The sequence below is a fragment of the Chiloscyllium punctatum genome, chromosome 9 (genome assembly GCF_047496795.1).
Source record: "Chiloscyllium punctatum isolate Juve2018m chromosome 9, sChiPun1.3, whole genome shotgun sequence".
Classification (NCBI taxonomy): Eukaryota; Metazoa; Chordata; class Chondrichthyes; order Orectolobiformes; family Hemiscylliidae; genus Chiloscyllium; species Chiloscyllium punctatum.
Window position 1 is genome coordinate 54,207,866 of NC_092747.1, and position 144,179 is coordinate 54,352,044.

The following is a 144,179-nucleotide window of genomic DNA, read 5'->3' on the forward strand; positions in this document are numbered from 1 at the left end:
TAAATTGATTGGCAGCTTCAGAAAAGTTGATGCAGTATTGAATAATGCAGATTAAAAGTGCCTAAAGTTTAGTAACCTTGCACGAAAAATTAAATGTCCACTCCACTCATCACAAATTAGTCATTCACAGTTAAATATTGCAACCATATAAATACATTAATTTACATGTTCTGAAATAAACATAAGGCAAATAAAACTATATTTTCATGTAAACTTCAATTACAGGAGTAGGAAAAAATTCAAAAGTACATACAGTATTTGGATGGAAAGATAAAGTTGCCTTTGTCCCACTGTCTTGAGAGAAAGTTTATCCTGACAGTCAACACACCTCAGGCAAGGGGTGAGGTTGACAACATGGGACCCTCATGGTAACTTCAAAATTGTACTTTTAATCATTATCAGAGAATTTAAAAATCCAATGGATGCTTAATTCAATATATTACATTGGACGGGCTGCAATACAGAGTGAGACCAACAAGTGTGGGTTCAAACTCCTGCACAGGCTGAGGTTTCCTTGGAGGACTCTCCTTCCCAACCTCTCTCCTCTCCTGAGGTATAGTGACCATCAGGTAAAACCACCACCAGTTGCCTCTAATGAGAGAGCAGCCCTATGTATTATGTGACTTTGCCTTATCTTGGATAATAACCAGTTTTCAGTTCTGAAGAGGAATGAATAACAGTTACATAGAAAAGGTTTGGCATAAGGAAAATTAGAAAGTTGGAACATAGCATCTGAATTCAGGAAAATCCATTTTCTGACAAGCAGCATTATATCAGTATTTGGCCTACAGTTTTTCTAATCTGATCAGGTCATTTAGAGTCAATAGATTCATGCAGCATGGTCCAATCACTCAATGCCGACCATAATCGCAAACTAAATTAGTCCCATCTGCCTGTGCTTGGACCATATACAGCCAAACTTTTCTTATTCATGCATTTATCCAAATGTCTTTTAAACATTGTAACTGGACCACATTCACCACTTCCTCTGGAACTTCATTCCACACATGAAGCACTCTCTGTAAAAAAAAAAGGTTGTCCCTCATGTCCTTTTTAAATATTTCTCTTTTCACCTTAAAAATGCCCCTTGTCTTTAAATCCCCCACAATAGGGAAAATACACCAGCTGATCACCTTCAACATCCTGCTTTCTTGTGAAAAAAGTCTCAACCTATCCAGCTTCTCCCGATAAATCAAATCTTCCATTCCCAGCAACATCCTGGTAAATCTTTTCTGAAACCTGTCCAGCTGGACAATATCCTTCTTAAAAAGGCAACAGAACTGGACAAACTACTCCAGAAGAGGCTTCACCAAAGTCCTGTGCAACTTCAACATGACGTCCCAGCTCTTAGACTCAAAGGAGCAATGAAGCCAAGCATGCCAAATGTCTTCTTAACCACCTCGTCTACATGTGATGCAAACTTCAAAGAATTATGTATATTAACCCTTAGGTTGGGTATCAGTTTGGCTCAGATGGCTGGATTGTTGGTTTTCAGAGCAGTGTGATGCCAACAGCATGAGTACAATACAGCGCGAATACAAGGACTCTCCTTCTGAACCTCTTCCCTTGCCCAAGATCTGATGGCCCTCAGATTAAATCACCATCAGCTGCTTCTCTTTCATGAGAGAGCAGTGCCTATGGTCTGGTCAGACTATGGTGATGATAACAACTCTATTCTACACTACCCAAGACATTACTTTTAATTGTATACGTCCTGCCTTTGTTTGTTTTACCAAAATGTTTTACCTCACATTCATCCAAAATAACCTCCATCTGCTGCTCCGCAGCCCATTGACCCAATTGATCAAGATCTCTTTGTAATCTTAGAATCAACTGGCTAAATTCCATTTCAAAACTGCTTCTTCAACCAATCAGAAGCTTGACTTTAAATAACATGGCCTTGCCAGTCATACGTCTGGATGAGTTTCACTGATTAAAGTTGGAATTATGCCAACAAGTATGGCATAAACGTAGTTAAATACTGGTGAATAGTTAGCAGTGTCAGAGTGAAATGTAACATTTCACTAGGTTTGTTTAACTTACTTGTAAACAGGTTAGGAAATTGTTGTTGTGAGACTGAGTCATTTGTCTGTAATGTCTTGTTAAATCTTTGGACTGCAGTGACTCACATATGGTAACTATAATTGTAGTTAATTATTTAAGATATTCCAGAAAGCCTTTATACTAATCATAGACTTACACAAAACAGAATTGGTTTCATCTGCTATGGTCAGTACAGGCAGATATCTCTTGACATTCACAATTTAGGTTCTCCAATAAAAAATAGCCAGTTGCACGAGTTATTATATGCTATTAGCACCAATGGAACCATATGCATTGTTATGTTCAGAAGAAACTGAATATAGGAAAATAGAAAAGATTCTATGACCATGTTTTTTTTTAAATTGAATAATGACAATAACGAAGAATAGTTCATTGAGTCTGTTATGTGAAGTCCTCCATTTAATAAGATTGTGGCTGATCTGATTGTTACACTCAGATCAGATTTTTTAAAGACGATTGTTTGTATTACTAGCAATGCATTTAAATCTCAATTTTAGTTCATGATAAATTTCACTCTAAATAGTAATTCTGGGGATTAATTTATGAAATGACAATGCAATTGTGAAATGCTTAGAAAACAATCAAAGGTGGATGCAAGAAGTAGGCAATCATAGATATGATAGTAATTTTACAAAGCCACACCGTCTTGCCCATCAGCACAAATTAGAACTGGCACACAATAGGCAGAATTTGTACAGTATTCTTTGGGAAAGTGGTACAGAACTTCAATGTTGCTGGAGAAAGAGACATGCTGTTGAAGTTTGTCATTGTGCACTCATCAGCGTCAAATTTTAAAGGCATAAACAATTTATACTACAGCACATGAGTCAATGGAGCTGATTCATTGACAAGTCAACTTCAAAGAATTGTATACATTAACCTTTAGGTTGAGAATTAGTTTAGCTCAGTTGGCTGGATTGTTGGTTTACAGAGCAGTGTGATGCCAACAGCAGTTACATGTAACCAGTGGTTACATTGAACTGGAGTCTCCAATCTTTTTGGTTAATTCAATAAAAGTGCAACACTTTTTCTCCCCCTTTTTGTGTATCACACACTAAAACCACCACTTTCAGACCTGAAAAGTGCCCTGTCCATTTCAAGTTTCCCTGGAATCCTAAGATACCTCAAAAATCTGAGCAACAGCTAAAGCTTGCCATTTCATGCTATTGTTATGCAGTGACAATATGAGTAATATTTCCACTTACAGAATACTCCCATCAAACCAAAGCAATGTTCTTCCTATCATATAAATGAGTATTGTAGTACTGTATACAAATTTCAGTGCCAGTGTGATGCCAAGAATGCAGGCGACATGTTCCAATGACGAGGGTTGTGTGTGAAAACAAAAAGATCTTAAAATTTTGTGATACAGAATCATGTATTATTAGCACCTTTCATGACCTGGAATGACTGCAAATGCTTCTAAGGTATTTCAAATGGATGTAATTATTAGACTGCAGGGGACAGAAACTTTATTTTTCTTGATTTAAGTTTTATTACCATTAAGACTGTGGAGCAATGTGTTTGTATTAAATCACCAAAGTCAGTTTAGCATTATAACATTCAATGCAGTTAGTGCATTTAAAACAGGTAGGGTATCTCCACTGTTGAAATTTACATTGGACTTATAAAACAATTAATGTCTGATTTATGCACATATTAGCTGAGTAGAAAGGAGCATTTCATTGTCCAAATATACCTGTCAATTTTAATGTGAACACTTTGGCAGCAAAAACATGATAATATCATTGGGCATACAAAAAAAAAAGTGAGTGAGGATCCACCATAACAGAAAATCCAGTCATAGTATAAACCTTTATCTCATTTATAACAAGCTTTGCATGCAACATTAGTATGCATATTTTCTGCTATCTCTGGGATCCTGTATCATTAGTAATCACTATTTCCCCCTCACATGCTGGTCTTGGCCCTACTCTCTCAATGCATAGCCTTATTACAGTGTAGAGGAAATCAGTCCTCCCATCATGTTTGCAACAGCTCTGTCAATGATTAATTCCCTTCTTCCCATTCTCCTGCCTCCCCGCGACCCTGCATGTTCCTCCTCCTCCTCAGGTAGTCTAATTCCATTTAGAATGCTTCAATCAAGCCTAACTAAACCATACTCTCAGACAGTACATTACAGACTTTAACCACTCACTGTGTGAGAAAGGCTTTATTTTGGATGTAGGTTTGCTCACTGAGCTGCAAGGTTCGTGTTCAGACATTTTGTCACCATACCAGATATCATCAGTGAGCCTCCAGATGAAGCACTGGTTGTATGGCCCACTTTTTATTTCTGAGATTAGATTTCCTTAGGTTGGTGACATCATTTCCTGTTCTTTTTCTCAGGTGGCGGTAAATGGGATCCAAGTCAATGCGTTTGTTGACAAAGTTCTGGTTGGAATGCCATGCTATTAGGAATTCTCATGCGTGTCTCTGTTTAGTTTGTCCTAGGATGGATGTGTTGTCCTAGTCGAAGTGATATCCTTCCTCATCTATATGTAAAGGCACTAGTGAGAGTGGGTCACATCTCTTCATGGCTAGCTAATGTTTATATATCCTGGTGGCTAGTTTTCTGCCTGTTTGTCCAATGTAGTGCTTCTTACAAACATCTGAAAATGAACTTTCCAGCTCAGGGAGCAAACCTCCCTCCAACCTGAGCTCCAAATCTTCTCAAAACTTCTTTCTTCATATCACCATTCCATCATTTGCTAATTAATTTAAACCTGTGTATTCTCATTCTTGCTCCTTTCGTGAGTTGAAACAGTTTCTCCATGCTTATTTTGTCCAGATTCCTCATAACTGCCTCCACCTACTGTTATAGAGTCATAGAGATGTACAGCATGGAAACAGACCCTTCAGTCCAACCCGTCCATGCCGACCAGATATCCCAACCCGATCTAGTCCCACCTGCCAGCACCTGGCCCATATCCCTCCAAACCTTTCCTATTCATATACCCATCCAAATGCCTCTTAAATGTTGCAATTGTATCAGCCTCCACCACATCCTCTGGCAGCTCATTCTATACATGTGCCACCCTCTGCGTGAAAAAGTTGCCCCTTAGGTCTCTTTTATATCTTTCCCCTCTCACCCTAAACCTATGCCCTCTAGTTCGGGACTCCCCGACCCCAGGGAAAAGACTTTGCCTATTTATCCTATCCATGCCCCTCATAATTTTGTAAACCTCTACAAGGTCACCCCCTCAGCCTCTGACGCTCCAGGGAAAACAGCCCCAGCCTGTTCGGCCTCTCCCAGCTCCTTCAACCCTGGCAACAGGGCAGTTAAGAGTCAACCACATTGTTCTGGGTCTACAGTCACGTGTAGGCCAGACGAGGTAAGGATGGCAGTTTTCCAATAATCGGCAATGATTTCATGGTCATGAGTAGGTTCTTAATTCCAGGTTTGCTTTTTAACTGAATTCAAATTTTACCATCCACCCCTCTGCACATTCTGCCTTGCAGCTTAAAAATGTTCCCCTTATTACTCACCCTTTAATTAAGAACACCTGCTTTCTATCCAACCTGTCTATCAGGCTCCCCCCTCGACCATCTCTGTTCCAAAAAAGACCTGAGCATTTCCACCCTCTCGATACCTCAAGCAGTTCGTCTGAGGGAACACCTTAGTAAATATCAGTTGCAGTCCTTCAGTGCAATCAAATCTTTCATTATAACATGGTGACTCGAACTGCAAACATTATCTATGGCCTTAAGAAAGTTCTGTATAGGTCCAACATAACCACTATATTTATAAAATGTCTCAACTAATAAAAGACAAATATCCCACGTTAACTATTGTATTAACCTACCCTGCCACCTTCAGAAATTTGCGTATAAATACCTCAAAATCCTTGAGTGTCCTACCATACATTGAGAACTCCCTTTTCTTGTTACTTCTTCCAATGTGTAGCACCTCACATTTTGCAGGATTAAATTCCATCTGTCACACATCTGCCCATTTGACCAACCTGTTTATACGTTCCTGTAAGCAGATTTTCTTCCGCATTATCAACTACGCAGCCAAAATTTGTGTCATTAACAAACTCAATCATCTTATCACCCACCCCCCACCCCCCCAAAAAAAACTCATCTATATCATTAATATGTTTCACGAACAACAAGGGTCTGTCATATGCCACTGGACCCTGACCTCCAGTCACACAAATGGCCTTTTCATTACAATCTTGTCCCCTGCCACAAAGCCAATCTTGGATCCAACTTGCCAAGTTACCCTGGATCCAATGTGCCTTACCTATTTTATCAGTCTCCCATGTGGCACCTTGTCAAAAGTTTTGCTGAAATCCATAAATTACATTACCTGAACAACACTGCTCTGCACAGTTATTTCAAAAAATTCAATTCAATTTGTTAAGCACAACCTCCCTCTGATAAAGCCATACCCATCACTGATCAAATCTTGCTTCTCTAAATGGACATTAAGTCACTCCTTCACAACTTCCTCCAAAAGTTTCCCTACCACTGATGAGACATTCACTGCTATGTAAGTTCCTCATTTATTTCTCACCGTTCTTGAAAAGTGGATCCATACTAGCCATTTCCTGTGGCAAGACACAAATTAAAAATTGGGTCAGGTTAGGGCCTAGCGATTTCCTGACTCATCACCCTCTGCAGGATGGAATATAACTCCACCAGACTTCAGGATTTGTCTACTTTTAAGCCCTCTAAAATCTCCTCACTCTTACAATCAATCTGCTCGAAACCTTTCAGTTCATCTTCTGAAATTCTGTACCTACATCTCCCAAGATAGATATGAAATATGTGAACATTCGACTAATATTCTCCAGTTTCATACACACATTTCCCCCTTTGTTTCTAATAGTCCCTACTCTTTCTCTGGTTATTCTCTTCACCTTCATATATTTTGGGATTTTCTCTAATCTTGCTCCCTCTTTGCTCTTGAAATTGTTTTCTTAAGATCCTTTCACACGAGGGCTCCTAGTTGATTTGCTCCCTCTGTCCCTGTTAGTGCCTCTCTTTCCTTTTCATCCAGTTTGAATATTTCTAAACATCCAGAGTTCTCTGAGCTTGATCCTGCTGAGTACGGTAATCTCCCAATTCCTTTTGAACACCTCCCACTTCTCTGTTAGATTTACTCTCAAATAGCTGCTCCCATTCTACTTTGGCCAGATCCTCAAATCCTGCCTTGTTTTAATAAACTCTGTCTTCCCTCAAAACAAAATCCTTTTTGCAGACCATCTTTCTCTTTTGACTTGTTAGCCAATCAACAAATCAATCACTTAATTAAAAACACAATTTTACTTTTAAAAAATGGAATTTAGACTTGAATATTCAGCTTGTTATAATATTTTCAAATTACAGACAACATGAATTGTATGGAGTGTAGTGTCTGAAAGGGTTAGTACTAAAAAGTGATATATAAACAGCACCCACTGATTAATATATCACACCAATTTGGTGGGAAACCAGTTTAAGATCTTGAAACAATAAGACCAATTACCTACATCTTCCTCATAGACATTGGTCTGGATTTTCCAAAGGTCAGATAATTTCTAAAATATAGTTGGGCATTGCACATAGGGATCCTGCAAAATTCTCATTGGAGCAGAAATGCCCAGGAACTTGAAGATTCTCCTGAGCAAGTCCCCTTTGCTTGAAACCCTCTGACAGTATCCTTTTAAAATTGGAGAATTCAGAGGGATATGCTACAGTTAAGCAAATAAGTCACAAGGTTTGTAGCTCAGGTTGAGGTTTAGGGTGAAGGTTTGTTCGCTGAGCTGTAGGTTTGATATCCAGACATTTCATTAACTGGCTAGGTAACATCATCAGTGGCGACCTCCAAGTGAAGCGAAGCTGTTGTCTCCTGCTTTCTATTTATATCTTTCTCATGGATGGGGTTCCTGGGGTTTGTGGTGATGTCATTTCCTGTTCATTTTCTGAGGGGTTGATAGACGGCATCTAGATCTATGTGCTTGTTTATGGTGTTGTGGTTGGAGTGCCAGGCCTCTAGGAATTCTCTGGCATGTCTTTCCTTAGCCTGTCCCAGGATAGATGGGTTGTCCCAGTCGAAATGGTGGTTTATTTTCATCCGTGTGTAGGGCTATGAGGGAGAGGGGGTCATGTCTTTTTGTGGCTAGCTGGTGTTCATGAATCCTGGTGGCGAACTTTCTTCCTGTTTGTCCTACGTAGTGTTTTTGGCAGTCCTTGCATGGAATTTTATAGATGACGTTGGTTTTGTCCATGGATTGTACTGGGTCTTTTAAGTTTGTTAGTTTTTGTTTGAGAGTGTTGGTGGGTTTGTGTGCTACTAGGATTCCGAGGGGTCTCAGTAGTCTGGCTGTCATTTCTGAAACTTCTTTGATATATGGTAATGTGGTTAGGGTTTCTAGCTGTGTTTTGTCTGCTTGTCGTGGTTTGTTCTAGAGGAATCTGCGCAGTGTTTTTTGAGTATCCGTTCTTCTTGAATACGTCGTATATGTGGTTCTCCTCTGTTTTTCGAAGTTCGTCTGTGCTGCAGTGTGTGGTGGCTCGTTGGAATAGTGTTCTGATACAGCTTCGTTTGTGTGTGTTGGGATGGTTGCTGGTGTAATTGAGTATTTGGTCAGTGTTTGTCAGTTTTCTGTATACACAGGTTTGTAATTCTCCCTTGTCCTTTCTTTCTACTGTGACATCCACAACTAGGAAACAAAATTACATATCTCCTAAGAAAATTACACAATTCCAGACAATTAAACAAGACAGAATTCCAGAAAATGAAACCCAACGGGACCAACACCCCACGATTCTACGGACTACCAAAAATCCATAAACCAGGTAGTCTCACTACCTGGAACACCAACTTACAGACTGGCCAAAGAACTACACGTAAGACTGAAGTACCTAGTAGAAGAGTCACAGCACTCCATCCATGCCAACCAGGAATTCCTAAAAATCATCAAAAACACCAAAATAGAGGAAGACGAAGCAATGATCTCATTCGACGTAACAGCACTGTTCACCTCCATCAACATCGACCTGGCAAAGGAAACACTCGCCACACTTTTAGAACAGACCATCAATCACATTACCAAGGAAAACATCATGAAGCTAGTAGACCTGTGCCTCACCACCCACTTCACTTTCAACAACATAGTCTACAAACAAACCAACGGCATACCCATGGGATCTCCGCTATCAGGATTCATAGCAGAAGCAGTAATGCAAAGGCTAGAACAAACAGCCCTACCGATTATCAAACCAAAAATCTGGGTTCGCTACATAGATGACACCTTTGTCATCACAAAACGAAACAAGATAGAAGAGACATTTAACATCATCAACAACACCCTCACAGGCATAAAGTGCACCAAGGAGGAAGAAACAGACAACAAACTCGCATTTCTGGACATCACAGTAGAAAGAAAGGACAAGGGAGAATTACAAACCTGCATATACAGAAAACCGACAAACACTGACCAAATACTCAACTACACCAGCAACCATCCCAACACACACAAACGAAGCTGTATCAGAACACTATTCCAACGAGCCACCACACACTGCAGCACAGACGAAGTTTGAAAAACAGAGGAGAACCACCTATACAATGTATTCAAGAACTGATACTCAAAAAACACAGTGCGCAGATTCCTCAAGAACAATCCATGACAAGCAGACAAAACACAGCCAGAAACCCTAAACACCTTACCATATATCAAAGAAGTTTTAGAAATGACAACCAGACTATTGAGACCCCTCGGAATCCCAGTAGCACACAAACCCAACACTCTCAAACAAAAACTAACAAACTTAAAAGACCCAGTACAACCCATGGACAAAACCAACGTCATCTATAAAATTCCATGTAAGGACTGCCACAAACACTACGTAGGACAAACAGGAAGAAAGTTAGCCACCAGGATACATGAACACCAGCTAGCCACAAAAAGACACAACCCCCCTCTCCCTCGTAGCCCTACACACGGATGAAAAAAACCCACCATTTCGACTGGGACAGGCTAAGGAAAGACATGCCAGAGAATTCCTAGAGGCCTAGCACTCCAACCACAACGCCATAAACAAATACATAGATCTAGATGCCATCTATCAACCCCTCAGAAAATGAACAGGAAATGACATCATCACAAACCCCAGGAACCCCATCCAGGAGAAAGATATAAATAGAAAGCAGGAGACAACAGCTTCGCTTCACTCGGAGTTCGCCACTGATGATGTTACCTAGCCAGGTAACGAAACGTCGGGATATCAAACCTACAGCTCAGCGAGCAAACCGACACCCTAAGCAAATAAATAGTCAGAGAAAGTTAAACTACACATTTGAAAGACTAACTCCTGAGTAACTATTTCCCCTTCACCACCAGACAAGACCGCCCCCATTGTGCAAAAGACTCACCTTGCCCCCTTGTCCCTATTCCAAATCTGGCCCTAATCTTTATCTGCTGCAGACCTGACATCCCCCAACACGGAAACGTCAAAGCACAGAAAATAGGAGTAGGCCATTCAGCCCTTCAAGCGTGCTTTGTCATTCAATAGGATTGTGGCTTATCATCCAACTCCGTACCCTCAGTTCCCACTTTCTTTCAATATCCTTAGATATAGTTCTTCGGGTTAAAGGAATCAAACTCCTTCATGAAAACATTGAATATTTTGGCCTGAATTGCTGTTTGTAGCAAAGAATTCCAAAGACTCATCACTCTTTGGATGAGGAAATTTGTCATTTCAGTACTAAATGGCCTATTCTGTATCCTTAAACTGTGACCACTGGTTTTGCTGAAGTTTACTAATTGAGAGACATAAATCTTGAAAGGGAAATACAGCAGAAAGCATTGTTAAAATGTAAATAAAAACTACCCTCATGAAAAAGGAGTGTAGTGAACACCAAAATCTTCTCAGGCTATTATCTCAGTTTGCATAAACTGCAGTATTACATGCGGAATCATTTATTGCACCATTCTTAGTAGAAAGCATGCAGCAAATTGTAAACACACGTTGCCACTTAAATTTATCAATGAAGGTTTAATTTAAATTTACATTGTCAAAGCAGACTTCAATATTTCCACTCCCAAGTACTCTTCTATTAAACTCGTCCTTTATATACAGAATTTATCTTAAGCACATACATAGATAATGTCTTTATTGTAAAGCAAACAGATTTCAGCCCTAGGAATTTCTCGTTATATGTAACACTGTGAAAATTCACAATGGTTGGTTTTCAAGGACCATGTTGTTGCGAGAATGGAGCAGGTTTTCAATAATCACAGATCATAAGTTCAGATTGCTTCATGAAGAAAATGGGTAGATATTCAACACTTGTTAAAATTAACTAGGAGAAAGTGAGGACTGCAGATGCTGGGGATCAGAGCATAAAAATGTGTTGTTGGAAAAGCGCAGCAGGTCAGGCAGCATCAAAGGAGAATCGACGTTTCGGGCCCTTCTTCAGGAATGAGGAGGGTGTGCCAAGCAGGCTATGATAAAAGGTAGGGAGGAGGGACTTGGGGGTGGGGCGTTGGAAATGCGATAGGTGGAAGGAGGTTAAGGTGAGGGTGATAGGCCGGAGAAGGGGTTGGGTCGGAGAGGTCGGGAAGAAGATTGCAGGTCAAGAAGGTGGTGCTGAGTCTGAGGGTTGGGACTGAGAAAAGGTAGGGGGAGGGGAAAATGAGGAAGCTGGAGAAATCTGTATTCATCCCTTGTGGTTGGAGGGTTCCTAGGTGGAAGATAAGTCGCTCTTCCTCCAGGCGTCGTGTTGCCATGGTCTGGCGATGGAGGAGGCCAAGGACCTGCATGTCCTTGGCGGAGTGGGAGGGGGAATTAAAGTGTTCAGCCACAGGGCGGTTGGGTTGGTTGGTGCGGGTGTCCCAGCGGTGTTCTCTGAAACATTCCGCAAGTAGGCGGCCTGTCTCCCCAATGTATAGGAGGCCGCAGCGGATGCAGTAAATGATATGTGCGGAGGTGCAGGTGAATTTCTGATGGATATTGAAGGATCCCTTGGGGCCTTGGAGGGAAGTTAGGGGGGAGGTGTGGGTGCAAGTTTTGCATTTTTTGCGGTTGCAGGGGAAGATGCCAGGAGTGGAGTATGGGTTGGTGGGGGGTGTGGATCTGACAAGGGAGTTGCCTTTCCGGAACGCTGATAGGGGTGGGGAGGGAAATATATCCTTGGTGGTGGGGTCCATTTGGAGGTGGCGAAAATGATGTATCTGGAGGTTGGTGGGGTGGTAGGTGAGGACTAATGGGGTTCTGTCCTGGTGGCGATTGGAGGGGCGTGGTTCAAGGGCGGAGGAGCGGGAAGTGGAGGAGATGCAGTGGAGAGCATCGTCAACCACATCTAAGGGGAAATTGCGGCACCTTCCCCTGCAACCGCAAAAAATGCAAAACTTGCACCCACACCTCCCCCCTCACTTCCCTCCAAGGCCCCAAGGGATCCTTCAATATGCATCAGAAATTCACCTGCACCTCCGCACACATCAGTTAATGCATCCGCTGCGGCCTCCTATACATTGGGGAGACAGGCCGCCTACTTGCGGAACGTTTCAGAGAACACCTCTGGGACACCCGCACCAACCAACCCAACCGCCCCGTGGCTGAACACTTTAATTCCCCCTCCCACTCCGCCAAGGACATGCAGGTCCTTGGCCTCCTCCATCGCCAGACCATGGCAACACGACACCTGGAGGAAGAGCGACGTATCTTCCGTCTAGGAACCCTCCAACCACAAGGGATGAATACAGATTTCTCCAGCTTTCTCATTTCCCCTCCCCCAACCTTATCTCAGTCCCAACCTTCTTGACCTGCAATTTTCTTCCCGACCTCTCTGCCCCACCCCCTCTCCGGTCTATCACCCTCACCTTAACTTCCTTCCACTTATCGCATTCTCAATGCCCCTCCCCCAAGTCCCTCCTCCCTACCTTTTATCTTAGCCTGCTTGGCACACCCTCCTCATTCCTGAAGAAGGGCTTATGCCCGAAACATCGATTCTCCTTCTCCTTTAATGCTGCCTGACCTGCTGCGCTTTTCCATTCAACACTTGTTACCAAGCTAAAACGTGATTCAGTTCTAACATTTCACAAAATATCTCTGTAACAAAAATATTGATATATTAGAACAGAAATATAGTTTTATTAGAGAAGCAATAGTTGATAATGAATTGGATTCAGAGATTGCTTATTGGTAATAAGTCTAAAATATGGATGCTGATTACAGGTGGAAGATCTACTTACAGCCTGCATAAGCAACAGATTAACGTTCATGCGTTTTATTTTATATGAATAAATTTTTCCTTTTTCCTATTCCAGTGGAAGATAATCAGGGGCTCATCACAAAGTATAAGGCTATTGGTAATAAACTGCAAGTAAATAATGTCACAATAAAAGTAGAACATCAGAAGTGAAAAATTATTTAACTAGGGAATATTCTCAGGAAGGAAAGGGAAATCAAGGCATCCATCATCTCACCACTCTCACACAATTCCAAGTTCTGTAATGCTGAAGATGGCAGACAGCAAACTAAACAAATAGCCTTTTGGTCACTATTAGTGAATGGCTAATGGAAATCTGGAGAAGGGAAGGAGGAAACAAAGGTCCTTTGTATCCAGAGATTTAAAAAAATAAAAATTTACAAAAGAATCATCATATCTCAATACGTAGGTATATATTTCCAGAAAACAAAGAAATAAAGTGCATGTACATGGTACATGTAAAATAATTATTTAGATCCCTTGATTGAAAAACTCAGTACACTGTAATGCATAAACAATGCTGAAAGAAATCATGTAGTTTGTTAAAAAAAATTATTCATTATTCAAGGTTCCATAAACCAACTTCACCTTTACTAAGAATGTCCAAATCCATAAGTCTTTCATTGTGAATCACTTTGATTTTTCTACGTTTTTCAACATGGTTTATTTTTGCTGTTGATTTATTCTGCAAAGATTACTATTTGCTCATCGAAGTTAAATAAATTAAATATACAGCTAATCCCAATAAACACATGACTGATTTGCTAAGGAGCTTTATATGACAACTAGAATTCCATTGTTACTGGATTAATATGCTTCCATGCATCTGTATAATGCTTAAACTTAAATTTGCAAATTTCAAGTATGTACAAAATCAATAAACTCTGAATTTTGAATATAAATATATTCTACATTCCATCCACCTTTTAAATATTTTAAAATATTTTGTTAGAGATTATGACTTAAGTTGACTAGTTCTTGCTACATCTAAATTATCGCATCCATAAGTAGATTCTACGTTAGAAAACACCAAACATCTGTAGACCCTTTACAATAATATACAAAATAAATGGTTTTTGTCATGTTTAGTGTCATCAGCTGAATGCTAGCATTGCTTTCACATTATTGGAATAAAGCTAATTACAAATTTACTTTAAATTTAAAGATCAATAAACGTCTGTGCAGGTTTTGCTTTCCAGTTGCAGTTCTTCCCAATTATGCTGTACAATTTAGAGGAATGAAAAAAAATCAATGCACAAAACAACAAATATACAATGAACTTACAAACCAAATAAGAAACACTAAACAAATGGCTTGAGAACAAGTTTGTCAGAAGGCAGTTTTCCTCTCAATAAATTCAACAACCATCTTCTCTTTTTAAAAAGGCTGAAATGCAAACGTATCTTGCCCCAATCGATCTTTATCACAGTCCAGACCAGTTTTGAAAATACGAGGCCCAACCTGATGACCGTGAAGTGCTTTCATCTTCTCCTAAAATAAAACAAAATTAAATAAATGAATTTTATTATAATACCTTGAAATTTGGTTGCACAACTTTCACATAGTACTGTTTTGTTCAACAAGAAAAACTGCACATCTCCCCATATCATGCAAAATGACTGGTCAAGAGAGCAACACATTTGTAAACCGCCGATACTGTTTTAATACTGGCTAATTGAAACTGCACAATTAGAGGTAGAAATAGGACTCAATGACTTTTAACCTGGCCCTTCCCAAACACTTTTGGGCAAACCCCTGGCATATGTTTGGTGCTTCGCTGTCACTGATGGATGTCAAAAAGACAATGAGCAAGCAACAAAATTGGAAAATATTTACTGATGTACAGGTTTGAAATAAAAATTTTAATTTTAGCTGTTCCCTGTCAAATCTGCTGCACTAATGACCAAAATCTCTCATGAACTACTTCACCTCGCAGCCAATGGGTGAGGAAAGTACAAGCCTACTTCCTTCTTGTGACTTTTCATTTGGAGAAAAATCTCTCCTGTAACAGACTGAGAATTCACTTTCTGGGAAATCAGTCCAAGCACAGAATGTTGCTTAGTTGTAAGGCAGCCTCCGTTAAGGCATTAGATATTAAAGAGAAATGTTATGGAGTTTGCAAAGGGAGCCTGGATGATGAAAATTCTGCATTTTTGCCTTATTTGGATGTTACTTTATACTAGATAAAAGCAATGACTGCAGATGCTGGAAACCAGAGTCTAGATTAGAGTGGTGCTGGAAAAGCACAGCAGTTCGGGCAGCATCCGAGGAGCAGGAAAATCGACGTTTTGGGCAAAAGCTATACAAATAATAAAAACAGATTTTCTGAATAACATTTGTAATAGCTGACATTATTTGACTGGACAATGATGTGCTAATGGACATGATTAGAGTTTAAAAGTGTGGCCCAGGAAAAAAAACAGGCCAGGCAGCATCTAAGGAGCAGTAGAGTCAACATTTCAGGTATAAGCCCTCCATATAGGAATGCAGAGGGGGAAAGGTGCTGAGAAATAAATGGGGCTGCGGCTGAAAGGGGGAAGAGAGGGCTGATGGTATGGTTATAAGTGGAAGTAGGAGGCAGATGATAGTGATAAGTCAGTGGAGAGGGTGAAACAGATGGGTGGGAAGGAAGATGGACAGGTAGGTCAGGTTAAGAGGGTGTTGCTGAGTTGGCGGATTAGATCTGGGGTGAGGTGCAGAGTGGGGAGATATGGAAAGTGGTGAAGTCAATGTTGATGCCTTGCGGTTGTCAGGTCTCGAGGCGGAAGGTGAGGCATTCTTCCTCCAGTTGGCAGATGGCTTTGATTTGGCAGTGGGGGGGGTGGGGGAAGCCAGGATTTACATGTCTTTGGGGGAGTAAGAAAGGGAGATGAAGTGGTTGGTCACAGGGCAGTGGTCTTTTTGGTGTGCGCGGACTAGTAAGGGCGTTAGCATTCAGACAAAAAAAGTAAATCAATTAACATGTGACAACCATACTCGTGCTATCAAACATGTGAATCAAAGTTACTGTCTGTATTGCCCTGCTCCTCCTGTAGCTTCAATAAACTATCCTGTGAAAGACTTGATATTGAAATATAAGGAAGCCTATGTAGTTGTGGTGCCTAGTCACTGAATAGAGAGAAAGTGCGGGCTGCAGATGCTGGAGATCAGAGTTGAAAAGGGTGATGCTGGAAAGCACAGCAGGTCAGGTAGCATCCAAGGAGCAGAAGAGTCGACGTTTCAGACATAGGCTCTTCATCAGGAATGTAATCTTACTGTGATGCCCCTTCCAAGGATGCCCACCTTGACGAAGTTCTCCTCTTCCCTCCGCAAGGACCACAGCGAGTCTCTCTCTCTCACTGCACCCCCCCATGTTGTCTCCTCTGCCCTGAAGCTCTTTAGCCACGTTCTGAAGCAGACCCGTTACTACAGCCACATTTCCTTCCTCAGTATCTGCCTATGCAACAGACTTATCCCATATGGATTCAAGACTACATTCAGACCATCATTATTTGGACCTGACCAAGACAATCACTACCGACGGCAAATACAAAGCCTCCAAAAATGATTCTCCACCTACTCTTCCTGCAGTCAGCCCTATCCCAGCTGAGGGCCACACTTTCTAATACCCCTTTTGAAAGGCATTTGTATGTTAGATTCATCATGCTTATACTTTCCATTTCTGATTTTGCAGCAAAATGCACTCAGTAATAAGAGTTCAATTTGATTGCTGAAGGAGATAGACAGTCGCTTGTGATGTTCACACAGGTCCATGATCTCCAGTAGAGGGCTCTGCATCCAAACAGCTTTCTCATTACTGCAAGTTCAAGTATAAGGTCCCTTGGAAAATCTGTGGGCAACTGTAAGTGCAATGTGGCACTCTTGACTAAAGAGAGCGGATTTCAAACTCCAACCCAATAACAAGCTGTGGGAGGATAAATTGTTTCCTCTAACAAGTGAATCAGTAACCAGAGATCACTGTTTAAATAACTGATCAAATAGTAAAGGGCAAGTGAAACATATTTCTATATGGAGGGCTGTAACATGAGGTGAAATGGTGAAAACAGATTCTACAGGAGTTTTCAAATGGCAATTGGGCATACGGTGGAAGTTCACTAATTTGTAGGATTATGAGGATAACGTTATGGGGTGGCTAAAGTAACATAGCTTTGTTTGTTCTGGTCTCACAGCATTGTTGACCAGGCCAGCCTTCTGAAGACACTTCAAGAAGGTAGCCCAGACCCTAACCTCTCTAGTTGTTTTAAGCAGGTATAAAGTGAATATTCCAGCAGTGATGCAGTTGGCCCAATCACTCAGTTTTAAACAAAACAGAATTTATTTATAGACTACTGAATGAAAATGAACAAAGGAGAACCGAATTTAGAATAACAACCTATCTGAAGACCCAATTGACTCTTATCGCAACTTAGCGCTGTTCCAAATACTTACAAAATCCCCTCAGCAAAAAAAAAAGGTAAAATCAAACACAGGTTCTTACAGGAGAGACGTCAGAGAAAGAATCAGCATGGAACGTCTCTTCAGGTCCCCAGCTGAAACTAAACCAAACTAGAAAAATAACCTGAGCTGGGAGAACTGGCCTTTCATTGTAGAAGTGTTCTTTTTTAATTTAAAAGCCTTTTCAAGTGGATATTTCCAGATATATTGGAAACTCTGCCTTAATGACCTGTCTTGAAAAAGGACAACATAACCTTGTTAAGGAGCACCATTGCCACAACAGAACAGCATCCATTGTAGAGACCTATTTTACAGACTTTAAGTTCTATTACAAAAACCTATAGAGAGCCTGAGTGCATATGTGTGTATGAACAGAAGGAGATGTGTATGAACAGTGACTTCAGTCACTGAAGTCCAGGCCAAAATATGGGTTTTTTTTAGTCAACCCGTTCAGACATGTTATGACACACCTAGGCAGGTGGGACATGAACCCAGATCTTCTGGCTCAGAGGTAAGGACACTACCACTAGACAAGACCCACTAAGCTAATATTTGTAATGGCACTATAAATAACAACAGTTTGGAACCCACTAACTTAATATTCAAGAATTGCTCACAAGCTGACTGGATTCCTGAATAAGAGAACAAAAGTCCATGCTTCAAGTTTTAAGTTTCAAATTTTACCTTGAGCGATTGCAGATAGCTTGCTTCGCTCCTCTGGGCTCAGTTGTAACATTGTGTCAATTACTGGAAGGAGGCTTTGCTTCTCACTACCTGCATTTAGGAACATGAACTTCAATATAACATTCTTCAAATACTCCAGGTTTGCGATAGATTTTTCACGTTCCTGGTTTCTCTCTAGTCTTCTCACTTCATTCTTCAGCAGCTATGTGGAGAAAAGAACACTTTGTGACTTGTATATCGAGTTAGGACATAAGATCAGAAAGAAGTGTATACTGAACTTAAGCATTCTATGGGTTATAACATTTCCTGCCATCTTACACAGCCCCAGCACAGGTTTCACAGCTGACTTTTTTTTTCCACATTGGCAGAAATTCAATTATAATGAAAGCAATAGGGTTATTCGCTGATTATTTTAAAGGGGTAATTCAACTTTTATTCAGGACAAAGTTCAAACTAAAACAAAAAAACTTTTTACATTGTGACTAATTAAACAATCGAGTCAGCTCATTTGCACCAGGGCAATGATTGGAACATGTAAATGAAAGGTGGTGACATAGTAGTCATATCACAAAACTAGTACAGAGGAACGTTGATTATCCGAAGGACATGGGTGGGGAGTATTTTGATCGGTTAATTGAATGCCAGATAATCAAATGCCAGATAACATAATGTAGCCAAGCATCAGGACCTTGTGATCTTGTTCGGATAATCCAAAATTTGGATAATCGAGGTACCTCTGTAATCCAGATGCACAAGCTACTGCTCCGATGTTTAAAACTCACTGATGCAGCTGGTGGAAATTAAGTTCAATTAACAAAGCCAATACACCAGCATTCAGGAAACCATTATCAATTGTCATAAAGAGCCATCTTGTTCACTAATGTTGTTTACAGAAGGAAATCTGTTTTCCTCACAATGTTACCTACATGCAGTGATAGCATCTTAACCATGTGTTTGGATTTTAACTGCCTAAAAATTGCTTAAAAGCCTAAATGAATCAAGGTATACAGCCTATCATTGACCAAGGCACTGGAAAGTGTGGGAGATGCATGGGAATACCATCACCTGCAAGCTCCCCTCCAAGCAACATACCACCCTGACTTGGAAATGTATTGCAGTGCCTCCACTGTCACTAGGCAAAATCCTGCAACTCCCTACCCAACAGCACTATGAATGTACCTACTGACTATGAACTACAGGTGATTAAAATAGTGGCTCACCACCACCTACTGAAGGGCAAACCAGCAAAGCCCACATCCCAGAAGGAATTGAACAGGATTTCCAACCCGAATGCTACAACGGCTACTGCTGAAAAGTATTTTTTGTGAATGGATATGAAGTAATGAAACATACAATTTACTTTGTAGGAGCAATTTACTGCAGATGCTGGAATCTGAACTGAAAACAAAAAATACTGAGATCACAGCGGGTCAGGCATCATCCATGGACAGAGAGCAAGCTAATGTTGAGTTTAGATGACTTTTTAATTTATTAAGTTTTCCTGTGATTAGAAGAATACTAATAAATTGTATTGAATAATTGATAAAAGAATCATTCAAATCATGTATTCACTGTGGTTTTCCTAAATGCCTGAAGACACCAATGGGAAATTGAGAAAGTACAACAACTAGAAAAGGCAGACAGAGTCTAATGTTGGTAACAAGGAGGTGCAACATCCGGAAAGAAAAGACCAGGCCGGAGAAGGACTGAATGGGTGTTGTCATTAAAACGGAATGGAGGAAGGAAAATATGGCACAGAATTTCAGTTAACAGAAAGAGATGTCTATAATACCTTGTAAGGAATGGCTTAAAATGTATAGATGGCCTCCCTCCCTCTTTCCTGTTCTTGTAACACACTATAGTACCTAACAATATAGGATTACACATTTCATAACATAATCCTAAAGTCAAATGAGTTGCACATGATTCTTACTCCTGGTATCAAGGAAGATAACATCTAACAAGAATCAGATTTATTGAAGAACTACGAACTACACTTTATCTTATATTCTATGAAGAAATAAATAGATCTGGTACTACTTAATTAAGTGTTCCATCCCACTGAACGTATACCTACCGTGATTTGTTCCATAAGGATGGCATTAGTAGCTTCAGTCTCACGCAAGAGGCCATTCAAATGGTCAATACTCTTCGTAGCTGTATTTAATTTCTGTGTTATTTCTTCCTTGGTTGGCTCTGGTTGCCATTGTGCAATATCTGCAAATCATCAATGGAATAGGGAGAACAGTTCTCTGGTTAACCTCGGTGTAGAAGAATTTTAGTTGCTTTTCTTAAGCTTTTTTCTTCTCTAGAAGTAGTAGTCAAAAGTAGCTTCCCTAGTTCTTTTTTTAAACTCCTGGACTAGCAGACATTTTAAATCTGCATTCTTAACTGTTTCCCAAATTCTTTCCCTTCATAAATAAACCACCAACATTGAGGGGAAATGCAGCTGATGTATTTCTAGATATGTAACAAAACTGTTCTCAACCAAAAACTTACAAAATATAGAAATGGTGTCCTAAAATGGTCCATGCTCAGGTCTGCCTTTCCTTGTTGGGAAAATGTTAATGTGCAAGATTTTCCTTGTCAGTTTCAATATACAAAGAATACCATTTAGAGTCAAGAGTCATAGAGATGTACAGCACGGAAACAGATCCTTTGGTCCAACTTGTCCATGCTGACCAGATATCCCAACCCAATCTAGTCTGACTTGTCAGCACCCGGCCCATATCCCTCTAAACCATGTACTCATCCAGATGCCTTTTAAATGTTGCAATTTTACTAGCCTCCATCACTTCCTCTGGCAGCTCATTCCATACACGTACCACCTTCTGCGTGAAAAAGTTTCCCCTTAGGTTTCTTATATCTTTCTCCTCTCACCCTAAATCTCTAGCCTCTAGTTCTGGACTCCTCCGCTCCAGGGAAGAGACTTTATCTATTTATCCTATCCATGTCCCTCATGATTTTGTACACCTCTATAAGGTCACCCCTCAGTCTCTGAAGCTCCAGGGAAAACAGCCCCAGCTTATTCAACCTCTCCCTATAACTCAAATCCTCCAACCCTGGCAACATCTTTGTAAATCTTTTCTGAACCCTTTCAAGTTTCACAACATCCTCCCAATAGGAAGATTACAAAAATATGTTTCATAACAATTTTTGCAAACACATAATAACGACTTTTAAGATTTAAAAAAGACTTAGTATGTTTTGAGAATAATTTCCCTTAATTGCCCATAAAATAAAATATTTTTCTTAAAATAATCACCAAGAAAGAAAAGTTTATTGCTTTATAAATATTTTCATTATCTTTCCATATCAGACAAATTAGCTAAACATTCCAAGGCTGTTGTAAATTTAAAACTGTCAACCAACCTAATGCTGTCTCAGGGGAAGTGAGTAATTGCTCAAGAGAGGCAACTTGGGTATTGGAAGAAGATACAGATTCTGTTTCAGTCATCTCCATTCCTTCTCCTTCTCCACGGTCAATTGAATTGATATCTATCACAGATGTTTCCACATTTCTTCTGTCACGTAGGATCTTCCCAGGTGGCTCAAGTGGTGCAGGGTCTTACACAATTAAAAAAGCAAACAAAAATAAGACTTCCTCGTGGTGATGAAACTGGTGCTTTAACACTAAATGGATACTATGGAAATTCATGCAAGATGTTGTAGAGGCTTTGATCAGAACTATTCATATAGTCTTGGAAAGAGACATATTAATAAAATACATTAGCTTTATAAAATCATAAACTACATCAACAATGGGGTAAATATGAACTTAAAATTTATATGAACTTAAATATTAAATACCTATCACTACACATTCTTTTCCTGATGGTATTTGTAAAATTTTTCTGCAGGGTCTGGACATTGAATAGTGTCTCTTTAATATTCATCCATGGGATTATGAGCATTACTAACACAGCCAGCACTTATTGCCCATCCCTGATTGTTCACAAGAAGCTCATGTTGAGCTGCCTTTCGAAACCACTGCAGTGCTTACAAAGCCTAATTACAAAATTCAAGAGGGCATTTTTTGTTCATTCATGGGATGGGGGTGTTGAAGTGAGACCATTACTTATTGCCCATCCCTAATTGAACTGGAAAGGTGAAGGTGAGCTGTATTCTTCAACTGCTGCAGTCCTTCGATTGTGTACTCATGCACACTGCTGTTAGGAAGGCTTGTCCATGATTTTGATCCAGTCACAATAAAACAACAGTGGTAGAGTTCTGAGTCAGGATGGTGTGGGGCTTGGGGAGCAACTTGCAGGTAGTGGAGTTCCCATGTACCTGCTGCACTTTTCCCTCTTGGTGGTTGAGGATGCAGCTTTGGAAGCTGCTGTCAAAGGAGCCTGGGTTAGTATCAGTGCTGAATGGAATGTATGTTGAAGGACGAGAGTGGCATACCAATCAATCCTTTGTCCTGTCAAGTCTTAATCTTCAAGTATTGTTGGAGTAATATCTATATAGCAAGTGGACAGTATTCCATCACAATCCTGAAGTATGCCTTGCAGATGGTGGAAAGGCTTACAGGAGACAGGTGGTGAGTAACTCATCACAGAATTCCTAGTCTCTAATATGCTTTTGCAATGACTCTATTCTTTTGCTGCTCTAGTTAAGTTTCAATCAAAGATAAAGCCCAGCAGATTGACAGTAGGAACTCAGCGATGGCAATTCCATTGAACATCAAGGACAATGATTCAATTATCTCATGTCTTGCCAGGCATCTCTGGCACAAATGTTAATTTTGTCCAGATCTTGCTACATTTGAACATAGATTGGTTCAGTACCTGAGGAGTTACGAATGATTCTGAATATTGGATAGTCATCAGTGAATATCCCTACTTCAGAGGATTCATTTGTGAACACGCTCATTTTTGACCTTATGATGGACAATTGATGATATATCTAAAGCTAACTGGGCTCAGGACACTGCCATGAGGAACTTCTGCAAAATGTCCACAAGCTGAGATGATTGGTCTCCAACCACTATCACCTTTTTTCCTGCGACAATACTCCATTCAGCAAGGAGTTTTCCCCAATATCTATTGACATCAGTTTTCCTTTTCCCCTTGATCTCACACTTAGTTAAATGCTACGCTGATGTGCCACTTATTCTCACCTCAACTTTTACTACTATAATATATTATTTCATTTAGTCAAAGACTACTATGGATGCCTTTCAGGGGAAACCACAACTGTCTAAAGGAGAATAGATTTGGCTACGTGAAGAAATTGGGAGCAGACTTCTATGGAGCAAGAATACTGCAATGGGCTAACTGGACTGAATATCATATGCAGTACAATCTTCTCAACACTTCTTCTAACTTTAACACCATTACCACTGTCTGATCACCTTCGGACTCAAATAATAAACGTCTTCCCCACAAACCTTCCTTTCCCCCACTAGATAACTCACTTCCAGAAGAATTACCAGGTTTTCCAACTGATCAGTTGTGATGCACTCTGAAATGTTGTGATATTATCACTTTTAAATGAAGGCTTGTGACATACTATTTGAAAAATTGGGTTCTAAAATGGACAGAGAAAGCTTTAGCTTTAAGTTTGAATTGTATTTCTATATTACACTTGTTGAGAAAGATGCTTTAATATCACTTTGAACTCAGTTGTGTTGGGCTATCTGAACTTTATTTGCATACATTTTAATGAGATTTTCAAAACACTCGAGGCAAATAGCTTACTGCTTAGAAGGACAAAAAGTATAATTGGCTTATTGACAAGATATCCAATAGCATAGGGACACAAACAAACAGTTTTCTTTTAGAGAGAACCATCAAGACATTGAAGTGACTGTGAAAGGTTTCCAAGAGACAGGCAGAGAGAGAGAGAGAGAGGGAGAGAGAGAGAGACAGAAAAAGGGGGGGTAGCAGTACAGTTTAGCAATCTCCAGAACAGCCAGGGCAGGAGACAAAAGTCCTGAGAATCTCCAGAAACAGAAGACCATGGAAAATAAGTTTAAGGAATATAGGTTAAGTAGTAAATGAGTTGTGTTAGCACTTTAAGAACTTCATGAAGATATGTTTATTGAAGCTAGCAAGCAACACATGAATTAAGTTTGTCAGAAAGAAACCACATAAAGCTGTATCAATTGAAGAAGGAACTTTAGCGTGGAAACACTGTATTCCTTCACCATGGTTTGGGTATCTGCAAGGTAGTTGTTGAAGAGAAAAAGAATGGTTACATCTTTATTGCTGCTATTTGTACTAAAACAGTTGCAAATAATTCTTATATGGTGCAAAAATAAGTTGTTTCTTTTTGTTTTGTGCGAATTTCCCTTTTTGTGTATAAACTTTAATGTTCTGTTAAAAGTACATTGGTAGCCTCTTGTGAATTTGCTCAGTGATTGACCACCAAGATAACTAAAAGTAAAGCCTATGGTCTGTCAAGCCAGGTTTTGCTCTGTGATCTGACTTGTCCAGTGTTAACATTAGCTGGGATCATTACATATGGCAGATAAGATCAAGAACAGAATCTCCCAAACACCATTATTGAAATAGATGGAATGATGCTGTTATTCAATTACACTGTAATAAAAAGGATTCTTTAAGAAATACTTACATGCAATAAAAAATATTTTACTCTTAATGGGAAAATATCAGACACAGAAGTGTCAATTTGAAATGCATGTAACAATGACAAATTACCACTGGGTCAAAATCCTGGAATTCCCCAATGTGGATTCCTACAATAAATGGACTGCAACAATTCAAGGTGGGTGAAAGATCACCAGCATTTCAAGAGCAACTAAATGATGGGCAACAAATGCTGGCTCAGCCAGCGACGCCCTCATCCTAAGAATAATCAGAAGATTAATGAAGCATTATTTCAGCTGCAACCACAGGTAAACTGAAAGGGACACATAATATATTTCTGTTAACTTAAAAAAACTCACACAACTGTCTAATTTGTAACTCAAAATAAAGCAAAATATTGCAGATGCTGGAAATCTGAAACAAAGTGCTGCAGAAACTCAGCAGGTTTGGCAGCATTTGTAAACAGAGAAAACAAATTAATATTGAGTCTGATATGACTCTCTGTCAGAACTACAGAACTGTTCTGAAATCATATTGGACTTGAAACATTAACTCTGTTCCTCTCTAGACAGATACTGCCAGACCTGTTGAGTTTCTCCAGTACTTTCAGTTTGTATCTAATTTGCAACATTTAACAACATTTTAACAACTTGTATTAAAAACTGTAGTGTGCTTTATAAATTAGAGATAATAAGAATACAAATCGTGGTATAGTATCTAAATATATCTAAAATTATAGTCATTTTAATCAACTTGTTTGCATATGTGATGTCACACCTCTGGGGCAGGTGAGACGAAACTTGGATATTCTAGCCCAAAGAGAGACAGACCCTACCATTATGCCACAACAGCCCTCATCTAAAATTATACCCTGTATAAAGACTTAGGCTCTCACTGACAGATGGCTATTCTACAGGTTCTACATTGAGACTTACTTGCTAAACTGCTTTCAGTTTGAAGCTGGAAGATCTGTGCCTCCATTTTAGTTAATTGTTTCTGTAACATTTCAACTGTCTTCTTGTGATCTTCCTGCAGGTTCTGAATTTGCTCACAGAAGCTTTTCTGTGCTGCTTCATTCTGGGCAGTCATCTGGCTCACAGTCTGAGCATGCTCTGATTTCAGCAAGACATTTTCAGACTGCACACAGCAAAGTCTGCAATATTTAAAAATATAACTTCATTTTAGCACAATCATGAAACAATATGTAAATCTTCCTTATAAGATTTCATGCTGGACTCCACCCCCCACCCATGCATTAAGTGAACAGATAAGAGATTACTATGCTAGTTTATCTTCATGCTCTTGCACAGTTGGTTTTAGTAGATTTACATCAACGGCAACATCTCAGTTTTCTCTTTTTATTAAATAGTTCAGTTTTGAAATACTCAATTGAATTGAGGATTTCAACAAATCTGGATTTTCTAATATCACATGATTATAGCAGCGTTTCATACCCTCACAGCACATCATACCTGCACCAACTCGATAAAAGTGAGAATGTTTTGCTCAGTTACACAAAATATTGGTGAAGTGTTTTAGTCCCCTTATGTGAATGGAAACAGAGGCAGTTCAGAAGAAGTTTACTAAATTACTTAGAATGAATGGGCACTGTCATGAGGACAGGGGTGGGAGAGACTGAGTTTGATTCCAGGGGCATTTGAAAGAGAGGGGTGACTTGATTGAAGTACATAAACTTTGACGGGTCTTGAAAATGATGTTGCCTCTTGTGGGTGAGTCCAGAATTTGGGTCACCAATTTAAAATTAGGGTTGCCTTTTAAAATGGAGACGAGAAAAATTCTTTTTTGTCAGGGTTTGAAACTTCTGCCTCAGGTAGGGACAGGGTCATAAAATTATTTTTAAAACAGATGTAGATATTTTTGTTATGAAGGGAATCAAGATTTGTTAGGAGTAGATGGAAATGAGGAATTTAATACAAACACTTCAGTCATAGGGACCTTACTGAATGGCAGAGCAGGCTTGAGTGACCGAATATCTACTTCTGTTCCTATTCTATATGTAGCATATTTGTAAGTCTGGAGTTTAGTAAAGTTATCTGTTGTATGGGTGGGTACTTCATTAGTCAAACAGCATAAAATCCATAAAGGGTAAAAATCTTAACCAAGCATCTCAATTTGATTTATGATCTGAATTACAGTGAACTAACTGCCCTCAAACAGAAATTATTCTTTACACGTGCAAGCTTACATGTAAACAATAATACATATTCCTGAATGAGATCACATTTACAAATTATATTTCTGTAACACAATTACTTTGTGGTGTTCTGATTTGTATAACAGAAGTTGCTGATGTTTTGAGATAAATAAATCATTAAATGGTCCATTGTACTTCAACTAAAAGCAGACTATTCATATGCAAAGATTATTAGACTTTTAATTATAGTGGAATAAAATGGGCGACGTCAAAATGTATTGAAAATTAGTTTCATGAAGCAGATCTGAACATTTAATAAAAACCTGAAAAAAACTGCAGATACTCAAAATCTGAAACAAAAAACAGAGCTTGCTGGAAAATCTCAGCAGGTCTAGCAGCATCTGTGGACAGAAATCAGAGTTAACATTTTGGGTCCGGTGACCCTTTAAGGGTTAACATTTCAGGTCACACTGTGATTTCTCTCCACAGATGCTACCAGACCTGTCGTCATTTTCCAGCAATTTCTGATCTTGTTTCTGAAAACATGTAATATTTGCTTTGTGAACAGCAAAATTCAGAGAGCACCTCTAATTTATTTACATCAAGTATGTGAAAATAGCCAGTATTCTTTACGAAGAAATTTCAATCAACATCTTAAAAGTCTTGAATGACAGGACCACAATGCTTAAAACCATCTCTTGGTGTGCCAATTTGCAGAACTATAACTTTGATGCAACTCCAGATTTATCAGGTATGTACCTACTTAACATTCATCTCATATCAAATATGCAAAAACATCAATTTGTTTTCCAGGTTAAAAAATGGATGTTGTCAAAATTTCTGTTCTGAATGATACTAATGGAAAAATGTCTGGCTTATAGGGTGTAGAAAAAATGCAATATCATAATAATACATTAGATATTTGTTATATCACGTGGCAACAGTACAAATAAAATTTTAACAGTATAAACTTCAAGTTAGTCAAACTAATTCACCAAGAGATTGCTTTTAAGAAAATGAATTATAGCACTTATAACCAATTAAGGCTATCTTCTGCTGTTGGTTTTAGAAGCTCGAAAAAGCAAAAAGAAAACATACTTTTCTCGAATCTCAGCCTCCTTGGACACAGTTTCTTGGAGAATCTTGTTATGCCGTTCCAGCAGCAGGTCATGCTCCAATTGTACAGCCTGTAACTCACCCGCATTGGCTTGTAGACTGCAATGAGTCTCCTGTAACTTTGCCTTCAGCTGATCAACCACCTTTTGAAGCTGTTCCCTAAAATGACAAAATGTATACATTCATTCAGCACAACTGTGCTTTTAGCACGTCAGTGGATGTTAATGACCAAACAACCCCATAGTGCATGCAATGTAATTTCACAAAGGAGGAATGAGTTAGATTTTTATTTTTTGTTTGGTTAGCGATTGCAGTGGGGGCTGCTTCAAAATGGCAACACGTTAATCGAATAGAGAAAAACTGACACCAGAGTTTTATTCCCCAACAAGTACAAACTAGTTAAGGGCAAGAACTGGCTATTCAGCCCATTACAACTTAGCCTTTGAACATCTTAAACTTCTTTAAAATACACGTTCAATTGAACAAATTGTTGTTCCATATTGGCTTGAATGAGTCATTTTAGAGGAAAATAATAAAAATAAACATGTTATTCCAAATGATTTCACTCTTTGAAAATTTTAAAAACTTTTAAAATTACTTTAAGTACATTTATCTTCTCTGATCTTACTGGTCAAATTCGCCTTTATGTAATATTCTATGTCCAACTTCTATGCTTACCTTGATACCCTTCCTACATACATGATAACCTTCGGCACTATACTATTTAACAAACATTTATTTCAATATTTCTCTTGAAAAGTAGTTATTCTTTGTTGCCCTTTCAGCGGACCCAACCCAATGCAATTTTGTTGATGTAGCAAATTCAACATTTTAAAAAATCATAAATACACTCTGACATTACGTTACTTTAAAACAATCTTTGACTTAACATAATTCAACTATATACCCCAACATGCCACTTACTTTACATTTGTCAATTTTTAAAAATTAATCTGCAGAATGTGGGTGTTGCAGAGCTTATTGTCTATTCCTTATTATCCTGCAGAAAGTAGTGACGTAAGTACAGTCTTGAACTGCTGAGGTGCACATATTGTAGGTACACTCAAGTCAGTTAGGAAAGGAGCTCCTAATTTTGACATAACTATTCTAACAGAACAATAATATAGTTCGAAGTCAGGATGGTGTGGGAATTCAAGCAGAACTTCCAGATAGTAGTGCTCCTATCTATTTGCTGCCCTTACCCTTTGAGGTGATAGAAGTTGCAGATTTGAAAGGTAATGTTTAAAGAGCACTGGAGAGTTAGTGCACACTGCTGCTAACCATAACCATGCATTGGTGTTGCAGGAAGTAAATATTAATGGTTCCGAATGGGTTAGCAGTCAAACAGAATACTTTTTTTGGATTGTGTCAAACTTCTTGAGTATTGTTGGAGCTGCACTCATCCAAAAAAAGTGGAGAGTAGTCCATCACACTCTTTCCTGGTGCCTTCTATGTTATGCGCAAGCTTTATGGAATTAGGTGGTAAGCTAATTGCCACAAAATTCAGTATCTAACCTGTTCTTATTTCCACAGTATTGATACAGCTAGTAGAATTCAACTGATGGCTTCAATGTCTGAGGGTTCGCAAATGGTGTTAAACATATGGCCAACAGCAGTGAAGTGGCAAAAAGGCTTCGCCTAAGGCACTACCCTGAAGAACTTCTGCAATCATGTCTTGTGGCTGAGATCGCTGATCTCCAACAACCACAACATCTTCCTTTATATGAGGTTTGAACCCAAACAGCCATGGGTACTGATGATATCACAATTTCTGATGAAGTCCCTTCTCCCTTTGTAGAATCTTCTATACCCTCTCCATGACGTCCTGTGTTCTGACATCAGAGGGGCAAAACAATTTTCGGATTCATGATAATTGCTGCACAAATACCTGTATGTTCATGAAATATGAATTTTCTACTCTTTCCTGTTGCCTCCTGTGCATTCCTTTACCAGTGCTATTAGTGTCAGGACTACATTTCTTCACGGTGTCAGCTCCGAAGCTAAGAACTGGTTTGACAGCAGCACATGTATAAATATATCTGCACCTCCTGCCTCTTCTTACTTTTCAGGTAGCCACCCATCTACTGCCCTTAATATAGATACTTATGGGGTGACCTACTCTTGGAATATAAGATCCAGGAAATTCACATCCTTTCTGATGTTCACAGTGACTTGCGGTCAAATGGTGCAGACACTTCAGACGGACTTGACCCCTTGCCCTCAGCCCCAAGATCTATTAGGCATTCAGAAATTCTCACATTGTGTAGGAGTTACAAATCACACAACACCAGGTTATAGTCCAACAGGTTTAATTGGAAACACTAACTTTCGGAATGTCGCTCCTTCATCAGGTGGTTGGCACCTGAGGAAGGAGCGGCACTCCAAAAGCTAGTGCTTCCAATTGAGCCTTTTGGACTATAACCTGATGTTGTGAGACTTGTAACTTTGTACACCCCAGCCCAACACCGACATCTCCAAATCATGTGTGGGTGTTGTAAGAAACAGGGCTCATAAAAAAAATATATATTTCCTGTTTAAGGATCCAGTTAATACTTTGTATTTACTGTTACTATTTACCCTGATTGAAAGAGTATTCATTTAACTAGTTAAGCCATAAACTGAATATAGTATTTAACAGTTTTCTGATCCTCCTTAAACCACTAATTTTAAATAAGTGTGAAATCATGACTAAACTTAGAGTAAATTTTACAAGTCAAAAAAAAAATCGCACTAAGAGATGCTGTATTGAGGGACATTATCTCAGGCTCTGTAACTCACTTTTCTTCCTGGGTCAAGTCATGTTCATTCTGAGCAACCGATCGGCTCTTCTGCTGTTTTAGGACATTATGTACACGAACTTTGTAACTTTCAAAATCCATTACAGTTGCAGCCTGTTCAGACTGTAAAAGAACAAGAAATCACTTTGGTGCAAGTATGCAATTTCAAAAGAATGAATTTTCTAGCATTTATAAGTAATTTTCAGAAATAATTCTCACTGTTTTTCTTTTTATTCTAATGAAGATTAATTAAATTTTGGTGACTCAAATGGCCTTTCATTCTCCATACAGCATTTCCATCCACCACCCTAACCCTTATACTAACCTTTACCCCATACTTATCACCCTTTTTTGTTACCAATTCATACCCCTCAACCTACCACCTTTTGCCCTACTCCCCATGTCAACTAACTAAATACTCAACATGGCATAGCATCAGGAGCCATACTGACATTAAATAAAATTGTATATCTATTGATGATATAATTACATAATTACAACATAAATTTTAAAAAAACATTGAATACATTGAAAGTCCTTCAACTAAAACCAATCTCTTATCAATAGAAACATTTGCATTCTAAGTTGTTTGATCACGTTGGCAGCTTGATAGTTGTTTTAATAGTTTTGACAGGCCCAGTGGGTTTGTGCACATTTTAAGCACATTGCTGCCTCACTTTTCACAATCCCATAGAATGCCAAAGGCAAATCCCACCCCATTCACCTGGCATACTTACTTCTAGTCTGGCCCCACCAACATATGATCTGCTTTGCTCCAGGGCTCTAGACATTGGGTGTACATGATCCCATTTAAATAGGGACAGTTGGTCATTTACATAGCCAGTTGGCTCAGGAACCACATGGGAGAAGCCCAGGACGTGAAAACTTGGCCCCGTGAACATCGAAAATGAACTATGTAGCATGAAACTTTGATTTGTGGGCATTTTTGGTATTTTTGTGTGTGATGGAAAAACCTTCTGTCATTACAAAAACCCGAGCCAGTGTCTTTAACAGGAATTGTTCATTTTTCATTGATTAATTTTCCTAAATACAATTTAAATCTTCTCATAAGGTGTCTCTTTTCCTATTCTCAGTAACCAACTTGAAAATCACAGCACATTAACTTCAAAACGTTGGATAACTAGGGTGCTAAACTTGAATGAAAATCCATCGACCTTTACAATTTAAGTTTTGCATCAAATAATCCTCTATAGTAACTACAGGCAAATCAGAAGCTGAGAATCGACCAATAGTTATGGATATGGGCACTTGATTATATGCCAGAGGCAGAAAAAAGGCTGTATTTATTTTTCAAATTGAAACTGTAGTCACCTGATTTCTGAAAAGAAACATTTAAATTTATTCTACATTTCAACAAAGATTGTATTTTGAATTTGTTTCGTGTACTCCAGACTATACCTTAGCAACATTACACTCTTCCTGAAGAGCAGCTATCTTCTGTGTAAATGCATTCACTCTCCGATGATTCTGCTCATTTGTTTGCCGCAATTGTTCCTGAAGCTTGTGGTTTTCAGCGATTAACTCTGCCACTTGAATCTGTAACATTTAACAATAATTTCTCAATTATGAATTCTCCAAAAAAAATCTTAATATTTTATAACTACTGCCTTGGTATTTTGAATTACAAGCACACAGAGGAACTTAAAAAAAAAATCACATTTTAATCAAGAGTCACGACATTAATTACACTGATTAAATTTAAAAAATGTAAATTTTTGTTTGAGAAAGAATTGTTATCCTAAAGATTAGAGTTTTATTGTTGGATTGATTTTCCAGAGTCAAAGCCTGAAAGGTGCAGAATTTGCTGGCATCTTCTGGAGTATAGGAGAAGAGTCAAATGATGAAGAATTTTCATTTCTATTTAGTGATGCTTACTAAGACTGCATAAATATGGATATTGGATAACAGTATACAGAGGATCCTTGATTATCCGAATATCAATTATCCAAATATCAGATTATCCGAAGAGATCTCTAGGTCCCAATAGAAACATTACATCAAAGACGTGTTTCCAACAGTGATCGTGTCTTTTGTTTACAATAATTAAACAGGCACCGAGTCCAAATGACTGACCTCCAGCCCTCTCTCTCTCTCTCTCTCACATTTTCCCTGGAGTTCCACAGAGGGTGTCCCCTAAACTCCCCCTTCCCCAGATAATCTCTCCCAAATTGTCCTGTGCAGGTAAAGGTGAAGCCTGTCAAAAAATTGCACTAAAAGGTTGTGTGTGGCTACGTGTGTGCACGTGCACTATTTGGAGACTTACCCCAAAAAGGCAACAGCAGCAGTCTTGTTGTCGGTGTCCAATCCGGCTGCAACGGAGAGGGTGGGTGAGGGTCGGAGGTGATGTTGGACGGGGTTGGGGGACGGGGTTGGAGGCCAGGTGGGGGTGGGGGGGGCAGCGTTGAACAGGGTTAGGGGGAGGTGTTGGACAGGGTTTGGGGGGCAGTATTGGATGGGGTTGCGGGCAGGCAGGGGGCGGTGTTGAATAGCTTTGGGGGTGTGGGCGGGGGGCGGTTTTGGATGGGGTTGGAGGGCAGGCAGTGTTGGACGGGGGGGGCTTGTGTGCAATGTGCTGTTGCCTCGTCTCCTGAATGGGGAGCAGACGTAAACTCCAAGCCCCAGAGGAAAGGCATTTAATCGATTATCCGAATGAAATAGTGCCCGCCCATCTCGTTCAGATAATCGAGGGTCCTCTGTACTTGATTTTATTGAAATGCCACTTCCAGAGTAATTCTTTTGTTATGGGACATTGCTGGTGAGGCAGTATTTATTTTCCATCCATGGTTTCCTCACCTAGTTTCACTCTTGATTAGCTACAATACATTGGCTTGCATTGTTCCTGTAAAGAACAGTTAAAAGTTGGTTCAATGTTATGTAACAAATTCATATGCAGGCAAAACTGGGCTGCTATGACAGGTTTTCTGACAGAAAAAACTTTGACCCTACCACCTTTGCAAATTAGCAGCCCATTTCTAAAGTCTTACTGCTCTCCAAAATATTCCAACACATTGTCGCCTTCTAAATCCATTCCCATCTTTCCAGGAACTTCATGTATGAATTTATACAATCAGGTTAGCGTCCTTGCCACAATACTAAAACAACTCTCATTAAAGTCACAATAAAATCCTATACAAAGGTAAACTATGTTCTTTACTTGTCCACAGTTTTTGATACAGTTAACCACACCATCCCCCCTGCAAAGCTTCTTCACGATCATCAGCTGAGTGGACCTGCTCTCACCTGGCTCCATTCTTATTAAACAAAACATAGCCAGGGAATTAGTTACAATTTTCTCTCCTTACTCCTGCACTGTTCTCTCTGACACCACTCCACCAAAGATGATCTTTTCTTGGCCCCTTTCTATTTATTAACTACATGCTGCCTTTTGATGATAATATCTGAAGGATTTTTGTCTGTGCAGAAGTCCAACACAATCTCATCACCAACTTTCTCACTCCTCCACTATTGCTAAAATTATTAGATTGCTTATCCAATATCCAACACTGGATGAGCAAGGATTTCTGCCAATTAAATATCAGACAGATTAAAATCATTGTTGTCATTCCTGCTCCAAACTCTGTTCCCCAACTATTGACACCATCCTGCTCTCTGGACAGCAATCTGCAGTTAAGCCAGTCTGTTAATATCATTGGTCATCACATTTGATCCACAAGTCCCTGTCCAGAATTTCAATGACAACATTACCTCTGCTGACAATCAAAGCTGTGACCATATTTTATGACTCCTTGCAATGACAGCTTCAGCCCCATTAAGATAGGATGTGTCAGATGGCTGTTGGTTCTTCCTATTACTGTCTTAAGAGCAATGGCCACTGCTAGAACAGCAAGAGGCCCCAGAGCAACAACCAACCAGGAAGCCCAAAGTGGGATCGGAATAACCAAGGTCTTTCATGCAGGTCCTTATAAGAACATGGTGCTCAGCATTTCAGTCCACAAAGAGATCTTAACCCCAGAATCCACAGACATGACACCAGGGTATCAGGGATATAGCGAGGTACCCATCAGCTACCCATAAATTCTCAAAGCACCCCTCACCAGACTACCCAGTTTTAAGTAACCGCTACTTTGTTGTACTGCAAACAGCATGCTGACACAGTTGGCCAATGGAATAATGGCAAATAACAAAATCTGTATAACCAGAAAATAATTCAGTAATGATTGGTTGCGATAAGAAACTTTAGAACAATGGATCTCTACTCCTGTATGAGTTTTGGACTTTAGATCAATTCACATCAAACAATGACAAACACCATGTTCTACATGTTTTATCATTAGCAGCTTGATTTTAACCCAGTAATTCCTCAAAGAAAACAAAGTTCTATTTCTTCCATGTAATATTTGGACCACATGAGCCAGGCAAGAATTATCTCCAACAAGGGAGAAACTAATCATCATCCTGTGATATTAAATGGTATTATCTTTGCTGAATTCCCATTATTAGCATTCAGGGGATTGTCACTGATTGGAAACTGGACTGGGCTAGCCATATAAATACTGTGGCTAAGAACATATCAGATGCTTGGAAGCTGGCAGTAACTAACTCACCTCCTGAAACTTCAAAGCCTGTCCACCATCTGCAAGGCACAAATCAAGAGTATGACACTATCTAGGACAAAGCAGCTCACTTGATTGGCAGCACATTCACAAAGGGAGTCAGTGAGGTCTGCAGATGCCAGAGATCAGAGTTGAGAGTGTGTCCTGATGAAGGGCTCCAGCCTGAAACGTCGATTTTCCTGCTCCTTGGATACTGTTTGACCTGTTGTGCTTTTCCAGCAACATATTCTCAGCACATTCACAAAAGTTCACCGCTTCCAGCACTGTTGCGCAGTAGCAGCAGAGTGTACCACCTTCAAGATGAAACTTATCAAGGCTTCTTAGATAGCATCTTCCAACCTGCAACCACTTCCATCTATAAAAGGGCAGCAGATACATGGGAACACCACCACCTGCAGGCTCCCCTCCAAGTCTTTCATCATCCTGACTTGGAAATACACATCCCTATTCCTTCAGCATCGCGAGGACAAGATCCTGAAACTCCTTCTATCCCCTTCCACCCTTCCCCAACCTCCTTATAGCACTGTGGGTAAACCTTTTAAAAATGGACCGTAGCTCACCACCATCTTGAAGGCATCTAGAAATGGGCAATAAATGCTGGACCAGCCAGTGACACCTACATCCCATGAATGAACAAAAAAAAGTAGGTCTCTGCACAATCACCTTTTGTTTTATTTAGTATTTTAATCCAATGCATAAATTATATGCAACTTCTATGTTTCCTGCCTTGTATAATAATAGCATGTACTGCAATGTAGTAAAGCATTTGTTGAAGTTTAAAGATACAGTATCCAAAAGACTGTCAGCCAAGCTTCATTATGAACACCAAATTAACTGCTGGGCAAGGCTTCCTGCCGTGAATCCATGCCAACTGCCTTTGTCACACATCTCATTAGGTGTTTTATTTTGTTCTTTTTCCAAGGCCTTTAGCCATAACAGATCTGCAATTCTCTGGATTATTTGTTTTCCGTTGTATTAAAAAAATTAAAAACAAGGAACAGCCTTAATATCAAACAATAACAAAAAGAACTGTACAAATATCAGCACACAGAAGTTCAAAGTTATTCACACTTCCCGAGTCCTTGGTGAATCCTGAAACAGATCAACCAAAAAGGCCAAACTCGTTAATATTCAACATTTTCAAAGGCACCAGCGTGGGTATATGAACAGGAAGGGTTGAGACGGATATGGGCCAAGTGCTGACAAATGGGACTTGATTAGGTTAGGATATCTGGTTGGCATGGACGAGTTGGACCAAAAGGTCTGTTTCCGTGCTGTATGTATCTATTACAAACTTTTTTCAAATAATGTATTTCAAACAATTGAGTTAAAAATCACAGATTAGAGGTACCTTGTAATTTTCCACTTGCTGCTGGTGTGCTTCAAGTTCTCCCTTGATAGCAGCTTGGACAGCTAATTGCTCTCCTTCCTGAAAACATAAAATCATGTCAATTCTAAAGCTGTCTGCCAGACACTGGTCAAATTTAGGAGATAAATTATATTTCGATCAGTAAGCATCTAGTAAAGTCTGCATAATATTCTGCATTATTGCAATTGATATTCTGCATTATTTCATTGATCACAAAATCTGGTGGAAACCTCTTTCTATCAATTCCTCCCCACAACCTGCTCAAGTTTTTTCAATTTTTTTTTAACACAAAGGGAAACTGCTGATGCAGAATAAGTGGACAACTTGAATATGTTCAAGTATTTTGGAATTATGATTTAATTGAAAAGCAAAATGTTTGTTGCCATTTTTTTCCCTTTGGTTCTTTTTAGTGTTTTGTTATCCTTTGCTGATCTCTCACCTTCCCCTCACTCTTCTGCAAGACTAGTCTTGATTTCTTTCAAACACCCCTTTTAAATAAAAATAAAATCAATATTTAAGAAAGAATCCCCTTAGAACTGTAGATATTTTAAATCTCACAAACATTTGTCACAACTAGGTCTCACTACAGAGAAGTGAGTGTCATTTCCTGAACTATGACTGACAGGAAATGAATATGCCATTTATACATTGTACTCAATTATGAATACATTTTCATAACATTAATATCTATATTCAAAATATATTTGCAGTGATTAAGATAATTTTGGACTTATTCATGTTACTCACAGCTCTCTTTGAATCCGTAAGCTCCTTCTTAGTTTTCACTAGGATTTGTTTCATCTTGGTATTTTTCTCTTTGTACTCCTCCAAAGCTAAATGAAGAGATTCTGTAACATAACCATATAAACAGGTTATTTTTCTTACAGGGTAGTGTTACAAAATCTGTTGAAAAGATTGATACAGAATTTAAATTAAACAACAATTTATTTACTATATATTTATGTAATATAATTTCAAGTTAAGAGAAGCTTTGGATTAAACTATACATCTACTGTCAAATTACATATACAATACATCTTAGCATCTTTCTTAAATAAAACAATATTCTAGACTTTGCTAAAGTCTATCATGTCTAACTCCTTAAATGTTTTGTAGGTTTCAATGAGATCAGCTCCAACTTTTCAAATCACCAAAGAACAGAGTTCTGGTCTGCCCAATCTCTCTTCATCCTGCAATCCCTAAAACCAATTTGGTTAACTCCACCTAAGCCAGTAATATCTTTTTTAAGAACAGGAGATCAAAACTGCACATACTACTGAAAATGTAATCCAAACAAGCTCCCATACAATTGAAGCTACTCTTATAATCTCATCCTTTTGCAATAAAGGGTAACATTCAATTTGTCTTCCTAATATCTTGCTGCACCCGTGTCAGCACGAGCTTACAAAAAACATTTGAAAAGGCGTCCAAGTTATAGCTAATGGATAAAAGTGACATTGGAAACAGGGATACAAAGTAGGCTGCATAACAAGAAACAGGAAGTAATGGAAAATGGCTGTTTCTTGTACTGAAGTAACGTATAAAGCTAGGTTCCCTCAAGATCCACTGCTTTTCTTGATCAATATTAATGACATTGAACTAGTGTCCTGCACATCATTTCAAACTTGGGGGTTTCGTGAATTCCGTGGTGATCATGTTAGATTTCAAAGGTCAGCGATAGGCAAGTGAATGGATAGACATATAGAAGAAAACATCTAACACTGAGAAACGTAAAATGATATATTTTAGCAAGACAAATGAGGAAAGGCAATTTAAACTAAATTATACATTTCTAAAGGAGGTGCAGGAACAAAAGTTCCTGGAGTTACCCTTCTAGAAATCAGAGCAGGTAGCAGGGCAGGTTGAGAAAGCAAGAATTCAGTGGTTTCTGGGCTTTATAAATAAAGGCTGTGGTTAAAGGATCAGCCTCAATCTTAGTATTGTGTCTAATTCTGAACACTTTATTTGTGCAGGAATTGGACACAGTACAGAAATGATTCATAGAATGGTTCCAGGGATGACAGATGTCAGTTATGTGGACAGATTGAAGAAGTTGGGGATGTTCTCCTTAGAACAGGTTAAAAGGTGCTTTGAAAGATACATTCAAAATCATGAAAGGTCTGGATAGAGATTGCGAACAGTTTTATACGGTTGAACATGAGTACAATGATTTAAGATAACTGGCAAAAGAATCAAAGGCAGCACAATGAAAACCTTCTTAAAAAGTCGGAAGTAGTTAAGATCTGGAACACACTGCTTTTTTTAAAATTGCAGATGATTCAAATATGGTTTTCAAGTAGGAATTGCTTAATTGTATGAAGTGAAAAGACTTTTAGGGGTAAAAGCAAGGAAGTGGGAATAGTTGAGCTGATATTTCAGAGGTTGTCAGCATGGACATGACGGGTAAATTATGTTACAACCATTCTATAATTCTGAGGATATCATCGTGAAAAACAGCTGATTTTAATCACTTTACTAAGGACCACAATCTAGGAATGGCTAGTAAATGGCCGAGAACTGGGAAAGTATTCTACTATGTTTTACAAATGGAAACCAAAAGAAAATATAGGAATGTAGCAGTCATTCAAGATTTCTTGCTGCTTCCTGGTTTGATTAGCAAAAAAGTGTCCCAAGTACTCAAATTGCTGAACTTACTGATTTCACAATCCATCGTTTCTAGTTTCTGCTTGCATGATGTCATTTCATCTACCACTTCTACAATCCGGTTGTCCCGATCGGTAATTTTCTGGTTCAGTTCTTTCACAAGACGTTCATAGTCTGCAATCTCCATGTCCATCAGCGTGCTTTTTTGAGCATCCTAGTACCACATTTAGGACAGTAACTATTTAATTTGACTATGTGATTTCCACATTGCCTTTTAAGATTTCAAATGAAGCAAATGCACCAATGGTGATGTGAAACTGGATTTTTTTTCACAAGTAGATTTCAGCACATTATCTCGATGAACATTTTAGTGCAGCCTATGGGACTGCCATATTGCCACAGGTGTCATTTTGTGAATGAGGTATTAAATAGATGCACTACTTATCTGTTTACGCAGCTTAAAAGATCCAATTACAGTACTTGAAGAACAATAGTCACCCATTGCCTTAGCATTACACATTAGTTAATCAAAAGCACAAAAAGGACAAATTAAATAGACATCAAGTCTCTGTTTGTAGCACTCTTGCTTCCATATCAGAAGGCAGCAGACTCCAGTTTCATTTTATTACATGAGTGAATAAAACACTAGGGCTGACATTCCAGTGCTGTTCAGATGAAGCAGTATTGGAGGGGCTGACTTTCACTTGAGACATTTAATCAGGGCCCCATCTGCCCTCTTGCATAGGTATAAAAGATCCCACAAGGTATTTCAAAGGGGTGACATGGTGACCAGGTGGTTATCACTGCTGCCTCACAGCATCAGGGACCTGGATTCGATTCTAGCCTCAGGTTACTATCTGTGTGAAGTTTGCACATCCTCCCTATGTGGGTTTTCTTCAAGGGCTCTGGTTTCCTCCCACAGTCCAAAAATGTGTAGATTAGGTGGACTGACCATGCTAAATTGCTCAGAGTGTCAAGGGATGTGCAGGCTAGGTGGATTAGCAATGGGAAGTGCAGGATTACAGGATGGGGCAGGGAGGATCTTTGCAGGATGCCCTTTTGAGGGGTGGTGTGGGCTCCACGGTTTGAATGGCTTGCTTCCATACTGTAGGAATTCTATGAGGAGCAGGGCAAATTATGGCTGGAAGCCTGTCCAATATCTTGATCAACATCACAAATAGATGTCCTGGTTATGGTGGAAGCTTGGTCAATGAAAATGGACAACCATTTTTCCTGCAAAAGTACTTGATTGACGAAAACTGTGTATACCCCTAGATTATGGAAAGGATTGTCTAATTTCAAGTCTTCCTTTTCAGCTTAATTCATCTAATTTAACTGTCTACTTTAAAAAAAAGAGTTTCATCAACTGTGAGAACTCTTTTGGACATGAACTCTTTTGCCCGTTCCAGGAGTCAAGGGTTATGGGGTGCAGATAGAAAAATGGAGAGGAGGCCACAATCAAATCAGCCCATGATCTTGTGATTGGTGGGGCAGGCTTGAAGGAGTAGAAGTAGGCAGTTTGGTCCAAAGTACAATCCTCTTACATAAGTTCACATTCTTTTTGAAAAACATTCTCAGTTTAGTACACAAATTTAATTTGTACTTTTCCCCTGACATTTGACTTTCAACACAATGGTCAGAATATACATAATAATATTGGTAATGTTGAGTTAAGAGTTTTTAAAACAATGAAAATCACTTAGCTATTTATTTTATTCATATCAATTACACTCTATGCCACACATTTTGGACATTAACTAATTGTAATTTGTGACCGAGCAGGTGTATAGCTTTTAAATTGCACCAGATGCATCCCTTGGTTATAGCTAGCAACTGGATTACTTTCAAACATCTCTCAAGATCATCCTTTATGAGAAGGTGCAAACTAGACACTGTTCCAAGTCTAATAGGTTGAATGTTGAACATCGACCAAGCTTTTACTTCCTGTAGTTTCGGCCAAATTGCTTTTATAATCACATCAGTCCCAAACCTGTTTCGCCACTTAGTTTCATATTAAATGGTAACTAGCATGGTAGAGATTTGGGAAGCATGCACTTTTATTCTAAATCTATTTATCACTTTTGGGCATAATGACAGGGAACATCAGAGAACTGTATGCTGTAAAATGAAATCTAATTACCGGAGGCACTCAGGTAGCAAGTGTGGAGAAAGGAAATATGTTAATATGACTCAATTTACACACAAGCACAAACACATGATAACCATTGTTAACATTTACAATTATAAGTTTTGCGTGGCAACTCTACCTATGCACTTGCCCAGACATGTATAAAGCTGTCTCTGAAGTATGGCAGTTCAACTGCAGTCAAGCAAAGGCCAAATAATTAATATTTTGTCTATCTACTAAGAGCAATATATTTGTACCAATTGAAATTTCTTACCTTTCTTACAAGTTCCAGTTCCTGTGCTGTCTGCTGCAGCAGTTGTTTCTCATTTTGAAGTTGTTTTTTAAGTTCTTCAACATCTTTCAACAGTGCATGATTCTCCTGAAGAATACAGTTCTTTTTTTACTTACTCATTCACAGAATGTAGGTGTTACTGGCTAGCCAGCATTTAATCCCTATTCCTAACTGCCCTTGAAAAGGTGTTGGTGAACTAGCTACATATATGGTGTAGATAATCATAGAGCACAGAAACAGAATTTTCAGTCTAACTTGTCCATGCTGACCAAGTTTACCAAACTAAATTCATCCCACTTGTCTGTGTCTGGCCCATATACTTCTAAACCTTTACTTTCATGTACCTGTCCAAATGTCTTTTACGTGTTATAATTGTGTCAGCATCTATCAATTTCTCTGGCAATTCATTCCACATACAAACCACCTTCTGTGTGGAAAAAGTTGTCCCTCAGGTCCCCTTTAAGTCTTTTTCCTCTCACCTTAAAAATATGATATGAAGATGCAGGTGTTAGATTGGGGTGGACAAAGTCAGAAGTCATACGACACAAGGTTATAGCTTAACAGGTTTATTTGAAATCACAAGCTTTCGGAGCACTGTTCCTTCATCAAGTGAAGTGGAGGGAAGCACACAGGCACACAATTTATAACCTGTGAATTCGTGCTCTTCCATCCATGTCACCTGATGAAAGAGCAGTGCTCAGAAAGCTTGTGATTTTCAAACAAACTTGTTGGACAATAACATGGTGTCATGAGACTTATGACTTAAAAATATGCCCTCTAGTTTTGAATTCCCTACCCTAGGGAAAAGATCTTTGGTATTCACCTTATCTTTGCCCCTTATGATTTTATAAACATCTATAAGGTCACCCCTCAACCTCCTACACTTCAATGAAAGAAGTCTTAGCCCATTCAATCTCTCCTGACAACTCAAACCCTCCAGTCCTGGCAATATCCTTGTAATGATTATCTGAACCGTCCCCAATTTAATATCATCCTTCCTATAGCAGGACAATTAGAACTGTACACAGTACTCCAAAAAAGTGTCCTCATCAACATCTTGTACAACTGCAACATGACGTCCCAACTCCTATGTTCAAATGGTCTGAGCAATGAAGGCATATGCGCTAATGCCTTCTTAACCATCCTGTCTATCGGAGATATATTTTACTTACATAAATAAGTTGAAAAAGTAAATGAAAAACGAGAAAACATGAGAAATTCCAGAAAATTCATTTAAAAACAGAGCACGCATCTCTATGATGAATCCATTACCTTGGAAACCTGCTCCTTGAGAAGTTTTAAGGCCTCAAGCTCCTTTTCAACAGCATTCTTTGCTTTCTCAGATTCTAAAACTTTTGCTTCCAGCTGTTTTACATTTGACTGCAGCGTTCCCAAATGAGCAAACATATCTTCCTTATCTGAAGCCAATTGTTTATGCTGAAAGGAAAATATTAGAAATATAACTATAGATTAATCCAGAGAAGTTATAAGAACAAAGAACAATACAACACAGGAGCAGGTCCTTCCGCCCGCCAAGGCTATGCCACCACATTTTGCTTTTCCATACTAAAAGTATCTTCATTTACAGGATCCATAACTCTCTATTCCCATCCTATTCATATATTCATCCAGTTGCTTTTTGAATGCTGCAATTGTATCTGCTTTCACGACCTCCTCTGGCAACACGTTCCAGGCACTCACCACGCTTTGTATGAAAACTTGCCTCGCATATCTCTTTTAAACTTCCCTCTTGCACCTCGAACCTGTGTCCCCTAGCAATTGACCCCTCCACCCTGGGAAAAAGCCTCATTCTTTCCACTTTATCCATGCCATTCACCACAATCTTATAAACTTCTATTAGGTCGCCCTTCAACCTTCCAGTGAAATCAAACCCAGTCTATCCAACCTTTCTTCGTAGCTAAAATTCCCCATACCAGGCAACATCCTGGTAAACATTTTCCATACCCTCTCCAAAGCATCCACACCCTTCTGATAGTGTGGTGACTACAACTGTATGCAATATTCCAAGTATGGCCTAACTAAACTTTTAGATCCCTCCACATATCAATTCTCTTCAGAATTCTGCCGTTCCTGTATAATTTCCAACTGTACTTGACCTTCCAAAATGCATCATATTTGTCTGGATTAAATTCCATCTGCCATTTTTCTGCCCATGTCTCCAAATAATCTTTATCTTGCTATATCCTCTCATAATCCTCCTCACTATCCTTAATCCACCAATCTTTGAACCGTCTGCAAACTTACTAAGCAGACCAGGTTTTCCTCCATAACATTTATGTAGACCACAAAAAGCAGAAGTCTCAGGACAGATCCCTGTGAAAGACCACAAGTCACAACCCTCCATTCCGAAAAGCATCCTTCCACCTTGACCTTGTCTCCAATGACAGGGCCAGCTTTGCATCCATCTTGCCAGCTCACCCTGATACCATGTGACTTCACCTTTTGTATCAGTCTGCCATGAGGAACCTTATCAAAGGCTTTACTGAAGTCCATAGAGACAACATCACCTGCTTTTCCTTCAATCATCATCGCCACCTCCTTAAAATACACAATCAAGGTAGTGAGGCACGGCCTCCTTCACACAAAACTATGCCAACAACCGCTAATAAGTCAATTTGCATCTAAATACGTATACATCTTGTTCCTGAGAATCTTTTCCAATAATTTCCATACCACTGATGAGAGACTCACGGGTCTGTAATTTCCTGGATTATCCCTGCTACTCTTCTTAAACAATGAGATAACATTGGCTATTGTCCAATCCTCTGGGACCTCACCTGTGGCCAAAAAGGATACAAAGATCTCTGTCAATGCTCCAGCAATTGTTCTCTTGTCTCCCTCAACATTCTAGGATAGATACCATCAGGACCTGGGGACTTAACAACCTTAATACTTTTTAAGATGGACAACACCTCTTCCTTTTTAATAGCAACTTTGCTTAAAAATGTGTCCCTCCAATAAATCTTTCTCTTTTCTGAATACCTACACAAAACATTCATTTAGGACCTCATCTACGTCTTCTGGTTCCACACATAGATTCTCTCCTTTGTCCTAGAATGGGCCAACCCTTTTTCTGGCTACCCTCTTGCTTTTTATATATGGACAAAAAGCCTTGGGATTGTCCTTAATCCTGTTTGCTAATGACTTTTCATTACTCCTTTTAGCCCTTCTAATTCCTTGTTTAAGTACTTTCCTATTTTCCTTATATATTTCAAGGGTTTCATCAGTTCCCATCCTCCTGGACCTTATGTATGCTTCCCCTTTCTTTCTGACCAAGTTCATAACGTCCCTGGTCATCCAAGGTTCACGTAATTTGCCATGCCTATCCTTCACTCTCACAGGACCGTGTTGCTCTTGAACTTGCCATTTGTAATACTCCCACTTATTTTTCCACTTTGCAGCCAAAATATCTAATTCAAGTAGCAATTTATGCACTGAATTAAATAAGGAAGTCTTAAATCAAATCAACGTCATCTTTCAATGCTGTCTAATATAACTGTTATTTCAAAGAAACTCGATTTGTCCAGTTTTTTTGTATTAAGTATTAAGTGAACAGAAGTGTAAAAATAAATCTATAGATGAGGGTCATTTGGAAGGATTAAAATGCACTGGTGATCTTTCTGATCTGGAGTCATCTTGAGTTGCATATCATAGCTTCAAACTTCAGTCAAGAAGGGTTGTATGATATTTTGTTTCTCTTACCCACAAAGTAGTACTAGAGCATCCACATAATTTACTGAGTTTACCTAATTTACTGATATTCCTTGCAGTAACAGAAGATACTATTTAGACAAGGATGAAAATCAATTTGTTGCACGGCAGGATTCTTTTTGTTTGGCAAAGTGGCCTTGAAAATCCTAATAATGGACAATATTTTCATATCATATGCCATAATACCAGAAAAAAAATGTCTCCCTCATCATTTCAAACATTTATAAATTACTGTGACTTAAATTAAAAATTGGAAGAAATTAATTATTGTGACCAATGGTGAATTTGCTATTTTCCAAACAATACTAAATCTGTTGAAATTGCAGTTACGTGGCATACACTCCCAATCAAAGCATGGATTTTAAAGAAGAAATGAGGGATCCTTTTCATAACACAAGCCTTATGTCATAGGTTTAGGGAGGCTGCTCTGCACAACCTGCTACCTATGTGTAAGAGAAACAAAACAATGAACTGCCCACCTCCCTAAAGTTTAGAGGTCATATAATCCAGCTCTTGAAAAGATCATTCCAGAAACATCACTTTGTCTACCTTAATTCAGTTTCACATCCTTTTCAGAAAGGTTATCTTAACTGCATGTCTATTTACTCAAAAATAAAAACAAAATGTATCTACAAACAAGAATGAGACTGAGTTTCAACCTTCATTTCACTCTATAAGCTTAAGCAACAGTAAGATACTCACCCTCTAAAACAAAAAAACCAAAGAACTGGGAACTGGCAAAAGCTGCATAGTTTATTCCTGATATCGAGATGGAATTATATAATAAATTTTGACATCCTACTATTCACCCGTTAACTAGAATTCCTATAGTGTGGAAACAGGTCAGTTAGCCCAACAAATCCACACAGGCACTCTGAAGAGTAACCCACCCAGACCCATTCCCCTTCCCTATTACTCTATAGTAGATATATATTATACTATAATACTCTATATTGCCCCTGACTAATGCACCTAACCAACACATCCCTGGATTCTACAGGCAATTTAGCATGGCCAATTCACCTAACCAGCACATCTTTGGACTGTGGAAGGAAACCGGAGCACCTGGAGGAAACTCATGCAGACACAGGGAGAATGTGCAAACTCCACACAGACAGTCGCCAGAGGCTGGAATTGAACCAGGGTCCTTGGCCCTGTGAGGCAGCAGTGCTAACCACTGAAGCACCAAACCACTCACTCGTGGTTACACAATTTCAGGAGACATTTGCTGCTGTTACAGCATTTATATACATTTTGAAAGAGACAACTCAAGTCACCTGTTAAAAAAACATGAAAATGGCATGTTCACTTAAAATGTGAATCATTTTGAGGTTACACAAAACATTTTTCTTTCTGAGTTGTACAAACAAATAATGTTAAAAGTCACTGCACTGTCTTATGGACAGAAGTAATTTCTTTGTGTGTTGTGTTATTTGGAGATGGTAGGGTATAATCAGAGCAATTCTGAATGAATCAAAACAAACTTAAAGCAACCAGCTATTTTTGTAAATAAAGGGCAACTTTCATTTTTTCCACAAGGAATTTGAATGCGCCCAAATATGTTGCTATTTATACACACTGTATATACAGCTGTTACCTGTTTTTAAAATGCTGAACAACATTAATTCCTCATAGATTACTTTCAAGTAAAACCATGAGTCAATTATATAAAGTAGAAAATGTATAAAAATGAACTAAACTTTCCATTTGTAAAGATTTGTTTAAATAGTCCACAGCATTAAATCACTGAATGTATCACTACCACTGTACTTATGTTCATAGCTGCAATGATTCCTGGTTATCATCCCTCAAGCCTGACTTTTACTATATCTACAGCAATGAGAGCATCATGCACAAAGTTAACAGTGAGATCTTTTGTGATTCCAATCATGACACCATAACCCTACATTTCCTCTCTCCAAAAATAGGCATGGGTGACCTGTCACCAAGACATTTGCACAAACATATGAACAAGGAACAAGAGTAGGCCATCCAGTCTTTCGAGACTGCTCCACCATTCAGTAAAATCATGATTGATCTGATTTTAAACTCAACATCTACATTCCAGATAATCTTTCATCCCCCTAGTAATCAAGAATCCACCTGTCTTCTATATAATTGAAGCATAACTTCTCTACTCTAGCATTCAATTCCCCTTGAATTGCACTTTATTAGCCTTCCTGATTACTTGCTGTACCTGCATTCTAATCTTCATGCACTAGGACACCCAGATATCTCAACATTCAATCACCACCTAGACAATTTGCAACTTTCTTACTCCTTTTGCCAAAGTGGTCAATTTCACATTTTTGACATTATATTCCATTGTCCAGATCTTTGCTCAATCTCTTACCCAATCTATATCTCTTTGTAGGCTTCTAATGTCCACTTCACAATTCACTTTCCTACTTAGCTCTGCATCATCAACAAATTTTGTTACCACACTTCCAACTCCTTCATCTAAACTGGAAATAGTTGAGGCCCCAAAACCAACCTTTGTGGTACACGACTTACAGCATCTTGCCAGTTTGTAAACTCCATTTACTCCTACCGTGCTTCCTGTTAATCAACCAATCTTCTATCCATGCCAATGTGTTAGCCGCAACACCATGAGTTTTTATTTTCCATAATAATGTGACATCTTATCAAATGCCCTCTCAAAATCTAAGTACAATACATCTAATGGCTCCCTTTATCTCAGCACAAGTTACTTCTTCAAAGAACTCCAATAAATTAGTTAAACATCATTTACCTTTGACCTTGCTGGTTCTGACTGTTCCTTGAACAAAAGTTTTTGAACCATTCCAAGGCCCCTGTTATAATAGCTTTAAAAATTGCTTCTAACATTTTCTCTTTGACAGATGTTTAACTAACTGGTCTGTAGCTTTCAGATTCTTCCTCTTTCACTTATAGAATAAAGGGGTTACATTAGCTATTTTTCAGTCTAAAGGAACCTCCCCTGAATACAATGAATTTTACAACATTAAACCAACACACTTAGCTGACTAGCTACTTCTTTCAAGATCCTAGGATGAAATCCACCAGGACCTGGTATTTGTCAACTCGCAGTTCCAAAATTTACTTGGTATTACTTCCCTGGCAATTGTGATTTTGAGTTTCTCCCTCCATTTCAATTCCTGATTTACAGCTGCTCCCAGGATGTTACTTGTATCTTCTCTCAGGAAGACCAAGGCAAGCTATCTGTTCAGTTTGTGCATCTCTTTAGTCTCCATTATTAATTCCACTATTTTCTATAGGATCTTTTGACCTGCCACCAACTTTATGCAATCATATATCTTTGCTTGATTTTGATCGTACCTTTTCCTTGTTTAATTAAGCATGGATAGCATGTTCACCATTTCTAACTTTTCTTAATTGTTGGAATGTATCTATTATACACTTTCAGGATATCCCTCTAAATATTTGGCACTGCATCCCTATTGACCTATCCCTTTACTTAAGTTGCCAGCTCATTTTAACTTGATCTGCTTTCATTCCCTCACAATTGTGCTGGTTTAAAATCAAGTAGTCGCCTTAGACCCACACTTCTCTAAACTGTACAGTTCAATCACGTTTGGGTTGCTGCTACCCAGGGTCCTTTCACAGAGGTCAGTAATTAATCTCATTGGTCAAAACAAGGTCTAGTACATCCTGCTCTCTGGTCGATGCGATAATATGCTGGTTTAATAAACTGTCCTGTAAACATCCACAAATTCCTTATCTCGTTAACTTTCTCCCCTACCTGATTTTTCCAGTCTATATTTATGTTAAAATCCCATATGATAACTGCAGTACTGACTCCCATCATTCGTTCTTTGATACTTGTCCTCCCATGTGGTTACTGACAGGGAGTCTCTAACAACTTCTACAATCCCCCCCCACCCCGTGCTAATAATTCCTCATCGCTAACTCGATGACTTTTACATCCTGGTTTTCCGAACTTAGGTAATCTCTCTCTTTCTCTATTCTGCTAAAATTATCTTTATTTGAACAGAGCCACTCCTCCAACCTTTGCTAGCTTCCTATCCATCCTGTCACATACTCTTTAGTTCCAATCCAGATGATCCCACAGCCACATCTCAGAAATGACACTAGATTGTGCTTATTTGTGTCAATTTGTACTACTGATCCATCAGTTTTGTCTTGTATGTTATGTGCATTCAAATATAACACATTAAGTTTTGTCATTTTTAAAAAATATTTTTATAATCTCTAGTCTTATCTGCTCTTAGATCTGTATTTTCTGTCCCTTCTGCAATTGTATGTCATTCCTCCTATAACTGCAGCAATGCCATTCAGGCTTTGTTCCCTCATCTTGCGACTTTAGTCAACATATCTACACATGGCCTCAAATAATTTGAGTATCCCAAGGCTCCATCCTCTCACCCCTCTTTCACCACAACTGTCCCTGAGCAAATATATCTAATGGGATTTTCTTGATATCTATGTATCTGCTATTAATACCAAACCTGAATTCCCCATACAACTCTTGACTGTTTTGTGTTGTCAGGTTACTTATCTAAATTAATTCATGAACAATTATAATTCTTCCCCAATTAATTTTGAGAAAACCAAAGCCATTTTGTTGATTTCCTTTAAAAGACTTGGAGCTCTCCAGTACTGAAAATGGACCATTGCTTTTGACTGGTGCGGGCTCAATCACCTAAGAATCCTAATCCTATTTTCCAGCATTTGGCCTATCTTCTTGTATACCTTGGCATCACAGTGTACATTTAAATACTTCGTAAATATTGAAAGTTTCTGCTTGTTTCACCCTAACTGATAGAGTTCCAGATTCCAACCTCCCTCAAATGAAAAACCATTTCCTCACACCCCTTCTAAATATTCTGCCTCTTCCCTCAAATTATATTCTCCCCGCCGATTGATTCCTCTGCCAAGGGGAACATGTTTCTTCCTGTCTAGCCTGTCTATGCCCTTCATAGTCCAGACTCCCCTTCTGGCTCTCCCATTCCAGGAAAACAACCCTAGCATATCCAATTCCTCTCATAGCTAAAACATTGGCAGAGCTAACATCCCAGTAAATCTCCTTTGCACCATCTCCAGTGCAATCACATCTGTCTATTGTGCAGAACTGCACACAATACTCCAGCTGTAGCCTAAGAAAACCTTTTACACAGTTCCAGCATAACCTCCCTGCTCTTAAACCCTACACCTCAGCTAATAAGCGAAAGTATCCCATATGATTTCTTAATTACTTTATCTATTTTACCTGCTACCTCAAGAGAACAGTGGATACTTGGTGCTTCCCAAGGTCCTATGTTCATCTTGTATTTCCTTGACAGTGGAGGTGCTCCTGAAAGAGTTTACTTAGTTTGTGTTTGGCTTTTCCATTGTTTTGGAGATCATATTGTGAGTAGGGAATGTAGTAGACTAGAATGAAAAGCTGCTACACCTGAAAGAACAGGAGGGGCTTTGGACAGTAAAGGGGGAGTGGTGAGTGGGCAAGTGTTACACCTTCTGTGATTGCATGGGAACTGCCACGGGGAACAATGAAATGTTAGGAGTGATGGAGGAGTGGATGAGGATGTTTCAGAAGGAATAGTCCCAGGAAAACCTTGACGGTATAGAGGAGGGAAATGTGTGTTTGGGATTGGCATCATATTGGAGGTGGCAGAGACTGGGTGGCCACTTTGTGAAACACCTCCACTCCATCCATAGGAATGACCCCAACCTTCCAATTACTTCAAATAGCTTTGACTACCATTCACAAAGGCCATTTATTTTCATTCATGCAAGATGTACTGCAACTGTTCTTACCTCAATAGATCACCACTAAAACCCAAATACAAGGTTTACATTATATACAGAATTAATTTCTCAAAATCTCCTCACTACATTGGCCTGCCAAGACGCAATCTCCAGAATACATCCAAAACTCGCTTCATCATTGTGAACGCAACTACAAACACTAAACAAAATCTCAAATATCCAATAAGCTTTTGGATACCTTCCTTAATCTATATTGCTATGCTCCCTCTGGTTTAATTTTCATTATTGTCTTTATTAAAGAGTTATTGAATTGCATACTATTAGCATTGGCACCACAATCTCAACATGGTCTTATTACAAGATTTTCACAGTAGCTCCTTAAACTTAGTAATTATGCAGTTTAAATAAATGAAGATGAATTGTGAATAAATAGAACAATATTGCTCAGTTGGCAGCAGCACAGGAAGACAGCTTGGTACCTGTTGAAGACAAGCATGCAAGTGTTGCGTAAGCTCTTCCACCTGACGTTCAGAGTTACTTGCTCGTGATTTTTCCATATCCAGTTCTTCTCCTTGTTTCTCATATTCTAGCAAAAGATTCTAAACCAAAGAAACATGATCTTAAATAAACTATAATATTGGAAGAAATTAAACATTACTCTGCCCCATAAACGCTTTTTCCCCCAATTTGTCTGCCATTTTATACAACTTATTGCTTAATAAGCTTTATTAACAAGTAGCTGAGTCATATAGATGAGGCAGAGTGAAGCTGGTTTCCTGTTGGGACAGTGGTAAAATGTCTCAGGACCCTGGAGTGGGAAAACAAATTCAAACAGGGAAAAAAAACAGGCATACATTCCAACTTTATTTCTTATTTCATTGGACATGCACTTGGACAAGGACAGAATCTGTTTGGCAATTACTGCCTTCACATAAGCTGCCACTCAAGGTTTAGACACAATTAGTAATTATACAGGTGGGGTACCAGCGACTAACTGCAACAGTTGGATTGTGGCCCAGTAAGGAGCCAATACTATCAAGGAAATTGGGGGAACAAGTGAAAACAGGGAAACGAAAATTGTAAATGCAATTTCCATTAAATGGAGAAGAGCAAAACAAAGCAGAACAAATGATCATTTGTGTTACCATTTGCAAACGCAATCATCAGGCTTCAATCCAATTCAGGGTAAAATTGAAATCAAGTTTTTTTTTGGAAACAACGTAAATATACTCAATTGATTGAACTAAATGAAACATCTCGAACGGGTGATGACTTTGTGCCCAGTGAGTCTTCCACATTGCTCAAATGAACATGATATTTACTCAATTATTAAATCTATCCACAAATGAGAAAAAAATTAAACTAGCCATTATTATAAGATTCCATATAGTGAATAATGTCTACCTGGCAATGATTACAAGTATAAATTTCATAGAGTGAGGAGGGGATCAAATCACCATCATCTGAGAGGTACTAACTGATGTGGATTCCAAATATGATTTGAATCTTGAAGAAGAATCTACCTGTATTAATTATCACAATGGAATTAGCAGGAACTTCTCCTATTTCAAATACAGGAGGGGGCATGGGATATTTAAAAAGGGAAAATGAAGTCAATTTTCAACATTACATAATTTATCTACATTAAAAAGCAATAGGAGCATCCCTCTCAGATATTCCTCATCCCAACTACTACCTGAGCTTTCTCTTTTTCAGTAAATTTCATAACCACCTCCAGAGTATTACTTATAGATTTCCTTCAGCTGTCATAAAGGCATCACATATGGAACTTTACAGACAGCTTTCTGATAAGTTAAATATATTGTATGGCTTTCTTTTACCTACTCTGAATAATATTTTCATAAAAAGGGAACACACAATTATAGAGAGGTCATACTTTCGCTGACCTTTTGTCATCTTTCACCGCCCAAATTTTATTTAATTATGTACCTTGTAGCTTTCTGCACCTTGCATAATATCTTTCATAGAAGACGACAATCTGTCTCGCTCAGACTTTATAATCTCCATCTCTTCTGTTAACTGTAGCACCTAAATGAAAATAAATATCCTTTATATAATGAGAACAATGTGCTGGCACTATTTTTAAATGGAAAGAGAAAACTCTCACTGGATACCTTACCTGTTTCTTGCTGGCATCGAGCTCCTTTTTAGCTTTCACCGCTACAGCTTTAATCTTGTTTATTCTGTTTTCCTTATCATTGTTTACTTTTTCTAGAGCAACTGTTTAAAATAAAAACATTACAAATAAGCCAACCACCAATTTTTCTTCCTATTCTATGTTTAAAAATTTTTATTTGAATATTACTTCCATGGCATTGCTCAGATTAAACACTGGTGGTGCCCAAGAACATCCACTTTGGTTCATACAGAGTGGTTATATAGAGGCAATGTAAAAAGAATGCAAAGTTAGATGCTTGGTAGAGGTTAGAATTCATTGCAATAGGTGAAGATATTACAATGTAAATATTTGAGATAAAAAGTAAACTTGAGGAAGTGAATAAATTAGTTTTTGGCCAGAGTTTTATCAGTTCTTTTTATTTATTCGTGGGATGAGGGCATCTCTGGCCGGGCCAGCATTTATTACCTATCCCTGATTGCCTAAAGGACAGTTTTTAAGAGTCAACCACATTGCTGTGGGTCTGGAGTCACATGTAGGCCAGACCAGGTAAGGATAGCAGTTTCCTTCCCCAAAGAACATTAGTGAATCAGATGGGGTTTTCCAACAGTCAACAACAACTTCATAGCCATCATTAGACTCTGAGTTCCAGATTTTTCTTTTTGTTATTTAATTCAAATTCCACCATCTACCATGGGCAGGATTCAAACCTGGGATCCCTGGGCCCAATATTTCAACTCCCCCTCCCAATCTGCCGAGGACATGGAGGTCCTGGGCCTCCTTTACTGCCGCTCCCTCACCACCAGACGCCTGGAGGAAGAACGCCTCATCTTCTGCCTCGGAACACTTCAACCCCAGGGCATCAATGTGGACTTCAACAGTTTCCTCATTTCCCCTTCCCCCACCTCACCCTAGTTCTAAACTTCCAGCTCAGCACTGTCCCCATGACTTGTCCGGACTTGTCCTACCTGCCTATCTCCTTTTCCACCTATCCACTCCACCCTCTCCTCCCTGACCTATCACCTTCATCCCCTCCCCCCTCACCCATTGTACTTTATGCTACTTTCTCCCCACCCCCACCCTCCTCTAGCTTATCTCTCCATGCTTCAGGTTCACTGCCTTTATTCCTGAAGGGCTTTTGCCTGAAACATCGATTTTGAAGCTCTTTGGATGCTGCCTGAACTGCTGTGCTCTTCCAGCACCACTAATCCAGAATACATATCTAGACTGTCGCACGAGGGAGTTTGTGAACAGTGAAACTGCTTGAATAAATATACGTGTAGTGAGGTCTCCATCTCAAATCTCTGGCCCAGAAAATTTGAGTTAAAATGCATACTCACTGATTAGGGACTTGTTTTATGAAGAGAGCAGTTTAGGCCCATACTCTCTAGAGTTTAGAAGAATGAGCAAAGATCTAATTCATGTATATAAGATGCTCAAGGGGATTGACAAAGTAGATGTAGGGAGGATGTTTCCTCTTGTGGGACAAATCTAGAATGAGATGTCATTGCTTTAGGATAAGGGTTAACAGATTTTAAAAACAGAGATAAAGAGAAATCACTTATTTCAAAGGGTTGTGAATCTGTGAAATTCATGACCCAAGAGTTAGTGGATGTTGAGACAGCAAGTAAATTTGAGGAAATAGGTAGATTTTTGAAGGGCTATGGGGAGTGGAATGGACAGTGGAGTTCAGGCCAGGACAAGATCAGCTATGAGTGTTTTGATTGATGGAGAAGGCTTGAGAGACTGAATTGCCATTATGTGCTTTATGTTGGGAAAAGGCTGACACAAAGGGTGGGAACAAACATTCAGACAGCTGCTCACAGTTGTAGCGAGATACAGGATCAGAATGGGGTTGGTTATGATCTATACGATACACTGTAGAGGTGAGTTAGAGAAATGGACTGGCAAAAATTGATCTGATTGAAAAAAACTGATCTACCTGTGAGGATAAGGGTGAAGACTGTTGAAGCCACAACTGAAATAGGTGGAATAGGTCAACCAGGACATTGAAATGGTTATTAACTGTAAGTATCTAAACGTCAAAGTAGATGATAAATTATATTGGAGGGAAGAGTATATAGATGCACTGACCAAAGGGCATACACATAATAATACTTCAGAATATTAAAAGGCTTTCCAACAGATCCAATAGTCAGAAAGCTCTTGTACTTGGTTGTCCTTTTGGGGATTTGTCAAGTACTGCTGTCTTAGGAATCAGATTCTTAACATCCTGAGGTTATTGAACCAAGTTGGAACAGTACATGATGAGCAGATCTTTCTTGAAGAAACCTGAACTTGAAGAAGTTTAATGAAAGCAAGAAAGCATAAGTGTCACAGGAGATGTGAATCACTCCTCATTTCATTATTATGTGAGATACATTAAGAGTGAAGGCTACTGTCCCTCAGATGCAGGATGAATTAGTTCCTGAACTTATTTGTCATTCTTTATAAGAATTTGTAATAGCATTTTGATGTACAGATGAAAATAGACATTCAGGTTGGTACTCACTGCTGATTATGTAAATGGCTTAGAATAGTTTTTGTTAAGTTTATATTGAAGTTAGACATCAGCTTGACAAACTGCAGCCAAAATACACCAAACAGTAAGCAAATTTCAGTGGAAATTCCTGCTCAATTTAAACTTAATAAAACCATAATAGTACAATTGTATCAACAAAATGATCAGAAACATCACATGCAAGCCTCATGAACAACACTGCAACTTTTTTTAAAACTTAGGATACAATTCCGGGACTAGTTGTTGGTTATCAAATTTCCTTTGTATTTTTAGAATATCACAAATTTGTAAAAGGAGAGAGGGTATTCAGTACAGCACGTATACTGCCACACTTATTATCATAAAGCAATTCTTCCTTGAGGCTTTTCCCTGCCAAGTTGATGCTTTTCAACTACTAAATACAATACAAAGTTCATTAAGAATTTCTATTCCTCCAAGGATGATTAATCTACACATCAACAAGCTCAGAAAACTCATCTTTTGATAGTGGTAAACTGCACCATATTGCTGATGAAATTCAGAACATTAAGAAACACTTTCTCTCTGCCCACTGTCCCATGCCACCAAATTGGTTAATTTGCCCTCTCTTCAAAGGGTTAAACAATTCTTTAAAAAGAGCCAGAACCAGGATTTTCCTTGGGCTACAGTGTGACAAAATTTGTCCATCAGTTTAAAAGAGAAGGATGAAAAACATTAACTACTTCCTTCATGAGAATGGGTGAGGGTGGGGTGGGACTATTCAGCCAAAGTTAGAGGATTGCTGACATTATGGAGGGTTAGAATAAATGACAGAGATGAGGCAAGACAGGAAATGGAGGAATGTGACATCAAAGATGTGAGTTTTTAAAAGTGATATTATTTAACTGACAGTCTGTGTTGGTCAGCAATCACAGGGGTAAATGGCTATACAATATTTGGCACAACACAGGACAAAGGCAATTCAAGACTGATGTGAATAAAATTAAAAAACCAAAGTAACATCAGATGCAGGGAGTAAGTACGTAACAAAATACGTCTTTTTCAATATGGCATGTGATGTTAGCCAAGTATCTGGCAGAACACTATCATTAATGGATCAAATGGTAATACAGCAGAGTTTTACAGCAGATCTGAGGCTGTTAGATTAGCTTTTGGCTTCAGTGCCAAAGGTTGACAACTTCCTACTAGAACGAGGATGAAGATTTTCAGTTCATTTCAGTCATCCTAGCAAAAACGTTTTTAGTTCACGGAGATTCCAAGCTGAGAGAGTTCTTCAAAATGTTAAAACCAAAAAGGCTTAGGCATTGAGAATCATGAAAAGTTCATACTAGCAGACTTGGAAAGTAACCATAAAACCATCTCAGCAGTTCAAGGGAGGAAAAAAAAGGGAACAATCAGTTAAGTAAAAAATAAAGGACTTGAGGTAAGAGTGATATTTCTCTAGATTTGAGTATCTGTGAAAAGACAGCATTGAGAAACAGGTTGTTTATTTTGCAGCTGTGTTAAGGTTTTTCTGTTTTATATTTAGCTTGTTTTTTTCCCTCAAAAAATCTATGTTGTTAAAGATCAGCTGCAACCTCATGTCAATAAGCTTCAGTAATTAATCACCATGGTAACTAATTGCAAAAATTGAAGATAGGATTTTAATACCTATTTTCACTGTTTTCAGGATCAGTTTTTCCAAGAAAAAACTACAATCAAAAGCCTCAATGAAACTCAAGCATACCTACTGTAATCAAACTAGAGTACATTTTACCAAGAAAAAGGGAGAACAAATCCAACATTGCACTCTCAATCATCAACAAAGTAGTTTGAGGTACTGTTGAAGTACTGTATTATCCAGAGCATTTACTAATAACCTACTCCCTGGGAGTTTTCATTTTGCACATGCAATGATGCTGCTCCTTTAACAAGGTTATGTCGTCCTTGGTGCTTTTTTCCAGAAGGTTTGTAAATATAGAGACTCCGGGAGGTCTAGGTTTGAAGGCTGTTAGGTTCAATTTGATTATAGCTAGCAGATACTGCCTCAGGAAAAAGGCTTTCAAGTTTTAAAAACAGCAATTTTACAATGAAAGGGGAGTGGCTAGTTCTCCCAGCTCAGCTTTTCTCTGGTTTGGTTTGAGCAAGCAGATTGGTGAAGCTGCTGGACCCAGAGAAACAGGTCCATGATGATCCTCCCTCTCTTCGACGGTTGGATATTTCCTTTTTTTTTGCAAAAGGGTGTTTATAGGAATTGTTGCTAGTATTTGGAACAGCATGATTAAGTTGGGATAATCTGTTGGGTTTTCAGATAGGTTATTATTCTACATTCTGTTCTCAATGTTTTGTGTTTCATTCAGTAATCGTGTAAATAAATTATGTTTTGTTTAAAACTAAGTAGCTGGGCGAGCTGCATCTCTCCTGGAATATTCACTTTACACCTACTTAAAACAACTAGCAAAGTTAGGGTCTGGCCTACTTTCTTAAAATGTTTTGAGGGGTCTGGCCTGGTCCATAAAAATCATCACTCAGTTCCAAACTTCATTACAGCTTCGATTAAACAAGGAAAAAGGATCTGAATTCTGGAGACGAGACAAGAGTGCCTATCCTTTAAATTAAGGCAATACTTAACCAAGTGTGGCCTCAAGGTGACCGAGTAAAATTGAAGTCCACTGGAATCAGTGCAACTTGACAGACTGAAAGCATACAGAGCATAAAGGACCATGTCTGGAACTATCAAATGTCAGCTCAGGGAAGTTTCCTAAATCCAATGCCTTCTGTTGCTGCAATGACCTTCCATCCTTCCTAATATCTAACTGGAGATGTTAACTGATGACTACACCATTTTCAGTTCCATTTGTAAGCCTGAAGAAAATCAGTTTTCTGTAGACAGCAAAATGGGGACAAAATTCACTTGGGCTGATAATATTTGCAGCACTCAAATATCAGACAATGATGGCTTCTAACAGGGAAGTCATATCATCTCCTAGTGGCATTCAATTATCATTGTTAAATCTTACACCATCAACAACCAAAAGGTCACAATTAGCCTAAAGTTTAACTGCACTACCACATTAATCTTATAACCACAAGGAGGAAGTCAGAGGTTCTCTAATATGTGGCCGGTAACTGATCTCCTGATATTCTAACACTTTTCCATCAACTCAGATACAAATCAGCAATATGATGAAATGCCCTCCTCATGCCTGATTGAGTTCAACTGCAACAGCAATCAAATGGTTTGAACACCAGTTAGCCTCCGTGGTTGGCACAGAATCTATCAGCTAAACATTCATGTCCTCCACCAATGACATACAGCACCCGTGGCATGTACCATTTACACGATACACAACAGCAATTCTTCTTGAACAGAACTTTCTAAACCCACTGTATTCAGAAGAACAAAGGCATCAAAGTACCCTTAAGTTCCCCTTAGAGTCTCACATGTCATCCTGACTGGGAAACTTATCACCATTCATTCATTCATTATTGATCCTATGACAATCTCGAATTCTCCACTGAACAGTACAGTGTACCTACATCCCACAGACTGGAGGTGTTCAAGAAGGCAGCTCACCAGCACCTGGTCAAAACCAATTAAGGTCAACTATAAATATTGCCTTTGTCGTAACATCTACATACCACAGAAATGAAAAATTATGGGCTGAAGAAAGAATGGATGAAATATGAGAGAAGAAATTAATCCTTTTGAAAGCAACATGATAAGAGGTTTAAAGTACTTTTACTACAGTTATCTGGAACAGGAAAATTATGCTTAATGTGGAACTTGCCAAAAAAACAGATTGCTTAAGAGTTAGGCTTTAAAAATGATTTTCTGACACATGCACTATCAGTTTTATAAAGTTGTTGATCAGTCACAAGTGAGTGAAATCCTATTGCGTGACTTAACTATTATTAGACAACAGACCTAGTATCTTCCCAGTTTGAGTCTCACTAGACAAAATCACTCAGCCACTGGTGAAGTCAAATACTGAAGCTCAGCATTAAAACTGTAACGTTACTTTATAAAAGTCAATCTTGCTTCAAAAGGGGAAAAAAATCCCTAACTAAATGAAGTGTCACAACTAAAAGATAAGCATTAAACTAAAGGACTTACATCATTTAAATGGAACAAAGCATACCAAGTTGCTAAATACTGCATTTTACTTAATTATGAAAAGTCCTTAAATTATCAAAGAGTTTTATTCAAACTAAAATACATTAATGTATATACACATAAAATGATAAAATAATACTGCCTTAATAATATTGGGTATATTCATTGTTGACTGTGATTCAGTAGTAGCAGCTTGTCACAAATTAATGTCACAGAGCCAAATTAGAGAACAAACTGCCAGAGGCCAACTTCGCTATCAATGTAAAACAATCTATTAAGAATACTTCTGGAAAAAAGTTGTTCTACTCCCATATGATACAATAGTGAATAATTATACTTTAAATTTCAATGAAAGCGACGATAACCAAAAGTAAACCATACCCATTTTGTTATTCAGTTCCACAATTGTGCTTTGTAAAATGTTCTCTTCATTGGATGTTTTCTGCATCAAATCCTGCATTTAATTCAAGGAAAGGAGAAAGTGAGGATTGCAGATGCTGAAGATCAGAGCTGAAAAATGTGTTGCTGGAAAAGCGCAGCAGGTCAGGCAGCATCCATGGAGCAGGAGAATCGACATTTCGGGCATAAGCCTTCCTGAAGAAGGGCTTATGCCTGAAACGTTGATTCTCCTGCTCCTTGGATGCTGCCTGACCTGCTGCACTTTTCCAGCAACACATTTTTCAGCTTTAATTCAAGGAAATAAAGGTTATCACCATCTTTGTGTGTTTCATGTTTTATTCTGGATTATTTTAATGTATTGTTTACATTATGAAGTTCCTTGAAACAGGAAACAAAATCCCAGTATCCTTTACAATAAAACTGCAAGGATCCAAGTAAAAAGTTAAAAATTAAAAATAAAAATAACTGCTTATGTTTTTTCCAAATATGAAAAATTAAAACTGATCATTCGTATTTAAACCAATAAGTGAGTTGAAGACAAACAAATAATAAATTGCAGTAAATTCAACTTCTTAATCCAGTACAGCTCTTAAAAATATTAATTCATTTACAAATTTGTAAAACTTTTGTCTGGTTATTACAATCAATTTGTTCCTGTCTAATTCAGTGCTCATATTAAAGTTTCTCAACAAGCTGCATCTTTCCTCTTTGGAGGGATTAAACTCTTTGATATAATTGTGATAAGCAAACTGGTGGCAGGGGTAAGTGGAGACTTGGGCCTAGCATAAAAACTCTCAGAACAATAGAAACTGACATTGAGCAACAAAAGAGTTTTGAATCTAAAATTAATCATTGAAGAGCTGTTAAATTTCTTTCACCTTGAAACTTTAGAAAGAACACAGAAAAAAAATGAACATTCATTCCAAGTCAATTTGGCTATTGTACAGAAAGATGGTTTCCTAACGTTACTTTCAAAGCAGATTTTCAGGTCTACAAAGTTTATGCAAAGAAAATAAATGAGATGATATTGAGAAATTAAACAAATGTCATCTACTTGCATCATGGTCGTCAGTATAATAATAGATAAACAAGGGGGAGATATCTTGAGACATCAGTGAATACATGATATCTCACTGAGAACTAGAAGTGAATGTAAGAAAAAATTTTCAACACACTTCCTGAAAGCTCAGCTTAAACACAGATTCACAGGAAACAGAAATAATTTAAATCTATTTAGCCTACAATGCACCATTCAGGCCCTGCAATTGTACATGTTAATCTCATTTAATAAATTTACATTTTCAATTAATGGTTACCTTCAATTTTTGAAGCTCCTCTTTAAACTTTGATAGCTCAGACTCTTTTTCATTCAGCTGGCACTTTAATTGTTCCTCTTTCTCTTCTGTTGTTTCTTTTTCAGTTTTCTCATTTTGCTCTTGCTTTTCTGTCTTCAGATTGTCAAGCTTCTCTGTAACATTCTGAATTTGAACAAGCAGGTCTTCATTTTCCTGAGTGATTTTTTCACTTAGGTTCTGCAACTCTAACAAATCCTTTTGCAATCCTTCCTTGTCAAACTGTGCTTCATCTAGATGCCTCTGCAAAAGAGTTCTCTCTTTTTGAAGGTCATCTATTAAAGAACTGAGCTCAGCCTGTTGATCTCTATTTGCATTAGACTGCAATTCCAATTCTTGTTGCAATTGTTGTATGCGTTCATTGCACTGTAATGTCACAGACTGCTTTTCCTCTCTGAATTTTGTTATAGTTTCCTTCAGTAATTGCAATGCCTCAAGTACATCTAACTCAGGAACATCATTTGTAAAACTGAAGATTTCCTGTTCCAGAATGCTACTTATTGCAAGTCTAACATCATTAATCTTCTGTTTTTCAATTCCCGCTGCTAGTTGGAGACTGTCTCTTTCCTGAATCTGAATCTGTAACTGTTTACTGAGATCTTGAAGTTTTTCTTCATTTGCTCCCAAATTTTCATTCTGTAAACAGGCCATTGCTGTTTCTTTTTGTAAAGCTTCCTTTTCTTTTTCTAATTTTGCAATAAAGCCTTCCAGATTTTTTGTTTGAGTGTCTAAATGTTCTTTCTCAGTTATAATAGCTCTTAGTCTATTTTCCATTTCACTTAGTTTTTGACAAGTAGACTCCTTCTCCAAAACTGCTGTTAGCATTTGATGTGCAATTTCATCCAATCTTTGCTTCAACTCACATTTGTCCTTATCAAGTACTTGTATTTGCTGCTCAAGTTCTGCACATTTACCTTCCTCTATCACAAGAGATTGTTTCAGACTATCTATTGATCCTTCAGAATCATTCACTACTGAGACCAGTTCCTCTTTCTCTCGGATTAAAGTGCCCACTTGTTCTTGCAAGTCATTTAAGTTTCCCTCCTTCTTCTGCATTGATGACACCAATTCTTGATTCATCTCTTGCAAATTGCTGACAGTTTGCTTCAGTTCTTTAGCTTCCTCATCTTCAGCCTGCAGCTTATTGATCGTTTCCAGAAGAGAATCTTTTTCATTAAAAACTTTTCTGAGTTTCTGCTGTAGGTCATGAATTTCATCAGATTGTTGCTGCTTCATAACTTCAAACTCATAACTGATCTTTGAAGCAGATTCTCCTAATTCAGTCTGTAAGCTCTCCATGGTTTTACGCAAATTTTCATATTGAAGTACTATCTCTTCTTTCTCCTCCAATAATGTTTGGCATTGCTTCTTCAGATTATCTATTTCAAGAAGGGATTGCAATTTCTCTTTTTCAGCAGCAGCATTTAAAGTTTGCTCAAGCGCTGAAATCTCTTTTTTATTTTGTTGTGTTGTGATTTGCATTTCATAGGAATGCTGGGCTACCGCCATTTCACAACGGTCATTAATAGACTGAAGTTCATCTGTCAGCTTTGCAACCGCATTCATATACTCTTCCTTGGATAATTGAAGTTCATTTATCTTAAACTCCCAGTCCTCTCGCTCATGGAAGAACTCTTCTTTTGTGTGGTATAGTTCTAATTCCAGCTTTTCTTTTTCATCTTTCATATACAGAAGTTTATCCTGGAACAAACTTTCCTGCAATTCCAGTTTTTTCACATAGTTCTCTAGATGCTTCATCTGCTCATTTGATTCAATAGTAGCTTCACTGGGGATTTCTTTTGGGACCTTAGTTTGCTCTTCTGTCATTTTTCTTAACTCTTCCTTCAATTCATTCAACTGACATTCATAGTTGGTCTTATTAGTGATCTGTTCATTCTCAAGACTTTTCTCTTTTATTGAATGTTTTTCTGTTAAATCTTGTTCCAGCACCTGAATTTCCTTCTCATGTGTTTTGATTGCAGATTCCAACTGTTTATTCAATGTTGTCACTTCCTCATGATGGGAGATTTCCATTATTTCAAGCTCTTTCTGGAGGTCTTTCATTTTACTTTCCATTTTTGCAACAGTATCCCTATGACTTTCGTGTAGCTTTCTAATTTCTTCCTCCTGCTTCTCAACACCAGCTTCTACCTGTTGTTTCAATTGTGATATCTGATCCTCATAGGCAATTTTAACTCTGTTTAATTCTTCTTCCAATCTTTCTGCTTCAGTTTGCCGAACTGAGAAGATTTCAAGCTGCTGCTCTAGTTTTCCAATGTGGATACTGTGTTTCTGATTTGATGCTTGAAATTCATTTTCCAAACTGGTGACTTCCTTTGTGTGTTTAGCTCGAACATCTTCCAATTCCCCATTCAAAGCTTCAATTTTGCTTAAATGCTGGTTTTTTAACGACTTCATCTCCTCCTGGAATTCTATTTCTCTTGACCGTGCATCCTTAGAAGTAAAAAAAAATTTACAAATGCTCTGTTTACCTCAAAAAGAGTTGCACCAATGTTAATAAAAACAGGTTACAAATGTAGATGGTGAACCTTAGCAAGACTAAAGCAGCCTTTTTAAAAAATATTACAGGGAAGCTACAATGATCCTCGCTAGATTGGAGCTTCCTAATATAGATACAAGCTTCAACACATCGGTAACAATTGTAGACTTCTGAATGCAGTCAATCAGAAGCATAAAAGTTTTGGTATTTAACGCAAATAAAATGTAAAGATTTCTCCCTTAAGGCAAAATAAATCTTCATGTCTCTGAAGTTTTGGAGATGGGACTCATATCCATAGATGTCTGGTCAGGATCCTGCAGAATAACTTTTTTAAAATTCATTTAAGGGATGTGAGCATCATGGGCTGGACCAGCATTTATTGCCCTTGGCCTAGTTTCCTTTGGAAAGTGATGATGAGCTGCCTTTTTGAACTGTTTTGGTCTATTTGCTATACGTACACATAACAATACCATCAGGGAGGGAGTTTTCAGATTTTGACCCAATGACATTGAAATACATCTCAGTTCCTGCAAAGTCAGAATGGTTATGGGCTTGGAGGGGAACCTGCAAGTGAAGGTGTTCCCATATATCAGCTGTCTTTGTTTTCTGGATGAAAGTGGACATTATTTGGAAGGTGGTCTCTAAGGAGCTTTGATGAATATCTGCAGTGCATCTTGCAGATGGCGGACACTGACTTTTTAAGTTTAAACTTCCAGTAGTTTCATTTCCTGCAGCCCAGAACATTTCACAACCCTGAGAAGGCAGAGACTTAGATTAGATACAAGGGATTACTGGCCTACTTACCTTGGAAATGTTAGATTAATACCTGGTGATACAGTTAGATCATTTCACAGCTGACCCATTTCCCCCAAGCTTAAGCACCAATGATCACTCCACCTCCTGACCTAACGATGTACCAGCCCATAGAACATGCAACAGCCCCTCAACCATCTGACTGCCCCAACCTGATTTGTTGTTTGACCACCAGTTAACTATGCAACACTGATAGTTTGAAGCATAAAGTGACCAGTAAATGAATGGTAGGTTAAGAGGAAGAGGGGACACTGACAAGGCAGGGTTCCCTGTACCGCACACTTGCAATGCCATTAAAAATGGGCAACTAAAATATTGATCAAAAAGCAGATTATAGGACAGGGGTGGGGAGGACCTGGTGCAGATTTATTTTAAATCAAGTTAGTCACTACCTTCAACTCTTCTTTATTTTTTTCAAGCTCCTTTCTAAGAGAAAGTGCACTTTGTTGAGCTTCTGCTTTTTCCAATAGTACTGAATCCAGCCTGGTTGTCAGTTCCTAGTCAAATAAGCAGAATAGTACAAATTACATTAAGGGGTCAAATTAATTTTGAACTCGTTATAAAATGTCATAAAGATTCTGGTCTGTTATTGTGTTCATGTAAACTTAAGTAATTTACTATCCACATACAATGTTTGTACATAGTTACTTTACACCTTCAAAAAAAACAACATATGATCAACAATTGGTTGTATTTCAATTTCATTACTCAAATTTTCTTCCGTTCAAAATATCCTGTATACAAGCAAAAAATATATTTGAGTGCCATGCAAATAGTAACATTAAACTCATCCAACTATGATAGTGGGACAAATTTTGGACACCAACGTACAATGAAAATGCATGGCAGGACACTGCTAAAATCATGATACACAGACCTATGTGGAAGTTGTCTGGGAAATTCCCCTAGACACTCTGCAAATGTTCCCAGATTTGAAGTCCTAGACTTTGTACAATAACCCAGAAAATGTTACAATGGATTACAATCCAATGTAATAGCTGGACAACTAAATAATTATCAACTATCATTCTGTTTGCGTTCAGGAGGCCAAGAAAATATTTGCACAATTGTGCACTCACTCCTGCAGTTATGCTAGCTTTTGTCAAGCAAATGATTAAGCGCACACAATGTTATCTGTGAAAGTGATACAAACATTACAAATGATTAACACCTGCTTCATGGCTATTACCTGGATGACTGCATCATTAGTATCAACAGCTGGTTTTGTTCTGAGCTGTTCAATTTCATTTTCCAGTGCTGAAATGATATTATATGTAAGATAAAACCTTTAAAAAAATAAACTGCTCAATTAAATCTAAATTTGCCATAGCAAACTTAATAATTAGAATACCTAATAATGAAATACAATTTTACATCTTTACATAATTTAAGAAATAAATAATATTTAATTGAGCTGGAATACCACAATGTATCAGGTCAGGTTGTTGTCATAGATTTTAGAAGGTCTATGATACAGTCAGATAATGTCAATGCACAGTATCTTATATTTATATTCAGTTTTAATGCAGTAAAGTGTCCCAAAGTGCTTTGGAATAATTATTTGAATAAAATGTAGACATTTACAAAAAAATGAGATATTAGGAGGGTTGACCAACAGTATGATTAAGCATAGGGTTTTAACCAAACCCTTAAAGGAAATTGGTTCCATGATTCTGATTCTGTGAACTGCCTTGGGATGTACAGGCATTTCACAGAATCAGAATCTAGGAACGATTGTCCTTTAAGGGTTTGATTAAAACCCTATGTTTAATCATACTTTTGGTCAACCCTCCTAATATTTCATTGTTTCTAATTGTCTGCATTTTAATGTGCTTTATAAATGCAAGTGATTGCTGCAGCTTAGTTGGAAGAATTGATATCCATGAACTTCCTCCCTTAACAGTAGTCACGGAACATGTTTTAAGTAATGGAAATGCAAGACACCAGTACATGATACTACTCACAGCAAACTAAACCTCAGAAAGAATCAGCTTTTCGAGAGGGGGGAATGATTACAAGACGATGTTCAATGAACCTTTGGGTAGGTTGATTAGAGTGCCCCAGTCATTACAATTTTAGCACTTTACCAGACAGAATTGAACTTATTACTGCAGCCACTATAACAAACGAAAGACAGTTAGAATGGCGTGAGATGCAATGACCAAAGCAACATGATCAATTCCTTATTTACAATTAAACTATATGATAAAAAGGAAAGAGTACAAAAGAAATGACCATTTTCAACTTCATCATGCAGTCAGGTTCAGTAGACCTTATTATGTATTGCACGGGTTCAACAATCCTTTCTTAAGCAAATAGAGAAAACAATACAAATAATTACTTTTGGTAATACCACAGAAGAATGTAGCAGGGATTAGCAGTCTCCATAGCCCTTTACTCCGTGAAAAAGGTACAATGTGTGGACATATTCTTTTTTGCCTATAAAGGACAGGTTTTTGGTGTATGCAAATGAATCATACTGTCAACCTACTGATAATTTAAAACTGCTTTCCAGTGTAATTCATAGCATAATTAGGAGTATACAGTTCAACATTTATTGACTAAGGACCCTGATTCTTGTGTCAAAAACAATGACTAGCCTGGATTTTTCTATGGCTTGACAGTCATTAATGCATTGCAGGTGAGAGTTGCACATAGTGCCCTGTGGCTGACTCTGAAGGTATTGCCTGGGAAACTGAAGATTCTGCTGGGCAATTCAGGTATGCCTGGAAGGCTCCAAAAGTCTCCATTTAGAAGTTAGAATTCAGGGAGATCTGATTAAGTAAATTATGATGGTGAAAAAGTTAAGACTTTTGAGTACAAATCCTGAGTAATTATTTAACTGACCCCATACTTATCCTCCCCAGATCCTTATCTGCTTCCTCTTCTCTTCCCCCAGGGAGCCAACATACCTGCCTCACTCTGGACCCAATCTGATCCCCATCTTCTCCCACTCCGCATGTACTACACCCTTCCATCTCTCATGCCATTGGCCTGTACTCATTGGAATACAGAAGAACCAGAGGCAAGTTTATTGAACATACAAGATTCTTAGAGAATAACAGGTTAAATGCAGAAAGGTTGTTTCTCCTTGTGAAAGAGCCCAGGACTAGAGGACATCATCACAGGATAGGGGATTACACATTTAAATCAGAGGTGGGAGGAATTTCATCTCTCATTGGGTTGTGAATCTGTGGATTTCTTTACCACAGAGGGCTGTTAAGGTTGAGTCATTAGGTATATTCAAGGCTGAAGATAAATAGATTTTTAATCAGTTAGGCAATCAAGCTTATGGGGAAAGGCAGGAAAGTGCAGTTAAGGATTATCAGATCAGCCATGAATGCATTGAATGGCAGAGCAGACTGGACGGACTGAGTAGTCCACTTCCGCTGCTGTGTCTTATGTTCTAAACCTGGCCCATTATAATTACTTTTAAAAGAAGGTGCTGGTAGATAATTCTGCTTAAAGATCTTTTGGTCATATACATTACCAGTGCATTTTGACTTTGTCTTCTGCAAAAGCATAACCTGTTTCTTCGCAAATTTTATAAGCTCTTCCTTTGGTAGTGTGTCCAGCTGTAAACACAGTTAAATAAATGAGTATGGATTCAACATATTCCATTGTTAATTTAGATGAGATTAATGTATAGGTGCTCTTTAAAAGCAAGCTCTAAAATACCGGTGTACTTTGTCATGCAAGATAATTGTGGGTCAGACTGTCTTTTTAATTTCAAGGAAAAATGCCAGAACAGGAAGAGATGTGTGACCTGTTGTTATTTTTGCGATAATGCAATGTGACGAGGTTAACTCGGGGATGGAGCCATGTCAAACATTGCTGAAAAACCACATACTGAGTTTAACACCTGCAAAACAAAAGGATGGCTGATCTGGCTTTGGCTTGGATAGGCATGCAAATTCTGAGACACCTGTTCTTGCTTTATGGAGACTTACAGATTCACAGGCAGCCTGAAGACAAATTATTGACAGACAGGGAAACTGCTGCAAAAACAATGCTGCACTTTGCGAGTTACCAGACAAAACGCTAATGAAAACTTGTCTTCTTAGTGAAGAGGGTCCTGCAGAGCTTTAATATCAGTTGAAAATGTACCATGATGAATCCAGGAGAAACAATTATGTGAACAAACCTTGCAGCTGGAAGATGGACCAGAATTCTCAGAATATTGAAGACCAGGAATATTGGTGACCAGATATTACAACATAAGAACAAGCGAGATGGTTTGGTCCATTTTCTGTAAATAGGGAACTCCGAGAAGTGTATGTTACATTTGATATATAGGGCCATCTAGTCATGTTAAGAATCTTTTTGGGTTTCTCTACTCTATTGTTTAGAGTATTAGCTGCCTACTATGTAATGTGCAATTAATTATTTAGTTTACTTGTTATAGTAGAAGTCATAAAATTTGAAATCTTATACAATTCTCTTAAATAATTAAACGGGAATTTAAATATTTTGGTTTTTTTGAAAAAGGTATCAGTCTCAATAGGAATCACAAGTTAACATTTAAGATTTGTTTTCATGCAAACCTTAGATTTTCCTGCTCCAGGGACTGCTGGTGAAGGCACACCATCTTGACCACTCTCCTGTTAAACAAAAACAAACAGAAGTTTTGGAATTTAGAAGTTATTTGCACTGTTTAAACCTGGTATCAATATGCAAAATAACCACAGTAATATGAATACTGCAATGCACACATTATCTTGCAACTGTAATAAATAATTAGCAAATGTGATAACTAGCTTAAATTCACATAAAAATCATATTTATTTCAATTACCCCACAATGTAACTCCCTGCTAATAAAAATATCACTCCAAAATTGTTACAGAAACTAATTTCTGTCCAGTGATCAGTGTCTCACACTAACATATATTTTATAAGTGAAGAACACTTCAAGCACACAGTATCACCACATAATATCGTTATATTTATGCAGCTCTTCCTTAGAGCTTTCCCCTGTTTGGTTGATGCTCTGTTAAATGATTTGTTTTCAGCTTCATTGTAAGTATTTCCATTTCACTGAGATAGTTCCAGACCAATTCACATCCAAACAACCTGCTCCGAAAACTTTGCTCACACTTTTGACAGCTGTAAAATTCCATAATGGACACAATCCACAACATCTGGAAACATTTAACATTCTAATTCGATTAACCTTCTTCATTTTAACAAAAATCAATTCATCCTATCTTCCAACGTAAAGAAATTCATTAAAAATTTCCAAGAGCTAGGCCCACACCTTCATCAAAATCTAAACAGGTCTTCTTAGGCCATCTATGTGCCAGGTTTTGCTGAAGTCCATTCCTTAGTTTTCTAGACATACTGCTAAAAGACAAACAAACATCAGCAAAAACATTACCTCCATCCATCTTCACTGGGACAGGTTCAATCACCAGTCTGGTTCACAGATGGAACCTTGATGAGCAGAACAATACTCTTCTCAATGGAAATGAAATACTATGCAAATCAATGTAATCATGGATCAGGGGTTCACAGTTAGGTAATGTTTATATATATATCATTTTTAAAATAGTGAGATGGCTGCAAACAGATATTGGTAAGGTTACTGGTACACTATGTTAGTTGTCTGAACTACCCTATGTGAACCTGGGATCCCTGAAACCTTGGTTTAAATGTAGATTTTGGTAAAGAGAGAACTTGCACTTAATTATCTTGCAAACTGAATTTCTACTTATGGCTTTTTCAGTGATTTATTTGGAAATACCTAAAAATGGTAACGAGTTTCTACGTATATCAGACACCTGAATAATAATAAATAAAACTTCTCCATTCAACAAGAGTCTCCATTTGCAATGCATGCATTCTATTCCACAGCATATTTAAAACTCATTAAGAATCATGGCAAAGGTACTGGTAGTTTTGTTCTGTTGTGAGATCCAAACCTTAAAGATCAAAGGAGCTTTCTGATACATTCTACTGCTGATAATGTAAACAAATTTAGATGGCTCATTTCAGACAAAATAAATTTAAATGATAGTTGCTATGACACCATTTTCTGCCTTCAGTACTGTTATTTGATTTAGAACCAAGAAAATTACAGCACAGGAACAGACCCTTTGGCCCTCCAAGCCTGTGCCAATAGAGGTCCTCTATCTAAACCTGTCACCTATTTTCTCAGGATCTGTGTCCCTCTACTCCCTGCCCATTGATGTATCTGTCTAGATACATCTTAAATGATGTTACTGTGCCTGCCTCTACCACCCTCTGTGTAAATGCGGGCATCACATTCCAGGCACCTACCACCCTCTGTGTAAATGCGGGCATCACATTCCAGGCACCTACCACCCTCTGTGTAAAGAACTTTCCATGCATTTCTTCCCGTAAACTTTTCCCCTCTCACCTTGAACTCGTGACCCCTAATAATTAAGTTCCCCACTCTGGGGAGAAAGTTTCTTGCTATTCACCATGTCTATACCTCTCATGATTTTATAGACCTCAATCAGGATTCCCCCAACCTCCACTTTTCTAATGAAAATAATCGGAATCTACTTAACCTCTCTTCATAGCTGGTGCCTTCCACACCAGGCAACTTCCTGATGAACTTTCTCTGCATACTCTCCAAAGCACCCACATCGTTTTGGGAATGTGGTGACCAGAACTGTATGCAGTTTTCCAAATCTGGCCAAACCAAAGTCCTATACATCTATAATATGACCTGCCAACTATCGTACTCATTACCCCATCCGATGAAGGAATGCATGCCGTATGCCTTCTTGACCACTCTATTGAACTGTGCTGCCATCTTCAGGGTACAATGGACCTAAACACCCAGATCTCTCTCCATCAATTTTCCCCAGAGCTTTTCTATTTAGCATATAGTTAGTTCCTGAATTGGATTTTCCAGAATGCATCACGTCGCATTTGCCCAGATTGAACTCCAACTGCCATTTCTCTGTCATCTGCAAACTCACTAACCAGACTACCTATACCTTCCTCCAAATCATTTATGTATATCACAGTGATCCCAACACGGATCCCTGTGGAACACCACTGATCACAGTTCTTCATTTTGAGAAACTCCTTTCCACTACTACTGTCTCCTGTTGCCCAGCCAGTTCTCCATACATCTAGCCAGTACACCCTGGACCCCATGCGACCTCACTTTCTCCATCAGTCTACCTTGGGGAACCTTATCAAATGCCTTACTGACGTCCATGTATATGACATCCAGATCCCTTCCCTCAATCAACTTTGTCACATCCTGAAATAATTTAGTTTATTAAAGCAGCCATACACTTCAAGGCTATAAAATGCCTTTATAAGCTCCTGCGAGGATTCAAGTACAGCTAATTGTGGTTTCATCTGACAGGAATAAATCTGATTATTGCTGACACGGCATCCTGAAGTTAGTTAGGCAGCTCCAAAATGTACCTAGGCTTAAAATACAAGGAAGTCGAGTGTGGGGTGCTAGTGCAAGTCTGGCATCATCTGAGGAGAGGGAGCATCAACGCTTTGGGCATAAGCTCCATCAGGAATGAGGCTTCGGGGGGGTGGGGTGGGGGGGGTAGCCTGAGAGATAAATGGGAGGGAAGGCAGCTGAGAATGCAATTGGTCAATGAAGGTGGGGAAGAAGGTGATAGGTTGGAGAGGAGGATGGAGCGGATAGATAGGAAGGTGATGGACAGGACAAGAGGACGGTGTCAAGTTGGACGATTGGGACTGGGACAATGTGGGGGAAGGGGGAATGAGGAAACTGGTGACATCCACATTGATCCTGTGTGGTTGCAGGGTCCCAAAGCAGAATATGAGGCGTTCTTCCTCCAGGAATTGGGTGGGGATGAAGGAGGTCCATGACCTGCATGTCCTTGGCAAAGTGGAAGGGGGATTTGAAGTGTTCAGCCACAGGGTGGTGGGGTTGGTGGGTGCAGGTGTCCCAGAGATATTCTCTGAAATGATCCACAAGTTGGCACCCTGTCACCCCGATGTAGAGAAGACCACATCGGATACAGTAGATGACATTCGAGAAGGTACAGGTAAATTTCTGTCAGATGTGGAAGGATCCTGGAGGGCCTTGGACTGAAGTGAGGGTGGAGGTGTGGGTGCAGGTTTTGCACTCCCTGTGGTGGCAGGGGAAGGTGCTGGGAACAGGATGTGGGTTGGTGGGGGACATGAATCTGACGAGGGAGTTGCAGAGGGAAAGGTCTCTCTGGAACGCTGATAGGGGTGGGAAGGGAAGTATGACTATGGTGGAGGGGACCATTTGTAGGTGGCGGAAGTGGTGGAGGATGATGCAGTGTCTACAGAGGAAATACAAGGAAGTTTTGTTCAGCCCAGAACTTAACATAATGTAGTCTTTAAAAGACATGCTTAAATTTTATAATAAAACCAAACTGAACACATCATTTTAATGATTTGAAGAGGCCAGTGTTGGACTGGGGTGTACAAAGTTAAAAATCACACAACACCAGGTTATAGTCCAACAGGTTTAATTGGAAGCACACTAGCTTTCGGAGCGACGCTCCTTCATCAGGTGATTGTGGAGGGCTCTATTGTAACACAGAATTTATAGCAAAAATTTGCAGTGTGATGTAACTGAAATTATACATTGAAAAATTGATTGTCTGTTAAGCCTTTCATCTGTTAGAATACAGTGATAGTTTCACTTCTTTCATGTGTAAATCACAAAACCCTTTTTTTTAAAGTTGCATTCTCGGGTTAGCTGTTAACAATGGTGATAGCTAGACAATATCACTGTATTCTAACAGATGAAAGGCTTAACAGACAATCAATTTTTCAATGTATAACTTCAGTTACATCACACTGCAAATTTTTGCGATAACTTGTGTTACGATAGAGCCCTCCACAATCACCTGATGAAGGAGCGTCGCTCCGAAAGCTAGTGTGCTTCCAATTAAACCTGTTGGACTATAACCTGGTGTTGTGTGATTTTTAACTTTGTACATCATTTTAAGTTAGAGCAGAGGTTAATAAATTAAGTGTTTTATATGAAGTTATTACATCAATCATTTAACATACCATTTATATTTTTGTAAATTTAACAAAAAACAGTAAATGACTGGATTTTCCCTGACTGACAACCATAATTCAGTTTATTCACTTGGAAATGCAGTCGTATAAAAGTTCAATGCTGGATAACAGCTCACTTAGTCACGTACATTCATTTCTATTTTACAAAATACTGTTCACTCTAAATGACTTTGACATACTTGCAGATTCAATAAAGCTTCTTTCCCTGCTCAATAAGGCAAAATGTTGAAGGTGGTAGAAAAGCTGTTGATTATCAGAAAAATCCATCTGGTACACTAATGTACAGGGAAGGAAAACTGCCAATCTTACCTGTTCTGATCTCCATGTGTCTCCAGAGCTCTCAACTGCCATTTGAAATGACCAGCAAGCCACTCAGTTGTCTTAATCGTTACACTCTCAAGAAACAAATGATACTGGTCAGACCACTGACCTAGACACTGGAAATGACAATGGCAGAACCGACCTTGTCAACACTATGAAATTTTCCTTACTAACCTCTGGTGACCATTTTCAAAATCAGAACAGCTGACCCATGGACTGATCAAGCAAAAGCCACAGAATTGGAATATCTAAGGGTACCATCACCATCCCTGCATACACTCTGCCTACACACAGGATAGAAAGAGCAGAGGTGGTGGCCCAAAGCTATACAGTTGGGAGGTGTTACCCCAGGAGCTCTCAGCACTAACTCCAGACCCCCATGAAGTCTCATAGCATCAGGCCAAGAATGGGCAGGATACCTCTTGCTAATGACCACGTACCATCCTCCCTCAGAGGGATGTCTCTCATGCTCATCAAAGTTGAGGAAACTTAGAGAAAGCACTGAGGGTGGCACAGGCACAGAATGCACTCTAGGTGGGAAGTATTTGGCTTGGCAGCATAGAGTCATAGACATTTACAGCGTGGAAACAGACCCTTCAGTCCAACTTTTCCATGCCGTCCAGATGTCCCAACCCAATCTAGCCCCACCTGCCAGCACCCACCCCATATCCCACCAAACCCTTCCTATTCATCTATCCATCCAGATCCCTTTTAAATGTTGCAATTGTCCTAGGCTCCACCACTTCCTCTGGCAGCTCATTCCATATGTACCACCCGCTGCATGAAAAAGTTGTCCCTTAGGTCTTTTTTATATCTTTCCCCTCTCACCCTAAACCTATGCCCTCTCATTTTGGACACCCCCAACCCAGGGAAAAGACTTTGTCTATTTATCCTATCCATGCCAGTCATGATTTTCTAAACCTCTATAAGGTCACCCCTCAGCCTCCGATGCTCCAGGGAAAACAGCCCTAGCCTATTCAACCTCTCCCTATACCTCAAATCCTCCAATCCTAGCAACATCCTTGTAAATCTTTTCTCAACCCTTTCAAGTTTCACAACATCTTTCCAACAGGAAGGAGCAGCACAACTAATTGAGCTAGTCAGGTCCTAAAGAACAATGCTCCTAGACTGGGTCTGGAAAATCAAGAGGGAAAACCATACTTGGCCACACTCTCATCAATTTGCCTGCTGCAGACGGACCTGTTCTATAACAGTGACCACCACACAGTCCTTGTCTTAAAATTGATCGTTACAAGTCCCAACTTCAAATTTTTTTTTCATTGTGATACGTGGTACAAAATGGGTTAAACTTCAAACAGATCGAGCAACTCAACACTGGCATCCAAGACGCACTGTGGGTCATCAGTAGCAGGAGAACTGTACTCCAACACAATCTGTAACTTCATGGTTCAGAATATCCCCCACTCTACCATTACCATCAAACTAGGTAATCAACTCCTGTTCAGTGGAGAATGCAAGAGGGCATGCCAAAAGCAGCCTCAGAAATACCTAAAAATGAGGTGTCAACTTGGTGAAGTTATAGGACTACTTGCGTGCCAATAGCATGAATAAATGGTTCACAGAGCTAAGCCATCTCACAACCAATGGGTCAGATCTAAGGTCTGCAGTCCTGCCACATCCAGTTATGGAGTAGGCAGGTCACATCACATCAGGGCATTAAAAAAAGGCTGAAGCATTCTGAATAATCTTCAACACCCAGTTATGCTGACCTCCAGAGATTACAGCATCACAGATGCTAGTCCTCAGACAGTTGGACTCTCTCTCTCAAGAAACAGTTGGAAGCACAGGATACTGGAAAGGCTATAGGCCCAGACCATACGTGGTACAAAATGGGTTAAACTTCAAACAGATCGAGCAACTCAACACTCAACTCAATACTCAAGACTTGTGCTCCAGAACTTGCAGCACCCACAACCAAGCTGTTCCAGTACAGCTGCAACATTGGTATTAACCAACAATGTGGAGAATTGCCCAAGTATATCTTACACATAAAAAGCAGGTCAAATCCAACCCAGCCAATTACTGCCCCATCAGTCTTATCTCAATCATCAGTAACATGATAGTAAGAGTTATCAACAGTGCTACCAAGCAGCACTTGTTCAGCAAACATCAGCTCACTGATGCCCAATTTGGATTTCACCAGGGTCACTCAGCTACTGACCTCACTACAGCCTTGGTTCAAACATGGGCAAAAAGTGGAATTCCAGAGGTGGCAGGGTGATAGTTCTTTATATCAAGGCTGTTTTGACTGAGTGTGGCATCAAGGAGGAGAAAGTGAGAACTGCAGATACTGGAGATCAGAGTCCAGAGTCTAATGCTAGAAAAGCACAGCATGTCAGGCAGCATCCGAGGAACAGGAGTCATCTATTGCATCCGTTGCACCCGGTGTGGTCTCCTCTACATCGGGGAGATAGGAAGCCTTTTTGCGAATCGTTTCAGAGAACATCTCTGGGAAACTCATACCCACTAACCCCACCGCCCTGTGGCCGAACACTTCAACTCCCCCTCCCACTCTGTCAAGGGCATGCAGGTCCTGGGCCTCCTTCACCGCCAAATCATTACCACCTGATGCCTGGAGAAGGAACGCCTCATATTCCGCCTTGGAACCCTGCAACCACACGGGATAAATGTGGATTTCAAAGCTTCTTCATTTCCCCTCCCCCTACATTATCCCAGTCCCAAGCCTCCAACTCGGCACTACATTCCAGACCCATTCATCACTGCCCCTTCTGACCTTCACCTTCTCCCTCACCTTCATCCACCTATTGCTTTCCCAGCTACCTCCCCCTAACCCCATCCCCCCACCCATTTGTCTCTCAAACCTGACCCACAAGCCTCATTCCTGATGAAGGGCTTATGCACGAAATGGTGATTCTCCTGCTCCTCGGATGCCGCCTGACCTGCTGTGCTTTTCCAGCACCACACTCAGTCGAGAGTATGGAGCCTTAGCAATCGGGCAAGTTCTCTGCTGATTGGAGTCATACCTGGCACAAATACAAATGCTCGTGGATGTTGGGGATCAGCCATCTCAGCCCAAGGACATCTCTGCAGGAGTTCCTCAGGTAGTGTCCTCAGCCCAACTATCTTCAGTTGCTTCATTAATAATGCTGCTTCCATCATTAAGTCAGAAGTGGGAATGTTTGCTGATGATTTTGTAATGTTCTGCATCATTCATGACTTCTCAGATACTGAAGGAGTTTGTGTGCAAATGCAATAAAACCTAGACAATATCTCGACTTGGATTGAAAAGTGGCAATTAACATTCATGACACAAATGCCAGGCAATGACAATTAACAATAGAAAATTTAATCACCGTCCCTTCACATTTAAAGGTATTATCATAATTGAATCCCTGATTATTAACATCCTGGGCGTTATCATTATAGCCCCTGCACTGACAATGAACTAGTGGTCAAGTTGAAGCAAATGAGAGTAGAACTTGTTATTTGCAGATAAAACCAACACAGAGTCATGGTGCAAAGGCTTTTATCTATCATTCAATGCTGTAAAACTCTTGGATTTATCAACACTGTAGGTTATATATCATTTTAGTAATAACACTGACTGAATACTAGCTCTCAGTAATGGTTTGCCATAGTGTCAGTTCTCATACTGGCCCATTTCAATAGGTTTGTGGTAGAACTGTTCTGCATCAAATCCTGGCAACTCAACAACGCCAATTACACAGCAATGATTATGCACGCATCAATACCAGAGAAGGTTTGTAGAACAATCATTAGCAACCTGGACCTATTGGGATGTCACTTCCAGACTGGTGCCTTTACTTCAATCCAGAGAGGTCAGCTCTGTCAGCATGCATCTGAGCAACACAACTACTGAGAAATAATTCAACGTATCCTTCCGTAGAAGCAATCTGATGTCAGCCTCAGTAGGACTCTCATCTATTATCCTCAGCTCATGAATGTTGGCCAAAAACTTAAACAGGAGTAATAGTCTATGGGAATTCTTCTAGTATTATAATATTCTTTCCTAAGGAAATATCAAACAAGTGGCTGCACTTAAAAGGCACCTGTGGGGCAACTTTTTCACACAGATAGTGGTGCGTGTATGGAATGAGCTGCCAAAGGAAGTGGAGGCTGGTACAATTACAACATTTAAAAGGCATTTGGATGGGAATATGAATAGGAAGCGTATAGAGGGATATGGACCAAGTACTGGAAAATGAGACTACATTTGATTAGGATATCTCGGGCAGCATGGATAGGTTGTACCAAAGGATCTGTTTTGTGTTGTATCTCTCCAAGACTGAAGTGCACACTATATGTAGGCAAAGGCAATTAGCTATGTGCTATGTGCCTGAAGATAAGGCATCATATAAATGCAAGGCAATGGGCCCCAGCTATGCCTGTCTCTTTGTCGGCTACGTAGAACAGTTCATCTACCGTAGTTACACCAGCACCACTCCCCACCTCTTTCTCCGCTACATTGATGACTGCATAGGCACCACCTTGTGCTCCTGCAAGGAGGTTGGGCAGTTCATCAACTTCACCAACACATTCCACCCTGACCTTAAGTTCAGCTGGACCATCTCTGATACCTCCCTCCCCTTCCTGGACTCTCCATCTCCATCAATGACGACCGAATTGACACTGACATTTTTTACAAACCCACCGACTACATGGATTACACCTCCTCCCACCCTATCTCCTGCAAAAATGCTATCCTGTATTTCCAATTCCTACACCTCATCTACTCCCAGGAGGACCAATTCCACCACAGAACACACCAGATGGCCTCCTTCTCTAACGACCGCAATTTCCCTTCCCACGTGGTTGAAGATGCCCTCCAACGCATCTTGTCCACATTCCGCACCTCCAACATAACAAGTACAGAACCCCCTGGTCCTCACCTTCCACCCTACCAACCTTTACACAAACCGGATCATCCGCCGACATTTCCACCACCTCAAAATGGACCGCACCACCAGGAATATATTTCCCTCCCCAGCCCTTTCCACTTTCTACAAAGACTGCTCCCTCCATGACTAACTGGTCAGGTCCACGCTTCCCAACAACCCACCCTCCCCTCCTGGCACCTTACCCTGCCATCGCAGGAATTACAAAACCTGCGCCCCCCCCCCCACCTCCATCCAAGGCTACAAAGGATCCTTCCACATCCATCAAAGTTTCACCTGCATTTCCACACATATTATTTACTGTATCCATTGCTCCCGATGCGGTCTCCTCTACATTGGGGAGACTGGACACCTTCTCGCAGAGTGCTTTAGGGAAATCTCCAGGAAACCCACACCAATCAACCCCACCACCCCATGGCCCAACATTTCAACACCCCCTCCCACTCTGCTGAGGACATGCAGGTCCTGGATCTCCTCCTCCGCCACTCCCTCACCACCCAACACCTGGAGGAAGAACACCTCGGCACACTACAATCCCAGGGCATCAATGTGGACTTCACCAGTTTCCTAATTCCCCACCTCCCACCTTACCTCAGTTCCAACCTTCCAGCTCAGCACCATCCCAATGACTTGTCCTACCTGCCAATCTTCCTTCCCATCTATCCGCTCCACCTTCCTCTCTGACCTATCACCTTCATCCCCACTCCCATCTAACTATTGTAGTCTTTACTACCTTCTCCTCAGCCCCACCCCCCCTCCCATTTATCTCTCCACCCTGGAGCTCCCTCCTTTCATTCCTGATGAAGGGCTTTTGCCCGAAACATTGATTTTCCTGCTCCTCGGATGCTGCCTGACCTGCTGTGCTTTTCCAGCACCACTCTAATCTAGACTTTTGCCCATCATGTAAATACAAGTTCCTTTTAATACTACAATTTAAATGCAGAATTAGAGATCAAGTCACAGTAAACACCAAAATCAATAATGTGCAACATTACCAATGGTACTTGATTTGTACTAAAGGATGACCACAGTTCCAGAGCTGGGAAAATCATTGTTTATTCTGGGCGGCAAGGTGACTCAGTGGTTAGCACTGCTGCCTCACAGCACCATGGTCCCAGGTTTGATTCCAGCCTCAGGTGACTGTGTGGAATTTGTACATTCTCCCAGTGTCTGCGTGGGTTTCCTCCCACAGTCCAAACATGTGCCATGCCAAACTGCCCATTGTGTTAGGTGCATTAGTTGGAGGGAAATGGGTCTGGTGGATTACTCTTCAGAGGGTCGGTGTGGACTAGTTGGGCCGAAGGGCCTATTTCTGCACTGCAGGGAATCTAATCTAAAACTTCAGAACCACATTGAACCACGCAAAATAGATGCAGTGCTTTCTTTCAGTTTGAGGCTTTTGAACGGCCCAGGAAATGTGAATTGAACAGGAAGTGAAATACAGTGTGAAGTGCAGACGTGTATCCCACAGATAATCTCATCCTCGGGTTTGTTTGGTTCGTTTTAGGAGGTACAACTACCTTGAGAATCAATAGCAGAAACTACCTCGGATGCTACAAAAGACAGTGACACTATCCTGTTTATTACAGTCCTCGATTAGCGATTCCAATCTGATAGCTTGCATCCACCAGGATTTGCTTCGTAAATATCCGGCTGAATGAATAAAAAAATTAAATATTTACTAGCAGTTACTTTGAAATCTCTGTTACACTGCTGCTTTGGCAACTAGTCTTAAATGGCGATAATAAAGTAGCTCTTGTGGGAGGTTTTGCCGCAGACCGACAGTATTGACAAATCATTTGTTTAGTTTTTCAGTTTCTTCTCACCCAAAGCCCTCATTGGGTCATCATTTATGAAAGAGCTGAATGACTGATTTTTTTACCGGTCTCGAATACTATCACCCCAGGCTCACGCTGAGCCGCTTCCATCGACAATGGCTATCACCCCCGTTCCCTCCTCACCTCCATGCTCGCGGTGCTCCAGCCTTCTCCACCTCACCGTAAGCAAATAAACTGCGTTAAAGGAGGCCGACCGCTGAATTCCGCCTCCAGCCCACCCCCGCACTCGCGACCACCCCCTTCCGGCCGACGTGCAGACCGGAAGTGGGGGTTCCCATGGTAACGAGGCCTGCTCGCCGTGCGTGAGGAGCGATGGAACAACGCAGCACGAATGACGTGGTGGGACTGTCATTCCTGTGTTTCCAGCCTCTGTCAGAGGGGGCTCACTGAACTGATCGTCCTCGGACACCCTGGCGTTCGAGATTCACGCACAAGCGCAACCTGTACACCTCCTAGTTAATTACTATCAAATATTTGGCGTAGGTTTTTTTAAAAATCAACCTACTCAGGAATATTGATGCTGCCTGAACTGCTGTGCTCTTCCAGCACCACTAATCCAATATTATCACATACCCTGGAACAGGTAGGACTTGAACCCAGATCTTCTAGCTCTCACCTACTGTGGAATATGGACAGTTTCAGGCCAGGACGAATAATTTTGGTATTTCCACTTGTCCAGCTGGAAAATTTGTACTTTTTTTCCCCCTGAGTAACCTAATCATGGTTAATACAGAGAGTTATACAGAACAGAAACTCACCCTTTGGTACAACTCATCTGCATCAACCAGACATCCAAAACTGATTTAGTTCCATTTGCCAGCATTTGTCCCATATCCCTCTCAACCCTTTCTATTCATACATCCAACCAAATGCCTTTTACATTTTTTATATAGAATCCCTACAGTGTGGAAACATAATTGTATCAACTGCCACCCTGTCCTCTTGCAGCTCATTCCATACCCACACCACCCTCTTGTGAAAACGTTACTCCTTAGGTCTAGGATCCCTTTTAAGTGTTCTCCTTTCACCTTAAACCGAGCTTTGGATTCCCCAAAAAGACCTTGACTCAAATTGAACTTTGTTATCGCTGGAAAAAAGGCGCAGTTTGTCAAAGATTTTCATCCAGCACTTAACAGGACAATTTGCAAGAATACCAATTCTAGGGCAAATCAGCATTTATGCTTCATGAGCGGACAGTGCTGATTGGTTAGCAAATTGACTGTAACTGATAGAGGCATTACCATGAAGAATGTGCCCATTAATGTTGATTCACTTAGCTGCCAGGTTTTGTTAAAATTTTAAGCCAGACATGTTGAAATGGATTAGGTTAAGTCATAAAATAAGACCGTATGCTGTTGAAAGTAGTATTTGGCTTGGATGGAGAATCGGCACATGGGCAGGAAACAGTGAGTGGGGATAAGTTTTTTTTGGGTGACCTGTGACCAGTGGGGTTTCACAGGGATCATTGCTGGCACTGCACCTGTTTACAATATAAATGACCTGAAGGATTGAAGTGAATTTTGGAGATGTTACAATTTTTGAGAGGGATACAAACAGGTTACAGAGAGTTATTGATAGATTAAATAAATGGAAAAAAGTTGCCCAATGTGGCATTGTTCATTTTGGAAAGGAGAATACCATAGAATCCCTCCAATGTGAAAGCAGGCCATTTGGCCCATCATGTCTACACCAACTCTCCGAAGGGCAGCCCACCCAGACACATCCCTGTAACCCCACATTTCCCATAGTTAGCCCCACCTAACCTACACATCCCTGGATACTATGGGCAATTTAGCACGGCCAATCCACTTAACCTGCAGAACTTTGGACTTTGGGAGGAAATCCACACTGACACTGAGAACATGCAAACTCCACACAGACTGTGGAGTGGAATAGAACCTGGATCCCTGGCACTGTGAGGCAGCAGTGCTAACCACTGAGCCACCATGCCATCCTTAAATGGCAGAACAGAATAATATAGAAATAGAGAAAGCAAGTAATTGTGCATGAAACACAGAAAGCTAGCACACAGGTATAGTGGGTAATCAGGAAGGCTAATGTATTGTTGGCCATTATTTCAAGGGGGTTGGAGTACTAAAATGGAAAAGTCTTACAGCAACTGTACAAGGTGCTGGTGAGACCATATCTGGGTACTGTGTGTAGTTTTGCTTTCCTTATATGATTTCAATGGAGGCAATCAGGGAAGGTTCAGTATGATGATCCCTGGTATGGAGAGATTTGTCTAATGAGCAAAGGCTAAACAATTGGAACTCATTGGAGTTAAGAAGAATGAGAGGTTTCGCATTGAATCAGAGGATTCTTAAGGGGCTTGGTAAATTCTGAGAGGATGTTTCTCATTATCGGGGAGTCTTAGACTGGATGGCATAGTTGCACAATAATGGGGCACAATTTAAGACTGAGGTGAGGGGGAATTTCTTCTTCTCCTGAAGCCCCTCCGCTATTCAAAAGGATCATGGCTAACTAAACATTTCTCACCTCCACATTCCTTGCCTTTCCCCAATCCTTGATTTCGCTACTGATCAAGGATCTATCTATCTCTCCCTTAAATGTACAAAAGGACTCTTCCACACAACTCTCTGTGGCAAGGAGTTCCAAAGAAACATGTCTTAGAAATGGCAGTTACTTATTTCGTTGAGTTGAAACAGATGGAGTGCATGCACATGTTCCTTTTGCTTGCAAAGAACAGAGGTCAGTAGTTCCACATGCAAGTGTGTCACACTGTGAGCCTGACCAACAATCCTAAACTGATTATCAACATAATTCTTTGCACACTTGGGATTATTCAACAGTTATTAAACAGTTTGACAAAACTGGCAGAACTTGCCTCACAGCATGTCTTAAGTCTTCCTTCCTTAGGCATGCCACATAAAACATGTACAGTTAAGAAGACATGTAGATTTATGAGAAACTTTACACCATCCAAAAATGTGATTATTTTGATACAGTATAAACATCATGTATGTGTAGTTAAGAAATGAACACTCATGGAAGGAGCAGATACTTATCAACTACCAAAGTAGAATAAAGTTTGTAAAGTTGTGTCTTTGTGAATAGAACACATTGGTTCTATTTCACGTGTCAAGTTAATTCAGTGGTTTTTGTAAATCTAATTTAATTCATGACTCCTCAGAAACTAAAGCAATCCATATTCAAATGTAACAAGACCTGGAAAATATTTCAGGCTTGGGTTGAAAAGTGGCAAGTAACATTCACCCTACCCAAATACCAGGCAATGACCATGTCCAATAAGAGACGTTTTAGCCACCATCTCTTGACATTCAGTGGTGTTACTGTCATTGAATCCTCCACTATCAAAATCCTGGGGGTTACCATTGGCCAGAAATGGAACAGGATGAAACATATAAATATAGTGGCTACAAAAGTAAGTCAGAAGCTAGTAATCCTGCACTGAGTAATTTACATCCTGACTCCCAAAACCTGAACCACCTACACAGCACAAGTCAGGAGTATGATGGAACACCCACAACTTCCCTAGATGAATACAGTTCTAACAATACTTTATAAGCTTGATGCCATCCAGGACAAAACTGCCCACATCGTTGACACCAAATGCACAAACATCCACTCCCTCCACCACCAAAACTCAGTAGCACCAGTGTGTGTTATTTACAAGATGCACTGCTTCAGTGCTACTTGGTCAAAATCCAGGAATTCTCTTCCTAATGACATTGTGGGTCTACCTACAACATATGCACAACAGTTCAAGAGGCAGTTTGCTACCACTTTCTCAAGGGCAACTAGGGATGGGCAATAAATGCTGACCTAGACAACATGCCCATGTCCCATGAGTGAATAATTTAAAAACGGATAGCTTTGGACTTCAGTTTTCCAGAAAATTGATTAATTGTGCTGGACCTCTATGTTGCCCAGTACCTCTTATGCTCCTATATTGGAATAGAAACAAATGTGTGAAATCACAGGCTCCCAGCTCACAGATGTGATGTTGATGTCACAATCCTGTAAAATCCACAGAAAGTCATGGAAACTACCATTCACAGAAGTCATACTTACATTTAGTTTTATTTTTGGTCGACAGTTTTCTATTCGCTACAGATGAATAGATACACCTGAAGCTGCAATATAGTGCTTATCATTTATTAAACTAAACAAACTAATGGAGCCTGTAAGGTGAGTGTTGAAATCCTGATACCATGTTGTATGTAGGTTGTACTGGTAATAGCATTCAGAATTCCAGGTGCAACTAAATATCTTTTGAATTATTGGAATGCAGAAAAGAGAAAGGAACTTTCCACAAGAATAATTCTGACACTTTACTGGATTCTGAGGTGGCAAAAGAGCATTACCATTTCCACATTGTGATAGTTGAATAATATTACAGGTTTTGCTTGAGCATTTCCCATCTTATTGAAATCTACTAAATACTTAAAAGGCAGGATAGGGTAAATGCAAGTAAGATGGTTCCTTGGTTTGGGAAATAAAGGAAATGTCATTTAGGACCAAGATAAAGATAAATGTTTTTACTCTCAAGGCTGTGAATCTTGAGAAGTACTCCCCGCTCACCCCCCCCCCCCTCCCCCCCCAAAGAGGATTGTGGAAGCTCAGTCCTTTGGTTTATTTAATGTAGAGATTGATGGACTCCTGATGATAAATAATGCAAAGGGTTATGGGAATGAAGTGGGCAAAAGGCATTGATGTGTTTGATCAGTGATAATCGTTGTAAATGGTGGAGAAGGCTGAATGGTCTGCTCGTGTTCTATGCTGTTCTAAGTTTTCCAATTTCTACTAAACTCTATAAATCTCATCCCTTCATAGCAGATAGCTCCTGGAAGAGCTGAGGCCGGAGAAAAGCTCCCCTGCTTCACGTCCCCACCTCCAGCCATTCTGAACAGCAGCCTTTAGAACCAATGGAGAATCCCTGAGAAATCCATATCTAGATCTTAAATGGATAGTATTGTGATTCTAACGAGGTTAGCCACGTAGACCTCATAGACTTCACTAGACACCAAATTCTCCTGGATTCCATTTGATTAAAGGACCATTTTTCATGCAACGACAGGGATAGCTCCTCACCAGGTTAAATCTGATCTTCCTGGACCTGGGATTGGGGGGGGTGTAAATTGGCATTAGGAATGCCAATGCCAGACACAAGTCTCCACTAAGTGAGAGGGACAGTTTACTTAGGGTTTGAAATCTGGTGTAGGGACCTTGAGAATGGCCCTGCATGAATAACATGTATGATCAACATGAGATCAGGACCAGTGATGTATAAAATTTGGGCAGGTGCGACGGCCCTGAACAAGCACGTGGAGCATATAAAAGCTGCAAACTAGCAAATGGTGTGGAGGAAAATGTGCTCGGCTTCTCGACTTCTTTTCCGACTGTTCCGGAAACTGTGGTTCACTCGCTCTGTCAAGCATTGAAAATACCTTGGAATCTGAGGTGGACACAGCGGATGTTGCTGACTTGATGCCTTGCCACCTGAAGAGGGGAATGAATTTCCTCCAAGACTCTCCAAGGGCAGGAGTCGAACTACTGTGCATAACGCGTTGCCCCATTAGAAGCAAAGTTGGAGGAACCGGACCTGTTGCTAAAACGCTCCAGGAGCAGCTACAAACAAAAGAACCAACCCATGTCGGACACAGTGGAGAGGTGTAGTGATTGTAATGACATCAGACAAGCGGAAATCATAGTATATGAGTTAAATCAGGAAGCCCTTGCTGACAGATACAAACAGAAGTGTTATGGGTTCTGTTCATTCTGACAGCTAGCTTTGAGGGAGCTGGATCAGTATCAAGGACTCTCCATATATAGGTAAGGGGTGATTTGTTGACAGGATACTGACCTCTATGGAGTTGCTTCAGACATCAGCTAAACATCATGATATGCTTCAACTTATCTGTGACCAATGGAGCTTTGTTAGTGCACATTAAGTTTGTCATCTATCCTCATCAATAACAGACTGTCAATACTGAACTGTGTGCAAAGCACTGAATAGGGCACATTGCTTCATTCATATTATTAAATGTAACAGCTTAAAATCTCTGTAGCTCTTGTAGTTCATGATGGAAGTCAAGGGACTATTTTAGTCTCGATTTATTGACAAAAAGAACAGGCATTTCCAAAGTAGATTTCAAATTTAAGTCTGCTTTACAAACTGTCATTTGCAATGGAATCCAAAAGTTTTTTGACTTGCAAATCTCATCAAAGTATTGACATTTAACTTTATTTTGATATGATTTGGGATAAATGTTTCAGAAAGTATTTTGCCCATATGTCACATTGACATGCCATGAAATCCATGCGAAAGATTAGTGAATGAGACAAACACTTGATATGCATTCAGAGAACTAGTGCTTCATTTCTTGTGTAAATTACCTGTCTGTCAAATTGACGGTGAACTTCAGAGCTTTCATTTTTGACATTTGTTCAAAGCTGCATTTCTATGATAATGTATTGAAACTTAAATAGCCTTCTTTAGAAAAAAAATGTTGTGTATCTGGACACACAGCAGAAGATCATAAAGAAAGCTAGAATTGACATTAAGAATGCAAAAGGGTTGATGGACAGAAGTCCAGCTTCAGTTTGAAGGTAGAAAATGAGCACTCCCTCAAGTTTAGTAACATCATAGTTGCACCATCCCAAGCTTTCCTCTATTCCAATCTTATCAGTGATAAAGTCTGTGCCTGATGTTCTCTCACATATAATTGCTTTTGTCAATCATTATGTAATTTCAGCTGGCACTTCTTTATAAAATTAAACATTCATACATGAATCCCATATGGGTTGATTTTATGAGCATTGGCTTCCAGCTATGCCAGTTAATTAAATCTATAACTGCTTCATACTGTCCAAGAGTAGAGGGGCAAAATAAATTGTAAGTTTTAAAAATAGTATTTGCTGTTGCAATAAGGGCCTTAAAGAACATAGGAAAAGAGCAATTGTGGAGCTAGTGGGTTCTTCAGGTTATCTGCAAAAGGTCATTTGTTAGTCTGTCCCTTTGTGCATCCCATCCTCAGTGGTGGAGAGACCAGCAAATGAGTGCTGACGACAAAACTGAAGTGTTTGCCATCATGTTCATCCAGAAGTGCCAGGTGGATGATCCAGCTGATCTTTTTCCAAAGGTTCCTTTCATTATAGATGCAATTCATTATTTAATCTAATTGAATGAACATGGATTTAAAAAAGCTTGTATCCAGTGGATACAGAAAAGGCTATGGATCCCAATCACATTCCAGTTATAATACGGAAGACCTATTGTCCAGAACTAGCTGTACCTTTAGCCAAGCTGTTCCAGTATAGCTACAACATTATCATTTAATTGATAATGTCAAAAACTTTTCATAATTAAGCAGGAAAAACCAAATGTGTCCAATTGCCATCTTATCAATTGATCCTCAATCATCAGTAAAGTGATAGAAGGTGACATCAACAGTATTCTTACTCAGGCACTTGTTCACCAGTCATCTGCACACCAATGCTTGGTTTGGAGTCGGAATTAATCATTTTGCTCCAGACCTCATTACAGCCTTGGCCCAAAGAAGAACAAAAGAACTCTGAACTCCGGGTACAAGCTGAGAATGTAAGGCAGTGTTTGACAGTGTAGCAACAAGTCCTGCTAGTATTGTTTGTTATGGACCAGACCCCCATTCAACTCTATCAAGGAGATAGCCTTGACTGCAACTTATATTTAAAAGCAAATATAAGGTGCTGTTTCCAGATGTAATTCAATTGGTTACACTTCTCTGCTTTAAGAAAATCGCATCTTATTGTTCTTCTAAGGTTAAAATACAATGAAAGAAGAGTTAGTATAACTTTAACTGTATTGAAAAACTTAACAGAATAATAGATTATTTAACAAATAAGGGCCTGTTTCCACACTGTAGGGAATCCAATCTACTCCAATCTAATCTAAGCAGCAACCGTTCAAATATAGTAACATTCCATAAACATCCTTGACAAAAACAAATTTAGTAAAATAGATAGTGTCACATGCAATTCTAGTAGAGAAAGAGAAAACTCAAGCTCTTTAGCTGGAGCAGAGAGACGAATAACAGCTTTCACAGACAGCTTCAAAACACCAGCAAGTGCTGAATGTTAAACTAAAACCCGACTTCTATAAGAGCCTCACTCCATTCATTCATGCTGCTTCTATTATTCCAACTTTACAAAAACAAACCCCAAGACCTCACAAGCTGTTTACTTCATTGGCCTCAAATAGATAGCTTTATGCCTCTTGTCTTAAAATCTCTGTTTAAAAAAATGGATAGAATACACCCTTTAAAACCATAGTATTGTTTCAAGTTGAAGACGAGAGAAATAGGTTCTGTTTGATAGAAGCCAAATATATAATCTCCTGGACATTATTGTAGCTGCTTCAGCAATGACATTTCATCCATCATGGGGTCAAAACTAACATTGCTTAGTGATGATTATATCATGTTCAATTTAATTTTGTCAATTTTAGATTACAGTTTAAAATCAAATCTCAATACTTATTTGTTCATTTGAGAATTTCACCAACAAGGCAATAGATAATCTGGTGCAGTAACTGAGGAAACTTTACTTACATTGTAAATAACATTTATCAAAGCAAAACAGTGACCTTTTGGGCATACTGCACCTCTTGATTCCCAGATCAGCTTTGAACATGGAGCTGACATTGGGTCTTTGTTCTCTCACCAACACCTCTGGAGTCTTCTAGTTTGAATTGGATAGGAGGCTCTAATATCTTCAAACTTGGAATGTGCTTTGGTCACTGAAAGCAGCAGCTTTTTTTTAGTATGTTCAGAAGTGCTCTTACACACAATTAAACATCACCAAATCAGCCATGGTGTTTTTCCTTTTATGAACCACCCCAAGCTGCAGATTATTCACCATCCAAACCACAATCCATAGCATGTTGTTGCTTTCTGATTGACCTCAGAAACAAGATTCATTTCAAATTGGTGTATTTGATCTGTCTCTAATTGGCTTTCAAAGGTGATAAACGTTAACTGGAATAAATTCTCCACAGTGTGCTGGAGAACCGAGCATGTCTTGCCTGTTTAATGAATGGGCACCATCCAGAGATATATGGAATAAGCTTTTCAAAGACATTTTACATCTATGACAATTCTTGTTTGCCTGTGGCCTAGCGTAGAGAGAGAAACAAAAGATTAGATTAGATTACCTACAGTGCGGAAACAGGCCCTTCGGCCCAACCATTCCACACCGAAGAGTAACCCACCCAGAGTTAATGTTTCAAATGTATGACATCTTCAGGGTTATGGGTTTTATTCTAATGACAGAGGGGAATGGAGGAGTAATTGGAACAAATAATGAACATGCACAGAGTAAAAGAGTAAATGCAGTATTAATGGTGGTAAAGGAGTAATCGATAAGTCTGTTATCGGTGCTTTTGTCTTTTGCACTCATTTATTCCACTTGCTTCTCTTCCCACTCTGTCAGTGGCATTAAAAAATAATTTTCCAGTTCGTTTTAGTTCTGAAGAAGAATCATACTCGACTTAAAATTTGTGTTTCTCTCTCCACAAATGTTGATGTTCTCCAGAACTTTGTTTTATTTCAGATTGCCAGCATCCACAGTATTTTGTTTATATTTGAGACATTGGCTGATGACATCTCCAAATATCTCCTGACTGTTTCCTTAATGTGTCAAATATCCATTGGCCCATCCTCTTCATTATAATTAGTTATTACTGCTTTTATAATGCCTTACTAAGATCAGGCCATTCACTTAGGATAGAGAGATGTATCTGTTAGGCCCCATGATTGACACTCTTGAGTTCATCATCTCAATTTTTGCAAGTTTCTCATTAAAATAAATGTTTGACCATTTGCATTTAGGAGCTATTTGTTAGGTAATGTTTTTTAAAGCCTACGATTGTGAATATCAGGAATGAGTTTCTTATTGATTTTTAAAGATAAAGCTTACAGTGTAAAAGGTTGATAATAACTTACAAAACTATATAAAATATAGGAAATCATAAATCTTTAAACAAATGTACAAGAGTATGTAAAAAAGGCTGAAATAGTGAGATATCCTCATATATTCTGACAACATATACATGCAAGTAATAAAATTCAAAACAATATGTAGTTACAAACTTAAACACACATTGTTTCAAGGTTAACTCTAATTTACAAATCTAATTGCTACTCTCTATTACAAATCAAAACAAAGCCAGCACAGAGTACAGTATTATTATAATTTTCTTTTCCCAGTAACTGACTTTCTGCTTTGTCTGTTGCCCGATATGGACTTAATGAGCTGGGAGGATGTTAACTTGCCTTATTCAACATTGAGGATTGAACATCCTTGTAATCTGGTTCTATGAAATGGAAACACATTAAACCAGGAGCTTTTGCATTACTCCTTGAATTTTGAAAGTAACATTAGTGTGTGGTGTTATTCTCATGGTGCATTCTTTTGTTAAGTGAGGCTAAGCAGAGTCATCATATTGGAGTATTAAAATCTAGATTGTTTACTGTTAGGCAGTTAGGCAGAATAAGATACTATATTAATCAATTAATGCGATTTGATTGTGTAATTTTAAGTAAACTAAATGCTCATGAAATGCTCATTTCCCTGCCAGATGTTTCCATGCTGTATGACTCTTATGACCCTATCTACAAATGGCAACACTTCAGAAACAATCTGAAAGTTCCTACAAGGTCTTGGGCTTAGAAGTGGCAAATAATATTTGTGCAACACATGTATTAAGCAATACATGCCTCCCACCTACACTCAGTGCTCAACAGTACCATCAGTGATTTCCTCCCCCTCCATCCCCCCCAATAACATGCTGGTTGTAAGAGCAGATCAGAGACTGGTTAAGCTGTGTAATTACCTCACTTTATACTGGACAAGTGTAAGTTGCATCTTTGGGACAGTCATCACCTGAACCGTGGTGGGACCAGTTGTTCTGCTAAGGCCTGGTGGGAGAGCTTAGAACTAAATAGTGGGGCGAAAGATCAAGTTTGGAAACTTGTAGAAAATAGAGCAGGCAAGGCAAGTGAGCAATGTAACAATAATGGAAACAATCAATCAATGCCACAAAGGGACAGAATGCACCCAGAGGTAAGAATAGAGGTTACAAAAATAGTAAAAAGACAGAACTAAACGTTTTGTATCTTCATACATATAGCATTCATAAGAAAACACATAAATTGACATTACAAATAGAAATAAATATTTATGATCTGATATCCATTACAGAGGCGTGCCTGCAAGATGATGACAAAATCTGGACCTTGAATGTTCTTGGGTCCATGACAATTAGGAAGGACTGAGAAATAGGCAAAGATGAATGGGTAGATCTGTTAATTATGGATGATATTGATACAATAGAATGCAACTATCTTGCTTCTGAGGTCAAAATGTAGAATTGATTCGGGTAGAGGTGAAAAATGGATAAGCTAAGAAATCACTTATCAGTTTGATTTATAGTTCCTCAAACAATAACCATACTATATGATAGTGATACAAGGTAATAAAAGGAGATTTTTCAAGAGGGATGGTGATAATCAGGAGTGATTTTAATTTAATATAGATTGATGAATCAGATTGTCAAAGGTAGCCAGGATGATGAATTTATATAGGGATTTGGGACAGTTTCTCAAAGCAGAATGTTCTACAACCAACAAAAGAGCACAGGCTATATTAGAGTTGGTAATGTGCTTGAGACAGGACTAATTAATTAAGTCTCTGTGAAGATAGCTTAGGTAACAGTGATCCTAATATGATTCAAAATCACATTCAGTTTGTAGGGGAGCAGAGTGAATCTAAAGTTAGAAGAATGCTTTAAACTGAAAAAAGACAGGACTAAATGTTTTGTATCTTCATACATATAGCATTCATAAGAAAACTGATAAACTGACATTACAAATAGAAATGAGGGCATGAAGACAGAGTTAGCTGGTTAATTAGCATAATAGGTAAGATGGTAGAGATGCAGCTGACATTTAAACAGATTTTTCAGAATACTGAGAAGTTACATTCCAGTGAGAAAGAAAGGTTCTAAGGAAAGGATAAGCTTTCCAACACCAACTAAGGAAATTAAAGCTAGAATCAATTTGAAAGAAAAGCAGTGTTCAGCAGAAATTAGTGACAGGTCACAAGACTGGACAACATATAGGAAGCAGCAAAGAATAACTTCAAGATTAATAAACAGGAAGATATTAGGGTATTGGAGAAAGCTTGCTAAAAGTATGTCAACAGATGGTAAGAATTTCTACAAGTATTGGAAAAGAAAAAGAATTTGCAAAATTAACTTGATCCTCTAGAATGTGTGTCTGGTGAATTAATAACATAAAAATAAAAAAAGGCAGTTGAATTGAACAAAGACTTTTCATCTACCTTCACTGCAGAGAATATAAATAACATACCAGAAATAATTGTGAAACAGGAGATGAAAGAGACGGAGAAGCTTAAAATAATTGCAATTTGTTGAGAAAAATATTAGAATGAAAAAGCTGACAAATCCTCAGGTCTTCGTGGACATCATCCTAAATCTTAAAACAAGACAGAGGGTGGTGGTGGAGAATTGCTTTTCAGACTGGAGCCCTGTGACCAGTGGTTTACCACAAGGATCGGTGCTGGGTCCACTGTTTTCTACATAAATGATTTGGATGTGAACATAGGAGGTATGGTAGTAAGTTTGCAGATCACACCAAAATTGGAGGTGTGGTGGACAGCGAAAAGGTTACCTCAGAGTACAACGGGATTTTGATCAGATGGGCCAATGGGCCAAGGAATGGTAGATGGAGTTTAATTTAAATAAATGTGAGGTGCTGCATTTTAGAAAGGCAAATCAGGGCAGGACGTATACACAATGGTAAAGTCCTGAGGAATGTTCTGAACAAAGTGACATTGGAGTGCAGGTTCATATTTCCTTGAAAGTGGAGTCACAGTTAGATAGGATGGTGAAGAAGGAGTTTCCTTTAATGGTCAGAGCATTGAATAAAGGGTGGCCATGTTGCCGCTTACAGGATATTTCAACCACTTTTGGAAAATTGCGTGCGATTCTCGTCTCCCTTCGATAGGATATTGTGAAATGTGAAAGGGTTCAGAAAAGATTTACAAGGATGTTGCCAGGGTTGGAGGACTTGAGCTACAGGGAGAGGCTAAATAGGCTGGGTCTGTTTTGCCTGGAGTGTCGGAGGCTGAAGGGTGACCTTATCGAAGTTTATAAAATCATGAGGGGCATGTTTAGGGTAAATAGACAAGGTCTTTTCCAGAACCAGAGGGCATAGGTTTAAGATGAGAGGGGAAAGATTTAAATGGGACTAAAGGGACAACTTTTTCACACAGAGGGTGGTGTGTATATGGAATGAGCTGCCAAAGGAAGTGGTGGAAATTAATTCCATTCCAACATTCAAAAGGTATCCAGTTGGGTATTCGAATAGGAAGAGCTTAGAGGGATATGGGCCAAATGCTGGCAAATGGGACTATATTAATTTTAGGCTAGCTGGTTGGCATGGACAAGTTGGTGGAAAGGGTCTGCTTTTGTACTTTACATTTCTGTGCCTCTATGACTCTAATTGGCTGCTAAAATAATATTTTAGTAGATAATTTTCCAAAATTCCCTAGATTCTGTAAATGCTCTGTCAGATTGGAAAATATCATATGTGAGTCCTATTTTCAAGAAAGGACAGAGGCAGAAGGTGAGAAACTTAAGGCCAGTGACCTTAATATCTGTCATAATGTAAATACATCGTATCATCAGATCCACAATGACCCTCTGAAGAGCATCCCACCCAGACTCAAACCCCATCCCAACTCTATCCTTATAACCCTGCCAGGCATCAGTTTCAGTTATAAGGCAAGATTTGACAAGTGGGGTTGTCTTCCTTCGAGCAACAGAGATTGAGAAGGGACATGATTGAGATGTATTAAATTATGAAGGGGTAGATAGAGTAGACGGAAAGTAATTTTTCCCCCTGATGTAGGGATTAATGACCAAGGGCATAGATTAAAGGTAAGGGATGGATGGTTTAGAGGAAATGTGAGGAAAAGCTCTTTCACACAGAAGGTGGTCGGTATGTGGAACTCAATGCCTGTAGGTGTGGTAGAGGGAGGAACCATCATAATATTGAATAAGTATATAGACATGCAATAGTGATGTCAGGGCATACAAAGCTATGGGTCAAGTGCTGGAAAATGGAATTAGAATAGTGAGGTAGTTGTTTTTGACCATGTGGACACTAATGGGCTGAAGGGCCTTTTTCTGTGCTGTAGATCTCTATTACTGTACTATGATGCTAACAAAAAGATACTTTCATGCAAAGATGTGGTTTGGAATGCAGCCAGATTAATGGGATGGGAATCTCCTTTCTACTTGTAATATCTTGTTCATTGTAGCAAGTAAACTATCTCAGTGAATAGAATAACCTATTTAACTCAATTTGATTCCTATCTCTAAACATTAAAACCAAATAAACAGAATTATCTAAAATCTCCTTATTAGTTAGGTTCAGACTACAGGTTGTACCTGTTATTTTAAAGATGCCACAACTTGTGTCAGCGTGAAGTTAAGACAGCAGTGTTTTACCCACACCTACTTCAGATCCTTCTGCAGTCTTTTTGAAGGTAGTTATTATTTCTTTGATGATAATTATTTCTTTGGAGCTTAGCAGGAAACTGACTCCTGGTTTTATAATTTAAAAATAAAAGTTGTGATCATATTTTGAAAGGCCCTGAAGTAAAGGCTGGACAAGTTCTGAAAATTAATGATTGCATTATTGTTTGAGATAATTTTTCATGATTTTGTGGTAATCAGTGATGTAGCTGTGACTTCAGTAGGCATGTGATAGAACTCTGCTCGGAGGCTGTAATATATACAGCTGAGAGTCTGTTGTTCTGTGGCTTTGCCATCATAGACACAGTGTTAAAAATAAACTAGAAGAAAAATTTAAAAATATTTATTATGTTTCTACTTTCTGTGGGTGAAATCCCAAATTTCTTTCTGATCTGTGTTATAGATCTCCTACAAGTTGAAACAAATTTGCACCAATTTTTCTGCGCTACTAGTGCTTTACAAGTGGGAAGTCAAACTTCGATCAAGGCTGAGATCCCAGAGAAAATTTAAAAAGCAGAGGCATCTTATAATAACCATTAAGGAAGACTTCAATTCAGGAGATTTAGTATATTCTGAAAGGGGGTCATAAAGAATGGGAAGACTGTGGTTAGTTAATAAGGTTTGATGATAAAAGAGGTCTTATTAATACAGTTAAAGCAGAAATAATTGTAAAATCATCTTCAGAGAGGAACTCATAATAATAAACAAGCCACTTTCTACCATAAATGCTCATTTATTTTGTGGTAAAGGAGCTGCAGACCAGTATGGTAAGTCAAGGGCAGGGCAGGATAATCATAATGTGAATAATAATGACACATATGACAGCAATATCACAGGTAAACAAAACAAAAAATGTCAAAACTAAACAGACAGGTCTCAGGCTGAATTACATTTCCTCAGTATGACATTTTTAAGTGAGGTACATTTTGCTGGAAGGTGTATAATCCAAAGCTGACCCCCACAATGTTTTACTGTTATTTTAAAGGAACATTTTCAGATACCTTCATGTTGTATTTTGTTTATTCTTTATTGGGTGAGTTGGAGGTATTTGAAATGTATGTTATTTATAAGGTTAGAGTAGAATTTAACATTGGGAGTCAGATTTGTGAGTTGTATAAGTTTATTGGTTTAGATCTAAAGCATTGTAGTACATTGCTGAACAGATTTAAACACCTAACTCTATTTGAGCACATCTCCTATGCAGTCACGTTTTTTTCTAATGTCCAAGAGTATAGAAATTCCCAAAATGCTCTGTGCAAGTAGAAATTAAGAAGTACCATCTGGTTATCATTACAAAGACATGGTTGCAGAATGACATTGACTGGCACCTTATAATTGAAGGATACACAATATTTAGGAAGGACAGAAAGCTATGAAAAGATGAAGGGGGCACTCTGGTAGTTAATTGTGTCATTAGTACCATAGAAAGGGCTGGCTACAAAAAGATACAGATAAATTAAGTGAGCGGGAAAACGTTTAGCAAATGGAGTATAATGTGAAAATGGGAAACTGTCCATTTGATAGGAAGAATAAAAAAGAAGCATATTGTCTAACTGTGGACTGACTTCAGAGGTCTGAGATGCAGAGGGATCTGGATGCTGTGCTGCATGAACTGTTTAAGGATAATATGCAGATACAACAAGTAATTCAGAGGAATAGATAGAGTAAACAGTCAGAAACTTTTTCCCCGGGTACAACAGAGTGTTACAAGGGGACATAAATTTAAGGTGAAGGGTGGAAGGTATAGGGGAGATGTCAGGGGTGGGTTCTTTACCCAGAGAGTGGTGGGGGCATGGAATGCGCTGCCCGTGGGAGTGGTAGAGTCAGAATCATTGGCGACCTTTAAGCGGCATTTGGATAGGTACATGGATGGGTGCTTAATCTAGGTTAGAAGTTCGGCACAACATCGTGGGCCGAAGGGCCTGTTCTGTGCTGTATTGTTCTATGTTCTATGTTCTCTATGTTCTAATTAGGAAGGCTAACAAAATAAAATGGGAGTTTTACTTCAGTTATACAGGATAATAGTGAGCCCATACATGGAGGATTGTATACAGTACTGCTCACCTTATTTAAGCAAGGATGAAACTGAGTTTGAAATTGTTTAGATAAAGTTAACAAAACTAATACCTTGAAACTGTGGGTTGCATTATGAGGAAAGATTGGATAGGCTAGGCTTGTACCTGCTGGAGTTTAGAGTATTAAAGATGGTGGATTGGAACATGTAAAATCTTTTTAAAGTCTTGACAGGGTAGATGTTGGGAAGGGTCTTCTCTCATGGGAAATCTAGGACCAGATCACTGTTTAAAAATAAGGGTTGCATTGTTATGAAAACATTAGTAACATAGTAATAATGGGACAGAGCTGAAAATGTGTTGCTGAAAAAGCGCAGCAGGTCAGGCAGCATCCAAGGAGCAGGAGAATCGACATTTCGGGCGTGAGCCCTTCTTCAGGAATGAGGAAAGTGTGCCAAGCAGGCTAAGATAAAAGGTAGGGAGGAGGGATTTGGGGTAGGGGCGTTACCTATCGCATTTCCAACACCCCTCCCCCAAGTCCCTCCTCCCTACCTTTTATCTTAGCTTGATTGGCACACGTTCCTCATTCCTGAAGAAGGGCTCATGCCCAAAACATCGATTCTCCTGCTCCTTGGAAGCTGCCTGACCTGCTGCGCTTTTCCAGCAACATATTTTCAGCTCTGATCCCCAGCATCTGTAGTCCTCACTTTCTCCTAATAATGGGACAGAACTACCATTAACATCATCCATGTCCACACCCATACTGATATTTAATCCACGTTCTATTAAAATCAAAGTTAATGATCTTAACTCGATTATGAACAGCTACGGTATTTGATTTGGAGCGATTGCCAATTCCTGCTTTTTGTTTTCATTGATCAGCTTAAAGATTTTAAATATTTCAAGTTATGACTCATTTTTGTACCTATGCGTGAAGTGAGGAGGAGGTGGTTTTCGTCAACCATGATCTTGATGCTATATCTCTTGACATTCAGTCTCTGTCAATTCTAAAAGTCTATGAGAATGTCTGACCTCCATGACTGTCATGATTGATACTAGAAATGGTCATTATCCCTGTCGGTTACCCACCAAGGGGTCCAAACACAGAAGAACTGTTAGATTATAATAACTGAATATTAGATTACATCTTCATTTGCCAGTCACAATTTCCTATTTAAGTGATTTCAAATTGATGTTGGCTTGACATTCAATTTTCAGACTCAATATTACAGATGGTGAGCTGGCCTTTTTGAATGGTACAAATCTGAATATTGCAGATCATTGCAATCCACTTGAAATGACTTCTTTCCTGGGCCTCAGCAATCATCAATGTGTTATAGTGCAATTGAAAGTCTCGCTTTTGCAAAGTAACATAGCTCACAAATCCATCCTAAGTCCTATGAGAAAGCAACAAAGTTGCATTTGAATGAGGAGAAAGTGAAGACTGCAGATGCTGGAGACCAGAGTTGAAAAATGTGGTGCTGGAAAAACACAGCAGGCCAGGCAGCATCCGAGGAGCAGGAGAATCGATGTTTCGGGCATAAGCCCTTCTTCATGAATGAAGCTGGTGTGCCAAGCGGGCTGAGATAAAAGGTAGGGGGAGGGAATTTGAGGGAGGGGCGCTGGGAAGTGGAAGGAGGTGAGGGTGAGGGTGATAGGCCAGAGAGGGGGTGGGGGCGGAGATGTCGGGAAGAAGATTGCAGGTCAAGAGAGCAGTGCTGAATCTGAGGGTTGGGACTGAGATAAGGTGGGGGGAGGGGAAATAAGCGCCTCATCTTCCGCCTAGGAACCCTCCAACCATACGGGATGAATGTAGATTTCTCCAGCTTCCTCATTTCCCCTCCCCCCACCTTATCTCAGTCCCAACCCCCAGATTCAGCACTGCCCTCTTGACCTGCAATGTTCTTTCCGACCTCTCCGCCCCCACCCCCTCTCTGGCCTATCACCCTCACCCTCAACTCCTTCCACTTATCGTAATTCCAGTGCCCCTCCCCCAAATTCCCTCCCCCCTACCTTTTATCTCAGCCCGCTTGGCACACCAGCCTCATTCCCGAAGAAGGGCTTATGCCCAAAACGTCGATTCTCCTGCTCCTCGGATGCTGCCTGGCCTGCTGTGCTTTTCCAGCACTGCATTTTTCAACACTAGTTGCATTTGAATCATTATGCAGCCAGTTGCATAATGATTTAGCACGGCTGTCACCTTGCATGATTCAGCAAGTACAGTTAGTCTACATCGATCAAGAATGTGTGTAAGAATTGTAATTCAGTTTATCACACAGTTCATAAAGCAATTGGCTTCTATTTCCTACAGTGACTTTGTTAACTGGTCTTGATACATTTGTGGATGGAATATTGAGAGGTGCCTGGGTGATTCTTGAAAGCAGCCAGTTGCATAATGATTTAGCACGGCTGTCACCTTGATGACACTAGGATGGGATGGCCATTCTGCCCTTCATTTCACAAATTCTGCTCCAGCAAATGACATAGGTTCTGTGGTAGTGTCCTGATACTTTCTCAACAGTGCCTCACTCATTGAAGAAATGGTATCGAAGATGATAGGCACTGGGCCTCTTGTATCTCCTCCATATCCTGAGGGGGACTGTCAGGCTGCATCATTTTCAATAGCCTTGAAACAACAGGTGTTAGTGAGCTCCAAAGTGCAGTGTTGAAGTGGTAAACTGTATCGTACATGATTGGAGATGTGTCATGAAGAGTTGGTGAGGCTTTATCCATCATCAAATTCTGTGGGTGTGGGGTGCAGGTGCTCCTTGCCTGAGATGTGCCCTAGGAATTTCAGGCCCGCACTTCAAGATAGTGACCCAGAGGACAAAGGGGTCAACTGGATTCAGCAGGAGCCTACTAAGACTTTCATATCAGGATTAGATTACTTACAGTGTGGAAACAGGCCCTTCGGGCCAACAAGTCCACACCGACCTGCCGAAGCGTAACCCACCCACATCCATTCTCCTACATTTACCCCTTACCTAACACTACGGACAATTTAGCATGGCCAATTCACCTAACCTGCACATTTTTGGATTGTGGGAGGAAACCGGAGCACCCAGAGGAAACCCACGCAGACACGGGGAGAATGTGCAAACTCCACACAGAGAGTTGCCTGAGGCGGGAATTGAACTCGGGTCTCTGGCGCTGTGAGGCAGCAGTGCTAACCACTGTGCCACCATGCTGCCCACAGGATTTGTTGCCATCTTGTATTTCTTCATCTGGGAAAATGGCAGATGTGCTGAGATTAGGTAATAGTAAGATGTCACGGCATACAAAGAGGCACCTTGCTACTCACTAGAGAAATTTTCATCTCACCATTAAGATCTTGGGTGGAAAACCATCTCACCATTAAAAACCTGTCCTCAATATTGGAAATCTCATTTTTCTAATCTTGTCATAGTTTCCCACTGTCTCAGAAGACCCATCTGCTCTTTCACTGCAGTGAGCTATTGAAAGAAAATAGGACAAAAGAATTTCAATCAAAACAAAAGGCCAAGTACTTTGAAGTCAATTGTTTATACTACCAACATCAGTGTAATTAGTTAAATGCACACAAGATGTGGCTATTTATTTTTCATGGTTTACTAATCTGTACAGCATTTTTTAAACTTCCATCTATTTTTGGACCCATGTCTTACTCATAATTTGTGTATAGGTATTGTTTAAATATTTATTTTTACGTTTAGTAACTTACTCTTTGTTAACTCATGAAAGCCTGTTTAAACTGGCTCCTTCTGAAGCATAAATATATTTTGTCTGGGAAGAAGTTATCCATGAGTGGAATAGATAATTTTTAAACTAACCTTGTTACGATCAACAGCGAGGGCTGGGGGAATAAATAAGGAGAGCTAATTCCTGCTCCCAACTTGGGAAGTCAATCCATCGGGGATATTCTGTATGAAATGGTAATGAATTGAGGAATCTCACTTAGTTGGAACATGTAAACTTTTTTTATAGATATTTTCATTGAAGAAAAAGAAAATTTTTAAAACTTTTTTTACACTAATAAAATAACACAAACAAATATAAACACTAATATACATTTAAATATTAAATAAATAATAACCAAAACACAACCAAAAGAAAGAAAAAAATCTCAAGTACTAATCTAACCTACAAATAACCAAAGCATATAATAAAATATTTTACATTACTCAAAAAAAAACATAGTAATTAAATAATGAAGTACATGCTCAGAGTGAATTAACATCAAGTCATAATAAGACCGGCATTCATACGGGATTCCTCCCCCCGGGGGCCCCCGGACCAGCCAGAACTACCACAACTTGATAAAAGCCCTTGACAATATAGCCAAAGTATCTGTATCTATATAGTTCAGGAAGGGCTGCCATATTTTATAGAATAATTCAGTTTTTTGGTACACCATATTTGTAAGGAAGTCAAGGGAAATACATTCCATGATTAACCTGTGCCAACTTGAAAGTCCTGGAAGGCCCTCAGCTATCCAATTCACTAAGATATTTTTCCTTGCACAAAAGGGGAGAATGGAAAATAATTTCCTCCCGGGCACATCCAGGGAGGGCAGGTTTGAAAAGCCCAGGAGAGGAGATACTCGATCTACTCCAATTTCCGCTCCCAAGATTTCTGTCAGTGCATTTGCTACTCTGATCCAGTATTTGCGGATCTTATGACATGTCCATAAGCAGTGTGTGAGAGTGCCCACTTCTATTTTACATTTAGGACAAATTAGGAATGTTCCTGCCCTAAATTTTGCCAGTCGTTCTGGTGCTATATGTGTCCTATGGAGAACCTTTAATTGAATAGCTTGGGTTCTATTGCAAATGGAGATCTTTCTGTCATTTTCACAAATGTTGTCCCACATTTCTGAAGGGATTTCCAACCCCAGTTCCTGACTCCATGTTTTAAACAATTGTTCCATGTCTTTTGATACTTAGTTCCGTAATGAGTGATAAAGAGTGCTGCCAGAGGGTGGACTGATTGGCCATAACACTCTTCTTTCCCTATCCGATTTATAAGAGCTTTCTAATAATATGGTCTTCTTCTGTATATATCTCGAATTTGGAAATATCGAAAAAGGCAGTCCAAATTTATGGTGCAACTGTTCAAAAGACATCATAACCTCCACATCGAACAGATCCCCTTAGCAAGAAATACCTCCGGACCTCCAGGTTTTAAATGTAGCATCTGTGTGCCCTGGTTGAAAATCCCATGCTTCCACTATAGGAGTATAAGGAGAGGTTTTTGGGAATTACCCTTGTCTTGCCGCATTATCTTCCAGGCTTTAATTGTATTTAATACAATAGGGTTTTTACAAATGGTCCACAATAACTTTCATCTTATCTAAAAATAAGAGATTAATGAGGGGACACTTTGCTTGAGAAGCCTCAATGTCCAGCCAGATTGATTGCGGGTCACACGAGACCCAGTCGGCTACGTAGCTTAATAGAGAACTCAGCTGATACTTCCTAAAGTCCTACCCTTGCTTGTGGAAGCTGCAGCTTCTTTAATTTAATAAGGGGCCGTCTATGATTCCAAATGAAAGAACCAAGCCAACCATATAGTTTACACAATGCCGGTCTGGGCAACATCACAGGGAGCATTCTCACAGGGTATAAGAGATGAGGCAAAATATTCATTTTAATTTAAGCTATTTTGCCTAACTAAGATATCGGGAGATCCCCCTACCGTTGAAGGTCCTGCCTTATCCTCTCTAATCGGTGCACAAAATTGGCTTTGTACAGCTGACCAAATACTGGGGTGATAAAAATACCTAAATATAAAAAACCTTCCAGGGACCACCGAAAGGGAAAGCAAGACCCATCCGATAAATTGGACATACTAGCGAGACCACCCATCTGCATGGCTTCCGATTTTGTGAAATTGATTTTATAACCTGAGAACGCACTAAATAAATTGATTACTTGGATCAAGTGGGGCACGGATATCAAAGGATTACTAAGAAAAAGGAGAACATCGTCTGCATAAAGGGTAATTTTATGTTTACCTGGACCAACCCTCGGAGCCATTATATTAGAATCGGCCTGTATAGCTTCCGCTAGTAGTTAAATTATTAGCATGAATGATAACGGTGAGAGAGAACATCCCTGATGACAGCCCCTACCCACACTGAAGCTATCCGAGCCTAAACCATTAGTAATCACAGCTGCTCTGGGGTCGTTGTACAATATTGAGACCCATTTGACAAATACCTCTCCAACACCAAATTTTTCCAGTGTGTAAAACAGATATGACCATTCAACCCGATCGAATGTCTTCTCCACATCTAAAGAGACTACTATTCCCAGTATTCTTTCCTGATGACATACTTGAATCACATTTAAAACCCTTCTAATATTATTAGATGATCTACGGCCCTTGATAAACCCCGTCTGGTCCTCTTTTATGATGTATGGTAAAACCCTCTCCAGCCTTAATGCAATGTTTTAGAAAGAATTTTAAAATCTACGTTTAGCAAAGATATTGATCTGTATGATGCGCAATCTTCTGGGGCCTTTCCTTTTTTAAGAATGAGATAAATATTTGCTTCTCTCAATGAAGGCGGGAGGCAGCCCTGACTATATGAATAATTATACATGTCTATAAGTGGACCAGCCAGTACCCCATAAACGTTTTGTAGAATTCAGCCTGGAAACAATCTGGGCCAGGTGCTTTACCACTCTGAAGCTGCCTGATTGCATCAAGTACTTCCTGGGTTGTCAGGGGAGCATTCAGGATTGACACCTGTTCTGGGGTTAGGTCCGGAAAGGCCAGGCTTTTAAAAAGGGACTCCATCTTCTTATCTCTGTCTTCACAATCCCGTGATTTATACAGATCAGAATAAAACTTTCTGAAGGTTGTATTGATCCTTTTGTGGTCCTGAGTCAAAGTACCAGCACTTTCCCTAATGGACGTGTTAGCTTGAGGACCGAAGTTCTCCTTGCGAGTTACGCTAGGTATCTGCCAGGCTTATCACCGTATTCATATAGTCTTTGCTTTGCAAATAATATTTCCCTCTTTGCTGTTTGGGTAAGTGCGGTATTCAAGGCTGTCCTAAGGACTGTAATCCTTTGTAACTTAGCAATAGAGGGCCTATCAACAAACGCTATCTCAGCTGCCTTCAAGCGAGCCTCGAGTAGACCTTTTTGTTCTCCCTTTTGTTTTTTCTGTGTCGCTGAGTATGAAATAATGAGACCTCGTGATAAGCCCTAATGGTCTCCCACATCATCGACAGGTTACTGGCCGTACCTGAGTTAATTTACAAAAAGGTTTTGAACTCTTGAGATAAATATTTTACAAATTTATTATCCTTCATTAAGAAGGAATCCATACGCCAATGTCAGGAGCTTGTCTCATCGTCCCTAGTCTTAACTTCCATATATACTGCAGCATGATCAGAGATTATTATGTTACCTATTTGGCAGGATAATAAGAAGTTTAAAGAGGTCAAGGGAGCAAAAAACATATCAATTCTAGTATAACACTTATGTGGGTTAGAGTAGAAAGATCGAATCCTCTGCCCTGCGGATGAAGGCACCTCTACACATCTACTAACCCGAGCTCCTTATTCAAATCTGCCAATTGTCTGGATCTAAGAGATATACCCGCAGTACTCTTGGGTATCCTGTCTATCTCTGGGTCCATAGAACAATTAAAATCTCCTCCTATAATTGTGTGATGAGCCCCAAAAGCCATCAGTTTGGAGAACGCTTCTGTTATAAATTTGAAGTGGTGTGCCGGGGGACAATAAAGATTCAAAATTCCATACTCCTCTCCATTTATGAAGGCTTTGATCAGTATATTCCATCCAGATTCATCTTTTATCTGACTGAAGATTTTGAAAGGAAGTTTCTTCCAAATGAGAATGACTACTCCCCTACTTTTTGAACTAAAATATGAAAAGAAGGCCTGATTGAATCTTCCTTGTTGTAATTTTAAGTGCCCTCCTGTAAGAGAGCTATTTCAACTCTTTCTTTTTTAAGGTTTGATAGTATTTTCTTCCTTTTGATTGGTGAATTACTCCCCTTGACATTTCAGGTGCACCACCTAATTAAATGACTAATCATCATCAAGGCAAGTCTGAGACCCCCTGGGAGGAAGAACAGCAACCAAAACACCCTGAGCATTGACCGTAGAAAATTCACAAAAGTAGAAATTCTTTAATACATTAACGGCAATATAGTTAAAAAGTATTTCTAAATAAGAAAAATATAAAACACATTTAAAAGGAGATTTTCCCCCTTGTTCCCAGAGGGCATCACTACCTGTCAGTAAATCCATCGTATCCTCTCCCAACCATGGCCCCGCCCTCGACCCAGGCACCACATAATAGAGTAAACAAATTCAAGTGTACTATAAAACCAAAGTTAAAAGTGAGTGCTCCACCCCCCACCCACACCAACACTTGGATACATTTAGTAAAGATAATACAAAGTATAAACATATAAAACTATAAAGTTACAATCCAAGCAAGTAATAGATAAGTAAATATAAAAGAAAAAAAATCCCACTCAAAAAAAAATTGAGGTAGGAGAGAACGCGAACCCCCCCACCCCACCACCACCCACACAAATCAAGTAAGCCACCCGGCCTGTTTAAAAAAATAGAAAATCACATAGTGGATAACAAATAAGCCCCCGCAGAGACGATATTAAACAATAAAGAGGATAAAAAGAGAAAGAAAAGGTAAACCGGAGGGGGGGGCGGGGGGTGGGGGGAGGGGGGAGAGGCAAAATTGCATCATTAGCCATACGGTTTAATTCTTACAGTCTATTTAAGAAGGTCCAAAAATTCTTTAGCCTTCTCCAGTGATCCAAAGTTATAAACGGATCCTTCATGGCTGAAGCACAGCATTGCTGGGTAACGCAAGGAATATTAGATGTTTAAGTCTCTCAGACGCTTTTTCGCCTCATCAAAGGCCTGATCTGACTCCAACTTTAATATTTCAGGGAGCCATTGCTCCAAAAAAACTGCTAGCTGGCCTTCCTCTTCCCAATTATCGAGGTCGTCGATGTGCTCCTCCAAGGTCTGGACTTGCTGTTTGAGAGCCTGGACCTGGCCTACAGCAGTCTCCAAGGTTGCGGCCTTTCGCTCCGCCCTTCCAACGCGATGTTCAAGTTTTTCAATTTCTCAGTCGTGCTTTTGCAGCACGACAGAGAATGACTCCCACCCGCTCCTGGATTCTTTAATGAAAGCGTCGATCCTCTCCTGCAGCTTGTTAATCACGGAGACCAGGCTCGCCTCTGCAGTTAAGTCCCTCGAAGTGGCCGCGGACATCTCCACTGCTGCTGGAGGGGATGGGGGAAGAGTTCCTGCCTGGGCATTTTTACCTTTAGTCATTTTAAGCAAAGCACCAAACTGTTCAAGTTTGGTGCAAAATGACTAAATATGCTGGGTAAGAGTTATTTTACATGGTTTAGAGGATGTGGTGGAGGTGGGTACCGCACTTTGCCTGAGTCTTGGGCAGAGTACTACAGACTCAGACTTGCTGGGTCGCCGCCATCTTGAATCTCCAAACATGTAAACGTTTAATCCTCATAACATAAATATTCTAATCTACTAAACAATATGTTAGTTTACTTTTCCTTTTTCTATGATTTTTGAATTTGATATCTTACTTGCACAGATTAATCGTAAAAATTACCTTTTTTTTCTACCTGGAACGGAAAAGTTCTGAAGAAGAATCATGAGACTCAAAACTTAAACTCTGTTTCTGTCTCAACAGATGCGGTCAAGTCTTCAGTGTTTCTCCAGTACTTCCTGTTTTTCTTTCAGGTCTCCAGCACTTCAGTATTTTGTTATCATTTAAATTTCCCAGTGCCTGAATGGAGGGATGTGTGTCAGCATGAATAGAATTACTGTTCATGTAGCCCCAGAAAAATCTGTGCAGCATATCAAAAATGATAAAGAACATTTATTGTAAAGAATTTATGCTGTATGCATCAGAAAGCTGAAAGTAAGCAGTTTCTTTTGAGCATAATGAATTGAATAAACAGATCAGTCTTGTCAAAGTCAGCGAAGCAACTAATGAAATGAGATATTGCTTTTCATGCAATATTCCTCGCCTACATGATCAATTTATTTTTGTAGAGCTATAAACATCTTTGAAATGGTACTGTGTACATCATTTATTGAGGCATAGTGACCCTATAAAGTAAGGAAGTTGTCCTGTCAAGCATACATAAATTAGCACAAACTGCATTATCCTGGAATCCATCCAATCAGCTTCAAACAACTGACTACTTTTGTGTAAAGCTTCAATCAGATAAAGCTCTATAAATGAAGCAATTGTGTTGCAATGGAGATATATAAAAAGGATGGCACACTATTTCTAGATGCAAATAATAAACATTTCATGGAATCGTAGAATCCTGATCATGCTGAAAGATCCATTCGGCCCATCAAGTCTTCACTGACCTGCTGTAGAGCATCCCACCCAGATCCATCTCCCATACCCAGAGGAAACCCTTGCAGGCACGTCCAAATTTAACACAATTGTCCAAGGCTGGTATCGAACCTGGATCCATGGTGTTGCGAGGCAACAATACCAATCATTGTGCTAGTCCCAAAACAAAATGCTTGTAAAATAAGAAGCATAGGTAAGGAGAGTTTTGAGAAGTTCACTCCTGAATATTAATACATTAAATGCCTGGCTTCTCTCAGGTCAGGTAATTAAGGCAACGAGTAGCTGAGCTAAACAAATTTTATCTCTGACCTGAGGTTTAATGACTAGTTTATGCCAGACAGCAGAGCAACAGACATGCTACAATTAATTTCAGAGGCTTTAGGTTAGTGAGGAGGAAAGTCAAACCAGATTTGTGCTCCTGATTATTATCCAATGCGTTTTTTGGTAAATCAGCAAAAATAGATTTGGGCTCAGCTGTAATGATGCCATTTCCTCACCAGTGAAAAACCATAGTCGTGGAAACAGCAGAAAAAGGAGGTGGTGAGGGCTGCAGCCGATACTAACCTCATCAACTAGGAAAGCTTCAGCTACCCTTCTTTCACCCCAACTGAAATAGTTGAGTAGGTTTAAACTTTGTAGCTACATTAATGGTATGACATCAAACAGTAGAGACTCTTTTCTCTCTGTAGCCAAAATATTTAATAATGTAAACGTAACTATTTCTGCAGCATCAAAAATAGCCCAATAGATTTAAACAGTTTAGTGTGTTGTTTAAAAATGTGCTTCAAATTCAATTGTACACTTTTTTCTGAGGCTTTTCATTTGTTTATTTTAAATAAATTAATAACTGTGTTAAAATGTTGCTAGAAATAATATTTTCCAAGCATGTTAAGCACTTTAAAACAGAAACTTGTGCTTTGTATATTGAGGATTGATTTCATGACCCTGGCAGAGGTCATGTCAAGAATTACATTGGCTGGACCGTTGTATCAAGTCATATGGTGAGTGTTGCATGAGTTTGATGCAATTTGTAAGCCATGAGTGGGAGCTGAACCATCCACCTTGTCTTGTCACTTGACTTGGGCATCAGAAATGACAGGTGATGACAGATTTTCCTGGGCACAGACTATTGGCACTGAGAAATTAAAAGCTCACTTGTGAAGTTCTACCAATTTAATGTTGGCCATTGTGAATCTTTGGCAATTGATGTTCAGAACCCATGGGGATGGCCTCAACTGGGATCTTGGGTTCATGTCACACTATAGATGACCCCACTGCACTACACAGTCTCTCACACGTGCACATACACACACACATTCCTACATGCCCATACACTCAAGCAGACCCTCTTTCATACATAAGCTCTCTCCCACACACACTTACATACACCCCACACTCATACCCACGCAAGCACCCTCTCAAAGACTTATACCCCTTTACACTTAGACACATACACATACATACACACTCTCTCACAGACACTTACGCACGCACGCACACACACACACATAAGCTTGTGGAGTGAATTTGTACTTGCAGAATTACATTTTGTTTTGCTCAAAAACTGCATGAATCCATGTAAGGTTCTCTAAACCCCTTTTTTAGAAATAGAATCAGTCTGAACATTGGGACACAGACAGACTTTAACCTTACACCTTCAGTGCATTATCTGAGATGACATGGCACCTATTGTTAAAGTTCACTTGAGAATGTAACTCTAAAAAAGTTCTGGAATTTACGTATGAAAGAAATGAAACCAACATGGTCATTCAAAAAGATGAGAGACTTAACAAACAATCCAGGTCTATCATTTCAGTTGCATCACACTGTAAACTTTTGCTATAAATTCTGTGTCTTACGATCTTATACTCCAAGCCACCTGATGAAGGAGCACCACTCCAAAAGCTAGTGCTTCCAAATAAACCTGTTGGACTATAACCTGGTGTTGTGTGATTTTTAACTTTGTACACCCCAGTCCAGCACCGGCACCTCCAAATCATGATGCCCAAAACATAAACATTGCAGACAAAAGGAACATACCATAACATTTTCCCTTTTTCACTGAGTAAAATGCCATGGAAGGACAGCCAGCCAATCTCTACAGCATCCCCATGACAATGCCTTGACAATAGAAGTTGTAACAGTTCAGAAAAAGAGTTAAAATGGACTTCAAATGCTAATTTTGTTTCTACCTCCATAGGTGCTGCCGGATTTGTTGAGTTTCTCCAGCACTTTCTGTTTCTATTTCAGATTTCCAGCATTGGTAGCAGTTTGCTTTTAACTGAGATAGTTAACAGTTCCTGTTGCATCTTCATACCAACCATAGCACAAGAAATTAGAAATTCTTCTCATGCTACATTAATTCTTTTTTTTATGTTGGCTTGTTCTTGCTTTTCAGTCCTGATGACTGCAACATTAAAAGTTTGGACTTTACTTCTCCTCTTTAAAAAAGTTAAAAAGGAAAGTGCATTCCAGTGAAATGCAAAAGGAACTTAGTGATAAAAGTAACAACAAATAAACCATAACCAATAGTGCAAAGTTCAAAACTTTTGCACGACTTAACTCTTAAACTTCAGGTCATCCCAATCATCATGTATCTGATTTATATGCGCTTACAGTATTATGGGATAGCATGCCTGGCCAAAAGTGCATAATTGTACATGTGACTAATTACCCCATACTTACATTGGATTTTCAAAGAAAATGAGGTCAGATAATGTCAGAACATATTGAGACATTAAAATTGACAGCAATGTGGGGTTTACAGCTCATCATTAGAATTATTGCCAAGGAAATGTTTGAATTTTAAGTAGACAACTGATTCCTGAAAGAACACACTGCACAATGATGATATTGATAATATTGTTAATATTGGTGTGTTGTCACTAACATTCTTAATCAAAGAAGAACACGCACTTCATCCCGGTGAATAGTGATTCCTTATTGCAAATTTTCAGCAGTAATATTCCTTATAGAATCTATTCATATCCTATTCTATCTTGAACTGCTCATGTTCGTTCTAAATCTGCAGCAAAAGAGCACAGCATGAAGCCAAAGACATATGAGCACAATGCCTGATACCTGACTGCAGAAAATGCCTTCCAGCAGCTCTATATAAAGATCCTTTACTGTTTACTGGATATGTTTATGACATTGGGATGATCCAGTATTTAGCTCATCCTGTGATAAACTCATTCAGCATCTTGCAGAACTAACAGCCAGTTGGGATTAATCACCAGTGTTGTTGAAATAGCCTACTCAATACATACAGATTAGCTGCTGGTTTGTCCTTTTAACCTGATAGTCAACTCCTGAACGTTTTTGGCCTATTTTCTGACTTCTGTAACTAAATTCTGATTTTAAGTCAGATGCTGTGCTCTTTTGCTACAGATTTAGAATGAACATGAGCAGTTCAAGATAGAATGGGAGTTGCTGCAAGAAAAGGGAGGCAGTGGGCACATCAAATGCTGATGCATATTCATAAAGGTTGGCTTCATTTTCACTAAGTGGGCAGATGGTGTCCACACCTGAATAGATTCCGTCACCAGAAATTTAAAAGAGGGATAAAGATAAACTTATACTATGAAAGGAGGTAAAAATTACTGGTGAACGCAGCTGCAATTTGTAACTAGAGACTGAAAGCAAAAGAAATGAATAAGATGCAAAAAATCTCATGTTACTACTTGCCATGTGGTCTCCCTCTGCCTGTGATGTTCTGGGGTTTTCTTCTAAAGGAGCGTGCAAGCAGGTGCAACCTGTGGTGTCAGCCTCCTGTTGAAAATGTCACATGAGCTTTTTCTGTAAAACAGGAGGGATTATCACGGTGACATTCTTATGAAATATTTAGAGAACAGCAATGGGAGAAGCAAGTATCCAGTAAGTAGGAACACTTATGCAACAAAGTGATTATGAAGAGAAGTTGGTGAAGTGATTGTTGGTGAGTGAAGTAAGAGGAATGGGAGCTACCTAGATAATTCTGGTGAAGTCTTTGAGTTTCTTATTGCATTGCAACCAAATCCTGGAAGCTAACCTCCTGATATCCTCTAAAACATATTCTGGCTAATGTGGAAGTGTTTTTTTTTCATTCATTCACTGGATGTGGGCATTCATTGCCCATCCCTAATTGCCCAGAGGGCACTTAAGAGTCAATCATATTACTATGGGAGTGGAGTCACATGTAGACCATAGCAGGTAAGGATGGCAGATTATTCTCCCTAAAGGACATTAGTGAACCAGCTGGGTCTTTTCTCTCCCCCTGACAAAATCAATGGTTTCATAGTCATTATTAGGTGCTGCCTTACCTGCTGTGCTTTTCCAGCACCACTGTAATCTAGACTATATACACACACACTCTATCATGCACTCACACTCAAAGGCACACTCAGTCTGTCACTTCTACTTGCATACACGTATAAGCTTATGGGGTGAATGTGTTCTTAAAACTCTGTAAAACTATACATGATTTGGAGATGCCGGTGCTTGACTGGGGTGTACAAAGTTAAAAATCACACAACACCAGGTTATAGTCCAACAGGTTTAATTGGAAGCACACGAGCTTTTGGAGCGCTGCTCCTTCAACAGGTGGTTGTGAAGGAGCAGCGCTCCGAAAGCTAGTGCTTCCAATTAAACCTGTTGGACTATAACCTGGTGTTGTGTGATTTTTATCTTAAACTATACAGAGGGTTTGTCAGTCTGTCATTGCATTGGGACAAAGACAGACTTCATACCTATTGTTTAAAAAGCTGAGCTATCTTGAGAATATAATTTACAAAAAATTCTGGGATTTACATGTCAAAGAACAGAAACAAGTATATCCCATTATAAAAGATAAAAGTTTTAACGTAAGATTGTTGACCGTTTCACATCTCCATGACAATGGACTCCTTTAGCTATAAATTTTGTGAGCATGATCTTAACCTCCACAACCACCTAATGAAGGAATGATGCTCCAAAAGCTAGTGCTTCCAAAAAAACCTGTTGGACTATAAACCTGGTGTTGTGTGATTTGTAACTCTGGCCACCCTAGTCCAATACCGGATCCTCCAAATCATGGTTTTCCCAGTTAGAATCAATTCTGAAGAGGGGTCACTGGATCTGAAATGTTAACTCTGCTTTCGTTCCACAGATGCTGCCAGATCTGCTGAGTTTTTCCAGCAATTTCTGTTTTAATTTCTGATTTCCAGCATCTGTGGTTTTTGTGTTTTTTTTCATAATTTGTCATGCTGAATTAAACTTCTAGAGGTGATATTGGTGTGCACCAGCAGCAAGAAACATCCTGGGTAGATAATTGGCAGTCTATGCAAACTTTTCAGTCTATGCAAACTTATATTTTCACTCAAATTCATAAAACAACAGTTCAAGCATTTTTGGATTTTTTTCTACTCTTGCTGTAGTTTCTTAATTGGCTTACAATAAAAAATCTTGGCACTTCTTTCAAGTTAATGGAAAATAAAAACTAGTGGAGTGAAAAAACTGCAGGTTTGACAGGAGCCAGTCATGCACTGCTGGCATAAACCAATTTCCTCTCCATCATTTTAAGTTACTAGGGCAGTGTATAACCAGTAGACTACTGCACCCTTTTTGGAATGCATTAAATTTTGAGCATTAACAAAGTAAAAAGCTTTTGGAATAGAAGTGAGCTTGAAGTTATGTCTGAACCCGAATCAGTTCAGTTTGATATTTCTGATGTATCCATTTTGAAGGTAATGAATTTAAATAGAACATAAAGTTCATGTACTATCAACAGCTTCTGAATCAGAAGCTCATATCTGAAGATGTGAAAGTTACAATTGTAGTTTTTGAACTCACAAAACCGTTTAAAGTAACTAACAGGTGATTGGAGTAATCCTCCTTTATTTCTCAGCTATTGAAAAAGTCAGAAGTCACATAACACCAGGTTATAGTCTAATTTGAAATCACAAGCTTTCAGAACACTGCTTATTTGTCACATCACCTGATGAAGAAGCAGCACTCAGAAAGCATGTGATTTCAAATAAAGCTGTTGGACTATAACCTGGTGTCGTATGACTTCTGACTTTGTCCACCCCAGTCCAAAACCAGCACCTCCACATCTCAGCTATTGAAACACTACCTTTTAGTTTTTCTCATACCTCCTATTGTCTCAAGTTGATCACACTAGTACCGTTTTACCATCTCTACTTGAGCAGTTAAACTTAAGATTCTAGGTAATTTTACTTATTTCCCTGAGTTTGTGGTGGCCATGTATTTTTTTCCTCTATCTGCCTCTGCTTATTATGTTCTTCTTAAAAATGTTTTTCATCTGGATTATCTTCTGGCTCTGACAAAGGGCCCGGTACTAAAACATTATGTCTGTTCCCTTCACAGATGCTACTTGATCACTGTGCTTCCTGCAGTTACTGTGTTTTTTAGATAGAGCTATGAGGTAGTTTGCCTTTTACAAGATGTGTCCTGATACATAAAACAATATGAATGCCATCTGTTCAATTACCCATAATATAGTTTACAACACTGCACAATGTAGTTGATTTTCTTTGATGTATTTCAACGAACTATTTAACTAAATAATATGAGGTTAATCATAGAATTGCTATAGTGTGAAAACAGGCCATTTGGCCCCTCAAGTTCACTTCAACCCTGTGAAGAGCATGTAACCAGACCCATCACCCCTCCCCCGCCAAACACTTTTCCCTGTAAACCTGCATTTAGAATGGCTAGTCTGCCTAGCCTGTACACTATGGGCAATTTAGTATGACCAATCCACTAACTTGCACATTTTTGGACTCTGGGTTGAAACCCACACAGACATGGGAAGAATGTGCAAACTCCACATAGACAGTCACCTGAGAGTGAAATCAAACTCAGGTCCTTGGCACTATGAGGCAGTAATGCTAACCACTGAGCCGCCATGACAATCATTGAATTAGATTCAAAAAAGGCATCTTGTTATGTTATGCTAGAGTGTTTAAATAATAAATGGCGATGTCTTTCTTATTATCTTGAGGTAATTGAAATCAATATTTCAGTCAGTCCCTCTACTTGTTTGATTTTTGTAGAATGGCTCGACATTTTCTCACCAGGCAAGAGCCAGATGGCTGTCACATGACCAGAAGCCATGCAGAATCCGAGTGTAGCATGCTAGACTAAGGATGTATGTGTAAGTTCCTGTGTAACTATAAGTTATCAGGTTTTCTGTTTAAGTGAACATATTCGAGATTTTCAAGTAAATGGAACCAAAGTTACTTAGTAATCCAGTATGAGAACGGTAATACCATATTAAGGAATGTAGCACAACAACTCTGTTTACTGTTACAGTGTCATAACACAATGATGGAGAAAGTCTTCATTGTGCATTTGTGACTTTTGTCTTCCAACCATGTAACCATGAGTTGATGTATCTGTGGCAAGTGGAGCATTGAGACTAAGTTCAAGTGGGTTATTTTATCGTATTGTTTACTTTGCAACCTGTTACAGGCCCAGTGTGGAAGCAAAGTCGCTCAGGCCTCGTCTAGCTGAATCAGCAGCTATACCATCTAGTGATCCTTGGTTGTATACTTTGCAGTCATTGAGTCATAGAGGCGTACAGCACGGAAACAGATCCTTTGATCCAACTCGTCCATGCTGACCAGGTATCCTAAATTCATCTAGTCCCATTTGCAAGCACTTGGCCCTTATGCCTCTAACCCCTTCCAATTCATATACCCATCCAAGTGCCTTTTAAATGTATTTGTACCAGCCTCCACCACTTCCTCTGGCAGCTTTTGCCCCTTAGGTCTCTTTTAAATCTTTTCCCTCTCACCCTAAACTTAGTTCTAGACTTCCCACCCCAGGGTAATGACCTTGTCTATTTACCCTATTATTGTCTCTCATGATCTTATAACCCTCTATAAGGTCACCCCTCAGCCACTGACACTCCAGGGAACACAGCCACAGCCTATTAACCCTATCCCTATTGCTCAATCCCTTCAACCCTGGCAACATGTTTATAAATCTTTTCTGAACCCTTTCAAGTTTCACAAAATCCCAGCCCTTGCTGTAGTACATTCTGTGCTTCTGTTTTCTTCAGAGCTTATTCTAAATAATATTCGCCATTAAAGCTGCTGCTAAGCAGTGGTTGGCAGCAGATTTCTTTGGCATAGTCCCCAGATACTGAGGGGATATATGTTCAGGATTTCCTGGCCTGAACATATCCAGTGATATCATGTGGATTGGTCCATCTGATTTTGAAGGGTTGCAGGAACACGGAGACCAGAAAGAGTATGTAAACAGATCTGTAAGGTAGTATGACAAATTTGGAATACTGTTTTAAAAAGGCATTCATAATATGCATTTTTATTAACAGTGTTAGAGTGTACAGAATCTAATAAGTTACACGATATTCATTAAAATATTGCTTAGGCCTTTGGGCATCAAACTTTAGAAATGATGTCAAGGTTTTGGAGAGGATGCAAAGGAATAATTGACTTCGATGATGTGCAGAAGCTGAAGAAGCCAGATTGTTCTCCTTAAAATAGAGAAGCTTTGATAAAAATGTTCCAAGTTATGAAGTCTTGATCCAGTAAATAAAACAAAACTGTTCCCATTTTCAGCAGGGGCAGGAGCCATAGAGCACAGGTTAAAGTGATTGCTGAAAAAACAATATAGAGATTTGGTTCATGCAGCAGGTAGTAGAAGCAGATTTAACAATGAGCTAAATAAATAAAGGGAACCAGATAAATCATGTGAAGAGAAATATTTATAGAGTTGTGGGGAAGAGCAGGGTTGTTGGATCAACTGGATGGTTCTTCCAGAAGTGGCACAGACATAATGGACCAAAACGCTGCTTTTTCTGATCCTATAAGGCCCAGAGGGTGAGTGAACTGACCAACTAGGAATGGCAGGTAGACTCTCAAAGCTGGAGGGCCAGTAAGAGCCTCTCCAGCTCAGAAGGGGCACCAACCTACTATTGCAGGCAAGGATGAGGAAGTGAGGGCATCTTCACCTTTCTAAACCTTTAAATTAAAAAGAGGGCCACAAATGCTGGCCAGTGATTGTAGTGGAGGTGCCTAAATGTAATCAAGCAAGTGAGGAAGGCATCAGAGCTTGTCTGGAATGCTGGTTGCCTGGTCTGTCTCTGAATGCAGTGTCTGGGCTGCTGGCCTACTTCCCCATGCATCAGCAAGCCTACAGATCAATTGGAAAAGAGTTTAGAAGTATGTGATTGGGGATGTTTGGCTGTAGTTGCTCATAACACTAATCCATTATTCAATCATCAAGAACCTGGGCAGAAAGGAGCTATCTTCATTATAATGCCCTCCTGCTTTCTATTAAATTAGATTGGATTCCCTACAGTGTGGAAACAGGCCCTTCGGCCCAACAAGTCCACACCGACCCTCTGAAGAGCAACCCACCCAGACCCATTTCCCTCTGATGGCAAGATGGCACAGTGGTTAGCACTGCTGCCTCACAGCGCCAGAGACGTGTTCAATTCCTGCCTCGGGCAACTGTCTGTGTGGAGTTTGCACATTCTCCTCGTGTCTGTGTGGGTTTTCTCCGGTTTCCTCCCACAGTCCAAAGATGTGCAGGTTAGGTGAATTGGCCATGCTAAATTGCCCATAGTGCCAGGTGTAGGGGAATGGGTCTGGGTGGGTTGCTCTTCAGAGAGTCAGTGTAGACTTGTTGGGCCGAAGGGCCTGTTTCCACATTGTAAGTAATCTAATGCAGCTAACACTATGGACAATTTAGCAAGACGAATTCATCTGACCTGCACATCTTTGGACTGTGGGAGGAAACCCACACAGACACTGGGAGAATGTGCAAACTCCACACAGACAGTCACCCGAGGCTGGAATCAAACCTGGGACCCTGGTGCTGTGAGGCAGCAGTGCTAGCCACTGTGTCGCCCCTTCTTTCACTTCTTTCCCTTCCTCATTTTCCTGGTGTTCTCCTCTCATCTGATAAGTAACAGCAAATGCCATTTCCTCAGAATAATGAGGTTGTGCAGAATGCGATGTACTGGTTTGCCAAGTCGTGCAGAGGCCTTCCACAGCTATCCAGGAAATACACCTTGAGGTGCACTGCCAATATGCAGAGATTGTGTTTGTGTGTATGCACATGTGTAAATAAATTGCGTTGCTGCTAGAAAGACTTGCATCGTGCATTACCTGTGCTCAGACACCAGCTTCAGATTGAGGAAATAAAATTCTTTTTGGAATCGTAGAATCCCTACAGTGTGGAAACAAACCATTTGGTCCAACAAATCCACACTGACACTCCAAAGTGTATCCCACCCAGACCCATTCTCCTACCCTGTTATTTTAGTTCCACGAAATTTACTGAGTTCAAATGAGAGGTGTGCAAAGTAATAAGCATTTAGTTAGTGGCACAAACACAGAATGCTGTGGCAAGTCAGCCGTCTGGCAGCAACAGTGGAAAGAAAAACAGAGTTAATATTCCCCTACACCTGGCACTAAGGGCAATTTAGCATGGTCAATTCACCTAACCTGCACATCTTAGGACTGTGAGAGGAAACCGGAGAAAACCCACACAGACAGTTGCCCGAGGCAGGAATTGAACCCAGGTCTCTGGCGCTGTGAGGCAGCAGTGCTAACCACTGTGCCATCTTGCCACCAGAGGGAAATGGGTCTGGGTGGGTTGCTCTTCGGAGGGTCGGTGTGGATTTGTTGGGCCAAAGGGCCTGTTTCCACACTGTAGGGAATCCAATCTAATCTAATAGAAAGCAGGAGGGCATTATAATGGAGATAGCTCCTTTCTGCCCAGGTTCTTGATGATGATATGTTTCTTAAGAACGGAATAGGCTTTTTTTAGTACATTTGACAAAGAAGGAGCAAGGGGGCAGATGGTTTAGAAGCTCAATGCAAAAGACAAAGGGGTTGTTAATATTGGAGAAAAAAAATGTAAAAAGTATGTAAATTGACTTGTGAGATGGAGAGAATTAGTCCTTGTTGTAAGTGCAAAGTAAACAAGGCACAAATATGACATAGGCAAAAGTGAGGACTGCAGATGCTGGAGATCAGAGTCTAGATTAGAGTTGTGTTGGAAAAGCACAACAGGTCAGGCAGCATCCAAGGAGCAGGAAAATCGATGTTTTGGGCAAAAGCCCTTCAGGAATGAAGGCAGAGAGCCTCTAGGGTGGAGAGATAAATGGGAGGGTGTTGGGGCTGGGGAGAAGGTTGCTAAGAGTGCAATAGGTGGATGGAGGTGGGGATGAAGGTAATAGGTCAGAGAGGAGGGTGGAGCAGATAGGTGAGAAGGAAGATTGCAGGTAGAGCAAGTCATGAGGATGGTGCTGAGCTGGGGAGTTGGAACTGGGGTAAGGTGGGGGACTGGAAATGAGGAAACTGGTGAAGTCCAAGTATGATATAGCTGTGGAGGAAGAGGGAAAAGGAGAAAGACAAAGCAAGAAAAATGGAGAACAGACATAAAGCAGTCAGCTTCTGAAGTTACTGACTTCAGTATTGCAACCTCAAGACTGTAGACTACAAAATATGGACTTGTTCCTTTAGTTTGCATTGTGGTTCCCTGGAAGATTGCAGCAGGCCCAGGACAGAAATGTTAACATGAGAGGGAGATAGTTTATTGGAATGGAATGCAACAAGAAGGTTGGGGTCAATCCTATAGACAGAATGAAGGTATTCTCCAGAACAGTCATTCACTCTGAGTATAGTCTCACCAATTAAGAGGAGACTGCATTGTGAGCAAAAAAATGCAGTAGATTAGATTGAAAGAAGTGAAATGCTGCTTCAACTGAAGGGTGTATTTGTGGCCTTAGACAGCAAGTGGGAGGAGGTGAATGGGCCAGTGTTACACCTTCTGTGATCGTATGGGAAACTGTCACAGAGGAATGAGGAGATGTGAGGGGCAATGTGGGAATGGGCCAGGCTGTCATGGAGGACACAATCCTCCCCATGGAATGCTAACAAGGAAGGAGAAGGGGAGACGTGTTTAGTGGTGGTATCTTACTGAAGATGGTGGAGGATGATCCTTTGAATGTGGAAACTAATGAGGTGGAAAGTAAGAGGAAATGGAAGCCTATTGTTGCTCTGGGAAGGGGTGAGGGCACAAGTACAGGAGATGGATCAGACATAGCTGAAGGCCACAATGGGGGGGTGAGGTGGTGTCTTCAGTTCAGGAAAAGGAGGGGTATGTTTGAGGCAACCCGATGAAAGAAGGTCTCATCAGAACTGATGCAATGAAAACAGAAACTGGGAGAATGGAATTGAATCCTTGTCGGAAGCAGGATGGGAGGAATTGTAAGCATGGTAACTGTGGGAATCATTTGGCTTGTAATAGGCATTGGTGGTCAGCTTAACATCAGAAATGGAAACAGGAAAGTCAAGGAAGGGAAGGGAAGAGTTAGAGCTATCCAGCATTTGCAATTTTCGCCTTTATTTGTCATCCTTCACTATGCCGAAGTCTGCAATCTGTGTACAACATTATGCACATTGTGCCTGCTTCTTGGCGACTCAGAGAAAGAATTTGAATTGTTTCTATTTGTATAGAATCTGTCAGTGACGACCCTTTCTCCCCAGTCCACCACCCCTCCAAGCAATAATGCACAGCATCCTGCCATTCTCACATTGGCACCTATAGACAATGTTGTCTTTGTCTACCTTGAGTTTGCATTCACAACCTCTTTTGGAAAATAAATATGTATCATGAATTGGCTGTTTCTAAATTTGAGACAAGAGATTGCTTCCTAAAGATCCCCACTCAATGCCGCCTTCTACTCTGTCTTCTAGCAATTTGTCCTTATGTGTGTGAGCTTTCAAAATCCTCCACGATATGTTCAATTTCCACAAATAGGCCAACCATTCTTCCCATTTTAGGGAGAGACGTTTAAGCAAAGCTTTTTAATGCAAAAAAGATGTACTTTTAGCACCAACCACATCCTAAAAACTATTCAGTCTTTAACCAAATGAATTGGATGAAGGGACTGATGAACAACAATAGTTTGAAAGGTAAGTGTAAAAAGGACAAAAGTGCTTGCAAAGAAATATAGATGGGCTATATGAGTGGACAGAACTTTGGCAGAGGGAGTATAATGTGTGAAAATGTGATCTTGTTTACTTTGGCCAGAGTTTTGAAAAAACAGGAACAGTTTTCAGAATACTGAAGTAAACAAGGATCTTGATTTTCTGGTGTGTGAATCACAAAAAGTTATTACGCAAACATGACAAAGATTAGAAAGGCAAATGGATTATTGTACTTATTGTAAGGGCGTTGGATGATTACATGGATGGAAATATTATGCAAGAGTATGGGGAGATTACTTCCTGACAGCCAATGAAATTCAAATGAAGAGGTCGCACAGGCACAGTGGACTGAATGGTGTCCTTCTGTGCCATTACAATTCTGTGATACTGCAATTGGAATAGATTATAAAAATAGAGATCTTTTGGTGTAGTTGCACAGGGTATTTGTGAGACTACATCTGGAGAATTGTGGATAGTTTTAATTTCCTTATTTATGAAAGAACACCATTAGTAACAGTGCTAAGGTTAATTTGACTGATTGCTATCTTGAGGGATTATTTCATGAGGAAGGGTTGGCTATGTTTAATCCAGCAGAGATTTTCCTGCACATCCAAACCCTTCATCTACTGTGAGAAAGTGAGGACTGCTAGAGATCAGAGTCGAGAGTGGGGTGCTGGAAAAGCACAGCTGGTCAGGCAGCATCTGAGGAGCAGGTGAATTGACATTTCAGGCATAAGCCCTTCATCAGGATCTTTATGCTCAAACATCGATTCTGCTGCTCCTTGGATGCTGTCCGTCTGGCTGTGCTTTTCCAGCACTACACTCTCAACTCCAACCCCATGTACTGTGGCCGTTGTTCTCAATGTGGTCTCCTCTACATTGAAGAGACAGGATGCCAACTTGCAGAACATTTCAAAGAGCACCTCGAGGACACAAGCACTAAACAACCCCACCACCCTGTGGCCGAACACTTCGACTCCCCCTCCCACTCCACCAAAGACATGCAAGTTCTGGGCCTCCTCCTCTGCCAAATCCAAGCCACTTGATGCATGGAGGAAGACTACCTCATCTTCCACCTTGGAACCCTCCAACCACATGGCATCAATGTTGATTTCACTAATTTCCTCATCTCCCCACCCCCACCTCATCCCAGATCCAAGCCTCCAACATGGCACCGCCCTCTTGAACTATCCTACCTGTCCAACTTCCTTTCCAACTATCCGCTCCACCCTCCGCTCCGATCTATCAACATCACCCCCTACCTTCATCTACCTATTGCTTTCCCAGCTACCTTCCCCCCGCCCACCGTCTCTCTCAGCCCCCTTGGGCACTCCCTCCCCCACATTCCTGATGAAGGGATTATGCTTGAAATGTCAACACTACTGCTCCTTGGATGCTGCCTGACAATCTGTGCTTTTCCAGCATCACGCTTGTTGACTCTGGTTTCCAGTGCCTGCGTCCTTACTTTCTCCATGCTTAATCTTTGCCCATTGGAATTGATAAGTGTGAGATATATTGATATATATAAAGTCGAGGGCACTTTACAGGTTCGATGCTGAGAAGAAACGTTCCTTTATGGATGAGTTTATAACAAGGGGACACTGTTGAAAAATAAGGGATCTCCCATTAAAGATGAAAATAGGAAGGAATTCTTTCTCTTAGAGGAACATGAGTCTATACAAATGCTTTCCTGCATTAGAGGCAGTATCATTGGTTATTCTTTAGACAGAGGTTCTTGATTAACAAGGCAGTCAAAGGGTACTAGAGGTAGACTGGAAAGTAGAAACATAGAACATAGAACATAGAACATAGAAGAATACAGCGCAGTACAGGCCCTTCGGCCCTCGATGTTGCGCCGATCAAAGCCCACCTAACCTACACTAACCCACTATCCTCCATATACCTATCCAATGCCCGCTTAAATACCCATAAAGAGATAGAAGGGGGCTACAATCAGATCAAATCATGATCTTATCAAATAATGGAGCAGGCTTGAGGGGTTGACAAATATTTCCAATCTGTATTTTCGTATTAGTTAGAAGAATTAATCTAGCAACTGATATAAAAGTAAATTTCTTTGAATAGAAATAGCTGGTAGTCTTTTATGTTTGTTTCATCCTGCAAGGTTAAGGTAGGGTGTAGTCCTAAGATTCATTTTGGCAAGTGGAAGTTCTCACACATAAACCAATGCTTTGCAACTAACTTGCACCATGCTCAGCCTTGTCTGCATGCTGTCAGCATAGGCCTAGACCCCTTTACCACATTGATACTTTGTACAATTTTGCTGTGCATCTTGATACATTTTCTGACTGTTAACTGCCCACACAGCTTCTAAATAATGGACTGCTTATTTCTCTGTACTTAGCATGTTGAATCACTTTATCATGTTATGTATTTCATTTTAATAGCTTCTTACCTTCAGCAAATACAGGCCAAAAACTTGTAAAACCAGTTTGCATAATTTAACCTTATAAAGACCTGTGCTATACCCAAGTCAAGGCCAACACATCTTCCAGAAGTTGAACTGCAAAATTGGAGACTGTGTCCCCCCTCTGGTAAACTGGTATAGATCCTTAGAATTAAGTTCATGAGATTCTTGCCACTCAAGTCTCATATTTTGTTTGATTCAGTGAGTTTTGTTAGTACTTTGATGGGCCACTAGATAGAGCAGCACACGCAGAAATGCTGCCATCTATCCCTGTACAAACAAATGGTTTTGACTGACTTGAATCGTACCAGAGGGTAATTGAACAAATTTAATTTTCATAGCAACAGAGAAGTTAGTTGCTCTGAAGAAAGACCCAGTTGCAACAGGTTAAAAGGGTATTTTTTTAGATTACTTAGTATGGATTCAGGCCCTTCGGCCCAACAAGTCCACACCGACCCTCCGAAGAGCAACCCACCCAGACCCATTCCCCTACACCTGGCACTACGGGCAATTTAGCATGGCCAATTCACCTAACCTGTACGACTTTGGACTGTGGGAGGAAACCAGAGCAAACCCACACAGACACAGGGAGAATGTGCAAACACCACACAGACAGTTGCCTGAGGCAGGAATTGAACCTGGGTCTCTGGCACTGTGAAGCAGCAGTGCTAACCACTGTGCCACCGTGCCACCCAGATAAAAGAAGAAAAACCTATAGTGTATAGATGTTGGCTTTTCCTGAACCAACATAGAGTCATAGAGATGTACAACATGGAAACAGACCCTACGGTCCAACCCGTCCATGCCGACCAGATATCCCAACCCAATCTAGTCCCACCTGCCAGCGCCCGGCCCTTATCCCTCCAAACCCTTCCTATTCATATACTCATCCAAATGCCTCTTAAATGTTACAATTGTACCAGCCTCCACCACATCCTCTGGCAGCTCATTCCATACATGTACCACCCTCTGCGTGAAAACGTTGCCCCTTAGATCTTTTTTATATCTTTCCCCTCTCACCCTAAACCTATGCCCTCTAGTTCGGGACTCCCCGACCCCAGGGAAAAGACCTGGTCTATTTATCCTATCTATGCCCCTCATAATTTCGTAAACCTCTATAAGGCCACCCCTCAGCCTCCGAAGCTCGAGGGAAAACAGCCCCAGCCTGTTCAGCCTCTCCCTGTAGTTCAGATCCTCCAACCCTGGCAACATCCTTGTAAATCTTTTCTGAACCCTTTCAAGAGTCTCAACATCTTTCTGATAGGAAGGAGACCAGAATTGCACGCAATATCCCAACAGTAGCCTAACCAATGTCCTGTACAGCCGCAACATGACCTCCCAACTCCTGTACTCAATACTCTGACAAATAAAGGAAAGCATAAAGGTCGACCTGCGACTCCACTTTCAAGGAGCTATGAACCTGCACTCCAAGGTCTCTTTGTTCAGCAACACTCCGTAGGACCTTACCTTAAGTGTATAAGTCCTGCTAAGATTTGCTTTCCCAAAATGCAGCATCTCGCATTTATCTGAATTAAACTCCATCTGCCACTTCTCAGCCCATTGGCCCATCTGGAACAAAAGATTTACTTTTTGTTAAGAATTTGGAAGAAATCTGATGGCTGAGAAAGGAGAAAGTAGTTATTTTCAAATAGCAAATTTGTTGGAAATTAGCAATAGGAGAGGAGTATACTGATTAATATACAGTAAGTCAGAATATACAGCAACTGTAAAGAGAATGAATCAGGCAATATTTAAAACCTAATCTATTATAAATGAAAACTGAAAGATAAGCAAACATTTTACTCAAGTAAAAGAATTTAGCAAATGGAGGAGGGGATGTGGAGAGGTAATGGATGTATCAGTAATGGCAGGGTATTCAATGGGTTGAAGTACTTGCAATTTGCTTCTTGAAAGGAGGAAGATGGTAATTAGTAGAGGCTGGTTAGAGTGTTATTAAAGAAGAAACCGAGAGAGATAGACCTGATAGCTGACATAAGTGGCCAGGGATTATGTACTCAAGCTGTAACAGAAACAAATAGGGCTGAAAACATTCCTGTCATAAACCTGGATTTGACACACTATTGTGAAAAGATTTGTCATGCTATTGGACTGGATTTTCCAACCTCACAGATTTCTAGTCCACCCCTTTTTGTTCAGAAAAGGAGAGAGCTCTATATTTCAAACCAGAGATTCTGATCAGGGCTCCTTCAGAAATACAGAGTCATACTTCCAATCTGACAGTTCTCCCGTTTTAGCAGAGTTATCAGGGAAGGCAAATCTTGCCCACTTTCTTTGCATTAGTAAGCTGCTGAAACCTGCAATTTCAAGGTCTAGAATCACAGGTATTCACATTGTGTGATGTTAGGATGCTGGGAGCACAGAATGCCAGGTGGGTATGTGACACTTCAGGGGTTAGGAAATCAGGTTGTTAGGGTATCTGGGTCCAAAGTGACAAGGGGGCCACGTGAGTGATGCAGTGTTTAGGGTAGGTTTCGGGTGGTAACTGGAAGGGTAGGTGTCAGATTGGTGGGGGAGGTAGGTCTGGCATCAGGGAGGGGCATTTAGATACCAGAGATATGGGGCACAGAGATAGATCAGTCTGATATAAGGGAAGGGGGAATTGATTCCCAGGCGAGTGGGCATGGGCATCGAGGGGTGTGTGGATTAGTGTCGGTATAAGGAGGTCAGGTCTTGGGTGATGAACATGTATGGAACATGGTGAGCAGGATTGGATCTGGAGTGAGGTTCCTGTTGGGGCATGGAGGTGTAATGGTGAAGAGGGGAAGCAGCTAGAGGAAGAATACTATGTATTTAATAGAGTAATAGAGTCAGACAGCACAGAAATAAACTCTTTGTCCCAACCCATATACTCTAATTACACTTCCTAAACGGAACTAGTCCTGTTTGTCTGCTTTTGCCCCATATCCCTCTAAATCTTTCCTATTCATGTTTCTGTCCAAACATCGTTTAGTGGCATGGTGGCTCAGTGGTTAGCACTGCTGCCTCACAGGGTTTGATTCCAGCCTCAGCTGAATGTCCGTATGGAGTTTGCACATTCTCCCGGTGTCTATGTGGGTTTCCTTTGGTGCTCCAGTTTCCTCCCACAGACCAGAGATGTGCAGGGTGGATGAATTGGCCATGCTAAATTGCCCATAGTGTGCAGAGATGTGTTGGTTAGGTGCATTAGTCAGGGGTAAATGTTGGGGAATGGGTTCGGCTGGGATGCCCTTTGGGCCGAAGAGCCTGTATCCACACTGTAGAGATTCTATTTTAAAAATGTTGTAACTGTATCTGCATCTACCACCTCCTTGGGCAGCTTATTCCATATTCACACCACCCTCTGTGTGAAAAACTTGCACCTCAAGTCCCTTTTAAATCTTTCCCCAATCACCTCAAACCTATGCCCTCTAGTTTTGGACTTTCCTACTTTGGAGATAGACTTTTGCTACTCACTTTATCTATGTCCCTCATGATTTTACAAACCTCTATAAGATCACTCGTCAGTCTCCCATGCTCAAGGGAAAATAGTCCTAGCCTATTCAGCCTCTCTTTCTAATTCAGACCCTCAAATCTCAGTAATATCCTTATAAATCTTTTAAGCACTCTTTCCAGAATTGTATGCAATACACCAAATAAGGTCTTACTAATGTCTTATACTGCTTATACTCCTGTATGCAATGCTTTGACCAATGAAGGCAAGCATGCCAAACACCTTCATACCCTGTCTATTTGTGATGCCACTTTGAAGGAACTAGGTAACTGCACCCCGAGGTCTCTCTGTTCAACAACACTCCACAGAGTCCTATCATTAACTGTGTAAGTCCTGCCCTAGTTTGTCTTAACAAAAATGCAACAAAACCTTGCACTTATCAAAATTAAACTCCATCTGCCATTCCTCAGTCCACTGGTCCAGTTTATCAAGATCCCATTGTACTCTGAGATAACCTTCTTTATCATCCAACATACTGTCTGCAAACTTACCAACCATGCCTCTTATATTCTCATCTAAATCATTTATGCAAATGATGAACAGCAGTGGACCCAGCACTGATCCTTGCGGCACACTACTGGTCATAGGCTTCCATTCTGAACAACAACCATCTAACACCACTCTGTTGCGTACGGTCAAGCCAATTTTGCATCCAATTGGCTCGCTCTCCCTAAATCCCATGTGATCTCACTTTATTAACCAGCCTACCATGCAGAACCTTGGTGAAGACCTTGTTAAAGTCTATGTAGACAATGTCTACCACATTCTGCCTTCATCTGTCTTCTTGGTCACCTCTTAAAAAAACTCCATCAAGTTTGTGAGAGACAATTTCCTTTGCACAAAGCCGTGCTGACTGTCCCTAGTCAGTCCTTGTCTTTCCAAATATACATAGACCCCTTTTGTCAGAATTCAACAATTTATCCACGTTTGACATCAGGCTCTTCAGTCTGCAGTTCCCTGGCTTTTCCTTGCTGCCTTTCTTGAATAATGGCAGAACATGGCACCTCACTCAATGATGTCGATGATTAAAATGTCTCTTCTAGGGTCCCTATAATTTCTTCCCTCACTTCCAACAATGTCTTGGAATGAATTTGATCAGGTACAGGGAATTTATCTATCTTTATGTATTTTAAAACCTCCAGCACCTCCTCTTCTGTAATGTGGATTATTTTCAGTATATCACTAATTATTTCCCCGTGTTCCCGAGCTTCCATATCCTTCTCTACAGTAAATGCTGACACAAAATATTCATCTAGGATCTTACCCATCTCCTGTGGTTCCACATGTAGATAGCCCCATTGACCTTTAAGGACCCCTATTCTCTCCATAGTTACTCTTTCGCTCTTAACGTGTTTGTAGAATCTCTTTGGATTCTCCTTAATCTTAAATGCCAAAGCATGTCCCTTTGTTGCTCTCCTGATTTCTGTCTTGTGTATTCCTACACCTTCTATTCTCCTCAAGCGATTCACTTGATCCCAACTGTCTATACCTGACATATGCCTCCTTCTTTTACTTGACCAGAACTTTAATACCCCAATCATCTAGCGTTCCCTACTCTACCAGCCTTGCCCTTCACATTAACAGGAACATGCTGTTTAACTTTTAGTCTGACATTTCCCAAATAACTCTTCACTCAAATTCATAAGGACCCACCAACTCTCTGATTTGAATGGATACTTTCAGATAGTTCCAGGTGTTGAGGAATTGCTCAAGGGAATTTTCAATTTCCCAAGCAATTCCTTTGAAAATCTGCTGTGTCAATGCTGGAATAATGATTGTATGGTCATCAGAAAATCCATACTTGTGTTTCTAACTTTGTGAAGCTGCAAGAGCAGTGGACTCACAAGGGGTTGGGCCATTAATCTTATCCTGTTTCTAGCCCCTGACTTTGGCCTAGTTCCTGACTCCTGATAAGTGGCATTTATAGGGTGCTATTGCAGACCTCAACTTGATGGGGGAGGTGTAAATGATATGGCTTATTGCTGTAAATTATGTTGGCTTGCAGTCCTAGCTTAAGATTTAAAACATTAAACGCTTGTATTTTCGAATACCTTCTGTAAAATGTGTCCTGCAGTGACCCATTGCAATACTGTGTTCTGATGGCAAAAGTGACAGAGTGTACTATATGATATATTCATGTAATTTACTTCATGTTGTGACACACACCCACGCTTCACTGGGTGAATTACAGTTCTGACATCATTTCTTGTGAAAAATATTAGACATGCTGTTGGGGGAGGGGAGATGGGGCTGGCAAAAACACAAAAGATCAACTCACCCTGCACCATTTCCTTCCTAATTCATCCACATTACCTCTCTTTACTGTTTAAACAAGAAAAAGACTACAGGGCTCAAATTTAAAAAAAAGAGGTTTTGTTTTCCAGATGTTTTCCTTGCTATTTCATTTCTAATACCCACAACAATTCTGAATGAAATTGAAAAGAACCACATTTTTAAAAATACTGCTGCTTCCATGTTTGTCAGCAGTATGTTTGTTAAGTGGAAACATTTTCTCGAAGTAAACCCTTCCAAATATGTTCAGAATTAGTATATCTCCAGTAGGTAATCTTCAAGCTTCCCTTTTCCAGTGAAAGGAACCTATGTTCAATCATAGTTCTGGTATCATTCTTGTAAACCTCTTTGCATCTTTATTAGTGTCTATATCCTTTTGGTAATATGGGGCCCAATCTGAGCATGTATCTGAATTCCCAAAATATCACTAGGAGGCCTGACAACAAGAATACACCCTTGCCATGATATAGATTTTATTATGTAACTGCATTTGTTCCCAGCAGAGAACACTTGTGTAGATTTGGGCTCTCATTCATTCAGCAATATGTTATCATTCTAATGAATATTTATTTTATGTCTACTATGACTTTAATATCCTAGCTATACCAGTTAGCTCACTTGGCTGGATGCCTAGTTTGCAATGCAGATTTGTGAAAACTTTATGGGTTCAATTCCTGCATTGGCTGAGGTTACGATGAGGAACTCTCCCTCTCAACCTCTCTTCTTACCTGAGATGTGGTCACCTTTGGATTAAACCACCACCGGTCATCTTTCTCTGATGAGAGAACAGCCCTATGGTCTGGTAGGGCTATAAGTCCACCTATAATGTATCTGTATTACTAGCAATACTCTGTAGCTTCAATATAAGACCATAAGTCATAAGAGTGGAAGTAAGGCCATTTGGCCCATCGAGTCCACTCCGCCACTCAATCATGGCTGATGGGTATTTCAACTCCACTTGTCCGCATTCTCCCCGTAGCCCTTAATTCCTCGAGACAACAAGAATCTATCAATCTCTGCCTTGAAGAGATTTAGCATCCCGGCCTCCACTGCACTCTGCGGTAATGAATTCCACAGGCCCACCTCTCTCTGGCTGAAGAAATGTCTCCGCATTTCTGTTCTGAATTTACTCTCTCTAATTCTAAGGCTGTGTCCATGGGTCCTAGTCTCCTCGCCTAACGGAAACAATTTCCTAGCGTCCACCCTTTCCAAGCCATGTATTATCCTGTACGTCTCTATTAAGTCTCCCCTTAATCTTCTAAATTCCAATGAATACAATCCCAGGATCCTCAGCCATTCCTCATATGTTAGACCAACCATTCCAGGGATCATCCGTGTGAATCTCCGTGTGAAGCTGGACACGGTCCAGTGCCAGTATGTCCTTCCTGAGGTGTGGGGACCAAAACTGGACACAGTACTCCAAATGGGGCCTAACCAGAGCTTTATAAAGTCTCAGTAGCACAACGGTGTTTTTATATTCCAACCCTCTTGAGATAAGTGACAACATTGCATTCGCTTTCTTAATCACGGACTCAACCTGCATGTTGACCTTTAGAGAATCCTCGACTAGCACTCCCAGATCCCTTTGTACTTTGGCTTTACGAATTTTCTCACCGTTTAGAAAGTAGTCTGTGCTTTTATTCTTTTTGCCAAAGTGCAAGACCTCGCATTTGTTCACGTTGAATTCCATCAGCCATTTCCTGGACCACTCTCCCAAACTGTCTAGATCCTTCTGTAGCCTCCCCACTTCCTCAGTACTACCTGCCTGTCCACCTAACTTCGTATTATCTGCAAACTTCGCTAGAATGCCCCCAGTCCCTTCATCCAGATCATTAATATATAATGCGAACAGCTGTGGCCCCAACACTGAACCCTGCGGGACACCGCTCGTCACCGGTTGCCATTCCGAAAAATAACCTTTTATCCCAACTCTCTGCCTTCTGTCAGACAGCCAATCCTCAATCCATCCCAGTAGCTCACCTCAAACACCATGGACCCTCACCTTGCTCAGCAGCCTCCTGTGTGGCACCTTATCAAAGGCCTTTTGGAAATCTAGATAGACCTCATCCACTGGATTTCCCTGGTCTAAACTACTTGTCACCTCTTCAAAGAATACCAACAGGTTTGTCAGGCATGACCTCCCCTTACTAAATCCATGTTTACTTGTTCTAATCAGACTCTGCCCTCCTAAGAATTTAGAAACCTCATCTTTAATGATGGATTCTAGAATTTTACCAACAACCGAGGTTAGGCTAATTGGCCTATAATTTTCCATCTTTTGTCTTGATCCTTTCTTGAACAAGGGGGTTACAACAGTGATCTTCCAATCATCCGGGACTTTCCCTGACTCCAGTGACTCTTGAAAGATCTCAACCAATGCCTCCGCTATTTCCTCAGCCACCTCTCTCAGAACTCTAGGATGTATCCCATCGGGGCCAGGAGATTTATCAATTTTAAGACTTTTTAGCTTTTCGAGCACTATCTCTTTTGCAATGGCAACCATACTCAACTCAGCCCCCTGACTCCCTTTAATTGTTGGGATATTACTCATGTCCTCCACTGTGAAAACTGACGCAAAGTACTTGTTAAGTTCTCCTGCTATTTCCTTATCTCCCATCACTAGGCTTCCAGCATCAGTTTGAAGTGGCCCAATGTCTACTTTTGCCTGTCATTTCTTTCTTATGTATTGAAAGAAACTTTTACTATCATTTCTAATATTACTGGCTAGCCTACCTTCATATTTGATCCTCTCCTTTCTTATTACTCTCTTTGTTATCCTCTGTTTGTTTTTGTAGCCTTCCCAATCTTCTGATTTCCCAGTGCTCTTGGCCACTTTATAGGATCTCTCTTTTTCTTTAATACATTTCCTGACTGCCTTTGTCAGCCATGGCTGTCTAATCCCTCCCTGGATAATCTTTCTTTTCTTGGGGATGAACCTCTGTACAGTGTCCTCAATTATACCCACAAACTCCTGCCATTTTTGCTCTACTGTCTTCCCCGCTAGCCTCTGTTTCCAGTCTATTTTTGTCAATTCCTCTCTCATGCCCTCGTAATTACCTTTATTTAACTGTAACACCATTACATCCGATTTTGCCTTCTCTCTTTCAAACTCCAGACTGAACTCTACCATATTATGATCGCTGCTTCCTAAGGGTTCTCTTACTTTAAGATCTTTTATAAAGTCTTGTTCATTGCAAAGCACTAGGTCCAGAATAGCCTGCTCCCTTGTGGGCTCCATGACAAGCTGTTCCAAAAAGCCATCCTGTAAGCATTCCATGAATTCCCTTTCTTTGGATCCACTGGCAACATTATTTACCCAGTCCACCTGCATATTGAAGTCTCCCATGATCACTGTAACCTTGCCTTTCTGACATGCCTTCTCTATTTCCCGGTACATGTTGCATCCCTGGTCCTGGCCACTGTTAGGAGGTCTGTACACAACTCCAATTATGGATTTTTTGCCTTTGTGGTTCCTCAATTCCACCCACACAGACTCCACATCCTCTGATGCTATGTCATTCAGTGCCATAGATATAATTTTGTTCTTAACTAACAAGGCAACCCCACCCCCTCTGCTGACCTCCCTGTCTTTTCGATGTCTCCAAGTTGAAAATCCTTGGAGGTTTATCTGCCAGTCCTGACCCCCCTGTAACCAAGTCTCTGTGATGCCTACCACATCATAATCATTCACTATGATCTGTGCCATTAGTTCATCTGCTTTGTTATGAATGCTACGAGCATTCAGGTAAAATGCCTTAATGCTAACTTTCTTATCATTAGAGATATTGGAAGTCATATGATGTCCTAAGTTATCCTTGCTTTTTTCTGCATTCCCAGTCTGCCTCAATTTTAAATCCGCCTGGACACATGCTATCCTCCTGCTTATCTTTCCATTTAACGCCATACTCCCTGTCGCTTTCACTTTCCCTTCCCCCCAACTCAGAAGTTTAAAGTCCTACTGACCACCCTATTTATCCTGTTCGCTAGAACATTGGTACCTGATCGGTTCAGGTGGAGACCGTCCCAACAGTACAGATCCCCCCTGTTCCAAAACTGATGCCAATGCCCCATGAAGTGGAATCCCTCTTTCCCACACCAATCCCTTAGCCACGTGTTTACTTGCCCAACTTTCTTGTTCCTATGCCAATTGGCACGTGGCTCGGGCAGTAATCCAGAGATTATGACCCTTGAGGACCTGTGCTTCAATTTCCTGCCTAGTGCTTTGTAATCCCCAAACAGGTCCTCCACCCTAGTCTTGCCTATGTTGTTAGTACCAACATGGACCATAACAACTGGCCTTCTATGAGCTCAGAACAACTTCCTTTCCTTGTTTTTCACCCCTGAACATACTGTTTAGGATAGTTGGAGATCAGACTATCCTGAAAGATGAGCTATGGAACCCTCAGAAGACACACTGACTATGCAGTAATTACCTGGTGTTTGAAACCCTCTTGAAATGTCCCATCGCTGAGTAACAGCTGGACATATTAAAGGATTTTGAATGACTTACTTCATAATTACCCAGGAAATGTTAGAGGATTAAAGCTTTCTCTAATTTAAAAAATGACCTCCTAGTCACTCATATTGATGATACCTATCGGGGACTCTTACCCTCCCAGATACCTGAACTGACATCCATCCTCCTGACTACATAACATCCCATGGGACCTCCACCCCATTTTTAACACTCAACTCTCACTTGGTGGGCAGTTGGCCTCTTCTGACCTAAACGTTCTGACACCTGACCTCTCACTTATTTACCTGGCACTTGTACTCCATCACCAACCTGCTATCATATTCCCCCTTCACTCACCTGGAATCCTCCAGTCCTTACCCACCTGTCACCCTACCCACCTGTAATCGTATCTTCTCACCCACTTACCTGTCATCCTACCCTCTTACTTGCATTCATTATAATCTCATTATCTGCCCCCACTTACTATCTTAACCTCTTACCGAGTTGCCACCCGAATCACTCACCTACCTGGCACTTACTCCTTCACCCCACCCAGCTGGCAAATGAATCCTTCAGTCATGGACCTAGCACCCTAACCCTCATCCACTCAACATGCCATTCTACTGTCTCCACAACTTGTTAAAGGGGCTTTGGAATCTATAAACTTTGTTTACAAACTGGAATACAACAAATAATGTTCTAAAAAGAGGATATGACTTCTATGGAGTTTCACTCTGAAGCCATCTGTGTGGTTTGCTGAACTGCATTTATAATGGCAGCCAGCACTGGAATAATGCAACTCTTTGTCTGATGATATTGGTCAGAAGTAGGGATTTGACCCAGTTTGAAAGATTTGGGCCATTGTTTCCCATCTCCTGAACTGAACTTCAAATGTTTCCTACTGGTTCATTCTGTTGACTTGTCTCTGTCCTCCTGCAATTTCTTGAATTCTTCTGTGTGGTTTTACATATGTCCCAATTTTGTATTATCATCAAATATTAATATAATCCCCCTCCTGCTTAAGTGAAATTATTCACTTAAATGGTGCAAAAGAGGTCTCAACAGAGATTGCATACAGCATTTTAAAACAAAAACAGGAACAGAATCAGGGGATACTGAAGCTTTATTGATAAAATACAACCATTTTAATTTGCAATTTTTGGTTGTAAATTTCTTAAAAACAAAACTTGTTAAATTACTCAGCATTTATTTTTAATGCATTACCAATTTGGTGCAAATAATTGAAATATTACGAAGGAGAGTCAAATCTCAAGTATAATTGTTCCTGGTGGCAACCTATATCACACTGATTAGCTACATAATTATTAAGGCATAAAAATGACAAACACCATCTATTTCATATTCAATGCAATTTATATAATTTGTGAAATATTGAAGCTATTTTATCTTGTCAGTACATTATATGAAAGTGGATGAAATGCTTAGCCAAGTTTTCCATGTATCATATTCTTGGAATAATTTCTGACATTTTGTAGAACAAATATATATTAACACAGGTCATGGCTGTGTTCACACAGAATTGTTGCTGTTAATAGACTGAAACTGCAGATACCATAATGTACTTATTAAAGTTTCAATTCTTTAGAATGCAGGTTTTTCGTCATCAGGTGCCCTTTGCAGAACTAAGAAATGCTAAAAATGACAGTATTTAATTAGATCAAACCTAATTTGAAATAGCAGTCTGTTTGTCAGAAAATGTTTATGGGCATATAAGTTGCAGAATAGCTTTGGGAAGCAGTCATTTACTTTTGCATTTAAATCCAAATGTCATCCGTGTTTTGAAAAATAAAGGACAGTATTTTTATTGCCCCAGCAAAATGGAATGTAAGAAATTTAAATATGTTTACAAAGACTGGTTTTGAAGCCTACAAATACAATGATGCTCATAATTGTTGAAAAATTAAATATAGGAGTTTTTCCTTCAGCTCTAATGACCTGCCACACTAGGTAAGTTACCAAAAGGTATGTCCATTTGATGATCAAAACCAGTGTATGAAACATTTTTGTTGAGATCTCATTTAAGGTGTTTTAACAGTAAACTGAAAGAGAACATTCAACAGAAAATGCTCTTAAAATGTCTTAAACAGTAACAGTAGGGAGTGAAAGGAGGGTGGTAGGCATAGCTAGGGCAGGAAGACTTCTTGTATGCCAATATGATGAAATCATAAACCCAGTGGGATCAAGGTTGCTCTGTGTAAGCCTGGTAGGCATCCATTTGAATTGCTGACAGCTCTTCCTTGACCTAGAGTTTTGGTGATGTTTCCTGTGTGCTTTTTGTGTTAGAGCCTTGGTTTATCCAAGATGCAGTTATTGATTCAGAGGAAGCATAACCATACATAGGGGCACCATAGAGAAAACCATTTAGATGGCAAGTGAAACAGAAGTCTAGAAGCCGCACAGATCATTCTTAGGAGGAGATATTCAATCTGATCACAGGAGATCAGAATCCATTCAGATCTTAAGGTGTGAAACTCCTAAAGAGACAAATATGAAAAACCAAATAGCATACAGAATAGACATCAGAGCTAATGGTCATTGTCAGTGCTGTGTAGCAAGGAAATCTTACAGGCACAAGCAATACCCAGTGACTGACGCAGAATGAATTATTTGTAAAACAATAGATCACTTTGATAAAATGTGCTGAGATAGGGCACAGTCTCAGAAAAACAAGAATTTATTGGATGCTAATTCTCATTAAAACAAAACAAAATACTGAACTATATAAGGCAACAAAAATATTCAAAGAAAATATCAAGAGGTGCAAAAGGCAAAGAAAATATCCTTTGAATGAGGTGTAGCAATGAACATAAGATATAAGAACAAGAGTAGACTAAGGGAATAGTAAAAGAGTTTAAAAACTCTTTAACTTCATCTACCAATTAGAAAGGCATTAGAAATATTTGTGCATATGGCCTCTGAAACGGCCTAGCAAGGCATTCAGTTATAACAATGCCTATGAAGTCTCAACAATGATGTGGAACCTGAGTGATCACCTAGCATTAACTCCCTAAAAGCAACAACTATGAAAACAGTCCAGTGGACTCTGTAAAGTCCTCCTTACTGCAAGTGCCAAAATTGGGAGAGCTATGTCATAGATTAGTTAAGTTGGGAGAGAGTTGCTCTGCAAGTTCTCAACAATGATCCTGGATATCATGAAAGAGCATGGTATCATGTTGAACACAGGTCAATTTAATGCGTGTTTCGTTAACGCGAATTTGCTGTAATACAATTGACAAATTGGGGACACTGTTTCTAAAGTGTAAACTTTTAAAACATGCTCCAGCCTCCCGTGGCTGATGACTCTGTGCTCTTCCATGTTGAACAAAATTTAAAAGATGCGCTAAGGGTGCCAAGAGGGCACAGAATATACTCTGGTGGGATATTTCAATGTTCGTTTCTAAGAGTGTCTCAGGAGCTGCATTAATAAGCAAGCCGGTTGAATCCTAAAGGACATTGCTACTAGCCCCAATCTGTGGCAGGCCTTGAGGGAAAATATACCTGGCCTCATCCACACTAATGTTCCTGAATCTGTCCAGGACAGTATTGGTATGAGTGACCACTGCACTGTCCTTATGGAGAAGAAGTCATGCCTTCACATTGATAACATCTTACATTGTGTTGTGTGGCACTATTACTGTGCTAAATGGGCAGACTTTGAACAGATCTAGCTACCCAAGACTGGCCTGAGGTGCTGTGGGCCATCAGCTGCAGAATTGTACTGCAATACAATCTGCAAATTCATGACTCAGCATATCCCCCATTCTACCTTACCAATAAGTCAAGGGATCAACCCTGGTTCAGTGAAGAGAGCAACTCTAGTCATCAAATCTAGCTTTTTGATGTGGGACAATCTGGATTGAGAGGTCATAGTTTAAGAATAAGAGGTTGCAGATTTAAAACAAAAGATGAGAAATTATATATTTAAAAAGGATCATGCATCTGTGGAATTTAGTATCCCAGTATACAGTGGATGCTGGGACATTGAGTAAATTTAAGAAGGCGATAAACAGAATTTTAATGAATTATAGTGTGAATTCTCGTGTGAAGGGTTACGGAGGATGGGCAGGAAAGTGGAGTTGAGGCCAATGTGAGTTCAGCCTTGATGATCGTACTTAATGATGGAGCAGGTTTGAGGGGCTGAATTGCCGACACCTGTACTTCGTTGTTAAGTTCTATGTTTCCATGTAAATGGTTGGAGCCACTGCATATTGCAAAGGCTATGGGATCTGATGACATTCTGGCAATAGTACTGAAGATTTGTGCTTTACAACTTGCCACACCCCTAGCCAAGCTGTTCAAGTGCAGCTAAAATACTACCAAACAATATGGAACATTGTCCAGATATGTCCTGTACACACAAAGCAGGACAAATTCATCTGGCCAACTACCACTCCGTTAATTTACTCTATATCATCAATGAAGTGATGGAAGATTCATTAAGCAGCACCTGCTCAGCAATAACTTGGTCAGTGATGTTCAGTTTGGGTTCTGCTAGGGCCACTCAGCCCCTGACCTCGGTTCAAACATCAATAAAAAAGCTGAATTCCAGAGGTGAGATGAGAGTGACAGCCCTTGACATCAAGGCTGCATTCGATCCCCTGCGGCATCAAGGAGCCCGAGCAAAACTGGAGTGAGTGGAAATCAGAGGGAAAACTTCCTGACGGTTGGATTAATTCCTGGTACACAGGAAGATGGTAGTTTTCTCAGCTCCAGTGCACCTCTGCAGGTGGTATTCTAGGCCAAAATATCTTCAGCTGCTTCATCAATGACCTACCCTCCATCATAAGGTCAGAAGTGGGGATGTTTGCAGATGTTTGCACAAAGTTCAGCATCATTTGTGACTCAGCAAATACTGAATCAGTCCATGTCCATGTGCATCAAGATCTGGACAATATCCAAGTTTATGTTGAAATGATTCCTGAAGAAGGGCTTATGCCTGAAACATTGATTCTCCTGCTCCTTGGATGCTGCCTGACCTGCTACACCTTTTCCAGCAACACATTTTTCAGCTCTGATCTCCAGCATCTGCAGTCCTCACATTCTCCTTATGTTGAAAAGTGGCAAGCAACATTTGTGCCACGCAAATTCCAGACAATAACCATCTCCAGTAAGAGTCAACCTAATCACCATCCCTTGACATTCAATAGTGTTACCATCACTAAATTTTTCACTAGCAACATACTGCGAGTTACCATTGAGGGGTGATCTTATAGAGGTTTATAAAATCATGAGGGGCAGAGATAAAGTGAATAAGAAGGGTCTTTTCCCTTGGGTGGGTTAGTTCAAAACTAGGGGGCATATTCTAAGATGAGAGGATTAAGATTTAAAAGGGACCTAAGGGACAACGTTTTCACATGGGGTAGTTCGTGTGTGGAATGAACTGCTGGATGAAATGGTAGATGCAGATCCACTTACAACATGTCAAAGACATTTGGATAGGTACACAAATAGGAAAGGTTTTGAGGGAAAAAGGGCCAAATGCAGGGAAGTGGGACTAGTTTAGTTTGGGAACTTAGTTGGCATGGATGAGTTGGACCGAAGGGTCTATTCCTGTGCTGCATGACTGTGGGTGAATCAAAATGTTTGACTTAATCAATCAGTTGTAGTAAAGAGTCTACTCACTTCAATGTAGATTTATTTGCAGGTTCTGAATAAAAATCTGCTGTCTCAGTGTGAAAGTGTAGTGCACACACTCTGCGGAAACCATCACTAAAATGGGATGAGCAAGGTTAACAGGTTCGGGACACAGTTAAGAATAGATTGCCTGCTTTGGAGACCCAGGCCACTTGAAAAAGACGTTTCCTGTTTCAATAGCTGTCTTCCATGAAGCAAATTCACAAGATTAATTATCCTTCAGATATTACAAGGGAGAAATTGCCTGCTTCAGTAGAAAGAGATATTCTGTGAAACAAATTCAAGAGATGAAATATCCTTCAGTTTAAAAGTTCTTTCAAACTTCGCATTGTCAGGAGAAGAACTGAAATCTTCAATTAGTCTTCAACCCAGCGATCTACCAATCTCCCAAGTCAGACAGAATGTAGAACTGTAGAAAAGTTAAATCTCCAGTTGCCTAAAGTTATGAAGTCAGAGATTTGGGGGGTGGGGGTGGGGAATGGTGGTAAGAGTAATTCTACAACATGTATAAATTTTCATAATGGGGGACAAAACATTGGAGTGGGGGAAAATGTGAAAGTCTGAAAGGGTTATGTGTTAAGCATCTCCGCCCTCTCCCATTAGAAAGTCAAATGGATTGTTGGGGATAAATAGGATCTTGAAGAAAAAAAGACTTACTACCTCAGTTTTCCTCATTGTTACATTGTTAATGTAATTTGTAATAATTGCTTTCATACAGTAAACTACATCTTGTTTAAGAGAGAAGTCACTTCTCAGTAGACTATCAAGTAGTTTTCTTTACCATAGAAAATAAAGCTGGCCCTGTGGAGCCCCAGGAAAGAGGATGATAACAGCAAATCTAGCAAATAGCACAGAATTGAAAAGTGTGGCGCTGGCAAAGCACCAGCAGGTCAGACAGCATCTGAGAAGCAGGAGAATCAAAGTTTCTGGCATCAGCCCTTCATCAATTCTCTCACTTTCTTCTCCCAAATAGCACATACAACCTAAACTGCAGTGGGGAGGAGGATTCATCTTACAAAACCAACCTGCAGAAGAACAGATGTGAGTCCCACCTGGGGGAGTAAGGCCAGACTGTGAATGTGGGCTAGACACCAAAAATCAATTAAAAAGAAGATTTTAAAGCTTACTGCAAGGGGAACATTGTAAATGTTTACCAAGGGCTGATCTCTCTAGTTCAGTAACATATTATATGCTGCATCTATTAATTGAACCATTAGGAAGCTGTTCTTTTGTTTTCATTTACATTTTATTTACAGTTGTTGAAGCATTTTATTCCTGTTAAGTTGATTCATTTGATTGTTGTGTAGATCTTAGAAATGGATAAAATGGTTAAGGTACATATTTTAAGGATCAGAATGTTGTGAGCAATGTAAATTGGCAGCGCATAACAAAGAGGGAAATCTATATAATCTAGTCACAGTATTAGAGCCAATTGTTAGAAGGAAAAATTGAGGGATAAAGTAGGAGAAGAAAATGGAGTAGAAAATGGATGATGGATACAATTGACTAGTTGTACTTGACCTATGTGGAATGTTTAAGGGCAACTCAAGACAGACATATTTATGGCAATAAACATTCCATGAAATCAGACAATAATTGAACAAACTTCTTTTCTGCCTTATCAAAATGGTAAGGGGCACACTTACAGTATGTAATAAGTGCACTAAATACCATATTGGCTGCTTTAATTGTTGTGTATTTTGTGTATTCTCTCTAGGCCCACAATTGTTGCTCACGCACTATAGAATCCAATGCTGTAATCTCTTCATTTCTCCATTTCTCTTTGCTGCTCATTTCTTTTTAGACCCTCACATGGGCACACTTATTTTATCAAGTTTTTGATCAACCTTCCCACCATCTCCTTCTTTAGCTCAGTGTCCATTTAATTCTGATAATATTTCTGTATGAAGCACCAATTGCTTCATACTTGCACTTTGGCAAAAAGAATAAAAGCATGGACTACTTTCTAAATGGTGAGAAAATTAATAAAGCCAAAGCACAAAGGGATCTGGGAGTGCTAGTCGAGGATTCTCTAAAGGTAAACATGCAGGTTGAGTCTCTGATTAAGAAAGCGAATGCAATGTTGTCTCTTATCTCAAGAGGGTTGGAATATAAAAGCAGAGATGTACTACTAAGACTTTATAAAGCTCTGGTTAGGCCCCATTTGGAGTACTGTGTCCAGTTTTGGTCCCCACACCTCAGGAAGGACATACTGGCACTGGAACGTGTCCAGCGGAGATTCACACGGATGATCCCTGGAATGACAGGTCTAGCATATGAGGAACGGCTGAGGATACTGGGATTGTATTCATTGGAGTTTAGAAGATTAAGGGGAGATCTAATAGAGACGTACAAAATAATACATGGCTTTGAAAAGGTGGATGCTAGAAAATTATTTCTGTTAGGTGAGGAGACTAGGACCCGTGGACACAGCCTTAGAATTAGAGGGGGTCATTTCAGAACAGAAATGTGGAGACATTTCTTCAGCCAGAGAGTGGTGGGCCTGTGGAATTCATTGCCACGGAGTGCAGTGGAAGCCGGGACGCTAAATGTCTTCAAGGCCGAGATTGATAGGTTCTTGTTGTCTAGAGGAATTAAGGGTTACGGGGAGAATGCTGGCAAGTGGAGCTGAAATGCGCATCAGCCATGATTGAATGGCGGAGTGGACTCGATGGGCCGAATGGCCTTACTTCCACTCCTATGTCTTATGGTCTTATGGTCAATGTAAATTTCTTTTTGAGCTGTTCATTAAGTTTTTTTGAGTTTGCTTAGTCGACATATTTATGGATGTCAACAAGGCAACAAATTGGCAGTGAGTTAAAGCGCTCAGGGAGTGAGGGTAGACATGATGGGCCAAATGGTCTTGTTAACTATCATGTGATTCTGTGAAATATTACTTTACAAGAAAAATATTAATTACATTCAAGACCCGTTGCAGATATATATGCAGCATTGAATCAGTAAAATAGAGCTCATCATCAAGATTGTCTCTGGCACAGCATTTAACCTGGCCATATTGTTTAACGCCCTGCTTACCAATAAACAGCACAATGTAGACTTCGCAAGAATCAAGCTGTGCCCCTTAGACCCATTCAAATTAATCATTTGGAACAATGCAGCAAAGTCAATGATTGGCTGTTTCTCTGTTACTAAGAAACGGTATGTGAAAATAAAAGGATGCAATATTAAGTTCAATAATTTTAGGGCCTGAGCATTTTCCTCTATACTGTTTACTCAGCCCCCAGGCCTTGTTTCAAGTAGACTGCTTTCATCATCGTCAACCCATTTTGGTTGCCATTAGCTCTATTTCTTTCTCTCTGCCTCATCATTACCCATTCCTTTGTCTGCCCAACTGCCAATTTCTCTCTCTCAGGGTTCCATATCTACCTATTGTTTATTTTCTTCCCCACCCCCTTCATGTCTTTCGCATAAGTGCCAAGTTTATGTAGTTACAATCAATTCTGAAGAAGGATCACCAGACTTGAAACATTGACTCTGTTTTCTTTCTGTAGGTGCTGCCAGACCAGCTGAGGTTGTCCAGAATTTCTGTTTTTGCTGAAAAAGGGGTTATTTTCCCCTTTGACGAAAATCTTTTACATCTCTCATCTACCTTATTCATCTCACCTGCACACTCAGCAATATTTATCTCCAGTTTTGCAGGTTTAGTTAAAGCTACTAATGTAATCAATGGTATATTCCTTTTGAGTTTCTTTTTCAGATGCTTACAAACTTTAGAATGTGCTATGGGTTTCTCTCATGGCTTCCACCATGCTGAATGAAGCTGTTTTTCTTTATTAGAATGGAGACACTTAGGACTTTGATTTTCTTCTACACTCTCAGTACTTTCCCTATTACAGAAGGTACTAAGTCTTTCAATTCCAAGATTTCTCCAAGTACACAGTTTCAGTTCCTAATGTTCATATTCACGTCAAAATTACTTTTCCTCACCCCTTCAAATCCAAGGTAGGATGCTGAGGGTGTTTTGTTTAATTTGTGCACACAGTATACTTTTTATTTCACAGTATAATAATATTTAGAAATCTCTTCTGACAGTGAAACATAAATTTTCTGTGCTTACCTCTTGGCTTGTTCAGCAAGGGCAATGTCCAGTTTTCCCTTTAGTCTTGTATCTGGTTCACTGTTTTCTGAAATGACATGGGAGTGTATGACTCCATATTATTTTCTCAATTTTGGTAGGATCTGTAAAAATTTAAATAATTCTTTATTGGACATTAGATTAGGGTTAAGATTTTCCCCATTGGAGCATCTGATGGATCTTTTATAAACTGCATCATTTTAAGCTTAAATTATTTTTCTTCCCTTTCTCTCTCTCTCTCAATTCCAGCCTTCTGATTTCAATTTCTATTATTTTTAATTCCAGTTCCCTTGTCTTTTTCTGCGCTTTTGGAATTCCATCTTACTTTCCTATTGCACTTTCATTTCTGCTCTCTCTTTAGCTTCTTTTAATTCTTTTGTTTTAACTGCCTTACCTGTATCTCTACATGAACTGATTCTGATGATTCACTGTTTGGAGTATCTGATCTCTCTTGTATTTCCATTATGCTCAAATGTTGTGTTAGTACTTCAATTATTTCTGACATC

The 144,179-nt window shown here is 39.8% G+C and overlaps 1 protein-coding gene across 5 annotated transcripts; it reads right to left on the bottom strand.

The window, feature by feature from the left end:
• Positions 1 to 12,983: 12,983 nt before the first annotated feature.
• On the bottom strand, positions 12,984 to 81,557 carry LOC140481407 (GRIP and coiled-coil domain-containing protein 2). 5 transcript variants are annotated; one of them, XM_072577552.1, is made up of 24 exons: positions 81,444 to 81,547; positions 77,590 to 77,841; positions 69,782 to 69,838; positions 68,728 to 68,812; positions 66,427 to 66,494; positions 65,630 to 65,734; positions 61,889 to 64,378; positions 60,555 to 60,627; positions 53,581 to 53,681; positions 53,391 to 53,489; positions 51,920 to 52,039; positions 43,251 to 43,415; positions 41,961 to 42,065; positions 39,610 to 39,772; positions 37,702 to 37,802; positions 36,937 to 37,014; positions 32,410 to 32,547; positions 30,992 to 31,113; positions 28,196 to 28,372; positions 25,878 to 26,095; positions 21,761 to 21,955; positions 20,466 to 20,605; positions 18,389 to 18,590; positions 12,984 to 14,761 (listed from the first exon to the last, which is right to left on the bottom strand). In XM_072577552.1, exons 4-24 carry the CDS (start codon positions 68,759 to 68,761, stop codon positions 14,694 to 14,696), a joined length of 4,962 nt encoding a protein of 1,653 aa, XP_072433653.1. In that variant the 5' UTR covers positions 68,762 to 68,812; positions 69,782 to 69,838; positions 77,590 to 77,841; positions 81,444 to 81,547; the 3' UTR covers positions 12,984 to 14,693. The 5 variants fall into 5 exon arrangements, with proteins under 5 accessions (XP_072433653.1, XP_072433654.1, XP_072433651.1 ...); XM_072577553.1 differs by lacking the exon at positions 77,590 to 77,841 and adding an exon at positions 81,028 to 81,135 and having other exon boundaries at positions 81,444 to 81,539; XM_072577550.1 differs by lacking the exon at positions 77,590 to 77,841 and having other exon boundaries at positions 81,444 to 81,557.
• Between the last annotated feature and the right edge of the window lie 62,622 nt (positions 81,558 to 144,179).

Excerpts from the sequence above, each read along its gene's own strand:
- LOC140481407 (XM_072577549.1), bottom strand. The coding sequence starts at position 80,534 with ATGATTTTCCCAGCTCTGGAACTGTGGTCATCCTTTAGTACAAATCAA. Across the intron at positions 53,490-53,580 it reads TCGATGCCAGCAAGAAACAG|GTGCTACAGTTAACAGAAGA; the intron begins GTAAGGTATCCA and ends ATTTTCATTTAG. Across the intron at positions 39,773-41,960 it reads AACTGGAACTTGTAAGAAAG|GATGCTCAAAAAAGCACGCT; the intron begins GTAAGAAATTTC and ends ATGTGGTACTAG.